This window comes from Pleurodeles waltl, chromosome 7 (assembly GCF_031143425.1).
Source record: "Pleurodeles waltl isolate 20211129_DDA chromosome 7, aPleWal1.hap1.20221129, whole genome shotgun sequence".
Taxonomy (NCBI): domain Eukaryota; kingdom Metazoa; phylum Chordata; class Amphibia; order Caudata; family Salamandridae; genus Pleurodeles; species Pleurodeles waltl.
In genome coordinates this window covers 1,289,186,061-1,289,330,239 of record NC_090446.1, presented here as the reverse complement: position 1 = coordinate 1,289,330,239, position 144,179 = coordinate 1,289,186,061, and the positions used below count along the sequence as shown (strand labels likewise).

The 144,179-nt window shown below is 46.4% G+C and overlaps 1 protein-coding gene across 2 annotated transcripts; it reads left to right on the top strand.

Moving 5' to 3' along the window:
- Nucleotides 1-59,744: 59,744 nt before the first annotated feature.
- Nucleotides 59,745-131,587, top strand: LOC138246185 (CD209 antigen-like protein C). 2 transcript variants are annotated; one of them, XM_069200512.1, is made up of 7 exons: nucleotides 59,746-60,210; nucleotides 71,648-71,701; nucleotides 94,092-94,202; nucleotides 94,770-94,835; nucleotides 123,633-123,784; nucleotides 128,974-129,074; nucleotides 130,383-131,587. In XM_069200512.1, the coding sequence occupies exons 1-7, from the start codon at nucleotides 60,093-60,095 to the stop codon at nucleotides 130,537-130,539; spliced, it is 759 nt and encodes a 252-aa protein (XP_069056613.1). In that variant the 5' UTR covers nucleotides 59,746-60,092; the 3' UTR covers nucleotides 130,540-131,587. The 2 variants fall into 2 exon arrangements, with proteins under 2 accessions (XP_069056614.1, XP_069056613.1); XM_069200513.1 differs by lacking the exon at nucleotides 71,648-71,701 and having other exon boundaries at nucleotides 59,745-60,210.
- The last annotated feature ends 12,592 nt before the right edge of the window (nucleotides 131,588-144,179 follow it).

Here is a 144,179-nt window from a genome sequence, read left to right as displayed (position 1 = left end):
TGACATTGTTTAATGAGCATGGTGCAGGGGTGTCTCCTTGTAATACATGTATCTCTTCCCGCACTGACGTGTCACTGCATGTGAGTGTGTCCTCAAACTTGCAGAGGTTTGTTACTGGGCGTTTGGCACCCCATATGAAGACGTAAACCTTAGACGGCTATAGTTGTGGCTTGGGGTTCATTTTTATCATATTCTGATGCACACATGATGTTGCATGTGTCTCCACTGTCAAGCACAAACCGTGCTGCGTGACTGCCTACCCTGAGATCCACTGCTGCGTTTTTTTTAATACCTTGTTTATCTATTAGCTGTGTTCTGATTGTCTCTCTGGAGCTACAACTTCTGTCAAGAGGTACAGGCCTCCAATGGTTTCTTGTGGTGGGGGGCATCGGAGTCTGCAGAGAAACTGCGATTGCCTGTTTCCACATGTCTTGCGTGACGACTCGCCTTGACCCTCAGCTGATCAGAGCGACCTCATTCTGGCCTTATGTGTCCATCCCTACATTTACTTGCAAAGTGGTTGTCTGTGTTAGACTTCCGGCACCTCTGCCCCATGTCCAGGCTGGTGCCAATGTGGGGTTATGCCACTCCATAGCAATAGCATGCTATCTCATTCGTAAGCAGCGACAGTGAATATTTATTGTTGTTAGAACTGCTTCCTGCCATGCAATGAGTTTATTCTAGCGTTCTTATTCTGCCATTTTCTATGGTGAGTGTGTGCGATGTGGCCCTGGCGTCCGTTCTCGCCATGGCCAGTATTTTGTCGAGTGTGTATGTTTCTTTCAGTACCTTTGTGTGAAAACCTTGTCGAGTAGCACCCTTCAATGATGCTTAGCCTTATTGCTTCCTCATTGCAGAACTTGTCGAACTCGCAGTAGGTCACTAGCTTCTGGAGCCGAATGACAGTCATCAATGGATTCATCTGCTCTTTGACACGCATGTACCATTCACAGTCAACATTCCTCCGCGAATCAAAGCTGTCTGTGACACATTTGATTAAGCCCTTTTATGCTGTTATCGATTCAGGTGGGAACGTCATGAGCAAGTCTTCCACATCATTCCCTTTCTAGATTGAGGAATAGGTCTCTCTCGTGTTTGGCAGTGTGGTTTTTGCATGTTGCTTGCAAGTAGTATTCAAAACGCTTAATCCACTTCTCCCATATAGCGCCCTGTGTCAACGAGTCAGAAAGGTCAAAAGGCAGAGGGTGTTTTGTTTCTTTATTGGCCTTTATGTGCTTTAATTTGCTGTTAGCAGTCATTGCCGGACCTTGAAGTGGTGACTGCTATTGATTTTAACCCCTTCGGTGCCATGGACGTGATGGTTACAACCTCAGCTGCAGCGCTGCTGTGCCAAGGACGTAACCATTACATCCTGCACCTGACGCACACCCTTTGGGCAGGGATGGCACCGGAATCGCTTCTGCTGCTACCCAGACCCCACCAGTGAAATCTGATGATGTCAGCATGCGACCTCATCAGAGGTCACCCCCATCTCGCTGTAAGCATGGCTTCCAGCGCGACCTGAGGAGAAACTGATTCGTTTCTCCTCTGATGGGGAAAGGGGGAGGTCAGAGAGGCATGAAAAGGAAAGGCTTTTCCTTTCTTTTTCATGTCTCTCTGAGCATTCCTGCAGCACTATCGCATAGTGATCATCCTGCAGGAATGCCCACTAGACACCAGGAAGTTTGTTTACATTACGTTAACAAATAAGGGGAGCGGCCCCTTGGGCAAGGGTCGCTCGCCAAGGGGGGGTATTTTTATTTAGGTCATTTCTGCCCTCCTTGGGGGCAGATTGGCCTATTTTAATTAGGCACATCTTCCACCAAGGGAGGGGGGGGCAGAAACCTCTAGACACCAGGGATTATTTTTATTTTTTTTACAGGAGGGGAATGGCCCTTTAGGCAAGGGTCACTCCCCTGGGGGGGCGGGGCAATATTATTTTAGGGCATTTCTGCCCCCGTTGGGGGCAGATCGGTTATTTTTATTAGGCCAACACCTTAGACATAATGGATTATTGTGTGTGTGTGTGTGTGTTTTGTTTGGGGGGGGGCTCCTTTGGCACGTGATGATCCCTATGATGACATATTACTGTTGGCCATTTCTGCCCCCTTGGGGGCAGATTGGCCAATTTGTATTAGGCCCTTCTGCCCCCAAGCGGGTCAGCAACCACTTAGTCCCCAGGGATTGGTGTGTGTGTTTTGTTTGGGGGGACGGCTCCTTGGGCAAGGGTCGCTCCCCATGGGGCACATTACTGTTGATCATTTCTGCCCCCCCCTTGTGGGCAGGTTGGACTATTTGTATTAGGTCCTTCTGCCTCCAAGGGAGGCAGAAACCACTTAGGCAGCAGAGATCCATGTGTGTGTGTGTTTTGTTTGGTGGGGGGCGGCCCCTTTGGCAAGGGTCGCACCCCATGAGAGCACATACTGATGTCCATTTCTGCCCCCCTGGTGGCATATCAGCCTATTTTTGTAAGTCCCATCTGCCACAAGGGGGGCAGAAAGCCCACTAGACACCAGGGATTTTTTTTTTTTTAAAGGGGTGGGGGTATGGCCATGCCCCTACCCCAAATAGATGGGGACAAAGTTGTTCTGTCCAAGGTGCAGCTCATTTATTGGCTCTGGGCACTTAGGGTTCTTGATGAACCTACAAGCCCTTTATATCCTCACAACCAAAAAGGTCCATCAGACATAAAGGTATATTGCTTTCAAAAATATACCATAGCTGGAAAAAGTTACAGAAGAAAACTTGGACAGAAATTTTCCCACTCAATTTCAATATATTTTTATTTCTGCTGTTACTTTTTGTAGGAAAACCTTGAGGGATCTACACAAAGGATCCCTTGCTGAATTCACACGTGTCTACTTTTCAGAAATGTTTAGCTGTCCAAGATCTGCCATTGGTTTCACACCTATTTCTGTTACCAACTGGAAGGAGTCTGAAAGCACAAAAATAGTAAAAATGGGGTATGTACCAGTAAAATGCCAAAGTTGTGTTGAAAAATGTGGTTTTATGATTCAAGTCTGCCTGTTGCTGAAAGCTGGGAAGATGGTGATTTTAGCACTGCAAACCCTTTGTTGATGCCATTTTGCAGGGAAAAACACATGCTTTCTTCTGCAGCACTTTTTTCCCATTTTTCCCAAAAAAACAAATTTTAGCTGTATTTGGGCTAATTTCTTGGTCTCCTCCAGAGGATCCCACAAACACTGGGTACCTTCAGAATCCTTAGGATGTTGGGAAAAAAAAGGACACAAATTTGGCATAGATACCTTATGTGGTAAAAGAGTTATGAGGGCCTAAGTGTGAACTAGCCCAAATAGCCAAAAAAAGGCTCGGCACAGGAAGGGGGGGAAGGCCTGGCAGTGAAGGGGTTAATGGACTACTCGGCTTTGCCTGACTTCAAAATGACCACCCTCACTTTGTTGTATGCAGTCTCTGGATGGCCTGGCTTCAAGATGGCTGCTCCAATTTGCTTTAATGGGAATTTTTCTGACGTTATGATGCCCACCACAATCTTGCGAGTTCTCGTGTGTGTTCTGACTGTGCCACACAGCCGTGATGCATTTTGGGGCGCTTTAGGGCCCACATTTGCACTTTGATCAGCGATCGCTGAGTGTAACTTTCTGGGCCCTATGGGGCCTGCTTTGAATTTTGCATAGGGGGTGTGCTCCTGCCTTTAGGCTTACTTAGGGGTGATCAGCCGGTGTATGGCAGTGTGCAGCTTCACAGCATGGGGGTGCGTGAAGATGGTCATGCTGGATCCCACCTTCATTGCCAGGTGTCATGCCCTTGGGTGACCCAGCAGAAGCAGTGTACAGGACCACACAGGTGGCAGCTCTTTATTCATATGCCATACAGATCATACAACAATGGCCCATGGCATACTACAGACCTGAGGTGCTCCCTGCCTCCTGGCCAATCCCCTTCTTTTGATTTTCCACATCCTGCTCTGCCACCCCCATTACCGGAAGCGGTGTCTACTTCCACCAGCAGTGATCAAGTGTGTGGAGGGTCCTAGTGCGTTGCCTCACTCCGGCACTGTGAAAATGACATGGTGGACAACAACAAAACTTCTATAAAAATGCATGGGGCTGGAAAGATGAAAATGCAGTAAGTTCTTGTATTAAGGTAAGGTTGGACCCTAAATGGGGTCACTTGAGGGCTCTGAATCTAGGACTTGGCAGCATAGCCCCATCCTTTCCCAAACTGTCTTTTTTGTATGTTCTTATTTATATTTTACATGTTCTACTTAATCTTGCAATCTATAAGAGTGTTTGTTAGCTGCTTCCAGGATGTTGTGTTTCTGTATTTTTGTGTGTAGCATATTACTCTTGTACAGTGCATACTTCTAACTGAGTCTGCTCAAGCTGTTTATAACAGGCCACGAGAGCGAGCTCTGGAGTTGAGGGTGAAGACAATACAGGTTCCTCACGGTGCCTGTAAGTGCGTCACAAAGGAGTTCAGAATAAAAGATCATCCAATCCTTGGCCTCTCTGCAGAGCACTTGGAGACAACCATTGACAAAGCCAATAGTCAGCTGGTTTTAGGTGTGTGCCAGTTATTGTATTATATATCTGTATGTCATACCAGAAACATTGGAGAGACACCAAAGTACCAGCCGAGTTGGGAGGGCAGAACTTGACAAGCATAAAGATGGCCACAGCGTAGGCCAGTTCTCTGGGCTGTTAGACCAATCCTTTATGATCCTGCAGTAAAATCTGCTCCTCTTGACATAATAACGCCTGCAGCTATGGTTGGGACCATCTGAAACCCCGCGCTGTTGTGCAATGTGTGTTGAACTGGGGTCTAACAATAGAGTCGGATGGGATGCTGCAGAGGTGGAGATAAGATACATCTCACCCCGGTTGTCAACAACATCAGCTTTACAATTCCTGGGCAGTGTTGTGGAGAGTGGCAACAAGGGCCCAGCACCCGGGGCTGCCCCAGTGTGGAGGAGATGCTAGCGGGAGGTGGGCGGCCAGGCCTGAAGATGACCAGACAGTCTGAGCCTGTACCTGGAGAGGACCTGTAGGCTGCAGCAGGCATGGGACTTTTGTGTCGGCCACTCGGAGTGGGAGAGTGCCCAGCAGTAGGAGCAGCAACTGCTGGGCTTGATTCCTTATGCACTGGGGCCACCAGACCTCACCTGCGGTGTGCAACGTGCATAGAGTTTCCTTCATGCCAAGTGACTGTATTAATGGGTGAGCGCACTTTGAGGATAAATGCAGCACATGGGATCCTGCATCAGCCGGGAGCCACAGCAGTGAGTGACCATGGCTAGGCCTCCCTATTTCCTTTGGACAACAAACTCTCCAGAGGATGGAGAGTGGATTGATTGTCAGGAGGTGGGGTCCCTACCGGTGTGATGGATGATATTCTTCCCGGGGGCAACCCCCATTAAAGGGTCATCACCTTTCAGGCTCCTTAAGTGGCACCAGCATGTCAGTGGGATATCAAATACATGTCCTAGATGGTCAAAAGAAGGCAATAGAAGGACTCAGTTCAACTCTCATGCTAAAAAGAATGGAGGACTTTGGTAAGCCAGTGTGGTGGGCCTCAGGCCCCTCTCCATTGTCCAGCTGGGTGGCTAGTCATTGGTGGGACTGCTCTTTGACTCCAAGGGTGAAGTATACAAGGACTGGAGAATACCTGCCAAGGAGCAGAAGCCCAGAGAACCCCTGCGGGATGCACCATGATTAGTCCAAGGTTAGTGACCTCATGCTAGCACTTCAAATCTGATGCATCATCCTTGCTACATCACGGGTGGGGGCCACCCCCTCGTTATCCTCTTTCTCTCCGGAAGTATGCGCTTTGCTGTGTTCAGCTACAATAGCAGCCACGACTTGAGGCTAGGACTGAAGTAGAGGATGGACCTTTCTTGCTGCAGTTATGGACAAGATGGATTTGTTGGCAGCCCAAAATACAATTCAACCCTGTTAGAAATGGGGTCTTTGGTTGACAGTCAGGTTACCCCCTGTCCAAGCAAGGACCCTCACTCTAGTCAGGGTAAAAGAGAATCACCCTCAGCTAACCCCTGCTTACCCCCTTGGTAGCTTGGCAGAGCAGTAGACTTAACTTCAGAGCGCTAGGTGTAAAGTATTTGTACCAACACACACAGTAAATTAATGAAAACACTACAAAATGACACAACACCAGTTTAGAAAAATAGGAAATATCACCACGGTGTAGACTCTGCACTTTCCCATCCATATCTTCTGTGTGCCCCCAAGCTTGCTTGGCTGTCACCCATGCCCTCAATGCCTCTTGTAGCTCACCCTTCCTGGCAGAGCTCTTAACGTGACAGGCAAGATCTTCACAGAACTGTTTCAATTGAGCAACTGAGTACCTCTTCAGTTTTTCTAATTCAAACACAGCTCCAGCTGTTGCATCTCCAGATTGAGACATGATGGCAACAAGTGCAAAGTTCCAACGGCAGAAAACAAGTTCCCAATGAATTAAAAAGAATCAGTCAAGAGATCAGCAAAATCATGGAAGAAGAACAAAAAGGAGTCCCAAAGAGAAAAATGAAAGATCACCAAACAAGTAGTATGTGGTCAAGTAGTGGTCTGAGATCAAAACAGTAGTGTACACTTAATCACTGTATGTCAAGTACAAATACAAGTCCAAATACCAACCGCTGATCACCAATGTTAGAAATGGGGTCTTTGGTTGACAGTCAGGTTACCCCCTGTTCAAGCAAGGACCCTCACTCTAGTCAGGGTAAAAGAGAATCACCCTCAGCTAACCCCTGCTTACCCCCTTGGTAGCTTGGCAGAGCAGTAGGCTTAACTTCAGAGCGCTAGGTGTAAAGTATTTGTACCAACACACACAGTAAATTAATGAAAACACTACAAAATGACACAACACCAGTTTAGAAAAATAGGAAATATTTATCTAAACAAAACAAGACCAAAACGACAAAAATCCAACATACACAAGTCAAGTTATGAATTTTTAGAGATTAAATTTAAAAATAGCGCTTAGAAACAAAAATGCTTCCATGAGATGTTAACACGGCGTCGTGACGGAGTCGTTCCCAACGAGCCGACACCAGCGGCGCCGGACACGGAGTCGTGTAGACCCCCAAGTACAGTACCTTTGGTGAAGAGTGAAAACAAGCCGAGGCACGAAGTTGGGGATTGCGGCGTCTGTGCGAAACGTTGAATCCACGCACTTCGAGCGGCGTCAGTCACGACGGGGTGCGGCGACTTCCACAGAGCCGCGGACTTCAGCGGGGCTGCAGGGGCGTCGGGCCTGCGAAGAAAGTCGCGTTCCAGTGAAGGTCACGGCGTCAGGTGCACGCGGCGTTACCGGATTCAGCAGCGGCGTCGGTCCAGAGTCGTCCAAAGTCGATTTTCTTGGATTTCCACCAGCTTTCCTTTCAAAGGCCCAGGGACTGGATAGGGCACCACTTGTCAGAGCAGGAGTCTCTCCAGAGACTCCATGTGCTGGCAGAGAGAAGTCTTTGCTGTCCCTGAGACTTCAAACAACAGGAGGAAAGTTCTAAATCAAGCCCTTGGAGATTTCTTCACAAGATGGAAGGCACACAAAGTACAGTCTTTGCCCTCTTACTCTGGAAGAAACAGCACTGCAGGAAAGCTCCACAAAGCACAGTCACAGGCAGGGCAGCACTTCTTCCTCAGCTATCAGCTCTTCTCCAGGCAGAGGTTCCTCTTGGTTCCAGAAGTGTTTCTCAAGTCTGTAGATTTGGGTGCCCTTCTTATACCCATTTTAGTCTTTGAAGTCACCTTTCTTCAAAGGGGACTCACACCTACTTGTGAAATCCTGCCTTGTCCAGGCAAGGCATCAGACACACAGCAGGGGGTTGGAGTCGGCATTGTCAGAGGCAGGCACAGTCCTTTCAGATGAGAGTGACCACTCAACCCCTCCCTCCTAGCAGAGATGGCTAATCAGGAAATGGAGGTTACACCCCAGCCCCCTTTGTGTCACTGTCTAGTGCGAGGTGAAAAACAACCCAACTGTCAAACTGACCCAGACAGGGAATCCACAAACAAGGCAGAGTCACAGAATGGTTTAAGCAAGAAAATGCTCACTTTCTAAAAGTGGCATTTTCAAACGGACAATCTTAAAATCAACTTTACTAAAAGGTGTATTTTTTAATTGTGAGTTCAGGGACCCCAAACTCCACATGTCCATCTACTCGCTAGGGGAATCTACACTTTAATCATATTTAAAGGTAGCCCCCATATTATCCTATGAGAGAGACCGGCATTGCAACAGTGAAAAACGAAATTGGCAGTATTTCACTGTCAGGACATATAAACCACATTACTATGGGGGTGATTCCGAGACTGGCGGGCGGCGGAGGCTGCCCGCCAGTCTACCCCCGACAAAATACCGCTCCGCGGTCGCAAGACCACGGAGGGTATTTTGAGATTTGCCCTGGGCTGGCGGGCGGCCGCCCACCAGCCCAGGGCAAATCTACCTTCCCACGAGGACGCCGGCTCCGAATGGAGCCGGCGTAGTGGGAAGGTGCGACGGGTGCTGTTGCACCCGTCGCGTATTTCAGTGTCTGCTTTGCAGACACTGAAATACTTTGTGGGGCCCTCTTCCGGGGGCCCCTGCAGTGCCCATGCCATTGGCATGGGCACTGCAGGGGCCCCCAGGGGCCCCGCGGCACCCCCTACCGCCATCCTGTTCCTGGCGGGAGACCCGCCAGGAACAGGATGGCGGTAGGGGGTGTCAGAATCCCCATGGCTGCGGAGCGCGCTCCGCAGCCATGGAGGATTCACCCGAGCAGCGGAAAGTCGGCGGGAGACCGCCGACTTTCCGTTTCTGACCGCGGCTGAACCGCCGCGGTCAGAATGCTCGAGGGAGCACCGCCAGCCTGTTGGCGGTGCTCCCGTGGTCGGTGACCCTGGCGGTCACCGGCCGCCAGGGTCAGAATGACCCCCTATATGTCCTACCTTATCCATACACTGCACCCTGCCCTTGGGGCTACCTAGGGCCTACCTAAGGGGTGCCTTACATGTAAGAAAAGGGAAGGTTTAGGCCTGGCAAGTGGGTACACTTGCCAAGTCGAATTTACAGTGTATAAATACACTTACAGACACTGCAGTGGCAGGTCTGAGAAATGATTACAGAGCTACTTATGTGGGTGGCACAACCAGTGCTGCAGGCCCAATAGTAGCATTTGATTTACAGGCCCTGGCACCTCTAGTGCACCTTACTAGGGACTTACTAGTAAATCAAATATGCCAATCATGGATAAACCAATTACATACAATTTACACGGAGAGCATAGGCACTTTAGCACTGGTTAACAGTGGTAAAGTGCTCAGAGTTGAAAAGCCAACAGCAACAGGTCAGAAAAAATAGGAGGCAGGAGGCAAAAAGACTGGGGATGACCCTGCATAAGCAAAAGTCCAACAAACCCCAGGAAAACTTCTAAGACCCATGATGAGGAGGCAACCAGCGCTCCAAAAGGAGATTCAGCTGCAGACAAGGACACTGACCTGAAACACATCCTTGCGGATATGCAGAACAGCCTCACTAAGACTGACGGCAAAATTGATAGCCCTGATATACAGAATGGATCACGTGTCCAAATGTATGGATAAGCACACCAAATGTATGGACATGGTGGAGAGATGCGTATCAGAGGCTGAAGACGAACAAGTAAACATGTCTGCTGCGCAAAAACAAAAGTACAAGATGCTCCAAACAATACAAGCAAAAGCAGAAGACCTTGGGGCCCGCTCACATAGAAACAACCTCCGGATAGTGGGTATTGCGGAGTCTACCAATATTACTAACATGGAGCGGTATGTGGAACAACTTCTCACTTGTTGGTACGCGAGACCTTCTCTGGCATCTTTATTGTAGAACGAGCACATCATTCACTGGGCCAACGTCCTATCGCGGGAGCAGCACCACATCCCATCATGGCCAGAATACTGAATTCTATAGACCGCAATGCTGCACTACGTAAAGCCAGAGACCCCTGAGAGCTTTGACATGAGGGCACCATGATTTCCATGTACCCAGACTTCATGCAGCAGGTGCAGGAGGGGAGGGGAGGTGACTGCTTCTCCCTTTTAACAAATGCCTTAAGAGCTCCAATTGGCATAAAGTATCCTGTACCCTGCCAGGGTAAGAGTTTCATTCAATGGCAAACTAATGGTATTTACCTACCCTAAACTACTGCAGCATCTGCTCAAACGCAAGGAAACTGCGGGGAGGCAGTTTAACTCCTCCACAGCGGATGTAAGCAATGCAAACAGCATGCATGAAGAGCAGACCATCAGGCTGAGACTGCAAAGCTTGGTGGCTCCTCTGGTCCCTTCTGGTCGAAGCCTTTGATGGGGAGAGGCTCGGCATTCAACTGGGGTCCCATAATGGCACTGAGTTGTTGGCTTCTCTTCAGCTGTATACCTGGGCGGCTCTTTGGGCCTCAGACAAGGACTGAATGCCGCAGGTAGCACCGGAGAGGGGAAAGAGCAGTCGAATCTTCACACAGAAGCAGAGTGTATGGCAAGACTTTGCATAGACTATGACATGGTATTTAAAGGGGCAGCAACCAAACTTAAGATTCGGTACTGAAAGTAGGTTGTTGTATGCTTTATGATTTGCTTACTGGTCCACTGTTGGCTCTATGTAAAGTGGCCTGGGAGGCTGGGCCTGGTAGCATTTACCCCGTGTGTCAACCACATTTAGCTGTTCCTATGTTTGATGGGTTGGAGAAGGGAGGGACCGGATGGGGTATAACTATGCTGTGCCAGTTGCGGAAATGCATAGGGTAGGTGGAAGGAGGAAAGGCCTTGTAACGAAAGTTGTGGGCTTGGGTTAAACTTCTTGCCTGTTGTACCACAGAATGCACTGTTGATAATGGAACAAACAGATAGGGATTGACGAGGATGCACACAAGGCACTGGAAGATGGGGAGGGCAAAGTAAAGTTTCAATGATTAACATGGAATGTGCCAGGGTTGAACGACTACAGAAAGTTATGTAAGCTAAATAGCATATCTCCAAAGAGCAGGTGGGAGTGCAGGTGCACATGGACTCAACAATAGTGATAAGGGATCATTTTGGTAAAGCCATACAAAAACTGTCAGAAGCAATGGACCGATGGATCAGGCTACCACCATCACTGGCTGATCGCAGTGCCATCATGAAAATGGTGGGATTGCCCAGATTCTTGTTCGTCGTCACAAATATACTGATGCTGAGTGTTTTTCGCATAACTCAGAACTCTAATGATGTGTCTAGCGTGGGTGAGTGGGCAACCCAGATGTGATGGGAGACCTTGATGTTACCACTTGACTGCGGAAAGCTAGTTACTCCAGACCAGGCAAGCTAGTACAGCGCAGCTCAGTGCTCCTTTGCACATGACTTGATCCATTTCTTCCGGAACGTCCGCATCTCTGGTTGAAGAAAGACGCTGGGGCTCCGCTGTCACTATCACAATTACTGTTTAGCAAACCAGTGTGGCACTACAATGTCTTTGATTCCTTGAATACTATGATCTGCTCCTGGTAGCAACTCCTTGAGCAACAAGCGGGGCCATGGTTATAGTCTCCCTTAATACCATTACACTGAAGCACGTGGTTCCCTTAAGGACGGGAGCAGGGTGTGATCAGTGCACTAGGCGAGCGGCACAGAGACATGACGTACTGCAACATACAGCCGGATACATACTGAGAGTTAGTGCCACAATGCAGCCACCCTAAAGATATTTGGGGCCGATACCAAGCATACCTGGAAGCAATGAGTGTTCCAAATAATGAAACAGCGGATGCATACCTGCCAATTGTGAACACGTCACACTAGGGACGCTAACATTGCAGGGGGGCTGCATAGCCCACCCTGCAACTGCCACTGTCAAAGGAGAGGATCACTGTAAAAAGGAGGGGCCTCTCACACTTGTTTTGAGCCTTCCAGCTCTTTCGAAGCAGTTCCATACACCCGCTGCGTAGGACGCGAAAAATGCAGGGGACTGCAAACCCCACCCTGCACCTCCCACTTCCAAAGGAGAGGATCACTGTAAAAAGGAGGGGCCTCTCACATCTGTTTTGAGCCTTCCAGCTCTTTCGAAGAAAGCAGCTCCGTACACCCGCTGCGTGGGACGCGAAAAATGCAGGAGGACTGGAAACCCCACCGTGCACCTTCCACTTCCAAAGGAGAGGATCACTGTGAGGAGGCGGGGCCTCTCACACCTGTTCTGAGCCTCCCAGGTCCTTGGGACGCGAACATTGCAGGGTACTGCATATCCCACCCTGTACCTGCCACTGGCAAAGGAGAGGATCACTGTGAGGAGGAGAGGACACTTGCACCTGTTTTCGCCCTTCCAGCTCTTTCAAAGCGGCTCCATACGCCCGCTGCGTGGGATGGGGACAATGCAGCGGGACTGCAAACCCCACCCTGCACCTGCCACTTCCAAAGGCGAGGGTCACTAAGGAGGAGGGGCTGGTCATACATTTTCTGAGCCTTCCAGCTCCTTCAAAGAAGCTCTAGAGCATGCCCGTCTGCGCCTGTCCAAGGCTGGGCTGGGCCTGGTCTCTTGGCTCTTTATTGTGGACTTTGGTCACTGTTGGAACGTCAATATTGGTATGACTATATAGAAAGGAGAATAACCAAGGTAGGAGTTGGATTAGTTGCTGATTAGCCGTGTCTTACACATGGGGATAAAGAGATCACTGGTATCGAAGGTGGGAGAAAAGCCCCGTCCAATTCTAATTATGTTACTACAGCTATGAGCATAATGTCTACCGAGCTGAACATGGTAGAAAACCACATCGAGGCGGTGCAGAATTGTATTTCTGAGCCATTTCCCCCTGATTCATGCCAGAATGCCCTGGACGGTGATTTTATCTCGAATACGGGGACATAACCAATCAAGCATGCTTGAGTAGTAGTTCTAATTTGGTTAAGGATGGTTCAAAAATGGCTAATGCCGAGCAACACAATAAGCATAGGATAGATAATCCTAGTGTAATATACGACGAGGTTACTGGAATCAACTCCAATTAACCACTACCTGAATCTCTAAAAGGCATGCCACCTCAAAAAGGAAGCGTGCAGAGGACAGAACCCAGGACAATCCCAAAAAAGCACCCACATGGGAGGGGAGGCTGAGCCTAATGTAGTGCCCAGTCCCCTTTACTCCTTAGCTTCAGAATATTTACCCCAGGACGTAGTTAAAGATGCAATTAAATCATGCTGTGAGCTCATCACCTGTTCCATAGAAACGTTAATTGTATTCCTTTAAGGAAAACATGATGAGTCAAATCAAGCTCTTGTTGGGGAAAGTTAAAGCTCTGGGTGAGATTTCTCGGTGTAATACCACAATTCTAGGTGAGAAACAGCATGTTGACCACACCTCTACACATTTACGATTTTTAGATGGTACGAAAATTGTTGAAATCACCCAAGAGCTGGAAGAAGGGATTTTAGGAGATTTATTTGCAGCTCAAAAATTAGGAAGTCACTTTAGGAAGCGAGTGCCTCTGGCCAGCCCCAGTCTTGTTTTTCTGGCACATATACCAATAATAAACAACTCAATTTACATCTAACTCTTGAATGTACTCCATACACACTTGTATTAGTAAGGGTTACTCTATTAAAGGAAGGAACTTTTCAAGATTGCCAAAACCTTATTATTAAAAGTGCTCATTGGTGTGAGAAGGATGCAGATGGTCACCCAGAAATTCATTATAACATCATTATGGCTCATTGGGTCAACTGAGTGGGTTCTTCTGTAAAATCCGTTAAGGAGGATAGTGTTGTGTTAACTCATTTAAAGATTCCGTTTGTGCACGTATTTTACTGTCACATCTAAATACTCTGTCATCCAAAAAACTCTTTAATATGAGCGCCTCCCGTGAGCTTCTTCCATCATCCTGCTTCTTGGCAGAGGGGGGAGGCTCAGAATTTTTCAAGCCAATCAGCACTGTCGAAGTCTGTGGCAACAGTTGTTACTTCAAACAGTTTTGAAGTTTTGTTCAGCCTATCGGAAAATGACTGATGTTAAAATATAGGCTCCCGGATAAAGAACCAGGCCAGGTGGATAAAGTAGTACCTCCAGTCGTCCAGTTTACAATCTTCAGCTGTCCTGACTGACGCTATAAGTAAAGACAACCTAAATAATGCTTTGCAGTTCGTGTCCTGGAATATTGCGGGGCCAGACAAAAGCTCCAAAATGGAGGCTGTCTGTCCTTTTATACCCCAATTTAGCCTAATCTGTTGGCAAGAGACTTCGGTGATTGACCCCCTGTTTATTGACGGTTTTAAATCTTTTTGTTCTTGTGCAATTCCGCCTTTAGCTGGAAGCGGAAAGAAGGGGTGTGTCTATTTTCATTTCATGTTCAATTAGAAACTTGGAGGTCAATATGTTGGCATCTGGCCCTCATTACCAAGTGTTAAGCCTTTGCTTGCCAAATTGTATTTGTTAGACCTGACAGCCTTAGGGTAGTCACCCCTAACTTTTTGCCTGCCTTCCTCCACTTTTTGGACACTGTTTTTGCTGCCTTTTAGACTCTGCGCACTTTACCACTGCTAACCAGTGCTAAAGTGCATATGCTCTCTCCCTTAAAACATGGTAACCTGGAATCATACCTGATTGGACTATTAATTTACTTATAAGTCCCTAGTAAGGTGCACTCCCTGTGCATAGGGCTGGTAGATTAAATGCTACTAGTGGGCCTGCAGCACTGGTTGTGCCACCCACTTAAGTAGCCCCTTTTCCTTGTCTCAGGCCTGCCATTGCAAGGCCTGTGTGTGCAGTTTCACTGTCACCTCGACTTGGCATGTAAAAGTACTTGCCAAGCCTAAACCTCCCCTTTCTCCACATATAAGTCACCTCTAATGTGTGCCCTAGGTAATCCCTAGAGCAGGGTGCTGTGTGGGTGAAAGGCAGAACATGTACCTGTGTAGTTTACCTGTCCTGGTAGTGTAAAACTTCTAAATTCTTTTTTGCACTACTGTGAGGCCTGCTCCCTTCATAGGTTAACATTGGGGCTGCCCTCATACAGTATTGAAGTGGTAGCTGCTGATCTGAAAGGAGTAGGAAGGTCATATTTAGTATGGCCAAAATGGTAATATAAAATCCTGCTGACTGGTGAAGTTGGATTTAATATTACTATTGTAGAAATGCCACTTTTAGAAAGTGAGCATTTCTTTGCACTTAAATCTTTCTGTGCCTTACAATCCACGTCTGGCTGAGCTTAGTTGACACATCCTTGTGCATCCACTCAGACACACCCCAAACACACGGTACTCAGCCTCACTTGCATACATCTGCATTTTGAATGGGTCTTCCTGGGCTGGGAGGGTGGAGGGCCTGCTCTCACACAAAGGACTGCCACACCCCCTACTGGGACTCTGGCAGACAGGATTGAACTGAAAGGGGACCTGGTGCTCTTCTTAGCCACTCTTTGAAGTCTCCCCCACTTCAAAGGCACATTTGGGTATAAAACAGGGCCTCTGCCCTACCTCATCAGACACTTGCTGGAGAAGAAACCTGAACCAGAAACTTCATCCTGCCAAGAAGAACTGCCTGGCTGCTCAAGGGGCTCACCTGTCTGCTTTCTACAAAGGACTGCTGCCTTGCTGTTGGCCTGCTGCCTTGCTGAACTCTTGTCTGGCTGTGAAAGTGCTCTCCAAGGGCTTGGGTAGAGCTTGCCTCTTGTTCCCTGAAGTCTCAGGACCAAAAAGACTTCTCTTTTTCACTTGGACGCTCCGTGCACCGAAAATTTCGACGCACAGCTTGTTCCACGGCGAGAAAAACGCCGCACACCGACGCTGATCGAAGCCACGCTCTTGGGACGATCGGAAACCCGACGCACGGCTTCCCAAGGACAACGCCGCTCAACCTCTAGAGGAGAAATCGACGCAACGCCTGCCATGAGATCGTAATTTCGACGTGCAGCCCCGCAGAACGACGCGCAGCAGGAAAATCCACGCACAGACCCGGGACATCTGGTAATCCCCGCGACCCACAGAAAGAGACTGTCCACGCGCCGGAAAACGACGCACGACTTCCCCGCATGGAAAATAAGGACGCAAGTCTGTGTGTGCTGGGGAGAAATCGACGCACACCCCCTTTTTCCACGCACCTCTTCCTTTGTGGCCCTCTGAGGAGATTTTTCCACTCCAAACCAGGTACTTGTGCTTGAAAGAGACTTTGTTTATATTCTAAAGACTCAAGACACTTTATATCACTTTTCAGTGATATCTCTACAATTTCCCATTGCAACTTTATTCTTTTGACCTACAATTATCCTGATAAATATTCTATATTTTTCTAAACACTGTGTGGTGTATTTTTGTGGTGCTATATGGTGGTATTGTATGATTTATTGCACAAATACTTTACACATTGCCTTCTATGTTAAGCCTGACTGCTCGTGCCAAGCTACCAGAGGGTGGGCACAGGATAATCTTGGATTGTGTGTGACTTACCCTGACTAGAGTGAGGGCTTTTGCTTGGACAGGGGCTAACCTGACTGCCAACCAAAAACCCCATTTCTAACAGTATTCTCTTTTTGATAAATTTTTATTTAATTTCTTTTCATTACAGCCAGTAGGAATTATCCATGAACTGGGGAAGCTACTATCAGAATTTGTGAGTCACAGGAGCCGCCATTTGTCAATAATGTGGTTGGGAATATAAGAAAATGTACTTCTAGTGGGCTTTTGGTTTGTGGTTTACGTAACAAAGATGGAAAATACCTCAGTCATTTTATGCATTCTACTTATGGTGAATGTTAGAAATAGGGTCTCTAATTGGCAGAGGTATACACCCTTGTCCAAGTAGCGACCACAATCCTAGTCAGGGTAAGTCTCATACAATCCAAATTATGCTGTGCCCACCCTCTGGTAGCTTGGCACTGAGCAGTTAGGCATAACTTACAAGGCAATGTGTACAGTGTTTGTGCAATAAATAATACAGTAACACAGTGAAAACACCACAAAAATACACCACACATGTTTAGAAAAATAGATAATATTTATCTGAATAAAATAAGGTCAAAACAACAAAGATTCAGTAAGCAGAAGTTGAAATATCACTTTGGCGAGCTTTAAAAGAGTCTTAAATCTTATAAATCAACAGTTGTCTCTTGATTACACACAGTACCTGGTTTGCGTAAAAAATGACATGCACGGAGACCGCAGAGGAGGAGATGCGTGGAAAAATATAGTGTGCGTCAGATTTTCCGACGTGGCACAGGCGATGCGTTGTTTCTTTCCACACTGCAAGGGGCATGTGTCGTTTTTCGGCATACAGTCTCGGTTCCTCACTGCGATGCAGGGATCTTTTTGACGCCCAGGGACGATGCAGGGAAATCCTGGGTGTGCTAGAAGAAGTCACAGGCATTGCATCAATCTGGTAGGGTGATCTGTTGAATTGTCTGTTGCACAGCAGGCACTGCATCGATTTTCACTCAGGGAATTGGCTGCGTTGTTCCGGTTCGGCTGTGCGTCGATCCAGTATGACTGTGCATTGAGTTTTCTGTCAAAAGGGAGGTGCTGCATCAAATCTTTACTCGGGAAGTGGGGCTGCTTCATTCTGTTTCGGCTATGCAGCAATTTTTTTAGTCACAAGACGGCTATGCATTTGTTTCCAGCAGGCTGTGTGTCAATTTTCAGCGCACAAGGAGTTTCCTGAAGAGATTAAGTCTTTTTGGCCCTGAGACTTCAGAAAACAGGAGGCAAGCTCCATCCATGCCCTTGGACAGCACTTCTCAGGAAAGTCACAGGGCAGCAGTCCTTCTCAGCAAAGCAGTCCATATACGTCCTTTGGGCAGCCAGGCAATTCCTCTTGACAGGTTGCAGGTTCCGGTCCAGAAGTGTCTGATTTGGTAGGGTCAGGGACCCAGTTTATATACCCAAAATGCCTTTAAAGTGGGGGAGACTTCAAAGAGTGGTTTTGAAGTGCACAAGCTCTCCTCTCAGTACAAGTCTGTCTGCCAGGGTCCCAGCAGGGGGTTTGGCAGTCCATTGTGTGAGGGCAGGCCACTAGCCTTTGAAATGTGTCAGGCCCTCCACCCTTTCAGCCCATGAAGACCCATTCAGTATGCAGATAAGTGCAGGTGTGACTAAGTGTCCTGTGTTTGTGGTTTTCAGGGTGAAATGCACAAGGAAGCTGTCAACCAGCCCAAATGTTGATTGGAGACAGGCTGTAAGGCACATATGGATTTTGAGTGCAGAGAAATGATCACTTTCTGGAAGTGTGATTTCTAAAATAGTAATATAAAATCCAACTCCGTCAATAAGCAGGATTTTCTATTACCATTCTGGCCATACTATATGTGACCTGGTTACCCCTTTCTGATCAGAATCTACCACTCAAACAGTATATCAGGGTAGTCCTAATGCCATCCTACGAAATGAGCATGCCTCACAGTAGTGGAAAATGAATTTAGGAGTTTTCCACTACCAGGGCATATAAAACACAAATGTACATGTCCTGCCTTTTACCTACATAGCATCCCCCTCTATGGGTTACCTAGGGCCTAACTTAGGGGTCACATATGTGGAAAAAGGGGAGTTTAAGGGTTGGTAAGTAATTTTAAATGCCAAGTGGAAGTGGCAGTGAAAATGCACACATATGCCTTCCAATGGCAGACCTGAGACATGGTTAAGGGGCTATGTATGTGGGTGGCACAACCAGTGCTGCATGCCCACCAGTAGCATTCAATTTACAGGCCCCGGGCAAAGTAGTGCACTTTACTAGGGACTTAAAAGTAAATCGAACATGCCAGTTGGGAGTTAAACAATGTTACCATGTTGAAGGGAGAGAGCATATGCACTTTAGCACTGGTTAGCAGTGGTAAAGTGTGCAGAGTCCTAAAACCATCAAAAACTGTGTCAGAAAAGTGGAGGGAGGCAGGCAAAAAGTTGGGGGATGACCACCCTAAGGCTGTCAGATCGAACAGTGAAATACTTAATCAGATTGTCCTTTGTCAGGACTTGTATTTTACATCAGATTTTGACACCAAGGGAGCAAATAGCTACCCAACTTATGTAGGCAGGGGCAGTATAACTGACTTTGTTCTCCTGTATTTGGATTTGATACAGAAGCTAGAAAGGTACAAGGTCTGTTCTGTCCCATTTAGTGATCTCAATCCAATTATAATAGGTCTTTAAATTTGTTCAGTTTCTGGTGCGTCAGATGATGTAAAGCCCCTGATTAGTTATAGCGTAAATAAAGGGATATATATGAAATGGGTTCATATTCATCAAAACAGGTTCTTGGAGAATCATTTTACTGTGGCGTCCAAAGAAATTATGTGCTGCTTATCACCTAATGCTAAGCTAAATGATATAAAGGAGAGTTTTATTGTTATTTGTAAAGCTGTTTCAGGTATGTTACCTAAGAAAAAACCTCGAAGGAAGGACTCTCATATTCTTGGTTCTGTGCCGATTGTACAACAGCACTGAAAGCCCTAAAAAAAGACACTCCTAATATCTTGGGGGAAATCATAGAAGTTAGGGAAGCTAGGAAAAACTATAAAACCACCATTGAATGTAGGAAGCAAGAGATCAGGCTGAAAGCATGGGAGGGAAAATATGGACCATACTAAGTTTTTTTGGGAGGTAGTTAATCGTTCATATTTTACAGAAAGATCAGACAATGGACTAGAGTTCATTATCCCTGAGCAAGATTGGATTTAATACTTTGTTTCAAAATTTAAATTCACTTGACATGGAGAGGGATTATGACAAGGGTATTTGTGTTGACCCTGTGACCATTAGTAAGCAATGGATATTAGATTGTTTAGGGCTGATATCAGTTACCCGCTCTGCCAGTGGGAAGGCCCTGGGTCCAGATGGAGAACCCATAGACCTATTTAAGGATAACACTGATATTTGGACCCCTTTAATTACTAATGTCTTGAGATCAGTTGTTAGAGAAAACTTAATTGACTCCTGGCGTGAGTCTCTTATTATCCCAGTTTTTACAAAAGGGGATCAGAATCGGCCGATCTCTTTGTTAGATTCATCTGAGTAAATTATGGTGCAGGCGATCTTAGGCAAACTAGAGGACTGGGCAAAGGTACAATATTTTTTTCGCCAGCTCAACACGGTTTCAGGCTGGGTCTTGGTACTGTTGAGCATGCCCTCAATTTAACTTTAGTCCTGGGGAAATATGTCAAAGCCAGCATAAGTGCTGTTCACAATGCCTTCATGGACCTTTGCTGTCCTTTCGAGCTGGTTGACAGGAATACGTTATGGAGACTTATGGTCCAGGCAGGAGTTGATCCCCTTTGGTTGACTTATTTGGAATCCTTCACCTAAATACAACCGTAAGGGTGCGCTATACCCAGCAAGAGAATTGTACTCAGCCTATAGCGGTCACTAGAGGGGTTAAGCAGGGATGCATCTTGGCCGTTTGTTTGTTTTTATTTTAGATATTCATGATTTGGAAAACTTTCTTGGTTCACATACAGTCCCTGTACTCCTTTGTGCAGATGACCTTGTTCTTTCAGCCCAAACAGCGAATGGTTTGCAGAAACTTTTAGATGGTTATAATGTTTTTATGTCTAAACTCAACCTTAAGATTAATCATAATAAATCTTTTGTTATGACATGTGAGCCAAGAAACACTAAATCAAAGCAATTTCTTATGGATAGTATCCCCATAACCAAGGTATCATTTTGTAACTATCTGGGAATTTTATTGGAACCTAATGGTTAGTGGGATCAATTAATTTCACAGAGAATACAAACGATGGAAATAGCTTCTGATGGTATATTTAGGTTTGCAAAAAGAATTGGACACAAACCCATTAAGGGTCTGATTTTACCTTATAAGAGCAAATGTTTGTCCGCTGGGGTCTATAGAGCCACAGTTTGGGGCTATGCCTGCGGTAGCAACAGACACCGCAGCGGTAACAGCCAACAGCCAGGTGGAAGACAATGTACTGCCCATCCCATTACAACACGCCCATCCGCCAGCTTTTCCGGGGTGGTACCAATGCCATGAAAAGCACAGCGGAAACAGTACTTGGAAGGGAACCCACTCACCTCTCGACACTCAAGGAAGAAGCAGGACGCCATGGAGCCTGAGCTGCACGTCCTGCCCATGCTTGTGTTTCTTCTCATATATCAGGAGTACCAACGGCAGCGACCACGGTGAGTACAGCACATAGTAGACAGGGGAGTGGGGGAGGAAAAAGAGAGTGACACACACATGCAACACGCAACATCCCACCCCTCCCTCACCCCCAACACCATAAACAAATACATGCAACAACATTACATATGCACCCCGTAACCCTCGGGAATAATGCAAGGACAAAAGGAATTGAGTCAAATTAGTGTAATATTAGAAATTCAGAGAAATACGTTAATAAATAAATAAACAGTATGTACAATATATACAAAATGAGGGCCAATGTCCACACAAAAATAGTCCGTGGCCCACTGGGCCATAACACATAGACCAAGCCCATACTTGACTCCTACCTCAAAACGGAGAGAACACTGCAAGGGCATCAGGTCGAAAACACACAGGCACCTCAGGGGGAAGGGGTGGCACCTCAGGCAGAAGATGGTACAATGTCCATGCTCCTGGAGGGGGCTCCATGCCCACAGCGATGTCCTGGGGAGTGCAAGGCCACAGTCTCCCAAGTCTCTCCAGTGGGTGATTTTCCCACTGCTTGGTCCTGGGGGGTGCAAAGCCACAGTCTCTCAAGTGGGTGGTTTGACCACTGCTTGCTCCTGGGGAGTGCAAGGCCACAGTCTCTCAAGTGGGTGGTTAGCCCACTGCTTGGTCCTGGGGAGTGCAAGGCCACAGTCTCTCAAGTGGGTGGTTTGCCCACTGCTTGGTCCTGGGGAGTGCAAGGCCACAGTCTCTCAAGTGGGTGGTTTGCCCACTGCTTGGTCCTGGGGAGTGCAAGGTCACAGTCTCTCAAGTGGGTGGCTTCTTCCACTGGTTCTGGAGGGGGCTTTGTGCCCAGTGTGCTTCATCCTGCCAAGGATACGGTGAGTGGATGCCTTTCTCCACTGGTTCTGGAGGGGGCTTTGCGGCCAGTGTGCTTCATCCTGTCAAGGATAGGGTGAGTGGATGCCTTTCTCCACTGGTTCGGGAGGGGGCTTTGTGCCCAGTGTGCTTCATCCTGCCAAGGATATGGTGAGTGGAAACCTTTCTCCACTGGTTCTGGAGGGGGCTTTGTGCCCAGTGTGCTTCATCCTGCCAAGGATAGGGTGAGTGGATGCCTTTCTCCACTGGCTCTGGAGGGGCCTTTGTGCCCAGTGATGGAGCAGTTGGGGGGTGCCAGGTCACAGTCCCTCACCTGGGTGTCAGAGCCACGAGATTTGCAGTGGTCAGGATGCATGATAGTCTATAGAGGCAGGGCTAGTAGTCCATCCGCCGGCAGCTACGGCTGCACAGTGGTGGTAGTGCCGGTGGTGGTGGGTGTGCTGCCAGTGGTGGGGGGAGGTTCCAGCCCTTCTCCTGCAGCCTCGGACGGCTGCCCACTGGGGCTGCTGCTGCTGGCAGTGGTGCTACTGTCAGCGGTGCAGGTGGCGGTGCTTGCGGCGGTGCAGGTGGCAGTGCTGGCAGCGGTGCAGGTGCCGGTGCTGCCAGTGGTGGGGGGAGGCTCCAGCCCTTCTCCTGCATCCTCGGACAGCTGCCCACTGGGGCTGCTGCTGCTGACAGTAGTGGTACTTGCGGCGTTGCTGGTGGCAGTGCTGGCAACGGTGCAGGTGGCGGTGCTGGATGCGGTGCAGATGGTGGTGCTGGTAGTTTTGCTGGTAGCCACCAGGCCTTCACCTGCAGGCTCGGATGGTTGAAGTGCCTTGGCTGGTGTTTTGTGCCCCTTCCTGCACTTGGCAGATGGTGGTGTCACTTTGGGTCTGGCATCTGGAGTCTTTGAGGTGGCCTTGCTGGGTGGTTGTGGCTCCTTCCCCTTACTGGATGCTGTCCCCTTCTTCACCTTGCCAGGTGGTGGAATGTTCTTTGCCTTGGCAGGGGTTGGTGGCACACTGGCTGGCCTGACGGGTGTCCCCTTTGGGCCTCTGACAGCTGCAGGAACCACAGCAGCAGACGTGGAATTGGTGGCTGAGGTGCTGGGCTGGGTTTTGGCCACCCTGGCCAGAGCGGAAGGACGGGGGGAGGGGTAGACAACAGGTCAATGTTGGCTAGGAAAAGCTTCTTAGGGACATTATGGAGGGAAGAGGGTGAAGGTTTGGAGTAGAGGAAGAGGAAGTGGTTGTAGGAGGTGTCAGTCTGCTGTGTTTGGGTACAGGTGCATGAGCTTGATGCTATTGTGAGGTGGATGGCTGTTGGGTGGGTGTGTGCTTGCGTTTGTGTACTTTGGAAGGAGGGGTCACAGACATAGTGGGAGAGGACACAGGGGACATGTGCATGGATGTGGGGGTGCTGACGCTACTGGGAGGGAGGTAGACGAGGAGGAGGAGGGAGACACAGTGAAGGCAGTGGATGTTGGTGTGTCTGCATGGGGATGGGGGTGGTGCTTGTGTGAGTGCCTGTGAGATGAAGTGTGGTGCTTGTGTTTGCCTGAGCCAATTTTGTGTGTCGATTTGGGTGAATGCTGGTCTGAAGGTGTGGTTGGGATAGGCCGGGGTTGAGGGGATTGAGACTGGGCAGAGGAAGTTGGAGGGGGAGGCTAGAGACAGAGACAATGGCTGCCATCAGTGCGGAGGCCAGAGCCTGAAATGCTCTCTGTTGGGCTGCCACGCCAGAGTGAATGCCCTCCAGGTATGCATTTGTTTATTGCAAATGCCTCGCGACACCCTGGATGGCATTCAGAATGGTTGACTGCCCAACAGTGAGGGATCTCAGGAGGTCAATAGCCTCCTCACTGAGGGCAGCAGGGCTGACTGGGGCAGGGCCTGGAGCGAAGGAAATGCCCACCCTCCTGGGTGAGCGGGCACGGGAAACACGCTGAGGGGCTGCTGGGAGGGTGGTGCTGGTAGAGGGGGTGGCGGTTGTACCTGTTGTTGGGGTGGGCACAGAGGTGTCCTCCACTGCCAGGGAGCTTCCATCTGAGGAGGAGTCGCTGTCTGTAGTGTCCCCTCCTGTCTCCGTCGTGGTGCTCTCCTCACCTTCCGTCCCACTGGTGCCCTCACCCTCGGTGGATTCGTCCTCCAGGCCCATGTGGGATGTAGCTCCCTCGGTTGCCGGTGAATCTGCTCCTCCTCCAGATTATGCTAATGTACACAAGGACAGGGTGGCAAAACAAAAAGGGGGGGGAGACAGAGGATAAACTTGGTCAATGCCTGCAACACCACTACTGTTGGTGTACACAACACACAGGGAGCTGCCCTATGCACTAGGCCATGCACTACCAGTTACAATGCTAGTCACCAGCCCATGGGGGACATGGCATAATGCCATCAGCTGCACACCTGAAACCCTCAGGACCCTGCCCAGTGATAGATGCCCACTAACACTATTGGGGTAGGAGTGCTCCAGAGCTTGCCCAACAAGGGACCTATCCTGCCATGTTCGCCCTGGCCTAGGGGCACTCACAGTCCACATCCCCCACCCAGGTAAAACCTTAACGCGTGCCAACTAATGAATCTGAATTTGTACTCACCCCCTTGTGGCTGCTGTGATGCCCTCAAGCGCCCCTCCAACTCCGGATAGGCCACCGCCAGGATGCGGAACATCAGGGGGGTCAGGGTATGCACCCCTTCCTCTTTGGGAGGCCAGCCCCAGCTGGGCCTCCGCCGTCTTCCTTGCCCAGTGGCACAGGTCCTCCCACCGTTTGCAGCAGTGGGTGCTCTGCCTGTCAAAGACCTCCAGGGTCTGCACCTCCTTGGTGATGGCACGCCAAATACCCTTTTTCTGATGGGCGCTGACCTGCATGAAAAATACAGCAGAAAAGGGATTAGTATTACCGTCAGGACCATCACATTCATGGCCCACCATATGCCTCCCATCTACTAACGCACATAAATTGACCACCGTACATGCAGCACTCTGCCAAGGACACCTCAGCTCTTCCCCTACATGTGACTTATACAGACGGCACTCCATACATTCATGGCCCATACATCACGCTCACAGTGTACTCCCCTGTTTGTCTGGAGGACCATAGAGTAAAGGGTACTGGGGTAGGATCCCATCCACAAGTCTCTCCAACTCCTCTGCAGTGATGGCAGGGGCCCTTTCCCCAGACACATGAGCCATTGTCGCTTCCAGACACAGGTCACAGCAGCACTTGCAGTGTAGGTCTTCTCCTGTTAAAGGTCAGGTAGCAAGTGAGTGAATAGATAGAAAATGGCGGTCACGTCTGCGGCGGTGCATACCGTCACCACCAGCGTACATCGCCATTGGCTCCTGGAACCCATAGGGCCCAATGATAACCAATGCGAAGTTGCGCAGCAGTCATCGACCACCTACCGCAACGGTGCACAACGCCAGAGGAATTATCTATTTTTCACTTCTGCAGCCTCACAGGTCAGGCAGCCGCCATTTCAAGGGGGCAAAGGCCATGGAACCTAACTGCATCACAGCAGACATTGGCGCATCAACTGACTCTCGGATTCACATACTGGTTCTGTAAATAAAGAGATGCATCATTATTGCAATAGATGTGTGAATATGACCCTCTGCTCACCGTTTTCCTCCCTAGGCCTCAACCTCTGAGGATGAATATGAGATGGAGACGTCCTCCAGTGTACAGACCCCTGATGGACCTTGCGACAATTGAGGACAGACACATTTTCCTAACATACAGACTTGATCGGGCCACAATCCAAGAACTGTGTGCCCAATTGGAGCCAGACCTGATGTCAGCTAAGTGCAGGTCCTGTCAGTGCTCCATTTCCTGGCAAGTGGTTCCTTCCAAACAACAGTGGCCATGGCATCAGGGATGTCTCAGCCAATGTTCTCAAACGTGTTGACCACAGTGTTGTCTGCCCTGCTGTAACACATGCGCAGCTACATCGTATTCCCACAGGTGGAAGATTTGGCCACAGTGAAAGCTGACTTTTATGGCCTGGGACATATCCCCAACATCATTGGTGCCATTGATGGTACACATGTAGCATTTGTCCCCCCCCCTCGAGAGAAATGAACAGGTGTTCAGGAATAGAAAAAGCTATCACTCTATGAATGTGCAGATTGTGTGTTTAGCTGACCAGTATATCTCCCATGTGAATGCCAAGTATCCTGGTTCTGTGCATGACACCTTCATCTTGAGGAATAGCAGCATCCCATATGTGATGGCTTAACTCGAGAGGCACCGGGTGTGGCTAATAGGTGAGCGCAAGGTCCCCACCCAGTATATGTTGGTGTCTGGGTATGGGGTTGTCCCTAAGGGTTAGTGTGTGTCTAACAGTGGTCCCTCGATATTTGCAGGAGACTCTGGGTACCCCAACCTCTCATGGCTACTGACCCCAGTGAGGAATGCCAGGACAAGGGCAGAGGAATGTTACAATGAGGCACATTGGCGAACAAGGAGGATTATTGAGAGAACCTTCGGCCTCCTGAAGGCCAGGTTCCGGTGCCTCCATAAGACAGGTGGATCCCTGTACTACTCACCCAAGAAGGTGTGCCAGATCATTGTTGCATGTTGCACAACCTGGCCTTGAGATGCCACGTGCCTTTTCTTCAGGAGGATGAGCCTGAAGAGGGTCTTGTGGCAGCAGTGGAGCCTGTGAACAGTGAGGAAGAGGAAGAGGAGGCAGAGGAAGAAGATGTGGACAACAGAAGTAATATCATACAGCAGTACTTCCAGTGACACACAGGTTGGTCACTGTAATTTCACTTTACTTTTCAGTTTTCTGTTGGACATTGTACATGGCAGCTTTATTTCCCTATGTCTATGGCCACGTACTGTACCCTTTGGCATTTCTATTTTCAGATCTCTGTGCCACACTCTGGCTCCTGGTGTCCACTACAGGTCATACCAATGTATAAATTACTGTACATATGAATTGCAATGTTTTCAGAATGTTGTACTAATACATATTTCAATCAATTGACAGACTCCAGAATTGTCTTTGTTGCAAGGGTGTTGATTTAAGTGCTAATAAGTAGGGGGGGTGTTCAATGGGTTGGGGTGATGGTGGAGGAATGTCCAGTTAGAGTCCAGTCTCTTGGTATCACAAGTGCATTGTCCAATGGGGCATTGGAAAGGGAGCAATGGCAGTTCAAGGTGGTCAGAGTGATAGAGTGGGATAGAAGGGTGACAATCAGAAGAGTCTTATTTCCTGGCGGGGGTCTTGTCAATGTTCTCTGGCTTCTGCCTAGATCACAGGGACCGTTTGCGGGGTGGTTCTTCTTCTGCAGGGGGTGGGGTGTTGTGGCCTATTGTTCCAGTGGTGGGGTCTCCTGCCCACTAGCACCGGCAGAGGTGGAGGGCTGTTCATCGGTGTGGCTAGTGTCAGGGGCCCGTTGTTGTGCCACTGCTTCCCTCATGGTGTTGACTATGTCAGCCAGCACCCCTGCAATGGTGATCAGGATGGTGTGGATGTGTTTGAGGTCCTCCCTGATACCCAGGTACTGTCGCTCCTGCAGCCGCTGGGTCTTCTGCAACTTGGCCAGTATCTGGTCCAAGGGCTCCTGGGAATGTTGGTATGATCCCAGGATCCCTGCAAGTGCCTCGTGGAGAGTGGGTTCCCTGGGCCTGTCCTCCCACTGTCGCAGAACAGTCCTTCCAGCTTCCCTGTTGTCCTGTGCCTCTGTCCCCTAAACCATGTGCCCACTGCTACTGACCCCAGGTCCATGATTTTCTTGAGTTTGTGGGGTTGCCTGGGGTCCCTGTAGTGCTGGACACACTGCTGATCGACGTGTCCTGGGGACAGTGGTATGGGTCCGCTGGGTGGGAGCTCTGCTGGTGTTTCCTGAGGGGGAGATTCTGTGGTGGTATGGGACTGTGGCAGGGTAACCGAATGTGAAGAGGTCCCTGATGGGCCAGGTTGGTCATCATGATCCAGGCGTGCAGAGCTGCTGTCATCACTGTGGGCCTCTTCTGTGGGGGGACTGAATGCTGGTGGCACCTCCTCTCCGGTGACGTTGAGTGGGGGTCCTGTGGGGATGAAAATGCAGTGTTATTGTATCTGCGTGTGGCATCTTGTGCATGGGTGTGTTTCCCTGTATGGTTGTGTATGGTTGTGATTGTCCTGTCAGCTTTGCCTTGTGTGCGTGGTGATTTTGTGGGCTAGGTGATTCTCTCTAATGGGCATCCTGTGGTGGTGGGTGTCCATGCATTGGTGGGGCATGCAGGGCTTGGTATTGGGATGAGTGGGTTGTGATAGTGGGGTATATGTGAGGTGGTGAAGTGATGGGGTGAGGGTAGGGGTAGGAGTTTGTGATGGCATGCAGGTAGGGTGGGGGATATAGTAGTAAAGATTTGACTTACCAGAGTCCAGTCCTCCTGCTACTTCTGTGAGGCCCTCAGGATGCATGATTGCCAAGACATGCTCCACCCATGTTGTTAGTTGTGGGGGAGAAGGTGGGGGTCCACCTCCAGTCCTCTGTACAGCTACCTGGTGTCTTGCAACTATGGAACGCACCTTCCCCCGTAGGTCTTTCCACCTCTTCCTCATGTCATCCCTTGTTCTGGGGTGCTGTCCCACGGCGTTGACCATGTCCACGACTCTCCCCCATAGCTCCATCTTCCTTGCAATGGACGTCTGCTGCACCTGTAATCCCAATAGCTGTGGCTCTACCCGGATGATTTCCTCCACCATGACCCTTAGCTCCTCGTCTGAAAACCTGGGGTGTCTTTGGGGTGCAATGGATGTGGTGTGAGTGGTATGTGTGAGGATGTGTGGGGTGATGTATTGTGGTGTGTGCTGTGAGGTGCGTGGATGGTGTATGGGTGATGGTGTTCTGTGGCTCAGATTGAGTGGGTGCTCCTGGCTTGTTTATTTTTTGTTTTGTTTTGTTTTGTTTTGTTAAAAGGGTTGTGGGTAATGTGGGTGTGTGTTTTATAGTGGTGTGGGTATGTGGGTGTAGTGTGTGTATGTATGTCAGGTGGGTGTAGTTTGAATTGTCCATCAGATGACCTCTTGCTGTTGCCGTAGTTGCGGTGCCAATCCGAAAGGAGTGCAATCTAAATCTGTCAGGCGGAAGCTCTGCTTTGGCCAGGGCGATCTTAAGAATGGCTATAAACTGGAAATGGCTGAGAAATGCCTCATCCTTATGGCAGAACAGTGAGGGCTCCGTGGGCAGCCCTGGCAACGCATAAGCCCTCTTTCAACGGACCAGACAGCATGTTGTGTCCTCTATGCAGTCCAGCCCGGAGTAATAATCTCTTCCCATTTGGACTGCCTTGGATGGGCTCAGATGAAGGATCCTGTGATCTTTATGCATTAGCAAATTGCCCCTCCTTAAGCACTGGATCCTAGGATCGGATTTGGAGAGGGCCCTAATTTTGCATATGCGTTAGGCTCCAAAGAAGGCAAGCATAAAGGTTGCCTTGAACATGATGAGTTTGTGCCCTGAGCTGCGGATTGTTGTCAGTGCCACCACCATCCTTTTTAGCATCTCAAAATCTATTGGCCTGCACTGATCCTGCTGTCCTGGCCTTATTCTACCCAAGCCTCTCAAGGCCACTTTACAATTGAATGACTAGGTGGGATGTGTCCCAGACACCAAATTAGTGTAATAGGCGACAGCCTTGAGGTGTGCCTGGGCCCAAGTTTGTGTTCTACTGCCTTTAAATGCCCACTTAATGAAACATTGCATATCTTTTTTTAGGATCCAAGCCCCTGTCTGACACTCTGGTAACCTCTTGAAAGATTTCCCCAACGCTTACGATATTGTGCTGCTGTTTTGCTGGTTAGTGCATTTTCCACCAGAAGGTTTAAGTCGGATTCAACAGTTCCCACCGCATCTCCAGTATTGGACTCCCTGCGGGATCTTCTTACGGAACCAGCTCTCTGAAGCGCCGCCACTGAATGTGAGACAGAGCATCAGCACTGCATTATCACATCCTGGTATGTGTCTTGCCCTCGCTGCTATATTCCTTTTAATTTCACATTCCACCAAGTGTTGTAGTAGGCGTATGCACAGTGCTCAAATTCACTGCTTGTACCACCCATTGGTTATCCGACCACAGTGTGATCTGTTTGCTATCTAGCCATTCCCCTCATATGGAAAAGGCCACTATTATGGGGAAAAGTTCCAAGAGGGTCATGTTTTTGTCCCACCACTCTCAACCCAAGATGGTGGCCAACGGGCTGTGGCCCTCGGTGCGCCCAACACTGCCCCAAAACCTTCTCCCCCTGCTGCGTCAGTGAATAGTTCCAACTGCTCTGCCATCACCTAGGGGTCTCTCCAAGCGATTGTCCCGTTGAAGTTGGTGAGGAAGGAGAGCTACTGTCTTAGATCCTCTAAGAACCCTTGTGTGATTCACAATCTGTGATGCTTTTCTGTTAGACCCCTGCATAACCATGCTAATCTCATTGCAAAAGGTCTACCTGCTGGAATTACCCTGCCTGTGAAGTTGAGCCACCCAATGAGTTGTTGACCAGTGTTGCCTTCTTTCTCACCAGCAAGTCTCCTATCGCTTGCTTCAGCTCGCACACCTTAGCTTGTGGAAATTTGTAAACCCGTTCAGCATGTCCAAATGATAGGCGTGTTGTTGGGCCCTCTGTCTTCTCCTTCACTAGCAGCACTCCCATGTGTCCTGCGAGCTCCTGAAACCCTTGCAATAAATCATGGTAGTCTGCCGTGCCCTGTCTCCCAGTGAACAGAAGATTGTATAAGTAGTGGGTGGCCCAGCCTTTTTTGCAGAGCTCACCTATTGCCCAGTCTAAGAATGTGCTAAAGGTTTCAAAATATGAACAGGAGATGACACGCCCAGATTCTATGTCTGTCTTTGCCAATAAGGCACCCTTCCCTGCCACCCTGATTCGGTCCATCACATTGTCTACCGTTGTATAGGACACTGAGCAGCTGTCTTGTTCTAGCCTGTCATTAATTGACTCACCTGGCGAGTATGATAGGTGATGGATCAAGCTGAATTTGCCCTCCTCTTTTTGGGGGACCACTCCCAGTGGTGATACTACAAATTTGGCCATTTGAGGTTGATGACAGGGGCTTGCCACCCTTCCCAGCACTAGCTCTTTGGCTATATTCTACCTGGCAATTGTTAGGTTGTCCCTCACAGATTTTAAATTCTTGCATAGGCTAAGATCCCAGGGGCCTCTTTAGGGGTGGGAAAACCATGTCTGAAATCATCAATTAGTATTTGCCTGTGCTTTGCTTTGGGGTAGAAAGCCAAAATGTTTATTCGCCAACTCATTCTGACAGGGGTCGGAAGGGGGTCACTGGTGTCTAGTGCCCCCCTTTGTCCCTTTTCTGTTCTATTTATTTGTTGCTGTGTTTTTTTTTGTTCCAAATTCCCTTTCACTTTTTTTTAATCAATTGCTGTGTGAGCTCCCCCTCTCCCCAGTTGCAACAGCTGTGCCCAAATTTGCAGGATTGACTCCACTTACAATCATCTTTGTCATACTTCCAGCATGTGGGAATCTTGGTTTTGCCACGCCTGTTCTCTGTTTGCACTCTGGCCTTGGTGTATCGCTGAAACCCCTTTGTGTTAGCTTTGCCCCAACCTTGCGAAAACTGTTTCCTGTCACCTAGCCTTCCCTGGCTGCCACCATGTGGTTAGTGAACCCTTCTACATCCTGTTGATCCCTCTCGATGGTAGGCCATATTTGCATCTTCTCCCTAAAATCTTCATTGTATCTCAGCCAGGCCTCACCTTGGAACTTCTGCTGTGCTGCATGCACTTGCTGGCCATGCAAGAACAGTGCAGCCGCACTTCCAGGGAATATTTCCACAAATACACTAGCCAGGGTGTGAAAGGCTTTTAGCCAATTTTCTATGGACTTTCAACTCTCGGCTTGCACCTGTCCTTATGTTTTTTGTCTTGCACGGTTAGATCTAAACCGGCTGGGCAGACCTCAAGCAAGGAACAAATATCAATATATTCCTGATGTATATGAGTTTCTTGACTGTAAGGGGGATCATACTAGCTAAGCCTGTCTCCCTGGCAAGTACTGGGGGGTCACAGGGAGATGGGCTGATGTATATGCTCGCCAACTTGCCCTCTCCGCTTTTTTGTGCTCCGTAGCCTGACCATGCTTTTGTGGGGCCTGCCCCTGCCTCTGATATAGTATTATTGTCAAATGTTTTCTCTTTGTCCCTTGTAGTTCTTACCAAGGGGTTGCCCTTCTCCCAATCTGTTTCTGCACCCTTTCTCGTGTTGCTGTCTACTATTTGTGCCTGTTGCATGGTTTTCCTGCCTGTTTGGTCATGTTGCCCATCTTTTCCTGACTCTTTAGGAGATACACCCTTTGTCGAACTCCTGGTATCGGAGATTGCTAGGTGGTTGGGTTATTCCAACGAAAGGCTAGGTACCCTGCAAGGGCTGGTGCTGGAGGATTTGGCCAAGGCCACCATGGGATAGCTTCAAATGGGGGCAAGGAGAGGTGTTGAGGCCAGGAGCTCCCGCCGCAAACCAAGGAGGTTCCTGCTGCTGTGCTGGGGATACCTCCCATGCCTGATGTGTCCTGTTGTGCTGCATTGACCTCCCTGACCTGTATCCAATAGTTGGCTTCTGTGTTTGTTCCTCCCATTTTGGGGGCCTCTGTCCCTCCCGCTGCATTTGTGTCTCACCCTCCTGGATGATCACCCAGGCTGTCACTGGTCCCCGTGGCTGCCGCCGCATTGGCTCAAGTCACTTCCTCAGTGACCTCTCATTCCTTCTCTATTGACTCCTCCAGGAGCATAGCTGTGTGGCTGCACCAGGTCCTCTCTGCATGCACTCTGGCTCCTTTTTCTTGCTGTTGTGGCGCTGCTCTCTGTTGTTCCCTGCCTTCTGACCCCGTGACCTTGGAGGATAGTTGGTCACACGAGCCCCCTGTCCGGGACCTTTGGGCATGGCTCATGTACCTCTAGTTTCCACCACTCGAGCTGTCTTGCCCCCATCCTAGTTGTTCACCTTTCCTGGTTTGCTCCCTGCTTCCTTCTTCTGTAACACAAGCAGCTCCCACACCTTGTCTAAAAGTGCCTCCAGAGCCGCATCCGATTCTGGCCCGTTATGTCTGGCATTTTTTCCTTGTTTCCTTTGGGGCGATGTTGCCGGCATGCCCTAATCCCTCTAGTGCGCTGGGTGCTTTCTGTCTCTGCCTTTAAGGAAACACCAAATGCACAGATCTATTTGTATTTAGAGATCAGCCCAAACGTATGTGTCCCCTTTGATTTGAGCTTAGAATGGTCCTGTATTATAAATAAGTGTTGATTCTGACTCTTTCCTGTAGATGGGACCCTTTGACTTGGAATTGAGCAGTGGTTACTATATTCCTTTGCCCTTGCTGTGTGCTCTTACAGCTAGCGTGCGCGTTGACCCTCCGAGTTGTTTGCCCTGAATCACAGGACGTTTAACCCACACCAGATGGAAGGAGTAATGCAGAAGCCATGGCAATCTGCTATCAAAATTAGTATTTGTATTATGTCCTTAGTGTGGCTTCAAATCTTAATGTATACAACTCTGTGTCAGCTCTGCAGTCACCCACACCACCCTCTCATGCTCATTATTTCAAATGCATAAGCAATACCGGCTTCCCCAACTTCCCAGTTTTCATGATTGGAGCTCAAAGGTGGGCAATTTCTATAACATACCTGGAGTAGAACCCTTAACTCTCAGTGTGAGAGTCTGTAATATTGACCATTATTCCACAGCGACTCCCATAACACTCCCGACAGTTAACACGCTACCCGCCGGCCACCAGCTCCTCTCTGCAATGCGAGCGTGTGGGCTCCTGCTACTTGTTTGTGCCACTGGACGCCTACTCCATACTTGTTAATGATGTTGCATGATCCGTCGGTACGGCCGTTGTCCGTTTCTCTCCGCCAACTTTTGCCTTCCAGTCCCATTGTCCCGGTCCTTGATGAAGTTTGATGCTGCAACCCTGTCATCCTTTGCTTCCTCAATGACAACCCTAGGAATGGCTCCCAGGCTCCAAAGTTCCGATGATGATTAAAGAGCCTGGTCCAGCAACATTCCGGTCCTACTGTACAATGTATGGGTGCCCTTCACAGCCCCCTTTTTACCTTAACATGGTGTGCCTAAATTGGCCAGTTTAAAGGATGCCCGCCAATCCGGGTGTGCCATTTTCTTGGGCTTACTGCTCTCCCTGGGCTACTGTCCTGCCCAAGGGAAGCATTGTGTGTGGGCCCTTAACGTGTCCGCCATGCAGACTGGCCCTCCCCTGGCAGTGTTATATGTTGACAGTTTCAGGTGTGGGCATTGGTGGGCTTTGTAGGGCTTGAGAAATCACCACATTGTCGGTATACTTTCATGTTGATTAACTTAATAATGGTAATAGACCCACAAAGTCTCAAATTAACCTTGTTTTCTTAAAGTAGGGCTAAAGTATATAACTTAGGTGATGAATATATTAAAGGTATTGCAGACTTAGGTGGTCATTACAACCCTGGCGGTCGGTGTTAAAGCGGTGGTAAGACCGCCAACAGGCTGGCGGTAAAAAAAATAGAATTACGACCGTGGCGGAAGCCGCCAACATAGACAGACACTTTAACACTCCGACTGCCACGGCGGTACAAACACACACCGCGGAGACAATGTATCGCCCACAGTATTATAACCCACCAATCCACCACCTTTTCCGGGGTGGATTCCCCACGAACAAAAACACGGCGGAAACAGGACTTCGAAGGGAAAACGCTCACCTCTACACACCTCACGAGGAACCAGGACGCCATGGAACCTGAGCTCCAGATTCTGCCAGCCTTTATCTTCCTGCACCTCTACCAGGAGCACGAACGCCTGTTGCGAAGACAACAGTGAGTACTGAACCTACGACACAGGGGAGGGGGGAGGGAAAAGAGAGTGACACACACACGCAACACCCCCACCCTCACCCACTACAACACACACGCTAATACATATTGATACATCACAGTTACACACTCCAACCCCCCTGGAAGAATGCAAGGACAAAATGAAATGAGTCGAAAAATTGTGATATATTCAATTACATACATCAAAAATATTTACAAATATATACATTTATACTATATGCAGTTATATACACCAAGAAAACAAGTCCAAGGGAGTCCACCATCATAGTCCGTGGATCGCTGGGCCCAAAAGGCATGGGCGAGGCCCACACAAGATACCCGAACAAGACGGAGAGAACACTGCAGGGGCATCAGATAGAAGTAAAACAGGCACCTCAGGGGGAAGGGAAGGGGGAGCACCTCAGCCGGTTGAGTGCACGACGCCAAATCCATGAGGGGGCCCCATGCCCACTGTTCAATCCTGGGGAGTGCAAAGCCACCGTCTCTCAAGTCTCTACAGTGGGTGGTTTGCCCACTGCTATATCCTGGGGAGTGCAAAGCCACAGTCTCTCAAGTCTCTACAGTGGGTGGTTTGCCCACTGTTCAATCCTGGGGAGTGCAAAGCCACACTCTCTCAAGTGGATGTCAATCTCCACTGGTTCTGGAGGGGGCCTTGTGCCCAGAATGCTTCATCCTGCCAAGGACTGAGGTAGTGGATGTCAATCACCACTGGTTCTGGAGGGTGCCTTGTGCCCAGAGTGCTTCATCCTGCCAAGGCCTGAGGTAGTGGATGACAATCTCCACTGGTTCTGGAGGGGGCCTTGTGCCCAGAGTGCTTCATCCTGCTTGTGGCGGCCTCAGTAGCGTCAGAGATTTTTGTGCTCATGGGCCTGCGGTGCTTGTGGCGGCAGTGTCCCGGGCAGCGGTGCTTGTGGCGGTGGTGTCCTTGGCAGCGGTGCTTGTGGCGGTGGTGTCCTTGGCAGCGGTTCAGCTGCTGGCAGTCCTGTCTGTGGCAGTGGGGCTGCTGGCGGTTGCCTCCTGGGGCAGTGTGGTTGCTGGCGGTCGCCTCCTGGGCAGCGGGGCTGCTGCTGGCGGTCCTGTCTGTGGCAGTGAGGCTAGTGGCGGTCGCCTCCTGGGCAGCGGGGCTGATGCTGGCGGTCCTGTCTGGGGCAGTGTGGCTGCTGGTGGTTGCCTCCTGGGCAGCGGGGCTGCTGCTGGCGGTCCTGTCTGGGGCAGTGTGGCTGCTGGTGGTCGCCTCCTGGGCAGCGGGGCTGATGGCGGTCTTGTCTGCCGTGCTGATCTTCCCAGGCTTGCCAGTTTTTTTGTGCCCCTTCCCCACCTTGGATGGTGTCGCAGCTGTCTCCACAATCTCAACTGTACCCCTGGGAGCAGCTTTGGTGGCTGGTGTCTTTCCCCTCTCCCGCCGGGCACTGTCCACCTTTTGATGCGTGACAGGTGGGGGACTGTCCGTGCTGTGGCTCCTTGCTACACTGCCTTCCCTGCTGCCTGGTGCACTCCATAATCCGGTGACTACTGGCATCACTTGTCCCGCCGATGTTGTGGCTGAGGTGCCAGTTTGGGACCTGGAGCGTCGGGCCCTGAAGACTGACGGGGTAGGGGAGGGGGGGAAAGAGGTCAAGGCTGGCCAGGAAAATGTTCTTAGGAACAATGGGACGGGTAGCTGGAGGGGGTTTGGGAGTGAAGGAAGAGGTTGTGGTCGTAGGAGGGGTACGTTTGCTGACTTTGGGTGAAGGTGCATGGGCTGGAGGCTGTTGTGAGGTGGATGGCTTTTGGGTGGGTGTGTGGCTGCGTTTGTGTACCTTGGGAGGTGGCTTCACAGACACACTGGAAGAGGACCCAGGGGATGTGTGAATGGTAGTAGGGGTGGTGACTGCACGTGAGCAGGGTGTGGTGGTGGGTGTGCTGGTGATGGACGTAGTGGCTGAAGATGTAGTGCATACAGGTGTGAGTGGAGATGAGACAGGGAGGGAGGAGGGAGACGAGGAGGATAGGGACACAGTTGAGGCAGTGGATGTTGGTGTGTCTGCATGTGTATGATGCTTGCGTGAGTGCCTGTGGGATGTGTGGTGCTTATGTTTGCCAGAGCTTCCTTTGTGTGTTGAGGTGTGTGCATGCTGGTCTGATGGTGTGCTTGGGATAGGCTGAGGTACAGGGGTGTGGGTCTGGGTGGAGGAAGTTGGAGGGGGGAGGCTAGAGACAGGGACAATGGCTGCCATCAGTGCGGAGGCCAGAGTCTGAAAACCTTGCTGAAGGGCTGCCTGACCAGAATGAATGCCCTCCAGGAATGCATTGGTTTGTTGCAACTGCCTCTCTACACCCTGGATGGCATTCAAAATGGTAGACTGCCCAACAGTGAGGGACCTGAGGAGGTCAATGGCCTCCTCACTGAGGGCAGCAGGGGTGACTGGGGCAGGGGCTGAGGTGCCTGGGGTGAAGGTGATGCCCACCCTCCTTGGTGAGCAGGCACGGGGCAAAGGCTGAGGGGCTGCTGGTAGGGCAGTGCTGGTAGGGGGGGTGGCGGCTGTACCTGTAAATGCGGGGGCACAGATGGGGCCGCCATGGGAATGGAGCTCCCATCAGAGGAGGAGTCCGTATTGCTGGTGTCAGCTCCTGTCCCTGCCATGGAGCTCCCCTCGCCCTCAATCCCACTGGTGAATTCGGAGTCCGTAGTGTCGCCCTCCAGGGCCATGTGGGATGCAGCTCCCTCCTGCTCCGGTGCCACTGCTCCTCCACCTGATGATGCTAATGCACACAAGTACAGGGAGACCACAAAAAGGGGGGGACAGAAGAAAGACATGTTGAGTGCATGCAATACCGCTACCTTTGGCGGACACGACAGACACAGAAGACCCCTGAACTACGCCGCACACTTGGGGTCCACTATTCAATCCCTGGGACATGGCTTACAAGGCCATGGCCGATTTCTGCACACATGGATGTCACAGGAGCCTGACTAGGTGTAGTTGGCACTGTACCCAGGTGGGGTGGGGTGCCACAGGGACTGCCTGAAAAAGAGGACTTAACTAGCAAACTCGCCGTGGCCTACGGGAACCCACAGCCCACCTCCCCCACCCAGACATCTCCAATGCGTGCTGAATCAGCTGAATGAGAGTGTACTCACCCCCTTGTTGCTGCTGTGATGCCCTCAAGCGCCAATCCAAGTCCGGGTATGCCACCGCCAGGATCCTGAACATCAGGGGGGTCATGGTGCGATGGGCACCCCTCCCACGTTGGGAGGCCATCCCCAGCTGGGCCTCCGCTGTCTTCTTGCTCCAGCGGCGAATGTCCTCCCATCTTTTCCGGCAGTTGGTGCTCCGTCTGTGGTAGACCCCCAGGGTCCGGTCTTCCTTGGCGATGGCACGCCAAATATCCTTCTTCTGGTGGGCGCTGACCTACAGGAATTGTACAGGGGAAAAAGAGAAGTAATTACCAACTGCACCATCACAGTTATTGGCCCGCATCCCTACCCTTGCCATGTGGCACATGCACTCACCGTCGTTTCATGCAAGCCTCATTCTCCCCCCCCTATCTTTCATCCACCCCACTCCACACAGGCATTGCCCATACAGCATGGTAACGGTGTACTTACCTGTTTGTCTGGAGGACCGTAGAGTAGCGTGTACTGGGGGAGGACCCCATCCTCGAGTTTCTCCAACTCCTCCGTGCTGAAGGCAGGAGCCCTTTCCCCAGACGCACAAGCCATTGTCTCTTCCAGACTGAGGTCACAGCAGCACTTGCAGTGTAGGTTCTCCTGTTGAAGATCAGGTATCGAGTGATTGAACAGTAAGAAAATGGCGGTGACGTCCGTGGCGGTGCGTACCGTCACCGCCGGCGTACATCGTCATTGGCTCCTGGGACCAGCGCAGTTACCTCATATCCCATTGTCCCACTTTAAAGGTCAGGCAGTTGCCATTTCAGGGGCCCACATGGCTTTATTTTTTACTGTGTCACACATACCTAGGCCTTGGCTAAACACTCATACAGGCAAAATTCGGTTTATGAATAGTTTTCTGAGTAAGGTGTGTTTATGTACTTCAGAGTTGTTTGACTCTGTGCTCGCTGTTCTCCTCCATAAGCACCGTCCGCTGGGGCTTGTGAGGAGATGGCGGCACCCTCCGGTGTACAGACCACTGGTGGACCTGTCGACAATGGAGGAAAGACATGTGATCATCACCTACATGCTTGATCGTGCCACAATCCAGAAACTGTGTGCCCAGACCTGATGTCAGCTATCCGCCATCCCACAGGAATCCCCCTCAAGTGCAGGTGCTGTCAGTACTCCATTTCCTTGCAAGTGGGTATTTTCAAACAACAGTGGCCATAGCATCAGGGATGTCCCAGCCTATGTTTTCCAACGTGTTGTCCAGAGTGTTGCCTGCCCTGCTGAAACACATGCAGAGCTACACCGTTTTCCCTCAGGTGGAGGATTTGCCTACAGTGAAAGGTGACTTCTATGCCCTGGGACATATCCCTAACATCATAGGTGCCTTTGATGGGACACATGTGGCCTTGGTCCTCCCCAGCAGGAGTGAACAGGTGTACAGAAACCGGAAGAGTTACCATTCGATGAATGTGCAGATGGTGTGTTTGGCAGACCAGTACATCTCCCATGTTAATGCAAAGTTCCCTGGCTCAGTGCATGACGCTTACATCCTGAGGGATTGCAGCATCCCTTATGAGATGGGGCAACTACAGAGGCACCGGGTGTGGCTATTAGATGAGCACCTGGACCCAAATCAGTGGGAATAGTTGCCTGGTTCTAGGGATGTCCCTAAGAGTTAGTGTGTGTCTAACAGTTGTCCCTCGCCATTTGCAGGTGACTCTGGTTACCCCAACCCGTCATGGCTACTGACCCCAGTGAGGAATCCCAGAACAAGGGCAAAGGAACGCTACAATGAGGCCCATGGGTGAACTAGGAGGATTATAGAGCGGACCTTCGGCCTCCGGAAGGCCAGGTTCCGGTGCCTACATATGACAGGTGGATCCCTATTCTACTCACCAAAGAAGGTGTGCCAGATCATTGTGGCCTGCTGTATGCTTCACAACTTGGCTTTGCGACGACAGGTGCCTTTTCTGCAGGAGGATGGTCCAGATGGAGGTGTTGTGGCAGCTGTGGAGCCTGTGGACAGTGAATACGAGGAAGCAGAAGAAGAGGACATCGACAACAGGAACTCGGTGATCCTGCAATACTTTCAGTGAGACACAGGTAAGAAGACAAACCTGCCTGCTTCATGTACGTTAAAACTACTACCTCTCTACTGTCTGTCCTTTTCACCCAGAGTATAGTCACTGAGTTGTCACTTTCTATTACGATTTCACAGATGTGGGTCCCACTGTGTGACATCTGCTTTGTTTCCTCATGGACTAGAGCTGTGTGACATAGGTATGTTGACATTACATTTGAAAGAGCATTTTGTCACTGTAATTGCTAATACACTAATTCGAAATCACAGACAGACTCCAGATTGTTTTGTGCTTTAAGGGTGTTCATTTAAGAGCTCAATATTGGAGGGGGATGTAAAATGGTGAGGGGTGATGGTGGAGGAATGTCCATGGCAGAGCCCAAGCGATTAGTCTCACAGGTCCATTGTCCAAAGGGGCATAGGAAGTGGAGCTGGGGCAGTTTGAGGATGGACAGGGTGACAAGGTGGGACAAAAGGATGACAATCAGGGTGGTCTTATTTCTTGGCGGGGGTCTTGGCATCGTTCTCTGTCTTTGTCCTGGATCTCAGGGACAGTGTGGTGTATTTTTGTGGTGCTATATGGTGGTATTGTATGATTTATTGCACAAATACTTTACACATTGCCTTCTACGTTAAGCCTGACTGCTCGTACCAAGCTACCAGAGGGTGGGCACAGGCTAATTTTGGATTGTGTGTGACTTACCCTGACTAGAGTGAGGGTTCTTGCTTGGACAGAGGGTAACCTGACTGCCAACCAAAAACCCAATTTCTAACATTGGTGATTTTTATCTCTTTTTGCAAATTCATTTTTTCCTGACAATTTTCAAAAACTAAATCCTCACTCAACATGTCTCTGACTGGGTCTCAGATAGGAGACTTTGACCTAACAGGGTTCTGCAGGGCAATGAGGGTACCCACCCAAGGGGCTTCCAAAAAGGAGGACTTTCAAGTGGTGCTGAGGGCCTGGGCAGAAGCCCATTTAGAAGAGGATGATGAGGAAGAGGAGCCAGAAAATGGCCCCTCAGAGGATTTGTTGCTATCTGTGGATGCTGTTACCACGGCAATTGTGCCCCCTTCCAGACCAGGGAGCAGTGTCTCTGTGCAAAGTCTGACCGCAGAGGAAAGGAGAGGGGAAAGGGAGTTCCAATTGCAAATGGCAAAACTGAAAATTGAGGCTCAACAGGAGGAAAGAAGGGCAGAGAGAGAAGCCAAGCAAGCTGAGGCTGAAAGAGCAGCCAAACAGATTGAAGCTGAAAGGGCAGCCAAACAAGCTGAAGCTGAAAGAGCAGCCAAACAGGTGGAAGCTGAAAGAGCTTTGGCTGAAAAGAAACTATTGTTGGCTCATGAACTGAGACTCAAGGAGCTGGAGATCAAGGCGAGACAGTCTGAATACAGCAATAATGGTGGCAGCATACAGACAGGACCTGCTGGAGAAAAGAAGGTTCGTATACCCAAAAATGTGGTGCCCAGTTTTGTAGTGGGAGATGACATAGATAAATGGTCAGCTGCTTATGAAGTTGCACTAAGGGCTCATGAGGTTCCTGAAGGGCAATGGGGGGTAGCTATGTGGGGTTATGTGCTGCCATTGGGGAGGGACACACTTCTCACATTGGATCAACCGGATCAAAACACATACCAACTTCAGAAAGCCACTTTACTTGCCAAGTTTGGGCTGACCCCTGAGGGATACCGTCAGAGGTTCAGGGACAGCACCAAACAAACCACACAAACATGGGAAGATTTCTTTGACTTTTCCAGTAAGGCACTGAATGGATGGGTGCGGGGCAACAAAGTAGATAATTATAAAGGGCTATGTGACTTGATTCTGAGAGAGCATATACTCACTGTTACCTATACAGAGTTGCGCCAGCACTTGGTAGATAGTAAGCTGACTGATCCCAGGAAGCTTGCTGAGGAGGCGGACCTCTGGGTTAGCACCAGAGTGCCCAAAAAGGTACCTGGGGGGGACACCCACAAGGGTGGTCAGGGTTCCCAACAGAAGAAAGAGGGGGGAGATAAACTTACAGATAAGGAACTCTCCAAAGGCCCCCAAAAGAATTCCCAGGGAGGGGGTGGCAACCATTCCTGTTCCAGATTTTGGAAAAAGCCAGGGACGTATGATAGGTCAGGGAAATCCAACCCCAAATGCATGGAGTGTTACCAGTATGGTCACTATAAAGGTGACCCCCAGTGCTCCAAGAGGGCACCGTCCACTACCGGACAGACACCTGGGTTGACTAGTGAAGTGCTTGGGGGGGAGATGGACACAGATAGCTTTGGGGAACAGGTAGAGATTTCCCTAGTGTCCCTGGGAGAAAGAGAAATGGTGCCCAAAGCCCACATGCCCCGAAATACTTCTAAGTACAGGCAGTGGGTCACCATTAATGGGCAGAAGGTGGAGGCTCTGCGTGACACAGGAGCCAGTATGACTACTATCCAGAGTCAGCTGGTGTCAACAGAGCAGATAATACATCCCACCAGGTCATAGTCGCTGACAATCGTGAGAGTCACCTACTGGTGGCTCTGGTTCCCTTTGAGTGGGGGGGGGTCTCTGGTACTCTGAAAGTAGCAGTGAGTCCTGCCATGCCTGTAGATTGTCTGTTAGGCAATGATCTTGAGCATACTGCTTGGAAAGAAGTAGAGCTCAGATCTCACCTGGAGATGTTAGGGTTACCTGAGTGGGTCTGCATGACCACACGGTCCATGGCTGCCCGGGAAGGGAGTCAAGGGCGTCTGGAGCCTGGAAAGATGGCCCAGACAGATGCCAAAAGGGAGGGCCAGGGGCACGGGAAACCCGCCTCCAATGTTCCCACGGTGGTAGACGAGTCCCCTGAGGAGGAGGAGGCCCCTGAGCCAACCGGGGAGGACATAGCTGCCCTGGGTAACCTACCTGAACTTGCTGGCTGGCAAGTAGAAGGGGGGCCAACCAGAGAAGCATTCTGCAAGGCGCAGAAAGAATGCCCCACCCTTGAGGGTCTGAGGAAGCAGGCCATAGACCACGCAGCCGGTGACACCTCTGGTGCTCACCATATTTACTGGGAGAATGATCTCCTTTACAGTGAGCGTAGGATTCCAGGTCCTGGGGCACACCGTGTGCTGGTGGTCCCCCAGTGTTACCGGAAATTCCTACTAGGCCTGGCTCACGACATTCCCCTGGCAGGACACCTGGGCCAAGACAAGACCTTTAACAGGCTTGACACCCACTTTCATTGGCCCAGAATGAGGAAAGCCTCAGATAACTTCTGCAGAGCTTGCCCCACCTGCCAGGCTAGTGGGAAGGCAGGGAAACGGCTTAAAGCTCCCCTGTTCCCACTCCCCGTTGTTGGCACCCCCTTTGAAAGGGTGGGCATCGACATTGTTGGTCCCTTGGACCCCAAAACTGCCTTGGGCAACAGGTTTATCCTGGTTTTGGTGGACCATGCCACCCGCTATCCAGAGGCGATCCCTCTGAGAACAGTGACTGCAAAGGTGGTGACCAGAGCCCTGTTGGGAATATTTACCCATGTGGGATTCCCTAAGGAGGTCGTGTCTGACAGGGGCACAAACGTCATGTCTGCATACATGAAGACCCTGTGGGATGAGTGAGGGGTGACCTACCGGTTTACCACCCCTTATCATCCTCAAACCAATGGGCTTGTTGAGAGATTCAACCAGACCCTGAAAGGCATGATTGGTGGCCTGACTGAGGCCATGAGGCGTAAGTGGGACGTCCTCTTACCCTTCCTGTTGTTTGCCTATAGAGAGGTGCCCCAGAAAGGGGTGGGGTTCAGCCCCTTTGAGCTTCTCTATGGTCACCCTGTCAGGGGACCCCCTAAGCATCGTTAAGGAGGTCTGGGAGAAAGCTCCCCAGGCCCCTCCCCAGGATGTGGTCAGCTACATGCTGGTCCTCCGCAAACAAACCCAAAGCTTCTGGAAGCAGGCCCAGAGTAACCTCGAGGCCAGTCAAGAGGTGATGAAGGAGTGGTACGACCAGAAGGCCACTCTAGTTGAGTTCTCACCTGGAGACAAAGTTTGGGTGATGGAGCCAGTAGAGCCCATGGCTCTCCAGGACCGCTGGACTGGCCCCTTTGAGATCAAGGAGCGTAAAGGGGAGGCCACTTACCTAGTGGACCTCAAGACCCCTAGGCACCCCCTAAGAGTCTTCCATCACAACCGGCTCAAACCTCACTTTGAGAGGTCTGAGGTCAGTATGCTCCTAGTCACAGATGAGGGCATGGAAGAGGAGAGTGAACCTCTCCCCGACCTCCTCGCTGTCAAAGAAGGGGATGGGTCAGTAGGTGGTGTCATTCTCTCTGACTCCCTGACTCCAACCCAGAGAGGGGACTGCTATGAGCTGTTAGAGCAGTTCTCCCCCCTGTTCTCCCTTACTCCTGGACTAACCCACCTCTGTGTGCATGACATTGACACAGGTGACAGTTCCCCTGCAAAGAACAAAATTTACAGGTTGTCAGATAAGGTGAAGGCCAGCATCAAGGAGGAGGTCTCCAAGATGTTGACTTTGGGGGTTATTGAGAAATCCAGTAGTCCCTCGGCCAGCCCGGTGGTATTGGTTCTCAAGGCTACTGCCCCAGGTGCGAAGCCAAAACTCCGGTTCTGTGTGGACTTCCAGGGTCTCAATTCAGTCACCCGGACTGATGCTCACCCCATCCCCCGAGCTGATGAGCTCGTTGACAGGCTGGGCGCTGCCAAGTTCCTGAGTACGTTCAATCTTACTTCCGGGTACTGGCAGATTGGCCTGACTGAGGGGGCTAAAGAAAGATCCGCTTTTTCCACCCCTGATGGCCATTACCAATTCCGGGTGATGCCATTTGGGCTGAAAAATGCCCCGCTACCTTCCAATGGTTGGTTAACGGGGCCCTAGCTGGTAAAGATGCTTTCTGTGCAGCTTACCTGGACGACATAGGTGTCTACAGTTCCAGCTGGGAGGAACACCTGCTCCACCTCAAGGAGGTGCTTCAGGCTCTGCAACAGGCAGGCCTGACTATCAAGGATAGTAAGTGCCAGATTGGGCAGGGTTCTGTGGTGTACTTGGGACACCTAGTAGGTGGTGGAAGGGTGCAGCCGCTCCAGGCCAAGATTGAAACTATCAAGGCCTGGCAACCACCTAGAACACAGACTGAGGTGAGAGCCTTTTTGGGCCTCACTGGATACTACCGCAGGTTCGTCAAGGGCTATTGTACCATTGTATCCCCCTTGACAGAACTCACTTCCAAGAAACAACCTAGGTTGGTGAATTGGACAGAGGCCTGTCAGAAAGCCTTTGATTCTCTGAAAGAAGCCATGTGCACGGCCCCCGTGCTCAAGGCCCCTGACTACTCCCAGGAATTTATTGTGCAGACAGACGCTTCAGAGCATTGCATAGGGGCTGTTCTAGCACAGCTGAATGAGGAGGGCTCAGACCAACCAGTAGTCTTTATTAGCAGAAGACTATTACCACGGGAACAAAGGTGGAGTGCTATTGAGAGAGAAGCATTTGCTGTGGTCTGGGCACTGAAGAGGCTAAGACCCTACCTGTTTGGCACTCACTACCGGGTTCAGACAGACCACAGGCCCCTCAGATGGCTCATGCAGATGAGGGGTGAGAATCCAAAACTCTTGAGATGGTCCATTTCCCTACAGGGGATGGACATTACGGTGGAGCATCGCCCAGGGGTTGACCACACCAATGTTGATGGTCTCTCCAGATACTTCCGCCTTAGCGATGAGAGCTCCCAGGAGGTCGGGTAGCTCTCTCCACTTTCAGCTGGGGGGAACACATGTTAGACCTGACATGCCTTAGGGTGGTCACCCCTAACTTTTTGCCTGCCTCCCTCCACTTTTTGGACCCTGTTTTGCTGGCATTTAGACTCTGCGCACGTTACCACTGCTAACCAGTGCTAAAGTGCATATGCTCTCTCCTTTTTTAAACATGGTAACTTTGGATCATACGTGATTGGACTATTTAATTTACTTATAAGTCCCTAGTAATGTGCACTATATGTGCCTAGGGCCTGTAGATTAAATGCTACTAGTGGGCCTGCAGCACTGGTTATGCCACCCACTTAAGTAGCCCCTTAACCTTGTCTCAGGCTTGCCATTGCAAGGCCTGTGTGTGCAGTTTCACTGCCACTTCGACTTGGCATTTAAAAGTACTTGCCAAGCCTAGAACTCCCCTTTTTCTACATATGTCACCCCTAATGTGTGCCCTAGGTAACCCCTAGAGCAGGGTGCTGTGTAGGTAAAAGGCAGGACATGTACCTGTGTAGTTATATGTCCTGGTAGTGTAAAACTCCTAAATTCGTTTTTACACTACTGTGATGCCTGCTCCCTTCATAGGATAACATTGGGGCTGCCCTCATACATTGTTGAAGTGGCAGCTGCTGATCTGAAAGGAGCAGGAAGGTCATATTTAGTATGGCTAGAATGATAATACAAAATCCTGCTGACTGGTGAAGTCGGATTTAATATTACTATTCTAGAAATGTCACTTTTAGAAAGTAAGCATTTCTTTGCACTTAAATCTTTCTGTGCCTTACAATCCACGTCTAGCTGGGCTTGGTTGACAGCTCCATGTGCATTCACTCAGACACACCCCAAACACAGGGTACTCAGCCTCACTTGCATACATCTGCATTTTTAATGGGTCTTCCTGGGCTGGGAGGGTGGAGGGCCTGCTCTCACACAAAGGACTTCCACACCCCCTACTGGGAACCTGGCAGACAGGATTGAACTGAAAGGGGACCTGGTGCACTTCTTAGCCACTCTTTGAAGTCTCCCCCACTTCAAAGACACATTTGGGAATAAAACAGGGCCTCTGCCCTACCTCATCAGACACTTGCTGGAGAAGAAACCTGAACCAGAAACTACATCCTGCCAAGAAGAACTGCCTGGCTGCTCAAAGGACTCACCTGTCTGCTTTCTACAAAGGACTGCTGCCTTGCTGTTGGCCTGCTGCTTTGCTGAACTCTTGTCTGGCTGTGAAAGTGCTCTCCAAGGGCTGGGATAGAGCTTGCCTCCTGTTCCCTGAAGTCTCAGGACCAAAAAGACTTCTATCTTTCACTTGGATGCTCAGTGCGCCAAAGTTTCCAACGCACAGCTTGTTCCGCGGCGAGAAAAACGCCGCACACCAACGCTGATCGACGTGACGCCTTCGGGACGACCGGAACTTCGACGCACGGCCTCGCAAGGACAACGCCGCCCGATCTTCAGAGAAGAAATCAACGCGACGCCTGCCGTTAGAGCGAAACTTCGACGCGCAGACCCGCAGAATGACACACAGCCGGAAAACAAGCAGGAGAATCCACGCACAGACCCGGGACATCTGGTAATCCCCGCGATCCATAGAAAGAGACTGTCCGCGCGCCGGAAAACGACGCACGACTTCCCCGCGTGAAAAATAACGACGCAAGTCCGTGTGTGCTGGGGAGAAATCGACGCACACACCATTTTTTCACGTATCTCTTCTTCTGTGGCCCTCTGAGGAGATTTTCCACTCCAAACCAGGTACTTTGTGCTTGAAAGAGACTTTGTTTGCTTTTTAAAGACTTAAGACACTTTATATCACTTTTCAGTGATATCTCTACAAATTCACATTGCAACTTTATTCGTTTTGACCTACAATTATCGTGATAAATATTATATATTTTTCTAAACACTGTGTGGTGTATTTTTGTGGTGCTATATGGTGGTATTGTATGATTTATTGCACAAATACTTTACACATTGCCTTCTAAGTTAAGCCTGACTGCTCGTGCCAAGCTACCAGAGGGTGGGCACAGGCTAATTTTGGATTGTGTGTGACTTACCCTGACTAGAGTGAGGGTTCTTGCTTGGACAGAGGGTAACCTGACTGCCAACCAAAAACCCCATTTCTAACAGGGAGTATTCCTGTTGGCGTGACAGTGGAGGTTTTGTTTTCGCCAGTTTATCACTGACCTTTGGTGTGGTGGACTTGTGTGGGTGTCTAAATTTTGGCAGATTCCGACCTGTGTGTCATAATGACCATGGCAGAATTCCGCAGCCGCGGCGGAGTGTTGGCGGTCTTCTGCACGGCGGTAAGCGGCTTTTATCGCCAATGTTGTAATGACCCCCTTAATCTTTATCATTTGGTGTATTGGTCCTAGAATGTGAGATGTACGGGACTGCTTGGGACATTGCTGATACTATCACAGCTCTTCCATTCTTTCCATTTGGTGCTAACATTTGACAGACTCTAACCCAGCAAAGCTGGTCTTTTGGAAATAATTCTGACAGTGCTTAATTTAAGCCGGAGATTACCGGTGGAGACCACCAGCATGCATGCTCTTATTTTTCCGCATCAGATGTTGATATTGGTTTTCTTTATTTGCAGTGGCAGTGGCCTTCTAAGAAAATGTTTTGGTTACCGGTCCTCACTCTTGTACAAATTAAGTCCTGGATCCTGACATGCGACTAATTGTGCCTAGTACAATTAATTACTTTGAGTTTCTAATCTGACATGTGATGCACTTGGAACCAGTATAGCTAGCCTTTCAGAGGAAGATTTGTCATGTGGCACTCAATTTCTGGCCTTTGCTAGCGCGCTCTCAGCTTACCTATTTTGTTATGATAATAGTAAGCGGACACATCGCTTAAGGTCGATGGACCTAGTTTAAGTTTTATATAGAGTGTTGGACTTTTTTGCTTATGCAGGGTCATCCTCAATCTTTTTGCCTCCTGCCTCCTATTTTTTCAGACCTGTTGCTGTTGGCTTTTGAACTCTGAGCACTTTACCACTGCTAACAAGTGTAAAGTGCATATGCTCTCTCTGTAAAATGTGTATGTGATTGGTTTATCCATGATTGGCATATTTGATTTACTAGTAAGTCCCTAGCAAAGTGCACTAGAGGTGCCCAGGGCCTGTAAATCAAATGCTACTAGTGGGCCTGCAGCACTGGTTGTGCCACCCACATAAGTAGCTCTGTAATCATGTCTCAGACCTGCCACTGCAGTGGCTGTGTGTGCAGTTTTAACTGTAAATTCGACTTGGCAAGTGTACCCACTTGCCAGGCCTAAACCTTCCCTTTTCTTACATGTAAGACACCCCTAAGGTAGGCCCTAGGTAGCCCCAAGGGCAGGGTGGAGTGTATGGATAAGGTAGGACATATAGTAATGTGGTTTATATGTCCTGACAGTGAAATACTGCCAATTTCGTTTTTCACTGTTGCAAGGCCTGTCTCTCTCATAGGATAATATGGGGGCTGCCTTTAAATATGATTAAAGTGTTGATTCCCCTAGAGAGTAGATGGACATGTGGAGTTTGGGGTCCCTGAACTCACAATTTAAAAATACATCTTTTAGTAAAGTTGATTTTGAGATTGTGCGTTTGAAAATGCCACTTTTAGAAAGTGAGCATTTTCTTGCTTAAACCATTCTGTGACTCTGCCGTGTTTGTGGATTCCCTGTCTGGGTCAGTTTGACAGTTGGGTTGTTTTTCACCTCATACCAGACAGTGACACAAAGGGAGCTGGGGTGTAACCTGCATTTCCTGATTAGCCATCTCTGCTAGGAGGGAGGCGTGGAGTGGTCACTCTCATCTGAAAGGACTGTGCCTGCCTCTGACAATGCCGGCTCCAACCCCCTGGTGTGTGTCTGACACCTTGCCTGGGCAAGGCAGGATTTCACAAGTAGGTGTGAGTCCCCTTTGAAGAAAGGTGACTTCAAAGACTAAAATGGGTATAAGAAGGGCACCCAAATCTACAGACTTTAGAAACACTTCTGGAACCAAGAGGAACCTCTGCCTGGAGAAGAGCTGATAGCTGAGGAAGAAGTGCTGCCCTGCCTGAGACTGTGCTTTGTGGAGCTTTCCTGCTGTGCTGCTTCTGCCAGAGTAAGAGGGCAAAGACTGGACTTTGTGTGCCTTCCATCTTGTGAAGAAATCTCCAAGGGCTTGAGTTAGAGCTTGCCTCCTGTTGTTTGAAGTCTCAGGGACAGCAAAGACTTCTCTCTGCCGAATATGTGGCAGAACAACTAGGTCCTAAACAACTATAGCCTAAACCACTACTGCTAAACAACTAAAAAGTCTCTACAACTAAGTACTGAACAACTACTGTCTAAACAACAATTGTGCCTGAATAACAATTGCCTGAACAACTAATATATATATATATGTATATTATAAACAACTAATAAACCATAAAAAACAAAAAGAAAACCTTACCTTAAAATTAGTTGTTCAGGCAATTGTTATTCAGGCACAATTGTTGTTTAGACAGTAGTTGTTCAGTACTTAGTTGTAGAGACTTTTTAGTTGTTTAGCAGTAGTGGTTCAGGCAAGTAGTGGTTTAGACCTAGTTGTTTAGGATGTTTCCCCTCTCTGCCAGCACCTGGAGTCTCTGGAGAGACTCCTGTCCCGACAAGTGGTGCCCTATCCAGTCCCTGGGCCCTTGAAAGGAAAGCTGGTGGAAATCCAAGGAAATCGACTTCGGACGACTCCGGACCGACGGCGCTGCTGAATCCGATAACGCCGCCTGCACCGGACGCCGTGACCTTCGCTGGAACGCGACACTCTTCGCAGGCCCGACACCGCAGCAGCCCCGCTGAAGTCCGAGACTCCGTGGAAGTCGCTGCACCACGTCGTGACCGACGCCGCTTGAAGTACACGGATTCAACGTTTCGCACAGACGCCGCGATCCCCGACTTCGCGCATTGGCTTGTTTTCACTCTTCACCAAAGGTACTGTACTTGGGGGTCTACACGACTCCGTGTTCGGCGCCGCTGGTGTCGGCTTGTTGGGAACAACTCCGTCACGACGTCGTGTTAACATCTCATTGAAGCATTTTTGTTTCTAAGCGCTATTTTTGAGTTTAATCTTTAAAAATTCATAACTTAACTTGTGTATGTCGGATTTTTGTCGTTTTCGTCTTGTTTTGTTTAGGTAAATATTTCCTATTTTTCTAAACTGGTGTTGTCATTTTGTAGTGTTTTCATTAATTTACTGTGTGTGTTGGTATAAATACTTTACACCTAGCGCTCTGAAGTTAAGCCTACTGCTCTGCCAAGCTACCAAGGGGGTAAGCAGGGGTTAGCTGAGGGTGATTCTCTTTTACCCTGACTAGAGTGAGGGTCCTTGCTTGAACAGGGGGTAACCTGACTGTCAACCAAAGACCCCATTTCTAACATTGGTGATCAGCGGATGGGATTTGGACTTGTATTTGTACTTGACATACAGTAATTAAGTGTACACTACTGTTTTGAGTTCAGACCACTACGTGACCACATACTACTTGTCTTGTGATTCTGCTTTTTGTTCTCTGATGTCCTCCTGGAACTATTGCTAATATTTTTGGACTTTGGTTTTTGGTTGTGAAGCCTTTGCAGAATGGAAGTCAATTTCTGGCACCTATTTATGTATATAAAGTGGCAGCTTAAAGCATTCTGCATGGAAAGGGGACTGGCTGTGGACAAGAAATCCAGAAGGGAGGATCTTGAGTCAGCCCTGTTTCAGTATGAATTGAAACATTGTCAGGCAACACCACCAAATGAGTCTGAGGAGGATAACTACTCTGAGGAGGAGGACTACTCTGAGGAGGAGGGCAGTGGCCCTGAGGAGGGAACAGAAAGAGATGATTGGCTCCTAGCTCGAATCCGGAGTCTGGAAGAGCTAGATGCAGAGCTTGAGAGGGCTGAGGAGAAGAGAGCCTTAGTCCTGGAAAAAGAAAGGATTACAGCTCAAGAGCTGAGCTGTGAAGAGCTGAAGCTGGAGTCCATGAGGGCTGAGTCCAGTTCAGATAGTGGCAGCAAAATTCTTGTATCCAGTACTGCTGAAGAAGTGCACATGCCCAGAGATGTGGTGCCCTACTTGAAGGAGGGAGTTAACACACGCCAGGAGGTTCAGGGGTATGAGGTAGCTCCAGTGATGCACAGGGTCCCTGAGGTGGATTGGAGAACTGGCATGGGGAGCCATATTCCTACTGGTGGGAGGGACACTCTACTGACTCTAGGTGAGAGTGACAGGGAGAGGGGTTCCCCCCAGGTAGAAGTCCTGGTTATGGGGTGTGAAGACATCCCAGAAGAGTGTGGGTTGAGTGTCAGGGACAGTCAGGTACTGTCTCACCAGTCTCAGGAGGGTGATGTGGGGTGCTTTTTCAAAGCAGAGTCACTGGATGGTTGGGTGAAGGGTACTTTGGTTAATTCATGTAAGGGGCTGAGTGATGTAATTGCTGGAGAGCATATGTCTAGTCCTTATTTTCCAGAGCTACGCCAACACCAGGTGGAGTGTGAGTTCTCTGACCCCAGGGAGCTTACAATGGAGGCAGACCTCTTGGTGAGTACCACAGAGTCTGAAGAGGCATTTGGGGGGGCTCCTGAGAGGAGTGGTCTAGGTATTTCCCAACCAGGTGAGGTAGGGAAGGATTGTAGTGTCCCAGGTAGATCCCAGTGTAGTGGGATGGGTGAGGGACCCCATGTCCAGTCTCTGAGGAGAGGGAATGGGGATGGGCTGAGGTCCAAGGTGCCCGAGATCCGGTCCTGGAGGATTCCATGAGGGAACACCGGGAGGGGAGCCTAGCCTGTACCATAGGGCCATCTGTTGAGGGAGATCCCACAGTGTTGGGAGAACTTGGGTGGGGCGGCTGTAGCCAGCGTCCTACCAGTTCTGGTGTCTGGCAGTACCACTCCTAGTGAGGGGGTGCAGAAGTCCAGACAGAGGGTTGAGAGGGGGTTGCGGACCCAGTGGAGAACCTGGAGGGTCAGGGGTCAGCTCTGAGAGCAAAGCCCCCCAGGAATGACCTTGGTGAGACCATTTCTGGGTTGGGGGTAATCCAGACTCTGTCAGATGGGCAGAGGTCAGGAGACCTGCGCCAGCCAGACTCTTGTGTGGCCCTTGGGGACAGTGTGTCCCTTGAGGGGGGTAAGTGTGCCCCCCTGGAAGTCCTGGTGTGCCAGGCAATGGTTCAACCGCAGGGTGGTGACTCTGGGTTGAATGATCAGGTTCAGGAGGTAAACTCTGACCTGATGGGGGGTAAGTGTGCTCCCAAGGAAGTCCTGGTGCGCCGGGCAGTGGTTCAACCGCAGGGTGGTGACTCTGGGTTGGATGACCAGGTCCAGAAGGTAAACTCTGACCTGGTGGGGGGTTGGTATGCCCCCCAGGAATTCCTGGGTTGCCAGGCAGTGGTCCAGTCTGTGGGTACAGACCCTGGACTGGAGGATAAACCCTGACCTGAAGGGGTGGGCGGTTTGCCCAATCACCCCTCCTGGTGTGATTTCAAGGGGTACTTTCCCTGAGGGGTGGGTGCAGAACCCTGAGAGTAGGAGACGGGGAGAGAAAGACTCCCCCCTAACCCCAGTACAATCTAAGGGTACCGACCCTGGATTGGAAGGCCAGGTTCAGGTTGTCCCGCCGGACCTGGAGGAAGTGGCTACTGCTAACAGTGCTCCTACCATGTTGTCTTCTGGGGGAGCCACTCCTAGTTGGGGGGTGCAGGACCACAGAAGAGAGGGCAGGGGGAGGGAAGCCTCACCCCTGGCCCTGGTCCAACCTGAAGGTACAGACCCCAGGTTGGAGGACCAGTTGCAGGTTAACATCCCTGCACTGGTGGAAGAATTGTGCAGGACTGCTTCTATAAGCACCCTGACAATTTTGGACTCTGGGGGTGCTGCTCCTGCAGGGAGGGTACAGAGCCCCAGAGGGGAGGACCAGGGTCAGGTTGTCATCCCTGACCTGGTGGAAGAGAGAGTGGTCAAAGGGTGCCAGGCACCTCGGGCTACCGGCCCCCACTCTCCACAGTCACAGTGGTTAGAGAGGGCTGAGGTCTGGCTCTCATCCCTGACAGTTGTCAGGGGTCACTGTGGCTTGCTGTCCTGGTGGACAGAGTTGCCCCTGGGGGGGGGGACGAGAGTCATACCCCGGGGGTGGAGTGGGCAACACCCCTGTGTTGGCCCTGGTGGTACTATCTGCCCATTGGGATACATCTCTGAGCAAAGTAAAGTTAGGTGCTGCACAGATGGTGTCTGCAGATGTGGAGAAGGGTTTTCCATGGGTTAGCTTAGTGGGCCCTGAGAGTATGGACAGAGGGATCCAACTGGAGTCAGGAAGGCGTAGAACTGGAACATGCCCCTGCTGTTGTGGGCCTGCGTCCTTGTTCTATCGCCCCAATCAGGGAAGTACATCAAGGTATTGATCGTTCTCCCCTGGGTTTAGGCTGGTAGGGGGTCGTGTTGGACTTTTTTTGCTTATGCAGGGTCATCCTCAATCTTTTTGCCTCCTGCCTCCTATTTTTTCTGACCTGTTGCTGTTGGCTTTTGAACTCTGAGCACTTTACCACTGCTAACCAGTGTAAAGCGCATATGCTCTCTCTTTAAAATGTGTATGTGATTGGTTTATCCGTGATTGGCATATTTGATTTACTAGTAAGTCCCTAGCAAAGTGCACTAGAGGTGCCTAGGGCCTGTAAATCAAATGCTACTAGTGGACCTGCAGCACTGGTTGTGCCACCCACATAAGTAGCTCTGTAATCATGTCTCAGACCTGCCACAGCAGCGTCTGTGTGTGCAGTTTTAACTGTAAATTCGACTTGGCAAGTGTACCCACTTGCCAGGCCTAAACCTTCCCTTTTCTTACATTTAAGACACCCCTAATGTAGGCCCTAGGTAGCCCCAAGGGCAGGGTGCAGTGTATGGATAAGGTAGGACATATAGTAATGTGGTTTATATGTCCTGACAGTGAAATACTGCCAATTTCGTTTTTCACTGTTGCAAGGCCTGTCTCTCTCATAGGATAATATGGGGGCTACCTTTAAATATGATTAAAGTGTAGATTCCCCTAGAGAGTAGATGGACATGTGGAGTTTGGGGTCCCTGAACTCACAATTTAAAAATACATCTATTAGTAAAGTTGATTTTGAGATTGTGCTTTTGAAAATGCCACTTTTAGAAAGTGAGCATTTTCTTGCTTAAACCATTCTGTGACTCTGCCGTGTTTGTGGATTCCCTGTCTGGGTCAGTTTGACGGTTGGGTTGTTTTTCACCTCACACCAGACAGTGACACAAAGGGAGCTGGGGTGTAACCTGCATTTCCTGATTAGCCATCTCTGCTAGGAGGGAGGGGTGGAGTGGTCACGCGCATCTGAAAGGACTGTGCCTGCCTCTGACAATGCCGGCTCCAACCCCCTGGTGTGTGTCTGAGGCCTTGCCTGGGCAAGGCAGGATTTCACAAGAAGGTGTGAGTCCCCTTTGAAGAAAGGTGACTTCAAAGACTAAAATGGGTATAAGAAGGGCACCCAAAACTACAGACTTTAGAAACACTTCTGGAACCAAGAGGAACCTCTGCCTGGAGAAGAGCTGATAGCTGAGGAAGAAGTGCTGCCCTGCCTGTGACTGTGCTTTGTGGAGCTTTCCTGCAGTGCTGCTTCTGCCAGAGTAAGAGGGCAAAGACTGGACTTTGTGTGCCTTCCATCTTGTGAAGAAATCTCCAAGGGCTTGAGTTAGAGCTTGCCTCCTGTTGTTTGAAGTCTCAGGGACAGCAAAGACTTCTCTCTGCCAGCACCTGGAGTCTCTGGAGAGACTCCTGCCCCGACAAGTGGTGCCCTATCCAGTCCCTGGGCCCTTGAAAGGAAAGCTGGTGGAAATCCAAGGAAATCGACTTCGGACGACTCCGGACCGACGCCGCTGCCGAATCCGGCCTGCACCTGACGCCGTGACCTTTGCTGGAACGCGTCGCTCTTCGCAGGCCCGACGCCGCAGCAGCCCCGCTGAAGTCCGCGACTCCGTGGAAGTCGCCGCACCACGTCGTGACCAACGCCGCTCGAAGTGCACGGATTCAACGTTTCGCACAGACGCCGCGATCCCCGACTTCACGCATCGGCTTGTTTTCACTCTTTACCAAAGGTACTGTACTTGGGGGTCTACACAACTCTGTGTTCGGCGCCGCTGGTGTCGGCTTGTTGGGAACGACTCCGTCACGACGCCGTGTTAACATCTCATTGAAGAATTTTTGTTTCTAAGCGCTATTTTTGAGTTTAATCTTTAAACATTCATAACTTGACTTGTGTATGTCGGATTTTTGTCGTTTTGGTCTTGTTTTGTTTAGATAAATATTTCCTATTTTTCTAAACTGGTGTTGTCTCATTTTGTAGTGTTTTCATTAATTTACTGTGTGTGTTGGTACAAATACTTTACACCTAGCGCTCTGAAGTTAAGCCTACTGCTCTGCCAAGCTACCAAGGGGGCAAGCAGGGGTTAGCTGAGGGTGATTCTCTTTTACCCTGACTAGAGTGAGGGTCCTTGCTTGAACAGGGGGTAACCTGACTGTCAACCAAAGACCCCATTTCTAACATAGAGTTAGTTATAAAACACACCAGTATCAAAATAATACAAACCATTAGACAGTCAGTAAAGAACGCACCAGGACCCAATTAGTCACGAATAACCACACCTTTTAATATCAATTAAAATGTTTATTTCCCTATACTAACAATACGAACATTTGTCCCAACACCAAATGGTACAAGTAAAGAAACATCACAGGTTGACCAAACGTTCTAAAGAATATCAACTTAAAGCAATAAGAATGATCATTTCAACAGAGAAAACACTAGTCAATAGAGGCAATATTTGAGCAAGAGAAATAACATACATTTGATCAGCAATAAAAATGATATCAGGTCATAGGTATAGGTAAAACACCTCACTAACTTCAGATCAGCATTTGCATGTTGGGCTTCATGGAAAAGTTTTAGTAACAATAATTTAGAAAGCATCTAGCTATTGTGCTATCACAGCAGTAGCAGTATCAAAATAGTAGCAGTTGGTACCTGAAAAACAAAAGACCAACAACAATGCACAGATCATTCATATTCCCTATCCCTAGGGAATCAGCAAAACAGCTTCATCTTCATCAGGGAGACAGCAACATCAGCATCAGGACAGGAACAGGGAAAGGGGAACGGATTAGATTTTGGACTATAAGATCACTAAACCATCAGAGCATTAGTTCAGCATTGAACAGGCATAGTAAACTAAGAAAATAATAAAGTACCAGAACGTCAGTAGACTGACTGGCAAGGCGCAAAGTGTCAAAGTGCCGAGAATGCGCTGCAGACTCACAGCACCAACTTGTTAAATTTAAAGCTCACACATGTTTGCTATTGGTCAGAAACATCAGGCGAAGAAAGAACATCCACCTACAAAATCATTAGATATCAGCAGTGCATTAGGAAAGATACAGCACTACATTGGCAGTGTGATGATTGGGTCTTCTCCATTTGCGTAAATCCAAACTACTAAATGCATCCTCCTGCTCTTCCTTCTGTCTGTGATTAGTAGGCCCTTTCGTTTGGCACCTTCCAAATACGTTGCTAAACAGTGGTTACAGAGACTGCAGAAAACCTTCAAAAACACATCCGTTCCTCAAAAGAAATACATTTTGTTAGTGCATGCTTCTAGACAGATATGCAACTCAAACAATAAAACTTTGTTATACAACGGACATGGAATGATTTCCTAAGTTACAACTTCTAGAACTATGGCAGACAAATAACTTTTGCAGTAGCCTTTCTTGCTTGTGGCTCTGCGGTTAGAAAGAATAAAACTCACATTATTTTGACCATTAATATAACCGAGCAATGCATTTTGAAAACGATTATGATGCCTAATACAATATTAGTACATTAGTTTGTGAAAAGACCATATACACAGGGTCATGCATGTGATGGTAGCCAATCAAATAGGCCCACTATGTGGCACACATTATTAATTTCAATGTTAATACATCTTATATATTCAAAACAAATGCAAAATAATTATTAATGTTAAGTTCAGCGCTCATACCTTTTACAGGAGATCTTGCATGTAACTGCTTCTTGTCTGAACATCTTTCAGAAATGATCCTGACCACTACAGTGCAGCCATTTTACCCCATGCCGCGGTATGTCCAGCCAATCTAGAGTTATAGCCAGCAACACCTTGGGATTTATAGTTTTCACATTGTCATGCTAGGTGTGTGCCCAAAAATATCAGAATGTGCAGTGTTAATAATCCACAATTGGCTGCGTGTCACACCGGACATGGCATTGTTGTATAAGAAAATGCACGATCTACTAATTAATGCATAATTTAAAACTTGGAGATTTACATTTTGTTGCTCTCATCCTTGGGGTGATTGAATTTCTTCTTGGGGGATGTAAGACAGCTATACAGAGGTATAATGAGGTCAGTAATAGGCCACGGACAGTTGGGTCTCGACATTTAGGGGTCTGCATAATTTGTAGAAATTCAAAAGGACACATTCACTGGCACAGTCATTTCTTACCACTGGGGCCTGTGAGAAGATGAGGACAGGTTTTTTAAAAATTTTGAATTGCAAAATTCTGAATAATGTGAGACGTAGACATGGCTGGGCAGAATCAGAAGTGGACAGCGGTGTGCAGTGAAGAGTAGGGACAGATGGGCAATGAGGAGCTGACACTGGAGGGCAGTGTGAGAAGTAGGCTTTGGTGGCAGACAGCTTGCTCTCCTGAAAAAAAAATCTAACGCAATCTGAAACGTATTGATCAAAAGGAACCATTGTTATGAATAAGGATCTCCCTCATTGGTCACCCTGCATCAGTTACGAGTCGGCCGGCTTACTCGAATGATCCCTTTGCCTCGTTCACTATTCATCCTACTTTGCACAACTAATCATCCTACCTTGTTCAATATACAAGCTGCCTCACTCATTGCTAAGTATGCACCACTGCCTGGTCAAACTGGCTCATTATGGGCCATCAAGATTGATATTCACTGCCACGACGTTGCTGCTCAAGGCTGGTTACTGTGCCTCATATTTTTAGGTTTCATTGGCCTCCTCTTTTACAGGTCCCATACAGCCGGTCATTGACTTGTATTCTGTTTTTGGTTACTTGTTCCAGGAATGTGCTTAATTAATTGGAGCATAAGTGTACATTTAAAAAAAAGAAAAAAAACAATACAGCATAACATTATGCATTATGCTTCATTTTAATGTATAAGCATGTTTCAGTCGGACTTAATTTAGGAAAATCTACCCCTTAAAAACGAGGCTTTTCGGAAATCCTCCATTAGTACAAAGCCAAAACAGAGCTTGCTTGCTCGCATGGGCTGTTTACAAACTAACCTGAAGCATGAAGTGAAAATTGGTTATTTACGAAAAATATTATTTTCTCTTACATACAATATCCATCATTGTTCATGGATCCACAGACACTTATGCATTCTTCTATCCAGGGGGAATCGCTCATTTATCCTCTCAACAGCATCCTTGCATCATTTAGCAGCTGCGGCCATACCAAGTGGTAATACACAACCCATGTATTCATCCATGGAATTATGCGCACATACTCAGCAATCGCCCCTTCTATTCACCCATATACTCCCATTTGGTGCAACAGCCCCAACGGTGAATCCATTTAACTCTCCAACTATATATACATTGGTCTACCCACAATTATATATTCACTTACCTCATCTCAAATATCTTATATGTCACTCTTTCAGTGTATCTTCTGCCTTTGTGTGCAGGGATGTCTGTACGCTTTCTGATCTCTGCCTTTGCAATAGTCCCTTGAAAATATTTATTGTATTAAATAAGACGAAAGATAAAATGCAATATATTGTTCATTTACATACTTAAGCGCAGGTCGCCGCCCCTCCTTTATTTTCCAAATGATTTCTCAAAATGTTCTACCCCGGACTCCGAAAAACATTGTTTTCTTTGTGAATCTCTGCATGTTGTGAGCTCATGTCCTAGGGTTTGTACTGGAGCAATCCTGACGAGAAATTCCAGCTACAGAGTTGGCTGCTTCCGGGTGAGAGGGAAAACATGTTATTGCATGAGGCTGTGGTTCCAAATTTCGAAATGTCTACCTCACCGAATCTCGTTACCTAGTGGTTTCCTGCATCCGTCTCGTCAGAGTGGTTGTGTAATTTTCCAGAAAGCATACACCCTGCTATTTATGGGAGATTTGGGGCGTTGGTGCCGCTTCTCTGTGCCAGTTTTCAGCAGGTGCATAGAGAAGAACCTTGTGCCGCCATGAGACAAATGAGTTTTAAACTGACTTTTTAACACAAGTGCGTTTGAATATAAGTTGTTCTTCGCATGGTGGCCGGCAAATAGACATTCAGTCGGGGCTTTGCTTGAGACCGTTTTCCCCTACATTGCTGCACAGGAGTTGAAAGGGAAAGATGTCGGCTGCCCCCATTTACCAGGATTTAAAGTACCAAGACAGCAACGTCTACGCCGTGTTACAAGAAGAACCACGAAAGCAGCAGCTGCCTTCCCGGGGTGGGCCGACTTTACAAGGTAGGACACGGGTGCTCAGATTTACAGCATGTCATGCAAGAGAGCGCTGCGAAAAAACATGCAGCGCCGCGCTGTGAGAAGGGCAGAACAAAGCACCAGATTACCACGAGCAACCTCCCGATGGCGCCATCGGCAGGGCTTAAATCTGCATGTTCGGCATCAGCAGAGCCTCGTGCTGTGGCGCATGTGAGAGTCTGCGCTGTCCTGTGTAGTAGGCTGTGAACAGGAGGTACAGATTTCAGCATACACTCCTATCACAAGCTCGGGGATCAAACGTGTACGCTACGTGCTTTCATTTCTTTCTTAATTCCTTAGATAGGCAGCATTTTCACGACATTAAACAATTTGTAAATTAAGTGAAAGCAGAACACCGCGAGCACACATTTTCTGAAACACAATGGTGAAGGTAAACACGTCTCATCTGAACGTTCTTTTGTTTAATAAACTATCTAGGAAAGAAATCCTTTTAAAGAGGAATGGAAAACCGCAGGACAGAAGGAAGAAAGAGCCTTGGGATGTTTAAGACTTAGTCAACTTCAACCCAGAAACATGCACTCTTTATTGGCAGGCGCGAAGTCAAAACTGTAAAACATACAGTCTAACTATATTTGTCTGCTGCCACCGACAGGTGTTTCACTCAAATTAATAGTCTTGGTGAAGTCTGTGATTCTGTTGAAGTTGGACATATTAGTCACAATACCATTGTTGACACATCAGTTAGTACACAAAGCAATACATTTGAGACATGTTATTACTCTCTAACCTTTGCACATTATTATTCTCTGGGTGTCAGACCTTTTCCGTACTAGCTGCTTCTAAATGCACATTTCAGTGTTACTAATCGATTTCAACGGCAATTCAGCCCTTCTGAAATCCATAGTAACTTTTTTCTCTCCAGTCCCTTAAGGTGAAATGTACAGCTCGAAATAACTGGGGAAGTCTCAATCTTCATAACCCACCATGCTTCTAGCTCAGCCATTCACGTGTCCTCGCGTCAAAAAGCATTACTCGACCAGCCCAAAACATCTGTTATTGTACCAATACTCGGTTGGCAGAGATGCTGCAAGGTGGGCACAATTCCTACAGTCTTTTCTGCTAGCGAGGCGCCTATTTTCAAAGAAGATTGATTTTCTGATTGATACGAATTCACTGTTTGCAAATGGCCAATGTACACACAAATATGTATTACCTAAATACATAGAATAAACGTGTATTGTGTGGTGTTATGCCAATTGCGGTTCAAGTGGAGCAGCGTCCTCCACAAAACCGCTAACTGCGTTAGCGTGTAAAACGCAGGCCTCACGTGTGTCTGTGCCAGGTGGGCAGCCGCCGAGCACTGCCTGTGACTCAGTGACAAGAAGAGGCACCTGGATTTTCTAGGAAGGCCGGAAGGGCTTCATGAGGACCTGGGGTCGTAGGTTGCACGCTCTTATTGGGGGCAGTCCTCCGTTCCATGCAAATAACGGAGGGTGTTGGAGCTGCGCAGACGCATTTCGCCCTGCTGTTGCCATTCCATTTCTTTTCTCCCCGGGAGGAGATGCAGCTTTTGACTGAGATTTGAAACCCCTTACTGCAGGAACCAGGGGACTGTTTCGTGCCTACCAAAGACCAGGGGTGGGGATAGTCTCAATATTTAGACAACATTTAACATTGCCCTCCATGGTGACTGCGGATCCAGAACTAAATATCGGGCTTCCCTGTATTCTCAGGGACCTGGGTAAAAGATATTCTGGAATAGCAATGGTTCCTTTGGAGGCACCCTAAAGCCTAAGTTTCCTTGGCATAAACTGTCAACATACACACACTAATATATGACTGTGATAGCTCGTCATATACATTTACACATGGTAAAATGAACCAAATCCAAAATATACACACATAGGGTGGTACAGTAAATGGCTCAGTGAATGGAACATATGCGAATAATGGTGCCATAGGTGTAGTTATCAAAAAGAGAACAGAAACACTGTAGACATATTTGCAATACAACTTTCTATAACGACTCTTTTACAGTACAGTTTCAGCGAATGGCAATAAATGACAGTCTACATGTCATAGCATCAGTATATAAAATATCCCAAAGGGTCTTCATCAGGACTAGATGGTAGCACCATGAAGCAAAAAACAGCCAGGTGAATTATTTGGATGAGTTGACCACTGGGTCCTCACTTCACAGACATATGTGCCCCTCTTAAGGATCAGTACATGGAACACTGAGAACTTGATAGGCCACAAGACTAAACAATCATCAAAACGATGGATGTGGTTCTCGGGCCTCAACGCTGTCTCGTTAATCCATGACCCTCATCTCACTCTTTTCTATCTTTCTCCCCATCCGTCTTTATGTTATGTGTATTTGTTCCTCTCATACTGTCGGTGAATAGCTGATGTGAAAAAATAAGTGATGCCCCCCCAAAATAAGTGTCGGTGACCCACACCGGCAACCACCAACTCAAATTAAGCACTTCACATTACTGAAGAAAGAAAAGGAGAATAAAGAGAGAGCACCCATGCTGTCTTCTTCTGTATCCTATACAAGCTATGGTTTGGTCAAATAGATACTTTCTTGCATATTAATTAACTTTTGGGTGCCTTATATTTTCAGGTGCTGCTTGGTTTTCAGCTACTTTTTTGATATCTCATTTCACAACCCGGGAATCTATTAAATTGGCTTCAAGGTCATTTATATGTGCCCGCCTCCATACAGTTTACATATATTATTTGGTAATGGTATATTTTTAGTGTTTTGGTGTTTTCTATTTATTAAAGTAAGACTTTAAGAGCACGACGCTCTTACCCTTGGCATAGCACATTTGGAAGGTTGTGACCCATGGCTGTAGAGCCTTAAACACATGGAAGGCGATGTAAGAGTGTGATCATAAAGCTGAATCAAACATGAATGGTTGCCATGATTCAAAAATGTATTCTTAAAGGCATGAAGTCATCTCCTTTACCCTATTCTCCCTGTTGCTACTGGAGGAGTGCATCCTCAGGGTTCATCTGTGTTGTGCTGCAAAGATTCACAGTCATCAGTGACAACATATGAAATGGTGGACAGTCTGTACCAGGATTTTTTAATCACTCATACGATGTTTTAGACACCTCCTAATGCACCAGTTCTCGTGCCTGTGAAGAGGTATTTACAAAGCCACTTTTAATTTGAAGCCACAAAACTACAGTATACATAAATACTGCTATGCAGACAGAAGAAAATATCTACAGACTTGAGGCACACACAGACCATCAACCCTATATAAATCCATACACCAATGCCACAGACCTACAAGTATTCACGCACAAAAACAGGCATCCATGCCCATAGTTTACCTGACATGCAGTCACCTATACACACAGACCAAGAGATGTGCTAGGTTATATTGGTGGCTTGTGTAGTGGTTCACTCCACAAGAAGGCTGTATAAAAGTGCAAGATATGATAGAAGAATGACAATTAATTAATAATAAAGAGGGAGTCAGATATGCGCCTAATAAAATGGAGCAGTAGTTGGTAACTAACTTTGGGTGTTTGCTTGTCAAAGAGGGTTCAAAGAGGAAAGCTGGCTGTAGATTGAAAGGAAGAGCAGAAGACTGTATAAGGAATGAAACACTGGAGGATGGAACAGTGTGAGGCACCAGTGCCCTAACATACAGATGTTTAGAAATAGCACGATGCAAGGGAGAGACATACAACATCACCAAGAACCAACACACACAGGCTGACACACAAGCAACAAACCTACAGGCACACCTACAGTCCTGTGCATCAAAGATACAGTCAGACATCAAACACGCAGACGCACAGAGGGGGAAAAGCGAATGAATGAAGGCAAAAATATATGGCGAGACAGATATTTATGAACATTTATTAAATCTCTAGACTCTTTGTTGCTGAACTCGAAATGACGTGTCAATACCTAATCAATCCTTAGCATTTTCTTAAATAAACTCAATCTACAAGGTGATGGAATACTTCAATTTCTGTGTCTATTCAATCACTGTCCTCTTTAGAATGACTACCTGTTGTAATAATGTGTGTATGTGTGTGAGGATTCCTAGACAGAGCAAAAGTACCTGGGAAACAAAGTAATAGTAAACGTAACAGATATGTCTTCCAGTTTCCTCCTGAACAGCAGGAAGGTTAGAGCAGTGCTTAATTTGAGAAGGCGGTTTCTGGTTCTCCTCATCTGCACTTAATTGCCAACACCAGTGCTTATGACAGTCTGCCACATGGTGGCACTAATTTAAAGATGAGCACAAAATAAGTCCTTTATTAATTCATTATACATTAAAAATGACAAATACCTGTCACCCAAGCCATTCTTATAGCTTTGGGGTCCTGCAATATTCTGAATAGGAGTTATAGAAGTGGCATGTTCAGTAGTTGCTTTGGTACTGTCATTGGCACCACTGGCAGGGGCAATGTGTGGTGCAAGCTGGAGTGGCCTCCTGCCTAGGGCCCTGGCACTTATTTTGTTACAAATTAACAAACACATTATTTTGATACAAATTAAGCACTGAGTTAGAGCAATTCAGATAACAAAATGGGTCGTTTTAGCAGATCCTGAGTGAATAGCTAGATAAGGCCTGCCTTCTGGTCTTAGATGGCTAGCTTCTTTACTAGGTATGCTGTGATTTCGTTTGGCCTGTCCAGGTGAGGCAGCAGGTGAAATGGGTGAAAGGGGGAGGCAGCGAAGTGCCTTCACTGCTGGGGTGATGAGTTCGAAAATAGTTTCTCCTTTTACTTGCAGTGTACTCTGCAATGAAATCCAAACGACTGGAATAATATTTGTAACCATTAATACATTTTCACCAGAATCCTCCTGAAAGTATGTAGTATAATAAAAAAACATAAACATATTTTCTGCTTTCATATTACATTAATAATTAATATAGCAGACATTTTTCAAACATTTTAAGGTGATGCAACAACTGCACCCCCTAAGATCTGAACCTTTTCCTCATGCCATTACTCGGGGCCATGCCTGCAAAATAATTCCAAGTTGCAGGAATGCGCCCAAACACCTATATTTCCAATATAAACACTTCCGGCCCAGTGTGTGTGATTTTTAAAAGTGTTTCCTTCAGAAACATTGAACCTTAACATAAATACTGGGTTAAGAGAAATAGTGACCTTCAAAATTGCTATCTTATTATAAAATGAAAAAAACACAAAAGGCATACTCTGGCAATATCTGAACAATATATCACCCAGGATATTGGGACGATGGTAAGAAGACACATATTGTGTCAGACTCGGTATTCTGGCCCATCGTTTTGTCTTTACCTAAGATTGTCAAATTGCTGTCAGCAGGGCATCTTGTATTCAGTTCTTCCCTTTCACAAAACATGATTGTCAGGTGTTTTGGTCCTCATGGTTTCAATGAGAAGAGACTGAGCATGCGAAAACAATTCAACTGCTCAACGCACACTAGCCAGGATTGATACCTGCAAATGTGAGGGGGGCCATACCATGCTGTAGATTCCAGTGTGGTAACATACGCTGAACTGCCTGTCAAGTACTAACTCATTGAGCCTTCCCTTATCCCAAATGAGTTGTGATAAATGTACATTTATTGATTCACGTAATGTTCTGTAGGACGGAGTTTATGCAAAGGATTTGTTAAATATTATTTAAGATTATGAATTTGAAACCTGTAGTAGCCTAATATTTGTTGTATGACTTTGCTGCTTACTAAAGAACATGGTCGTAAATGTGTTTTTATTTTTTGTAGAAGGTAACAATGTGTTGTAGAGTTTGGTAAACACAAGACTACCTACACCCTTCTTACAACAAAAGCGTCAGGTCATTTGAAAATAGTTATTCAGTGAATTAATCTGCTGCACACGCCATACAGTGTCTCAAACACAGGGAAAGATAAAAAAAATAAGTAAAAAATATGTATAATATAGGATGAATACAAACAGTATGGAACATTCAAAATCATAAAGATGAAAGGGACGCAATGGTTATCATTTACTGCAGAGAGCCAAATCAGGAGGTAAAAACTTCTAGCAGCGTAATATTTTGCTGGATGTTACCTCTCAACTTAGCATTTTTAGAGTAAAAAATAAGACATGACATACAACAGCACAGTGCACAACTTCACACAACCCTCACTCACATTTGCCACCAGTGTTAGCAGGTGGCAACGGTGATGCTTTGTGTCTGTCTTTAGGGGTGTGCGATATTCGCTTAGTTTGTTTTCAGTTAATCATGCACAATTTCAACAGGATACATGACATTATTATATATATAAAATAGAAATTCCTCATTTTGTGCCATATCAACTTTTTGGAGCAAAGGCTTATTTAAACAAAAGCACCGAGAACGGTGGCCGCTCCTGTTCTTTTCCTGTAGGTTTTTTGTTTCTACTGGGAATGGAACACAAATATGCAAAGTACCTTAAAAACGGAAATTCCTCATAGTACTCAAGCAAGCAGTTTTTACCTTGTAGCCTTTAATTGAAAGTGTGCAATCCGAGCGGTTTCACAGCTAAACTCATTTGTACAAATTAGCAAGTGCCGGAAAAGGTTTCCACGCTGATTTTGCTCAACTCTGCATAAAAAGCAATATGCATGATAGAAGATATATGGTATCGTATGTTATTTGGATTTAACTGTTGCGCCAAAAATAAGATTATAGTTAGATTTTCAATTGGGCTAATTTTAAATGAAAATAGGAGCATTACTATGGAGTAATGATAAATCAATGTAGTTTTCTAATTGTATAAATTGCAAAAAGCAAGCCTAATTTATTTTGACCATTCTAAAACATTTGTTCCCATCACATATCAGGCTAAATGCCGGGCATTAAAAAAAAAACTAAAAAAAAAAAACTTTGCAGAGACCTTTAAATTTCTGGTCTTCTGTTACACACTCTTGTAGGTAAGTCAGAGTATGTTCAGTAAGCTTTATGCCCAGAGAATGGAAAATAAAAACATAGATCGTTATGTTGAAGTCATTAATAGCGGGTTCACAGAAGAGTTTGTCTGATATTTCAAAGTCTGTGTGTGAAAACAAAATAAATGTTGCCAGACGACAAAGCATTTTATGGGCCTCCGTTGTTTATACTCGATCTGAACTAGTCAAAATAATATGGGGGCGCCAGGGCACCTGCTGTCCCCTAGTTTCAGGGGCACCGTGTAGAGGGAACATAGAGAATTATGTGTGGTGGTGTTTGCACTGATTCATGTGCCTGGCACATCTGTAGTAACCAACGTGCGCACTGCCCGCCACATCCAGCATGAAACATGAACACGGGAGAAGGTTAGGGCGTGTAGGCCATTGACATCACTACTGCAATTGAAGATTACAAAACACCCAACACGAGTAGAAAACAAAAACTGCTGCGTCATTAAGGCATTTTGTGAAGCGCATATTTGCTGAGTCATTCTTGGCACTTCGTGAAATATCCATTGGATGACTACGTCGGACTGCTGCAGTAAATGGGTCACGGAATTCTAGGTTATAGTCATAACGTGGTGTGGGTCCAGCACAAAGTAGTTTTCATAGTCACTAAGAGAACGGAATTGCTGTTTTCTCTTTGCAGAAAATGCCTACTATTATCTCTACAAAGACCCACATTTTCTTATTGTTTGAACTCTCTCACTGCTTCTTAAAGGGGCCACCCAGGGTTCATAAAAACAATTCTCTCATCTCTTAACACTGTCTTGCATCTCAAACGACCACAACAATAGGCAAACTAAAATGGTACTTTGATGATGTCAACTTAGGTTTCGAGATATATTGTGACATCAATCAACGGATGGGTCCTTCAACTAGATTCGCCATCCTTTCCTAAGGCGGTTGATACAATTACAAGAATGGTCCGTTTTACTGTGTCTTCGAAAGGTGGCCAAAAATATTGTTTTGAAAAAATTAGCAAATCCTTGATCCTGAAGCTGCAAATGCTGAACAACAAGGACACGAGGATGTGCTGAAACGAAAGGGACATGCACACCCTCATACCTTCGAAAGAACTCCATTGGCTATAAACAGGGCAAAGAGTAAAATTCACAGAGTTTGCACTACATATAGATTTTTTTAGCCAATGCCTACACGATGTGCCACATGGAATATTGAAAAGAGAGAAGCGTTGCAATAGACTGTCTTAGTTTTGGGACAAATGTAATAACTTGGGCTTCTGGTTCATGTCTCAGTCTAGCCATCAACCATTCAAGATGGAACCGAGTAACGTTTCTTCTCAGACAAGCATTTGGCTGCAAGCCTGACTGATGTTACAGGATTCATCAAACCTTTCTGTGGTTGTGAGTTACGCTCAAGGATGCACTGATTTACTGATATGCACCAAGCCCTCCAAATTCCCTTCACAACTACAGAAGACATGGCACTTTGTCACTACTTGAGAAACTCCACAAGATCGCTGGAGTAAATACTTCGTCCTCCACAAGTAGGTTTGTAAAGTTTTTTGGGATACAAGGTACACTCAAAACGTGGTTCCCTCGTCACAAGTCAGTAGGCAACTCTTTGTGCATGGGATCCCACCGAGCAACCTTCTATATCAGAATACTGATCACTTCACATTCTTTTGAGCATAACAACGCTGCAAAGGGATCGCTACACAGCATAATTTGCACACAGTATTGCCCCTTCTCCACATAACACTCCAAGGTCTGATCATGCTGAAGCATCCCTGAAACTTGTCGGCTGTTGGCTGTATTCTGGACTGAATGTGACACTTGTGGTATTTGACATGAATATTGACCACACCCTTGCACCGGTTAATAAATGCACAGTTTCATTACTGTTTTGGACTTCGACTCTGATTGAATGACTACTTGGATCAACTACACAGAACTGTTTTCGGTGTGCCCTGGCCTTCTTTCATTTATCCCTGAAACTTTATTCAACTGTATATAAACTACGTAAAAAAAAAAATCAACACTTAATTAACAAATAAATAGCTGTGCATTAAGTCGTGTTTTGCATTACCCTATGATATTAGGCCCAGTTAAAGTAGGATTCGACCAGTACATAGAACGGTTGTATTCTACTGGCATTTTTTCTGACGAACAGAAAATATAAATATTGAAGAGGGTGGCATAGAATGACCACCTTAGGTAGGGATGGATTTATCGAGTTAGCAAAAACCCCAGCTAGAGATGGGACGGCATTTTAATATGTGCAGTTGAGCAGGGTTCCATGGGTAAGTTGAATGAGTTTGATTTGAAAACAGTTTTCACTCTTCCTCAGTCTTCAGTGGGGTGAAAATTGAAACAGAGGGGAAAAGGTGGCAGGAGGGTGGTTGCACAATTTGCCAAACAGAGTTTGTTGGTGATAGAGGCCTGTATGCTGTTTATTTAGAAGTTGCTGAGTACGTGGATGGCAACCCTGCAGTTAGTTCATTGGATGCAACAGGTGTCGATGAGTGATGGTTTAGAAAACCTTGGATTCATGAAGGATTTACCTATTTTAAGAGAAACACAAGGGCTAGTCAGCTGTGCTTAAGTAGTTGAATCGGGCAGGGAGAGACATGCACTCGACTAGGGGTGACAGGCAATCTTTCACCCGATGCTCGCTATGAAGCTGCAGGTGTTAAATATTCTCGAAATTTCAAGAGGCGTTGTTGGAGGGTTTTGATGAAAAAGTATACGGGATGTTGCAAATATGTGCACGTTTAACACATGAACTAGTGCACATCTCTGGTTTCAATGGTTAGGTGTTGACTCTCCAATTGTGCTTCATGATTCACCAGTATACCAACAAGTGAGGAATTACCGGCATGCATTTCATGAAAGGTTAAACAGGGTAATTGAGGCCTTATGCTTGAGGAGCCAAGAAGAGAGGTCACATGGTGCATGCTTCTGTACTTTGCTAAGGGAGGCTTCCATTTTGATGAACTGTGTGGGTGTAAATTCATTTTTCACTACTGCAAGGCCTCTCCCTTAGAATAACATTGGAGTTGCACTATTACATTTTAAAAGTGTAATTCCCAAATGGGAAGAGATGTTCAGTTCATTTTAGGTGTCCCTGGAATCACAATTTAAAATCCTAACTTATGTTGAAGCTGGATTTTAAATTGCAATTCTAAAAATGCCAGTTTTAGAAATTTACATTTTCCTGCCTTGGTCATTTGGTGTCTGTACCCGGTGCCTGGGTCACATGACTGGGTGCAGCTGACAATTGAGCTTTGTTCATTCCTCCTCGACAACCACACATACACATGGCAGGATGGAAGGGAGGAGCTGGGCACAGCCTCACTTACACTTGAATAGGCTGTGTCCTGCCTCCACACAAAGAGATGCAACCCCCCCTATTGTTAGTCTGGAGCCAGGTCAGAGATGGCTGGATGCCTGTGGACTTCAAAGATAAACCTCTAGAAGCTTCTCCCCCACCTGTGTTGCACAAATATGCATATATGTATAACACTGGACCTCAGACACCAACTCTTCAGTACACCTCTGGAACTATGGATACTCTGTCAGGAAGAAGGACTGCTGTGCTGCTACAAGGACTGCCACTCTGCTAGATTACTACTCTAAGGAAACTGCTGTCCTGCTGTGCTGACCTGCTGACCTCTTGCCTGATGAGGAAGAACTGGACTTACAATCTCATCTTGAACCCAGGGCTCCAGAGTGAGTCCAAGGTCTAGTCTGCTGGCCTCCTGATCTGAACCTTAGAAACATAAAATGCTCCACAAATAGCTCCTGGACCCAGTTGCATTGAGTTCCTGACCCCCAAGTGGTGCCTCTCAGATCCTGGACCCTTGGTGTGGCTCACTGGTGCTGAAATGTAGTTCTAGGGATCTTTGTTACCCCAAACAGACCTGTTTAAAGCGAGACCATGCTACTCACACCGAAAGCCACCATGGGCCACCTCCAGCCCGGCTCTTCACATAGCAGCATCAACAGCCTGCAGGGGACTGCTAAAGCAAAGCTCCAGCCCGCCTGTCAGTGAAACAAAATTAAAAATATTAATTTAGTTTTTCCATGAAAATATCATGGCATGAATCAATTTCTGATCAATTTGAATTGATTTCTCCCCACGACTGCTTGATCCCTAAATAGCAGTTTTACACAGCAGATGTGAAAATCTTACTAAACTCATGTTCCTACATGGTAGAAAAAAATGTTTGATCTCTAATTATATCTCATATGCTTAAAAAGCTCAATTCTCATGAGTAAAGTGACTTTATGTTGTAAATGGTACTTTCACGTCTGGTCACCTGTCTTTTTTACATTTTTCTGCTCAGCACCAGTATTGATCGTGTGTAATTTTAAATAAAAACAACCTTTCATAAAGTTATATTGTTTGGAAAGTTACTTCTAATGCAATCGGTGATCCTGGAAAAAAGATCCAAGAGATGTGGCAAATGAATACATTTAAATAAGTGGTTGTATGTTGAGTTTAAGAATTGTTGAATTATTTGCTGTGTAATGAGATACAGTTCAAACATATCAAAATACACTCTATTACAGATAAACCAGAGGCAGGCATACAAAAGTCCTCCAAGGATGGACAGATTTTGAGAGGTAAGACTTAGATCCACATACTCAAATTCATTATTTAGCTGTTAATTTTCAAAACACTATTTTCTAAATGCTTACTACTTTTACTATTATTGCCATCTACGTATTGGAAAGCAAGTGACATCAGAATCGGTAAATGCATAAAAAGGAAAATAGGTAGGAAAAACATAAAGCAAGGCTCACAATTAGAACTAGTGATAGAGCGGTCCGTACTAATAATTTACCTGTATTCGGACGCTCTTTAGGCCGATGAATCTTTTGACTAAGTGGGAACTCTCTGTACTCTTAATCAATCAATTTCATTAAATCAATAATCAATAACGAACATAAGCAATACCTTGATCGACATAACACTTAACAATTAATCCAGAATACATTTCAGCGAACCCTGACCTTTCAGTCAGGAATAACCACACCAGTTTATTCAAAGTTAGTGAATTTTATTTCCCTATATTAACAAAGCTAGCACAATATAGATGTGTCTCAACACCAAATGATAAACGTAAATGAACATTAATAGCTGTCCATAACGTCGAAACAAGTGTAATCTATGTAGCATTTGAATCACAAGGCATTCGATAATGGCAATGCAAATCGCTAATACGATAATCTGTAATGAACTAATGGCATACATTTAGTCAGCATAACAAGATCTCAAATTGCATCGTGCGACATATGGAATCCTCATCTAACCTCAAATTAGCATCGGCATGTGGGACTTCATGCAAAAACAATTTAACAACATTAATTTAGAAAAATCTCCTAGCTAGGGACCTTATCAGAATCAGCAGTTGGTTACCTAAAAGAAACACAATGCAATTTTACAATTTATTTTCATATTTACCAATTACGATCAGCATACAAGGAAGTCTTCGTCTCACAGGTACCGTTCTTCGGTCATCATGGGTACCGTTTCGATCAGCATGGGAAGGGACAAAGGGGCAGGGGTGGACGGGGCAATTGCCTCCCGGCGGCAAGGTAAACTACTACTTCATGCAAAGGGATCAAAGGGCAAGAATCATTAAAGTCTCTTTCTCTCGATTAGAGAAAGCATCAAAGTCTCTCAAAATGGCGTCGCAGCAAAGTGGGTCATAATAGCTACGAAGTCAAAATGGCGGGATGTCCGATGATAGAGAGAGAGAGATTCCTCTCGTGCACCTGGGTTTTATAGACAACAGTTCAAGTCCAGTAGGGTCTCCATTGGAGGGTCCATAGGTTAGTTTCAAATTGACCAATCAAAAACGACAGTTCTCAAGCTTTTACTTAAGCATACATTATCCTTGGAGATGGGTACGCAAATCGCAACATTGTCTACCAATTAGCTCACTTTCAGAGCCTCCATTGTCCGCACCTGCAAGTCGACCTTGAATTAAAGAGAAAATATGCCAGGCTGGCACTAACTTTAAGATAAGCATGTGAACAGTTTCTGTGGAAAAGTACAGCTTCAAGCAAAAATACACGTTTAATAGCACAGTGGAAAAATACGAGTATCTAAACCGTGAGACCAGGCAACTAGGCCAAAGCCTCCGCTAAAGTAATGCTAAGCTAAAGCATTTCAAACAAGCAAATCGTAGCACACGTTTATGATTATGTCGGATTAGTGCAATTCTAATACACCACGTTATATAAAGCACGCGTATAAATGATGGCAAACTACTCTGAGGGCACATTTCGTCCCCGTACAATCTTTATTAGTTCGGTTAAAGTCACACATGATTATTTCACACTACGTTTATGCGTTAATAAATCAAAACTTTCATTTTCTGCTTCATCAATCCCTCCTCTGATGACTACTTGTCATCACACAAATCATGCCCACAAATTTTATTCCATTAAAATTCTGTCAGTTCCCTTTTCCTTTTAGTTCCCCTAGTTTGTGCTTTGTATTCTTCTGCCATTCTTTTCATAATTTTCTCCTCCTTTCTTCTTTTAATTCTTTCCATAATCATTATTATTCCCCTTTTTATTCCCCAAATTCCAAATATACAAATTATTACTATTAAAATTCCCTCTATTATTTTTAACAATATTCCATTCCAAATTCCCCCAATCCAATGTCCCACTGAAGCAAGTCCTTTTCCAACCTTCTCCCACACTCCTGGTTCTTTCAGTTCCTTCAAATCTGCACTTTCTTTTGTTAGATTAGCAAGCATAGTTTTAATTTTCACACTATTATCGGGTATATAGGTACAACAGTGGCGCGCACCAATCATTTTGCAAACGCCTCCATCCTTTGCTAAAAGAATGTCTAAAGCAAGCCTATTTTGAAGAGTCATGGCTCTTTCCGCTGCAGGTTCAGCATCTATCAGGATTATAGCACCTGAAAACTTTGTCAACATGTTATCCACTATAGTAGACAACTTTCTTATTTTGATGGAATTCAGCACAACTCCCAATGAAGGAATCATGGCTCCAAATATATCACCTACCACATCAGCTGCGGTCTCTCTCTTCTGGATACGATGGGATCCAGATGTCTTTTGAATCATCGATACGTCATCCAGTTGATAAACCTTTGGGAACACTATACCCAAATAACATCTCCCCCACCATCCCTTTGGAAGACGATAATAGGCATTATGCCCACAAATGTAATATACACCTGGAATGACAGGGTCAAGTCCGTTCATCATGAATGTCCATTTGGCCTTAAAAATAAACGTATGTTTACACTCACTCGCTCCTACAAAAATATTGTCATAATAAGATTCACCTCGATATATACAAAATTTCCCTACATGCCAAGCATCTAAAGCTATTTTCCCTTGTGTCTTTATAGCAGCAAAATCATAATTATCTACTGAAGTCCTCTTATGTAGCTCTTTTTCTAATTTCGCCTTCATTTGTGCCCTTCTATCATCTGTGCAATCTAAAAAGCTTATTTCTACAGCAGAGACTGAGCAAGTAAGGTTCTCCCTATGAGCATGAGCCGTTTCAAAAGGTTGCATTGGCTCGAAAAATTCCCTCATTATTTTAGCATCCCAATCTTTAGCAATCTGGCTTAGCTGTGCTATTATAGGAACATAAGCAAAGGTAACATCATAATTCGAATAAAAATACTGTATGTTAGTTTGACCATAAAATCTAGACATTACTATACTACATGTAATCCCGTATGTAAGAGGCATGTGGTGATAAGTTACCCCTTCCTTTACTGATGTCGGTATCTGTGTACACACATAACAATCTTTCGCATCCATAGTTTCAACATACTCTGTTAGCAAGCGATAGAAAACGTTATACGAAAGCTCTTTCTTATCGTGCAAGAGCCTCTCATCCAATGCTAGTCTTTTCAATGGTGTTAGTTCAGTGACAGTAACAGGAGCAATAGTAGAAGCCTCAATATTCTCACTCTCACCCTTTCCATGCATTCCAAACACAATTGCCATTATTATTAGTACACATGTAATTACCAAGCCTATACACGCATATTTACAATATCTCTTTCTATTATTTTGCGTAGCGTACCTAGTCATGATCTGTATAGAATCAGAGAGCTAGAAGCACCTATAAATGAAACTACTTAGCAATTCAGTTACAAAGCTGAACAAGCGCAATGTTCACACCGTCTTCCTCAAAAGGCCAGTCACTTATCGGTTAGCAGCATTTGTCTCAGTTCGGCAATAACTCAGTCTTTATCTGTTTAGCAAATCTCATCCGGTTTAGCAATGTCTCAGCTAGTTGTTTCTTTCACATTAAATTGTAGCAAGCAATATCATTTACTACTCTTTCAATCAACAGAGTCTATGAAACTTTTCTTTTCTATTGGTATCTCTTCTTCTTCTTCGTTCTCGATGCTTAGAGATACAAACTCGTCAGTCCAATCGTCATTGACTGCATATGCCCATTCAGGACCGGAATATCTCCTGTTTGGTATCCTTTTCCTTTTCAATTTTGCTTCGCTTTCCGACTCTGCTTCGCTGGCACTTTCCTCTTTTGTCAAGTCTTTTTCTTCACTTGACGATTGTTCCACAACAGTCACTTCCTTTCTTTTCTCTTTCACTTTCGGCCTTCGTTCAAACTTTCTTTACCCTTTTCTTTTATTGGTGAGATACTTAGTCTTCTCTTTGCACCGTGTCCGTTTGATGGACCTGCGATCTTTTCTGTGGAATCTTGAACTTTTTCCTTTTGTTCTGCCTCGTTCCCTCCTTCTGGGGAATCAATCACATTCTCTTTTTCCTTTTCTGTATCGTCTGTTTCTGGGAAAGCCCTCCTCTGATCAGGCTCTCCTGCTTTTTCACCTTTTTCGAGCCCTTCGTCACCGTTACTTTCGTCAGGCTCTGTATCACTTTCAGCTGCTTCAGGTTCTTTGTCACCTTCAGCTGCTTCAGGCTTTTTGCTACCCTCAGCTGCTTCAGGTTCTTTGTCACCTGCAGCTTCTTCGTCGCTGTCTGAACTTTCTCCTTGGCCTTCCCCAAGTGAGTCAGACTCTTCGCCCTCCAATAATATCTCTTTCTCTCCTGCTTCTGCCTGTTCGCTTTCAGTTCGCTTCTGTTCTGTCTCAGCACTCGGCACTGTTTTATCAGGCACTGGCAATTTCAGCGCTTCAACTTCCTCATCTGTGGGACACAACACCTTCTTTGTGTGACTGGCGTGAATCCAGTTGGGAACCCCCGCACACTTCACAGCGGTAGTTGTCGTCAGGATCACTTGGAAAGGGCCTTTCCAACGGGGTTCCAGGCACGACTTCCTCACGTGCTTCTTCACCACGACCCAGTCACCTGCTTTCAGTGCGTGTCCTGGACCTTGGATCGGTGGCAAGGTGGTTGCTTCCACCTGGTGAGAGAAAGAGCGAACCACGTCAGCCAGTCCTTTGCAGTAGTCTAACACCATATCATCTGTAATATTCAAAAGCATGTTTGCGGGAACTGCAGGAAGTCTCATAGCCCTGCCCATGAGAATTTCATGCAGAGACAATCCAGTCTTTCTATCAGGAGTGTTTCTCATTGACATTAGCACTAAGGGCAATGCGTCAGGCCATTTCAAATTTGTCGATGCACATATTTTCGCCATTCTTGATTTCAGTGTACCATTCATCTGCTCCACCAGTCCTGATGCTTCAGGGCGATAGCTACAATGCAGCTTTTGCTCAATGTTCAGCGCTTCGCAAAGTAACTTTATCACCTCGTTGTTGAAGTGACTTCCCCTATCTGATTCTAAAGAGATCGGGAATCCAAAACGTGGTATCAACTCCCTCAACAATAGCTTGGCAACTGTAAGGCTGTCATTTCTACGTGTGGGGTATGCCTCAATCCAGTGACTAAAAATGCACACAATCACCAACACATATTTCAAGCCTCCATGCACAGGCATCTCAATGAAGTCCATCTGCATACGACTAAAAGGCCCGCTTGCCCTACCAATGTGACTCGCGTTCACAACTGTTCCCTTTCCTGGGTTCATCTGCTGGCAAGTGACACATCGATGGCAAACTGCTTCTGCAGCTTGACGAAATCTGGGGTTAAACCAATCAGTTTTGAACAATCTTATCATGGCATCTCTCCCTAGGTGAGCTTGCCCATGATAGAACCGCGCAAGCTGTGATAAGAGACTATTTGGCAAAACAAATTTTCCCTCATGTGAAACCCATAACTCGTCTTGTCTCTTTATACATTGTGATTTGATCCAGGAATCTCTTTCATCCTCCCTGACATTATTTTGTAATGCTTTTAGTTCATCTATTGTATCTACGACCTTCAAGGCAAATGCTTCAGCCGGTTCGAGTTCTGGCTCATTTATCGTATTCCAATCATCCCTGAGTAATATACAGTTCAAGGCACAAAATCTTGCGACTTGATCCGCATATGCATTTCCCAGAGAAACATAGTCCTGTCCTTTCGTGTGAGCACTGCACTTTACCACTGCAATTTCAGCTGGTACTTGAATGGCATGTAACAATTCCCTTATTCTTTCCCCGTTTTTCACTGGGGATCCTGAAGAAGTCAGGAAACCTCTCTGTGACCATAGTTGTCCAAAGTCATGCACAATCCCAAACCCGTATTGACTATCAGTATAAATGGTGACTTTCATCAATGCAGACAATTGACATGCTCTAGTAAGGGCTACAAGTTCTGCTACTTGTGCAGAATAAACTCCTTGAAGCCATCCCGCTTCCAAGACTCCTGTTACAGTACATACAGCATATCCTGCTTTCAAAATCCCCATCCCGTCTCTTAGACATGAACCATCAACAAAAAGAATTTGGTCATTTTCATCAAGCTTAGTATCCCTAATGTCCGGTCGAGGTTTTGTGCAAAATTCAGTCACCTGAAGGCAGTCATGCTCGACGTCTTCAGCGTTCTCAATTTCAGCATTTTCTCCAGGAAGCAAGGTTGCTGAATTCAACGTAGTGCACCTTTTCAGCTGCACATTCGGTGAGCCCAGAATTATCGTTTCATACCTTGTAAGTCTTGCTCCTGTCATGTGCTGCGTTCGGGAGCGGGTCAAAAGTATCTCGACTGAGTGAGGGACCATGACTGTTACTGGGTGTCCCATCACTATTCCTTCACTCTGAGTGAGGCTGATACCAACTGCTGCTACGGCGCGCAAACACCCTGGGAGTGCTGCTGCGACCGGATCCAAAGTAGCTGAAAAATACGCTACTGGTCTGTTTACGCCACCATGGGCTTGAGTCAAGACAGACAGAGAACATGCATCACGTTCATGACAAAACAATGTGAAAGGCTTCGTGTAATCAGGCATACCTAAAGCTGGAGCCCTGCACATGCATTCTTTCAGTTCAACAAAAGCATCCATCTCATCTCCTTTCAGCTCAATTTCATCCAAGGCATCCTTCTGGGTCAATTTCAGTAAAGGCTTTGCTAGAGTCGAGAAGTTGGGAATCCACTGGCGACAATAACCCACCATTCCCAAAAACTTCCTCACCTCCTTCCTTGTCTTTGGTGGACTCATTTGAAGTACACTCGTTATTCTTTCCTTCATTATTCTCCGCGACCCTTTCTCTATTTGGTGACCCAAGTATTTCACTTTCTTCTGACAGAACTGTAATTTGGAAGGAGACACCTTATGTCCATTCCTTCCCAAATGATTCAACAGAGCAATGGTATCGGCTGTGCAGCCACTTTCTGTCTTTGATGCAACCAGTAAGTCATCGATGTACTGTACTAGGGTTGACTCGAATGGCAATTCTAATTCTTCCAAATCTTTCTTTAGAATCTGATTGAAGATTGACGGTGACTCAGAAAACCCTTGAGGAATTCGACACCAACTGTATACTCTGTCTAGGAATTTGAAACAAAAGAGGAATTGGCTGTCCTCATGAAGAGGCACAGAAAAGAATGCTTGTGACAAATCGATGACTGAGAACCATTCGGCATCGCAAGGAATTTGAAACATTATCACAGCTGGATTCGGTACGACAGGGCAGCACTTGACTATGATGTCATTTATTTTCCTCAAATCCTGCACGAGTCGGACCTTTCCACTCGGCTTTATTAGTCCCATTATTGGTGAATTACATGGACTGCTTAACACTTCTTTCAGTATCCCTTGTTTTACAAATTCGTCAATGAGTTGAGCAACTTTCATGAGGGTATCTTGTGGCATGTGGTATTGTGGGGTCTGGGGAAAGATTGCATTGGGCTTTACAGCCACTTTCACTGGTTCCACTCCTTTCATCAATCCCACCTCTTTCCCTGTCATGTCCCACACTTCCTTTCCGACTGTCTCCCGTAATTCAGCTGGGATATCTTCTTCAGTTATCATCGGGAAAAGACAAATCAGAGGATACTCTTCATCTACAGTTTCCATCTCATCCCCCTCTACACTGTCCTCTTCTCCCCCATCACTGCTCGTCTGTATTGTTATCCCTTCGTTTGAACACATGATCGAACAACCCAATTTGCACAACAGGTCTCTCCCTAACAGTGCTATCGGGCTTGAGTCACATACCACAAACTGATGTACCCCTTGATAGTTACCGATGCTGACTGGTACCGGATCTGTAATTGGGTTCGTCAGATGTCTGTTTGCTACTCCCACCACTTGAACTGTCCTCCCTGAGAGTGGCAAATTTGGTACTTCACTGCTCTTAACTGTTGAACGTGTGGCTCCCGTGTCAACCAAGAATGAGACACGATGACCCATTACTCTTCCCTCTACGTACGGACCCCTTTGATCAACTTCCAAGGATGCCGCAAGCACACAATCTCCTTCTTCTCCTGAACTTTCACTCTCCCATACGTTGTTTATTCCACTCTCACTGTGTAATGGGAACTGTTGTACGGTGCCATTTGTACTCATTACCTGACCCGTTACCTGTGGAGGAACAATCACTTGCTGCTGACTCATTGGTGCCAAGGGTATTTGCATTTGCTGATTAGGTACCATAGGTAACTGCTGTTGCATCGGCTGCATTTGCGTCATCTGCATACGAGGCATCTGCATCTGCTGCGGCTGCATAGGTTGCAATCCCTGCAATTGATTTACGGTCTGAAAATTTGGGCTTGGACCTCTCAGTTTCGGTCCCCTCATTGTCTGAAATGCATTGACATCATTGTTTTGCTGACCAACACCTGCACCTGCACCTGCACCCGCACCTTCCTGCACCACCATCGGGCACTCGCGTTTCCAATGACCGACTATTCCGCACACGTGACACGGCATCACTTTCTTCATTGCCTGCACACCCGTCACAACAGTGTTCAAATCCGGACCATTATTCACAAAACCTCCTCTGCCTCTGCCTCTGGCCTGTGGCTGAAACGCCATGTTTCCCTGCAACTGCAGCTGCGGTTGCGGCACCTGCTGTTGGAACCCTTGCATCCCTTGCAAACCTTGCAGACCTTGCAAACCTGTCTGAGCTGCCTTAAGCTGCATCATCATCACCTTCTCTTTCAGCCTTTTCTGTTTCACTTCAATTTCGTCGCTACAGTATTTCGCATAAGTCAAGACTTCGTCAATCGGTTTAGACTGCCAACAAATCAAATGTGACTTTATCATTTGACTTATTTCTGGTCTCAGCCCTTCCACAAATCTGAACACAAAATGGAGCATGTCCTTCGCCTCAATTGTTTCCGTGCCACTGTAATTCTTGAACGCCTTCAACAACCTCTTATAGTAACTATGAATCGATTCTTTGGCCTCTTGGGCAGTTCGATCGATCTTCTGCCAATCCACATTCTTCGCGGGTACCTTAGTCTTCAAATGCTCAATCACCTTATAGTACAAGCTCATCACCATAGGTGATGGTGCACCCGTCTCCCTGTCTCTCTCTGGTTCACTTGTCGGCCAACCTACAGCTCTTTTGCAATCCTCCCACAAATCTGCCGGAACCACAATCTCAAAGAGAGTGTTCAGGTCTTCCCAGAGACACTTTGCAAGCTTCACAAACCTATCAGTCTGTTGGTACCATTCAATTGGTTTCTCTCTCAGTTTGGGAAAATCGTCCGTAAAAGACTGAATGTCGCTTCTGTGCCATGGTACATGTACTAATTTTCCCCCTGCTGTCTCCCTCATTGGTAACATTGTTACTGTATCACTACTCTGCGGTCTTTTCTCATTGTGCTCTGTAGCACTGTCCCTCCTCTTTTCCTTCCTCTTTACCCATCTGCTTTCCCATTTGTCTAAGCACCTCCACACTTGTGCACTCTGCAGCAATTCTTTAAGGTGGGTCTTCATGCCTGCTGACCTCATGTGTTCAAAGTCTGTGGTCCCAAAATCTAACCTGTAGCTCCTGCTCAAGTGTTTCATCTTGTCTATGTCAACCCCGTTTCTATCAGCTGCTTCTTGCAGACTCTTATGTATCTTGTTCACTTCCTTCGTAATCCTAGGACATAGATACCTCAGCTCTTCTTCCGTGTAGGACTCTAACCTGTTCACACCCATAGTCCCTTCCACCAATTCTTGTGCTTCCATGTTCAACCTGACCCTATTCATATAGTCTTCTCCTTTCCCACTAGCTGAATTTTGTGTGGAATTCAGACTGTTGAACCACTGTGTCAGCTGTTGCGCATTCACCCCCATCAGCGTGGCGTTCACATCGACGGCCATCGATGGTTGCGGCAACTTTTCAGTGTTCGATGTTAGGGGTATTATCAGTGGGGGGCACGACCTCACCAGTGTTGACTGAGCACATATGGGACTAAACTCCATCAAGGACCCAGATCCATTTGGCTAAGCCGCTATCGGAGTTATCCCTGGGGTGTTTTCTATGCACCTCCTTTCTGTCCCATTCTGCGGCATTGATCCCTGACTGCTCAGACCCAAGTTAGGCTGACTATACAGAGGTACCGGTGGACCTACAGTAATGGGTAGTGATATCGCATCTGGGTTCTGTCCATTTCCCATGTTCTGAGGCATGTTCATTCCCACACCATGGGTCATCATTGCCGGCATGCCCATCTGGCTCCCCGTCATTTGAGCATGTGCTGTCCCCCTCTGCATCTGCTTTTGAGGCATCAAAAACTGAGTTGATTCAGCTTGTCCCATTGTTTGGTTGTAACCATTCTGTCCTCCCCTTACGGTTGGGTCCATAATCATTCCTGCACTGTTGTCACTGCTGTAGTACCCTGGCATCTGCGGCTGATAATTTTCTGCTGGTTTCAGCACGGGCACATCTGGATATATTCTCCTAACCTGCGGTATCTGCGGGGTGAACAGCAGACTCGGGTCCTTAGATCCCGATGGCGCTCCTGAACTCTGGGTTTCACTGCTCTGTACCGGTGCCGGAGGGGCAGAACTGGTACTTGGACCTTGTCCATTCTCTGCATAAGGCGGTGGACGGTCGTTCAGCAATTGCATTATCAACTCCTCATCCTCTAACTCCTCTTCTCTTCTCAACTTTTCCTCTTCCTCTCTATCCTTGGAACACTTCCTGTCTGTCTTACAGGTAGCTTTCTTACCTGTCTCCTCTCCTTCCTTAGTAATGGCTGGAAACAATTTTATCCCCTGTAGTACATCTGACCTCCATACCTTCTGTGCATTATCCCACCTAGCATCCGCTAGTGTCTTTTCTACCTTTCTCATCCTGGTCTCAAACTTCTTCTGCTGCTGCTGTCTGGCCATGAGTTCCCAAATTGCTAGAGCCTCAAACTGGGCTGGCCTTGGAGGCACCTTCATGTCGTACATCGTGAATCTCAAATTCTCTAGAATCTTTATATTGAATGTCCCATATATCGGGAACGCTAGGCTCCCATGTTTCTCTGTCAGTTTGTGCCATTGCTTTAGCCAAAGGCACGGAGCTACCCCCTTTTCCTCCATTACAATGTAAGCTGGTGTGCCCTCGGGCGGCGTCTCCTCTCCTACACTCGCTTTAATGTAAGACTCCCCCTTCATCGCGCTCCTGAATGCTTTAAAGAATTTCATTTTTCACGTCTTTTATTTCACAACGTTTGTAATCAATGGGTGACTTTAATTCCACAAAAATTTGTAATCAATAGGTGACTTTAATTCCCGGAATACTCTTCACCTGCCTTTCCCCTTCCAATCGAGTCCCACGGACTGCGTCCAATCCGTGCGCGACCCTTCTCTGCAATCAACCTATCCCAGCGCGGCTCTCAGTGACGTCACACTCACACACACTGCGGCTGACAAAGCCTCGCGGCTAGTCCTCCTTCACTCATCTCCTCTCGTAACAACTTCTTGCATATATTGCGAGCTACCAAAAATAAAACAGATCTGTCGGTTTACTACAGGAAGGGTAACACAATCGCTTCAGGACCTTAGGGACCTTTCACTAGCCTCGGGACCTTTCACTAGCCTCTGGCCGCTATTCCGTCTTTCTCAGTCCCCACATTCGCAAGCAAATCTGACCCGCAGACCTACTCTCAACTTGTCAATGATCTGTTCTAGTGCACTTAGAATCTTGTCAAAGCCCGAAGTCGAAGTTTCTTTCACTCCCTAACACACGTACCGACTTGTTGACCACGCCCGATCAACCTACTAAACCGCCCAGACCACAACATGGATCAACATACTCCGGAGTCTCTTGACCTCGCAGGGCCCGTCTCAACAACAACAACCACGTGGACCTTTTTATGCACAAAGCGCCACACGCACATGAAGTTCGACGACTTCCCTACTCTCACACTCGGAGCCGCACCTCCGTTATTTCTATGAAGTTCGACGACTTCTCTACTTCTACACACGGAGTCGCACCTCCGCTATCCTCCAAAAAAAGAAAAATCCTCGCAACCTTTTCACACACCCTGCGGCAATAAGCTGTGCAAGCGCAAAACCCTAACTTCACTCATACCATCACTAGTTCCGCCAACGCTGATTCCACACCTCCGTTCTCTCCATTCGCAAGCTCCGAGATCCCGGGAAAGTCGCGGTGGACCTAGCCCATCATCATTCTGTCAATCAGTTTTATCCAAGAAAAATCTAATTCAACTTCTCGAATGGGGTCTCAAAATGCGTAACCGTTAATTCGACACCATGTACTTTAATAGTACAGGGTCCCAAAAGACGTAACCGTCCTCTGCTACCATCTACTGATAGAGCGGTCCGTACTAATAATTTACCTGTATTCGGACGCTCTTTAGGCCGATGAATCTTTTGACTAAGTGGGAACTCTCTGTACTCTTAATCAATCAATTTCATTAAATCAATAATCAATAACGAACATAAGCAATACCTTGATCGACATAACACTTAACAATTAATCCAGAATACATTTCAGCGAACCCTGACCTTTCAGTCAGGAATAACCACACCAGTTTATTCAAAGTTAGTGAATTTTATTTCCCTATATTAACAAAGCTAGCACAATATAGATGTGTCTCAACACCAAATGATAAACGTAAATGAACATTAATAGCTGTCCATAACGTCGAAACAAGTGTAATCTATGTAGCATTTGAATCACAAGGCATTCGATAATGGCAATGCAAATCGCTAATACGATAATCTGTAATGAACTAATGGCATACATTTAGTCAGCATAACAAGATCTCAAATTGCATCGTGCGACATATGGAATCCTCATCTAACCTCAAATTAGCATCGGCATGTGGGACTTCATGCAAAAACAATTTAACAACATTAATTTAGAAAAAACTCCTAGCTAGGGACCTTATCAGAATCAGCAGTTGGTTACCTAAAAGAAACACAATGCAATTTTACAATTTATTTTCATATTTACCAATTACGATCAGCATACAAGGAAGTCTTCGTCTCACAGGTACCGTTCTTCGGTCATCATGGGTACCGTTTCGATCAGCATGGGAAGGGACAAAGGGGCAGACGTGGACGGGGCAATTGCCTCCCGGCAGCAAGGTAAACTACTACTTCATGCAAAGGGATCAAAGTTAAAGTCTCTAGGGCAAGAATCATTAAAGTCTCTTTCTCTCGATTAGAGAAAGCATCAAAGTCTCTCAAAATGGCATCGCAGCAAAGTGGGTCATAATAGCTACGAAGTCAAAATGGCGGGATGTCCGATGATAGAGAGAGAGAGATTCCTCTCGTGCACCTGGGTTTTATAGACAACAGTTCAAGTCCAGTAGGGTCTCCATTGGAGGGTTCATAGGTTAGTTTCAAATTGACCAATCAAAAACGACAGTTCTCAAGCTTTTACTTAAGCATACATTATCCTTGGAGATGGGTACGCAAATCGCAACATTGTCTACCAATTAGCTCACTTTCAGAGCCTCCATTGTCCGCACCTGCAAGTCGACCTTGAATTAAAGAGAAAATATGCCAGGCTGGCACTAACTTTAAGATAAGCATGTGAACAGTTTCTGTGGAAAAGTACAGCTTCAAGCAAAAATACACGTTTAATAGCACAGTGGAAAAATACGAGTATCTAAACCGTGAGACCAGGCAACTAGGCCAAAGCCTCCGCTAAAGTAATGCTAAGCTAAAGCATGTCAAACAAGCAAATCGTAGCACACGTTTATGATTATGTCGGATTAGTGCAATTCTAATACACCACGTTATATAAAGCACGCGTATAAATGATGGCAAACTACTCTGAGGGCACATTTCGTCCCCGTACAATCTTTATTAGTTCGGTTAAAGTCACACATGATTATTTCACACTACGTTTATGCGTTAATAAATCAAAACTTTCATTTTCTGCTTCATCACTAGCCACTAGTGCAGTAGAAATACTAATGCCACAACCGATACTACACCATGGGGGTAAAGTTCAAATTGGATATTGGAACTAAATATTCTGCAAATATTTTGCATTGTGTCACAATGAGAAATGCACATTAACAAACTGAAGTGCAACAGTTTTCATGTCCCTATGACCAAAGGTTGAAAAAAAGACATGTCATACTACTCCTAATGCATCACTTGCAGCAACAACTGCTCTTGTCTGTGACTGCACAGCTGGGTGAGAACTACTGCTGAAGCTCTGCATTCAGTTTTGCTTCTGTGATCCGCAGGTTCGGATTGGGAAGGTGGGCAGCTGGCCAACGGGATGGTTCCTCAGGGTCACCTGTGGACTGTTTTTTTAATGCCTCTGAAACTGACCCAAGAAGCTTATTTTCTTCTCCAGCCCACGGCGGTGACTTTAATGTGGCGACAGTGTCTTGTTCACTCCTCTTTCTTGCTGTAGGCCAGGTGTTGCTCTTGACCATGAGGCATTCTCACCTCAGCCCCCTGCCTTGCGTGGCTGGCCCAGAAGCAGTGTCATCCCCGCTGGGCCATCATTTTCCGGACATGGTGGGTGTGGGAGTATGCAGGGGCCTCTCAGGGGGGCAAGTGATTTTGTGCCATTGAGCCATTCTCACTTAATCCCCCTATAGAGCAACGGTGTGCATTTTTTACACTTCCCTTGCTAGGTCAATGCCCTGAGGCTACAGTGGGCTAGGGAGGGAGAGAATAAGAGAACTGGCCTCCCTAGCGGCCAGATGTTGTCCCAGCATCTTTTTAGGCCTTGGCAGGGGAGGAGAGGGTTGTATCAATTTGATGTAGCACTATGGTCAGAGCTGCAGATGTTGGAACCAGGTTCGAGTCTTGGCATCAGCTCAGCATCCTGTGATTCTGGGCAAATCACTTACTCTACCCATAACTAAAATAAAAAATGAATTTGATCTTGTGTAATGCAGCTGGTTCTCATGTCCATTGCTCCATTGCCTTTGGGCAGAGTTCATAACTCTATAAATCTACAACAAAAAAATCACCAGGCAGATTCCAATGAGACTAAAACTTTTTGGGGAGTTCCTGGGCCTAACTGTGATCCTAATCAGACCCTGGTGATCCACACATCTGCCTCCTTAAACTAAGGTGCTTGGCAGACAAGGCCGGAACTAGTCCTGGTCTGTATCATGACAAGGTGATTGGTGTCTTGATATAGATTAATTTTTGGTACCAATTTAGGGTTCAGGAACCTTAGGCTAGGGAACACTAGATGGATGTTGGAGCGGAACATTGTAAGAGTTACTGCTCTATGCATGTGCAAGAAAATGAGGCCATATAAAACCATACTTGTATACTATAATATTAGGAGTTTTAAACGAATACGAATGTATTCTAAATTAATTGATTTGGTAAGTTTAATCATTAAGTGGCTAAAGACATGTAATTATGTATTGTTTACAACAACATTCCCACTTTTACACAAGGAAAAAAAGTCTCATCTTTAAAATGGGAGAAAAGGTGTTGAGTTCTGGGTCAGCAGAGAAGTAGGTTTACTGCAGGGCTCAGTGCCACTTGACACTTTGTGTACCATTGGCTTTCAACATGGGGATTCTATAGCTAACAAGCGTAGCCACATCCCCATAGCTGTGTTTCTGGGTTTCAAGAATGAAATAAAGCAGGAGTTGTTCCAATCTTAGTACCTCTCTGGCCCCTTCTGCTCCTCTTGGCTGGGATGATACAGAGAGATGATGACTTTGGTGCCGCTCAAAGACAGGAAAAGCCCCTGTGATTTATCTGGGATAGAGAGTACCATAGGAGAGGGTTGGATTCAGTGAAAAAGTTTGGAAATAGGGTCCTAAAAGAAGGCTAGCCTTCGAGGCTTTACAGTGCTTTGACATTACCAGATAAGATGCTGTTCCTAACAGGTCCTCATGCCAGTTCCCCCAGTGATAGTCTTACTGTCCAGCTTGCCCTGCAGTCAACAACTCTCTGCTGCCCTCTGCTTGCACCCCTCACTCGCTTTCTGCTCCTTTTCTGCTATATTTTCTGCTTTTTCTTTGCACTTCCCATTTCTCTGCATTTTCTGCCTCTTTTCTGCTTTTCCTGTTCTTTTCCTGGAACTTTATTTTGCCTTCATCCTTTCTTCCCTCTTTGTGCAGTTTCCCTCTTCCCATCTCCCCCGCACACCATTTCCCTCCTCCTGCCATCCAGCACACCGCCCTCCACCAGGACCTACTTAATGGAGGCCACAGCGCACAGCGAATGTGTGCAGTGGGTGTGCTGCCAGCGAGATAAAGGAAGCTCGTCTGCGCCTGTCCGTGCCTGGACCGCGTTCAGTGCCAGGACCCCTCACGCTTTCGTTACTCACCACTACACCACCAAGGAACTCCTGACCCTGGACACAGCAACACCATCTGCTACACTTCCTCCCCACGTTCAACCAAAGGACCTTTCACCTGCCACCACTGCAACGGGCCACCAGCCTGCGCTGGATCCCTCACCACGTCAGCCCAGAAGACCACAAACAACCCAGAACTGCTCCAATGCATCCTGCTTAACGCCAGACCCCTCTGCAAGCAAACCACAGACATCTGGGACACCATCACTACCCTCACCACTGACATTGCCTTCTTCAGTGAAACATGGCTCAACCCGATCTCTAGCCCGACATCGCCATTTCAACACCCAATGGCTACAAGATGACACGCCACACCATCAAACACGGTGGGGGCATTGGCATCATCTTCAAAGAAACCATTTGATTCATTGCCACCAACCATGACCCAACACCTCTCGTGGAACACCTTAACTTCCAGCTACAAACCGACGACAAGACCACTGTAAGAGGCACCCTTGTATACAGACGCCCAGGTCCCTTACCGGCTTTCAGCAACTCCATCCTCATCGCTTCCCTAGCCGTTGACTCCCACCGCTACGTCCTACTCGGTGACCTCAATTTTCACATTGATGACCCCTTACAACGCCAACTCTACCTCCCTCCTGGAAAACCTGAACCACATCGGCCTCACCCAACTGGTTACCGAACCCATGCACAAGGCCAGCACACACCCAACTCCATTTTCACCTCCAGCAAAAGAATCAAATTCAGCGACATCACAGAACTCATCTGGACTGACCACACCATTGTTCACTTCACCATCTCCGATGCTCAGCACACAAACCCCAAGCATCACAACTCCCCCCCCACCTGCAGCCGGGACAAGGTGAGGGAGATACAGTGGACTGAGACGCTCAGCTCCACCCAAACAGAAGCTTCGTCAGACCTCAACCATGCTGTCCAAAACCTCTCCGCATGGATCACCAAATGCGCCAACAGAGTCGCCCTGATGAAACCAACAAAGCCTCAAAACAAGCCAGCTGGTACACCCCAGAGCTCAGAATAATCAAACTCAACTGTTACCGACTTGAGAAACAATGTTGTGCAACAAGAACCCCTCCGACAGAACCACTTACAAAGCAGCCTTCAGCAAGTACCACAGGCGCATCAAGGAAGCCAAGAAAACAGCCACCACAGCCTGCATAGACCCAGCAGCCAACATCACAAAAGAACACTTCAAAATAGTCATTAGTTGGCAGTGGTTTGCACCCTATCCAAGTAGGGACCCTCACACTAGTCAGGGTAAGGGAGTCAAGCACCTAAGACAACCCCTGCTCACCCCCTTGGTAGCTTGGCGCAAACAGTCAGACAGATCTCAGAGGCAATGTGTAAAGTATTTGTACACACAAACACACACACATACACACACAGTAACACAGTAAAAACACCACAAAATTACGCCACACCTATTTAGAAAAATAGCCAATATTTATCTGAGTAAAACAAGGGCAAAATGACAAAAATCCAACAAACACAAGGAAAGATATTTTTTAAGGTTTAACTGAGTCTCAGTCAATGGTTGTGTCTTTTTAGCACAGAGTACCTGGTATGCAGCAAAAACACACATGATGTGGGCCGCAAGGGAGTAGAGGCCCCGAAAAGCAAAGCAATGCGTCACTTCCTTACTACACAGGGGAGGTGATACGTCAATTCTTTCCTCGCAGGAGAGGCGATGCATTGATTCCTGACTGGCATGGGAGGTGATGTTGATTCTTTCCTCATAGGAAAGGCAATGTGTTGATTACCAGACATGCAGCCTCTGTTCCTTACTGTGATGCGGGATCTATGACAAATTGACACCCCAGTGACTTTGTGTGGAAAATCCAGACACGCTGTGTTGATGAAACCATGGAAAAATAGACACTGCAACGGTTCTGCAGCTGTGAGACAGGTGCTGCATTGATTCTCCAGCTGGTGAGACGCACTGTATCGATTTTTCTGCTGAGGGGCATGGGTGAGTGGATTTTCTCTTTCAGGTCACCAGATTACACTTCCAAGGGCCCAGGGACTGGAATTGGCACCAGTGGCCGAGTCAGGATTCTCATCTGAAGAGACCAGGCACTGGCAGATGAAGTCTTTGATGTCCCTGAGACTTCTTAACAGGGGGCAAGCTCCATTCAAGCCCTTGGAAAACAATGGAAAGCAGGCTGTTAAAAAACAAAGTCAAGTCCTTTCACTCTCAGGACAGAAGCAGCAAGCAGCAGGACAGCACAACAAAGCAACAGGCAGAGTGGCAGTTACTCCTACAACATTCAGCTCTTCTTCCCGGCAGAATGTCCTCCATCTAGAAGTGTTCTAACTCTGTGGTGTCAGAGATCCAGTACTCATACCAATTTCTGACTTTGAAGTAAGCAAATTTCAAAGAGAAGTTTTTGTAGTGCACAAGACCCTGACTTTCCCTGCCCTGCCCCAGACACACTCTTGGGGTTGGAGGACAGGCACAGTCCTATTCAGGTGCAAGGGTCAGCTCCTCCCACCACTCTAGCTCAGGAATACCCATCAGCCTTGTAATGGGCCATCAAGCTATGCAGTGCACACCTCAGCTCCCTCTGTGTGACAGTCTAGAGTGAATACATAAACAGTCCAACTGTCATCCTACCCAGATATGTATTCAGCAGACATGCAGAGGATTGTTAAGCAAGAAAATGCCCACTTTCTAAAAGTGGCATTTTCAAACTTACAATCCAAAAGCCAACTTCACGAAAAGATGTATATTTAAATTGTGAGTTCAGAGACCCCAAACTCCATAGCTCTAGCTGCTCCCTTAAAAACACTTACAAAACATTTCAAGGCAATCCCTGTGGGAGAGATAGGCCTTGCAATAGTGAAAAACAAATTTAGCAGTATTTCACTATCAGGACATGTGAAACACACCAGTACATGTCCTACCTTTAATATACGCTGCATCCTGCCCACCGCGCTGCTTTGGACGTTCTTTAGAGGTGACGTACATGTAGTAAAATGGAAGATTTGGTCCTGGCTAGTCGGTTCACTTTCTAGGTCGACATGGCAGTGTAAGACTGCACACACAGACACTTCAATGGCAGGTCTAAGACATGTTTGCAGGGCTACTTATGTCAGTGGCACAATCAGTGCTGGAGGCCCACTAGTGCCGTTTGATTTACAGGTCCTGGGCACACCTGGAGAACTATACTATGGACTTACTAGTAAATCAGATATGCCAGTCATGAATAAACCAATCACCAAAACATTTTAGACAGAGAGATTATGCACGCTATCACTGGGTAACAGTGGTAAAGTGCCCAGAGTCCTAAAGCCAACCAAGACAAGTCAGATAAAATAAGAGAAAGAAGGCAAAAAGTGTGGGGATAACCCTGCAAAAGGGACCAGGTCCAGTAATAGTCGATGAATTCTCTAACCCAGAAGCCACGGAAAACACCATCCACCCCTCTCAAGAACACTGTGACACCCTCCCAGACTACTTCCACAACAAGATTGCCACCATATACAACAACGTAAACCCCCCAATTCATTACTCTCATCCTCAGCAACCTTGACCAACCAGCTCACACCAGCTGAAGGATCACCATTTGTTCCCCGATCACCTCTTAGACCACCATGCCCATCATGTCATCCATTCACTCCGGGGCACCCACCAACCCCCGCCCCAAATGGCTTTTCAACCTTGGAACTGACCCTATAAGCATGGAGCTCACCAGCATCATCATACCTACATCACCACAGCAGCCTTTCCAGACATCTGGAAAAACACAGAGGTCAGACTCCTCCTAAAGAAACGCTCCGCCAACCCAGCAAGCTAAAAAATTATCAACCGATCTCACTCTTCCCTCCTCTGCCAAAGTACTTGAGAAGGCCATCAACAAACAGCTTACCTTATAGCTGGGAAAAAAACACCTACTTGGCAACTCCCAATTAGGATTCCATGCCAACCACAGCACTGAAACCACTCTTCCTGCTGCCCCAGACGACGACAGGACACTCCTCGACCATGGGGAGATGGTGGCCCTGATCTTTCTCGACCTCTCTGCTGCTTTTGACACCCTATCCCTCTACACCCTCATCAGCAGACTTTACCAAAATAGGCATTCTGCAAACATTCTCAAGTGCATCGCCTCTTTCCTCACAGGACTCACACAGAGCACACAACTGCCTTCCTTCACCTCCGTAACCATGGACATCTGATGTGGCGTTCCCCAAGGATCATCCCTCAGCCCACCTTGTTCAGTACCTACATGACCTCCCCCCCACAGACATCGTCAGATTCCATGGCCTCAACATAATGTTTTACGCAGATGACACTCAACTAATCATCTTGCTCAATGAAGACCCCTCCACCACTTTTCAACGCCATGCCTAATGTACCCAACTAGATGAGAGACAACTGCCTTAAACTCAACTCTGACATGACAAGTTCTGATCTTCAGTAAGAACACCTCCATATGGAACCACAGCTGGTGCCCAGCAGAACTTGAACAAGCACCCACACCCACAGACCATTCACGCAATCTAGGCATCATCTTTGACGGTGAACTGACCATGAAACAAGAAATCACGCACTCACCTTCTCCTGATTCAATACCCTTTGCACGCTCTTCAGATAGATCCCATTTAACTCCAGTAAGACTGCCACTCAGGCCCTTGTCACCAGCTGTCTAGACTACAGCAACACTCTCTCCACTCAGCTCGTCAAGACTCCAGACCATACAAAATGCGGAAGCCAAACTCATCTTGAACCTCCCCAAATGGACACAAATCACCCCCCCCACCTCAGAATCTTCCACTTGCTCCCCATCTGGAAAGGATGCCAGTTCAAGATCCTCACACAGGCCTACAAAGCTCTGCATGATCAAACACCGGTCTACATCAATCATCAACTGAACTTCCACCTACCTGTAAGACACCTGCACACCACCTCACTAGCCTGTTCACACACCCACCGCATCCATCGCACCCTCAGTGGGGTTGCTCCCTGGAGCAACCTATCCCTCCATCTTTGTACAGCACCCTCCCTAGCGGATTTCAAGAAGAAACTCAAGACCTGGCTTTTCAACAGAGATGTCACACCCACAGCACCCAGATACCCCTAGGGATGACTGTGTTGAACTATGCAAATACAAATTGATTGATTGATTGGTTGATTAATTGAACGTTACCACAGAACAGTTACATGGTTTGGGTAAAATGATACGGATAAAGGAAGATATATCACACGCCCATTGATCCAAGATGACGGCTCAATCTCTGTTGGAAACTGGAGGCTGCTTAATGTTATGGAGCAATAGTTAATAAAGTACATTAAAAAAGCTAGGTGCCAAAAGCTAAAGGCATACCTACTTCTTAAAGTTAATTAGTCTGATTGTCCAAATCATAAGGAATGCTATGCCACCGAAAGAGATTGCAACTAGTAATCCGAGGGAGTAGTCTCCTCTATCCATGCCTAAATATTGGCCCTACAGAAGAAGGAATGGGATGCTAGGATGACCACTGGGAATATGCATCACTTAATGCAATGAAAGTGACTGTCTCACTGTAACCCAAGACCCCTCTGGCAAAGGTTAACCTGTAAGGATGAGCCAAATGCTGCTTTTTACTGGGGATAGTGTTCAGCTGTAAATCTGAAAATTGAGGCTGTCATTCAATGTTACTTGCATCGGACGATGTGCCCAATAACAGGAGTTAAAACACACATCATGATGCTGATTTTTGTGATAGTCACAACCCTCACCATTTCAGCTGGTGGTATCTGCTGGGACAGAAATTACCATCTTCATTACCAGTTTGCTCATAATGTGCATCCCATTATGTAGGCTATGAAATGTCACTAATGCATCTCTAGAAATAAAAAGTCAGAGGAAATAGCTGGGTCTGAGTAATTCTTTGGATGAGCGGTGCCAAGGAATGAGCTGATAGCAGGTGCAAAGATGGTCAGAGACTGATATCTGCCAATTCTTATTTTTTTTACAGAAGTGGAAGACCTTGAGAAAAAGCTTCGCGTCTGGAGGATAATATCTGTCACTGTGTCCCTTCTCATCATTTTAGTTATCATACTTGTAGTCTCCATCTTCTTTACACAATGTAAGTGCCTTTTTTATACTCGCATCTTAATAAACTACAAAAATGTTGAGGGAGGATGCTGAATTCCTTTTTGCAACTGGTAATAGTATGGTGATTCCTAAGAAAACCCCACATGTTCTAACCTGCTTGTCAGAAAAAATATATATATTTTTCATTTCCATACATGCTGGCAACAATTGCCAACTGGTGTTCTATGAAGTATAATTGACATGCAGTGTGTAAGTATGTAATACCTATGGTTGACTCAGGCTTTTCTTAGTCAATGGTCCAAGACTAGATTCAGTTGGGCTACCTTCTAACCTCATCATTGCAGCCATCCTCATCGGTTGAAACCTTTGACCTGGAACAGAACTAGCAAAACGTGAACACCAGAACTACCTAATGTGGGCAAATGCGCATTCCTGTGTCTCTCTGCATCAGCATCACTCCTGAATAATGAAGGTCTACTTGATAGTCCAAATGAAGACCAACGAATAATGAAAGCAACATCGCTTAAGATCATTTATGAAACCGATGCTCACTGTCACCATATACTTGTCAATTTACATCCATATTTTTTCCTTGTAGGTAATAAACGAGGGGCCGACCAAACAGGACTACAGAAGTTGAAGGCGGATATCTGTGTCAACAATGGTAATTGATTGATTTTGTACTACAAACACCGCTACCACTTATACTCCTACTAATAGGAACGACAAATTAAAGTGCACTGTTTATGGCTTACTCCAAACCAAACTGCATACGGTAACCACGTTGTCATTTTCACAGAGATAAGGTTTTTAGGTCTGAACTTTGAGACAGCTTTAGTTGTCTCACAAGAATATTGTTGAAAAAAAAAAAACATTACTATAAATACATATGGGGCTTTTGATCTAAATTCTCAATTTGGTTCCACACACCACAGCATATAGCATGAGGGAAGAGGTCCACCCACTTCAGCCATTGGCTCCCTTTACTCTGGGTGATAACATTTTACCCTTGCACATGCGCACATCCTCATTTTCAATCACTCAGGACTGAGGACTAGGCTGATTGGCAAGCATCTCCTTTCATTTTATTATATTACTTAATGTAGTGGGCGCTTTGACTCCAATACTCCTGCAACAATAAGGCAGTTTGTTGCTGCGGTTCATAGAAGCATAACTGCATCTCGTTTCATTTCACTTCCTTTAGCATTTTCATCAGTGGTTTCCTGTACTCAGCACGGCACTTAATTTTCAACACCGTCACATATGACAGTCTGCCACAAGGTGGCGCTGTCTGTCTACGTTAGAGAGGAGCACAACAACGGTTAATTATTAACTAAATATATATTAAAATAACTAATGCTTCTGCCCAAGCCATTCTTATAGCTTTGGGAGCAAGGCATAATTTAAATTGTTACACTTTTAGCAGTGTAATGGTCATTAGTTATGGTGGTTTAACCCCTTCGCTGACAGACCTTTTCCCCTCTTGTGCCGAGCCTTTTTTTTAGCTATTTGGGGCAGTTCACGCTTAGGCCCTCATAACTTTTTCTCCACATAAGCTACCCATGTCAAATTTGCGTCCTTTTTTCCCAACATCCTAGGGATTCCAGCGGTACCCAGACGTTGTTGGTTCCCCTGAACGAGACCAAGAAAGTAGCCAAAATACAGCAAAAATGTCGTTTTTTTCAAACAAATGGTAAAAAAGGGCTGCAGAAGAAGGCTTGTGTTTTTTTCCATGGACATGGCATCAACAAAGGGTTTGTGGTGGTAAAATCACCATATTCCTAGCTTTCAGGAGCAGACAGACTTGAATTAGAAAACCCAATTTTTCAACACAATTTTGACATTTTTCTAGGACAAACCCCATTTTTACTATTTTTTGTGCTTTCAGCCTCCTTCCAGTTAGTGACAGGAATGGGTAAGAAACCAATGCTGTATTCCAGAAAGCTAAACAATTCTGAAATGTAGACAAAGTTCTGAATTCAGCAAGGGGTCATTTGTGTAGATCCTACAAGTGTTGGCTACAGATAATAACAGCTGAAATAAAAGAATATTGAAATTGAGATGAAAAAAGGATACATTTTTCTCCACGTTTTCCTCTGTAACTTTTTCCTGCAATGTCAGATTTTTGAAAGCAATATACCGTTACGTCTGCTGAATTTGTCTGGTTGCTGGTATATATAGGGCTTGTAGGTTCAATAAGAACTCTAGGTACCCAGAGCCAATAAATGATCTGCACCTTGCAATGGGTTTTCATTCTATACCGGGTATACAGCAACTAATTTGCTGAAATATAAAAAGTGAAAAATAGGTATCAAGAAAAACTTTGTATTTCCAAAATGGCCACAAGATAAGGTGTTGAGAAGCAGTGGTTAATTGCACATCTCTGAATTCCGGGGAGCCCATACTAGCATGTGAATTACAGGGCATTTCTCAAATAGATGTCTTTTTTACACACTGTCTTACATTTGGAAGGAAAAAATGTAGAGAAAGACAAGGGGCAATAACAGTTGTTTTGCTATTTTGTATTCCCCCAAGTCTCTTGATAAAAATGGTACCTCACTTGTGTGGGTAGGCCTAATGCTCGCGACAGGAAACACAAAATGGACACATCACATTTTTACATTGAAATCTGACATGTTCTTTGCAAAGTGCCTAGCTGTAAATTTTGGCCTATAGCTCAGCCGGCACCTAGGGAAACCTAGCAAACCTGTGCATTTTTAAAAACAAGACACCTAGGGGAATCCAATATGGGGAGACTTGTGGGGCTCTGTCCAGGTTCTGTTACCCAAAATCCTTTGCAAACCTCAAAATTTGGACCAAAAAACACTTTTTCCTCTCATTTCGGTGACAGAAAGTTCTGGAATCTGAGAGGAGCCACAAATTTCCTTCCACCCCATGTTCCCCCAAGTCTCCCAATACAAATGGTACCTCACGTGTGGGGGTAGGCCTAGCGCCCGTGACAGGAAATGCCCCAAAACACAACGTGGACACATCACATTTTCACAAAGAAAACAGAGCTGTTTTTTGCAAAGTACCTAGCTGTGGATTTTGGCCTCCAGCTCAGCCGGCACCTTGGGAAACCTAGCAAACCTGTGCAGTTTTGAAAACTAGACACCTATGGGAATCCAACATGGGGTGACTTGTGGGGCTCTGACCAGGTTCTGTTACGCAGAATCTTTTGCAAGCCTCAAAATTTGGCCAAAAAAACACTTTTTCCTCTCATTTCGGTGACAGAACGTTCTGGAATCAGAGAGGAGCCACAAATTTCCTTCCACCCAGCGTTCCCCCAAGTCTCCAGATAAAAATGCTACCTCACTTCTGTGGGTAGACTAGCGCCCGTGACAGGAAATGCCCCAAAACACAACGTCAACACATCACAAATTCCCGAAGAAAACAGAGGTGTTTTTTGCAAAGTGCCTAGCTGTGGAATTTTGGCCTCTAGCTCAGCCGGCACCTAGGGAAACCTAGCAAACCTTCACATTTTTATAAACTAGACACCTAGAGGAATCCAAGATGGGGGTAGACTAGCGCCTGTGAAAGGAAATGCCCCAAAACACTATCTGGACACATCAAAATTATCAAATACAAAACTACCTGTTTTTGCGGGGGAGGCACCTGCGTTTTTGGTCCTGGGCTCAGCAGCCATCTAGGGAAACCTACCAAACCCAGTCAATTCTGAAAAATAGACACTCAAGGGAGTCCAGGGAGGTGTGACTTGCGTGGATCCCCCATTGTTTTTCTTACCCAGAATCCTCAGCAAACCTGAAATATTGCTAAAGAATCACATTTTTCCCACATTTCTGTGTAGGATCACCGCACCGGGACAAATTTCATACCACCCAACATTCCCCTCAGTCTCCTGTTAAAAAGGATACCTCATTTGTGTAGGTGGGCCAAGTGCTTGTGACAGGGAAGGGCCTAAAACATGTCGAAATTGAGGGTGAACCAAAGCGGGTCCAAAAGGGCAATTTGAAAAAAACCCACTTTTAGGCTGACAAGTGCAGCAGACTTTTTATCGGTATAGATGATACAATGCTGGGCGGTAGGAATTTTGTGGATTCCTGCAGATTCCGGAAGGTTCCATCACAAAAATGTGGGGAAAATGTGTGATTTCCAGCAAAGTTACTGGTTTGCAGGGCATTGTGGGTAAGAAAATGGTGCCGGGTGCATGTGAAACACACCACCCTGGAATCACCCATATGTTTAGTTTTCAGATGTGTCTAGGTCTTGTGGACTTTTCTACATGACAGCGTCCCAAAGTCCATAAAGTGCAGCCCTCACCATTCTAAGTGGGACGATTTTGAGAGTTAGCCAAGCTCTCGTGGCCCAAATGTAAAACCAAAACCCAAAATAATCAATTTTCCTTTCGCTTGTTGTGGGATAAGATGTTTTAGTGTGCGTGGGGGAAGCTTCCAGCGCGATGGGGAAAAGGCCTCTGATGAGGTCAGCGTGCGAACGGGGGGGGGTCGAGTGGAGGGCTAGCGCTCCCTCCGAGCTCCAGGCCGAGTAGGTAATGGTTACATCCTTGGCACAGGAGGGGATATCGTTGGCACCACTGGCAGGGGTAATGGGTAGTGCACGCTGCGTGGGCCTCCAGTGCGTATTTTGACAAATTAAGCACTGATTTGCATGTTCTTCCACAACATGTAATGGATGCTCCTGTTGCTTGTGAAGGCATCGCTCATCAGTGAGATAGCAGCTCTATCTCACCAGGATTAGAGCGTCAGTTAGGCCTTATGTAAAGTACGCTTCATCAAGCACTGGTGCTGTTTACTTTAGCTGCACTGTATTCTTTCCAGACACCATGGGAATATTTATAGGCCCCTAGCGCCACCTTATCGGCCCAACAAAGCCAAAATTCCTGTGCCGTATTTACAGAGTGGTGCAATGCATGCATTGCACCAGTCTGTAACCCTTTGTGCTACATTATGCCTGCACCAGGCATAATGTATGAAAAGGGGGTGTTGCCCCCGTTAGGAGAGCCGGAAAAATGGCATAAAGAAATCTATGAGATTCCCTTACGCCATTTTTTACCGCACTTTTAACGCCTGCTCAGGACCAGGCGTTAAAAGGGGCCTTCCATTCTTTATAATGGGCCCTATGTGCTCTTTAGTAATAGCACCAATATTTTGGCACTACTTCTGCAGAGTACATCAATAGCATCATGAAAGATGACTCTATTGCCCCCTACCCTGCGCCATGGTGCACCATATTTTTAATATGGTGCACACATGGTGGCGGTAGGGGGGTGCTAAGGGGTGCAGGGAAAGTGGCACTGCACTCAGTGCAGCGCCACTTTCCATAAATCTGCCCCCCAAGGACCTCGAGGGATATTGTAAATTAATGGGATTACTCATGTATTCATGAGAAAAAGTTGGCAAAGCTGCACGATAAAAATAGATGTTATCTCTACTGATAACTACATCTGATATCTGGACAGAATGTGGCTAACTATTCTGTCCTATTTGCTCACTTTTTACATCAAGCATAACCGTGCGCAAGGGCTGCTTTTACGACAACTTGGTATCTATGTGGGCTTTTAACCATGCCCATCTCAAGCCCATCACTATCACTCGTTCATGGGATTGCCTTTCAAAAATTCTTTGTTATCTTTGGTAAATGCTTTATGCTTGTCCCTCCTTGGGGTGGTTTTGTTACCGCCTTAGGGATCGACCCAGTTACATGGATAATTGCACATTTGCTGATATGTTTGATTACAAGTGAACTTTTTTCCTTTTGTGTGTCTCCTTCGCGAACACACTAATGGCAGCCGTGGTGCTTTAAATCAGCTCGCTTATGTCAATTGTTTTATTTTTCATTTTTTCTTTTGCATGTCTTTTAGTGTTGCTAGAGTGTACACATTGTGCTTTTTGCATGTTTCATTAAGTTATTCACATTTGATTGGCCAGCTAAAATTGCATTTGTTTCATTTTCTTAGTGTAGTCAAGCAGGCTGTAAATAGTGCTCTGTCTGTCTCATGGTTAGTGATGTAAGACAGCACGTGGGGAAGCGCTGCCTGTTTGTACAGTGTGTTTAGTGTGAGGTGGCACATCACAGGCAGACACTGGACTATTGCATGGTGCATAGTGTAAGCAGACAGAGACTGTAAACACTGAAAAGATACGGAGGGGGAAAAGCACTGACCACAAGCTCTTCACTGCTTGTATTGTGTGCTTAGTACAGGCAGACATGCATAAATGGGGGAGGCACTGCACTGTTTGCAACATGTCCTTAACGTGGTCAGGTGCAATGAAAAGCAGCGTAGGCTTCACCGCTTGCATCGTATTGCGTAGTGTGGACAGACACACAAGGAGGAAACACTGAACTATGCACACTATGTTATTATTGGCAGGTAAAATGGACCGAAGAAGGCAGTGCACAGCATACACCATGGACTTATTCAAACAGGCACACAGGGAGGAAACATAGCACTGTGTGCACAGAGTTATTATCTGCAGATATAATGGACTGAAGGAGGCCGTGCACAGGTTGCACCATAGGCTTAGTCAGACAGGTACACTAGGAGAAGATAGTGCACTGTACTAACTGAGTGCTTTTGATTGGCATCTATAAGAGACTGATGTTTTTACCTTGTGCATAGTGTAGGCAGACAGGACAGATTGCACTGTTTGTAACATGTGGGAAGACACTCATGCACTGCATGTGACAGGCATCTCTCACTACGTGCATTTTGGAGAAGTGCTGAATGTTAATTATCAAGCAGAGACTTGTAACACACTCTTAGATCCTGGGAAGATGGAGTACCTGCTTTGGAGACCCTAGACTGAACCAACCCTGTTTCCTTAGGCTCCTCACCACTCTCACTCGCCTCCCTCAGCTCTATCATTCTCCTCTCTCACACTGAATTTCCACTACCAGTAGTTCTCCATCTTTTTCTCCCATACCTTTCCCTTCTGGATTTCCCCTCCAGCCTTTCTCCACCCCTTTCCCTTCTTAAACAGTTACTTCTTTTCTCTGCTGCACGTCACCTGTTTTCCCAGTGTGTCTCTTTTGTTGCTATTTTCCTCTCTCCCTGTAATTAGACTTCTCTTTCTGTGTCTCTGTCCACTTATCTCTGCTCCGTTCTCCGTCTGTCCTTTTCTGTCCCACTACACCCTTGTTGCTCAAGTATTTCTCAATTTGTAGGTCGAGCGCTCAAGCACTGTGACCTGTTGTAAGTATTGTGGGCCTTTAACCACGCCCACCTCACACCCATCACTTTCACTCATTTGTGGGCTTGCCTTTCAAAAATCCTTTCTTATCATTGGTAAATGCTTTACGTTTGTCCCTCCTTGGGGAGATTTTGTTACTGCCTTGCAGACTGACCCTGTTACATGGTTAATTGCACAATTGGCAATATGTTTGACTATGAGCGAACTTCTTTTTACTTTTGTGTCTCTCCTTCACGCTCATGGTGGCCATGACGCTTTGAATTGGTTCGCATTCGTCAACGAATGTTTTACTTTTCATTTTCAATTTATTTGGCAAGAAAAGTTTAGTTAGAAATTTACAACGCCAATAGTTCTAACTGGAGCAAATGCGAGACTGGTTCAGTTGCAAATGCTTGTTATGTAAGGAGATGGTGAGGAGGCATGAATTTGCACAGCACAAACCAGCACAATGTTTGAATGGTGAGATGGTCTGAAGTCAAGTATTTTCTTGTAGCAGGAGCTCAGCTATGCAGTTGGTATATGTGTGTCATTCCTCTCCAACACATTTTTAGGTGAAAATTCTCCTTTAATACATACCTTATGCATTTATCATACAAAGATGTTTTTTGCTCCGATGTATGTTGTATTTTGCTGTCGTGGAATAGGAACAGCAGTGAGCAAAACTAATATGCTGCAGACCAAGATTGCAATGAAGAATTTTCTAATATGTTCCAATGCTGGAGATTTACATGCTACCTATCTAGAGGTTATATTAGTCAACAAGGAAAACTGCTCCAATGATGAGGACAGGTAGTCAAAGTATAACCTCATGCACCTCAGGAAAAAACAAAAGGTAGCAGCCAGAAGAAAATGAATATAGACAAACGTAGCATAACATACTTACATAAAGTAACATTGATATCAGATGAGAAATTGTGGAGGTCTACCTTGTGCCATGTATAACCAAATCCATGGTATAACATGAACATACAAGTGAATTTTGTAACAGTAGCTCTGTTTGCCTTTCGGGGTACCTTCATCGTGAAAGAACCGGTAGCAACGTAAATGAATATTCTTACAGTTGCAGAGGGCTGCCAACTAGAGGTGCCCAGATAGCACCCAAATAAGGTGCAATTATCTGTTAAAATCAAGACTAACTCGAAGGTAGAACTACAATACTGGTTCACCCCGGAGCAGCGTCTGAACAGCGTACATGGCAGGCGACTGGCCAGTCTTATTCCGCAGCAGGCTCAGGGGACACAATTTAATGAGGTGCACCGAGTGTTATTGTGTGTTAAAATGGCAAATTAGTGAAATAATACCGCCACAAAATGTTCTGCATTATGCCGCATCCCTTGTTTGTTCTTTCGTCATAAATTGGTTATGCTGCAACATAATTTGATCCTCCATTACTGTATAATTCCAATTGCCCGGGTCTTAGGTTATGGCGTACTGATGATGCCAGAACCTCCTGCTAGAAAGATTTCCTTCCGGACGGACATATTTAAAATACAGCCTCTATATACATTAACATGCAGTGCCAAAAGATGCGGCGTTAACTAAAATGTGCAAATTAAACTTATTTGAATTAGGCAGGAAATCGTTTCTTAGTCATCTTGTTCAGTATTTTTATTTGTTTCACACACTGACATACCCAACAACCTTTCTCATGCTACCCGTAGTAGTAACATTAGGAATAATGGCCATCATGTGCTGCACAGTTGACATATAGCCCTCTGGTTATTACCAGATCCTCTCCTACAACCTTGATTCTGTCCTCATCTTTCTAATGGGACCCTCCCATAAAGTGGCTAGGTGACATTTGAAATTGTCATAGTTACTTCATTTAAAAACTAGGGGCCTCATTTACAAGAATCTGACGCATCTGCTCCGATGCATCAGATTTCTTGCGTTGCCCTATAATACCTTAACCACGCCATGGATGCATTGTATTTGCAATACAGAGCTCCATGGCACACATTTTTACAGGTGGTTCAGAAATTCTGACTCATCTGTGGCGCTAAACTTGTACAATGCTGGACTAGCATCAAAAGAATGATGCTACTCCAGCAATTCCAGGAGGCCCCCATTTGGAAATGCCCTGTGTCATTTTTATGCCTGCTCTGAGTAGGTGGTAAAATTCTGATGGAGCGAAGATTCAGAATGACACAGTGAAATGCTGTAAATTTCACTGCGTGGCTTTTCCAGTGGGAATGCTTACTTTTCATAGATTATACCTGGCACAGGTATAATGTGATGCAGGGCTTTACAAACGGACGCATTGGGCCCAGTGTGCCACTTTGTAAATTTGGAGCAGTGTGGAGCACTGCTTGCTCCACTGCTGCATCAACAAAATGAGGCAACGGTGGCGCAAAGGCCTTGTAAATGAGGCCCTAGGTATGGACGAAATTGCACGGTCCAGGAAATCAAAACTTTTAAATTTTTTTTAAAAACTTTGCAAGCTCAGTGAAGTGCAAAGCTGGCAAACATTTAGAAAAAAAAGTGCCAACTTTTGAGCGTTTTTTGCGATCATGATGCAGTCCTGCTGCAGGAAAGGGCCAAAAGTTAGGGCAGTTTCTTGTCCTCTGATATAAGCCCCATCCATGGGAAAGTCATTAGCGGCACCCTCTCCCCTCTGCACTGGTGTTTGTCTACCTCGGAAAAACAGGCTGCTCTCCTTCTGCTGTGGTATTGCCTATCCATAGACATTGTGTGTTAGCAAATTAGGGTTGCATTCTGTCCATTACTCGCACAGACATAAGGGGCTTTCCATCATCCTTCTCTTTAACTGGTCTGTTCAAGTGCCATTCACATTTTTGCTAAAGCTGACCACAACACAAAACATATGGCAGCGGATCATACCACTTCAGCTGTTGTCTTACTTGTATTATTGTTGCTGGCACTATGCCAAGATGCATTATGCCACTTGGGCTGCTAGATGCTCTCTTTCATTATGTTTCCAACACATTTTGAATTTGCACATAGCATATATTTGCAAAAATAAATAAAAAATAAGTTTAAACTTTGCCGACATGCCTCAGGCCAGATATATTGGCTTTGCCAATGCTTCTTGTTAAAGCTCCAGCCTTCCGCCAAGCTACCTGAGAGCGTTAATACACAGAAAAAAGACAAAATTGATTTTATTGAGCACTTAGAACAGAAACTGCCAACTTATGGAGTCAAATGCTATTTTAAAATCAATAAGAGAGAGGGTTTATGGCCCTCTAACTCACTGCTCCTAGTCACAGTCAAGTACAGTTGTCTGAGACTGTGTCTGGTTCCTTGCCCGGGAATTAAATCAGTTTGGTCTTGATGCACTAATTGCGTATTAAATTTAAGAAGGTGATAGTCAAGTATTTTGGAAATAACTTTTGCTTGGGAGTTAGTCAAAATGACCCAGAGGACGATGGAAATTGAGATGGACTACTGTGTTTTGGTATCACCACTATCTTTGCCCCCCCTGTAAATCACCTGGTAAAGAACACATATTTGTCACTTCATTAGGTAGTGGTAAGAACTAGGAACTGATGAGAGAAGCAACCATTTTGAAAAATATCTGACTCTATGCCAGTTGTAGGAGGCTGGCGCTCTATAAGGGGTACAAAAATGATGTGCACTGTGCAGAGTCCAAGCAACCCCAGCTTGGTTTACAGAGGTAAAAACTAGACCACCTAATGTTCTAATGTTGATGTCAGCTCAGTTGAGCAGTTAGGTCAATCTTGGAGAAGTGCTAAGCATTTGTTGTGCTCACAATTTCAATAAATGTGGACACATATTCAAAAGAATAACTCAAGACCAACTTACAAAAATACTTCAGACTTTTGAAAAAAAATCAAGATAAAGATCATCAAAATCGGGTAAGTACTTTTCAAGTTATGATTTTACAAATTGGAGCAAAAAGTATTTTGTGCCTAATTACTCACCATAGGAATCAGTAGGAGAAAAATTTTAAAAATGCATTTAAATCAGCCAGTGCATTTACCAATGTCTCCTTTTGTTTGTAGGTCGAGGTCGTTGAGATGTCCTATGGACCAGCTGGGGAATTTCAGGCGGCTCTCGATTTCAGCTGCAACAGCTGCTGAAAAGTCCCTGGAGGTGATGCAGGACCACTGCGGAGGAACACTTGGAGAAGCAATGCACAGGTGGACTTCAAGGTGAGTCCCTTTGGAGTGTAGAGGTTGCAAGGGGTGGGGGACCCTTCGAGCACAGCTAGTTCTCCAGTGCAGGGCCCAGGGACGCTGGGTGCTGAGCAGATAGGTGAGCCAAGAGCTGTGCACAAAGGTGGCAAGAGGCAGGTCAATTTGGGGGTGGATTACAGGTCAGCAGGGCCACTCTGGGGGTTGTTCCTATGTGTCCTGAAGTCCCTTGACAGGGGCTTGCTCCTGGTCCTTTGAGAGCCCGGAGCAGATGTTTCCTCACGGCATCTGACGTTGAGGGGGCCAGTACCCCGGGCTATTGCACAGTTCACCCACTGGAGGTTGCTGTGCCACCAAACTTGGCACACTTGCAGGATTTTGTCCTCTGGGCCTGTTGGGTGGAATTTGGGCTGACTGCTGTGTCCGGTTTCTTGTCAGCAGCCGGTCTGTGAACTGGACTTCACTGATCTTTTGTTTCTCTGTTGCAGGGAGTGATGCCTTCACTCTGGAGGTAGATCTTTGGCAATTTTCAGAAGGGTGGAGGTCCTCTGGGCTTTTGTAGAGTCCGTCCGATGTTCATGCATCCCCTCAGCAGTGATTGCTGAGTCCTGGGTGCAGCAGGGATGGTTTAGCACCTTTTTCTTTGTGGAGCAGGAATGCAGCACTCGAGTCTTGGGTTTTCTTTGTCGTTGGCCTTCTTGTGTCCTTGGAAGCTGATCTACAGGTCTAGGGGTACAAACTAAATACTGCATTTAGTGACCATTTAAGGGAGTCCCTAGTAATGACCAATAGGCCATACGCCCATAGGGTGGCTACACCCAATTTTTTGTGACCACTTTCTGTGGGCAGAGGTCACTTCCCTAACCCTGATAGGATATTTCCCTATGATGCAAGATGAAGAAAAATGAAATGGAGAGGCCAAAAGTGGGGGTTTGTAACGGGGAAGCCATCTGCTGCTAGCAGCAGGGCTTGGGGTTGAGTTTTAAAGGCAGTAAGCCCTTTGAAGCTCGCTGGCAGGGCAGTGCATATTCCTGGTGAAGGTGGTGTAACACCTCTGCCCAGGAAGGGCTTTGTTTTCTGAACCCAGAGAGCAAGGGTTCTCATCCCAGGGTTCCAGAATCTTGTCTGGTGGTAGCAGGCTGGTTGTGACCAGCCAGCAACCATGTCAGGGTTATTTAGCTTTTGCAGGGGTCACCTCTAAGGTGGCCCCTGGGTACCTTTTCCAACAAACCCAATATTGCTATCAGTTTGGATTTGTTGTTCTGAGGTGTTTGATACCAAACAACCCAAGGTTCAAAGTGGCCATCATGTAGCTGTGAAACGTGTTCTGAACAGTGTCCAGCACATTCATTTAAAAAGGCTGCTCTCTTCACTTACTATGTCCCAATTATGGCAAGGACACAATAGAGGACTGTTGCTCATGCATCTATGCCCACACATGCCGTGTAGTGCACCCTGCCTTAAGGCTGAAAGGCCTGCCAGAGGGGTGGCTTATCTATTTTGCATGCAGTGTCTAATGGACAGGTCACACCGACTGTGTGCCATGTCAGTTTTGCATTTTAGGATTACACCAAGACATTCAGCCTGCATTGGCAGTGCTGGGTGCACTTGGATGCAGGGTCCCTGAGGGTGGCACAATCTGTTTTGCTGCCCTAAGGGGCCTTCCCTTAGTACGTCATGCCCTGGGTGCCAGAGTGCCATTTACTAGTGACTAATAGTGGCAGCTAAAGGTTTGCCAGTTGTGACAATATGTTTTCCATTAGCAGCTACCTAGTCTACTCCCGTCCAAGTTGCATTCAGGGACCAGGCACAAAGTAGGGAGTACTGTAACAAGGGGACTGTTTTCCACACAATGCCTCACAGACACAGGCCCGGAGACTCAGCCAATATCTGGGAGAGTCTTCCTAGTCTGCCAGAAGAGGAAGAGTAGGGAAAACAGGCTGATTTGTTGCAGAGCTTACTCTGCCTCTCATCCTACTGTTTAGGTCATTCCCACTGGGGAAGTGACCTACCTCAACAGTGACAGGACCCACTCTGAAATGCCTTACACCTGTTCCACCAGTGTCTTCACGTTTCCCTTTTGGGGTCAGAGGAGTCCTCCTCTGCTAACCCTGTCTAAGCCAGAGCAACCTCTTACCCAAGGAGGTCACCCACATTTAGAGTAACCCCACCATGACCAACAGAGTCATAGGCCTAATTTACTATCTGTTATGGGGTCAGACCACCATGCGAAGGACTGTGCAGCCATAAAGGCTAACACTCAGCAGAGGCCACTGACATCTATCAGTGCCCAGAGCCATATCTTTAACTCTTCACTCACAGGGGACAGGGCTAACCCACTATCTTCTTTGGGTTCAAGGTACCTGTCTGCTGTTATGGGTTGGGGGGGGGGGGACTGTACATCCTGTAGCAAATACCCTTTTTCCACAATTTCTTCTGCCAGCTGAGGAGTCACCAACTGAGGCTGGACATATGCCTGACTGGTCAGGGACTTCTTAGGGGTCAAGCTGGGCTTCACCAGTTCCAACAGTGGAATTCTCCCCTAATGGAGCAGAAACTCCTCGGCTTTCTGGTACCTTAATTAAAGGGTGCCCATCTTTCCTTTTCTTTTCTTTGCGTTTTCTTTTTCCTCTGGGGCCTACTCACAGACACTTCAGGGGCCTCAGGCACAGGGCCAAATCGTCTTTTGGGCTCTGACCAACCTCTGGGTGGTCATTTCAAAGGAGACAATCGAGGAGGAGGTCTGTTCACACTACCACCCTTCTCCAGCTAAGGGATCCATCTGTTTCTGGGGTCATTACAGCTACAGGCCCATCAGTGACTTTGCCAGGGATAGTCCTTACTTTGGCAGTCTCTCCTGGGATGTACTGGTTGGAGAGCATCAACCTATCATGCACAAAGTGTGACTGGCACAGGTGTCTCTCAGGCCAGTGTTTGGGATTTCATTTACTGGTAGGGGGTGGAAGTGTCTATTCCCCTCTGGAATCTCCAACTCACTTGTAGTGCCCAATTGCAAGTTAAAGGCTAAGAGGCCCTCCTTATCTGAGGATTCATTCCTGGTGGCTAAACTGGCTACCCTTTGGGGTTTACTAGTGAGTTGGTTTTTGGGACAAGAAGTGTCCTTGGTGTTGTGCCCTGTCTGTTCACAGTTATGGCACCATGCCTTAGTGGCATCCCATATCTACTGTGGTGTCCACTTTTGTTTTGTGAGATGTCTTTGGGCCCACCCTCTTGGACGGATTTGCAGGGGCCTAAGGAGTTCTTTTCTTTATTTCCAGGGGGATCCATCTTTTTCTCTTGGGTGGGGGGGGAGTTCCCTGAATCTTTCTGTTGGTCACCCCTCGAGTTCTAGTTTTGGACACCCTAGTTCTTACCCAATGATCAGCCTTTCTCCCAAGCTCTTTTGGGGGGGGGGGGGGGGGGAGACTAGTCCCAACTGGTGCAACTTTTCATGGATACGATTACTCAAGAGGTGTTCTTTCATGATCAAACTATACAGCCCTTCATAATCATGTACCTTGTTGTCTTCTAACCAACCACGTAGCATCTTTACTGAGAAGTTCCCACATTCTTCCCAGGACTGAGATTTTTGAGTCCCCCTGAATATTATGCAGTATTCCTCAGTGGTAAATCCAAAGCCTTCAATTAGGGTACCCTTCTTGAGGTCATAGGATTTAGTATCTGTTTCACCCAGGGTCAGGAGCCTATCCGTGCTCTTGTCTGAGAATAATGCCCGTAACAGAGATCCTAAGTGCTTCTTTAGGATGACCCTCCCAATGAAAGCTCTTTCAAAGGCAATGAACCATTTAATGTTATCATCTCCTCTTCTTGGCAAGGGGGGCAACTACTTTTGGGAGTTTTAGGTTGTAAAATCTAACTTTCTCCCTATTTATTGATCTGCTGCCACCAGATGGGTGCTAAGCCCAGCTCTTTTCTCTTTGGTTCAATTTCAAAAGGCTGAGCCTCCAGGGACAGTCTGTTGGTCAACCTGGCCAAGGCCAGGTCCTCTTCTGTGGGTGCATTAGTGCTAGGGGAAGAGGAGCTATCCTCATCCCTATCGTCCACAGCATTTTCCTCTCCACCAGAAGTTTTAGCATCTGTGTCTTATGTGGAGTGGGTTTCCTCATACTGAGCCACCAGATACCTAGGCTAGTCTAATTTGGCATGTTTTCCATTACAGATTTTGTACAGCTTGCAGATCTTCCTTAACTGGGCATAGTTAAGCTCCTGATTTTCTGAGTCTGACATGTTTTAGGCTACTAAAGTTGAGACCTGTTTAGAAAGTAGATTCCCCTTTTGGATAAGGCCAACTAAAGTAAGGACTTTTAACTGTAACTCTTGTTGTAGGACCTAACCAGGGCCCTAGCAGTTAGTTTCACATTTTGCAAGAATTTTGCTAATTGAAAAAATGCAATTAAGTTAAAGACGATTTGGAGAGTTCTTTGTGTGCTCACAAACTGACAAAGTGGTATCAGCAAATGCAAAGTCTTTATTCCACTGCTAAGACACCAAATGTAGGATGCTGGCTCTCTATATAGTGTACAAAAATGATGTGCACTGTGCAGAGAGTCCAAGCAACACTACCTTGGTTCACAAAGATAAAAACTAAACCACCTAATGCTCTAATATTCATGGTAGCTTGGTCGAGCAGTTAGTCCTATCTTGGAAAAGAGCTAAGCATTTGTTGTACTCACAGTGTCAATAAATGTGGACACACACTCAAAAGAATAACTCCAGACCAATGAAAAAATATTTCATATGTGTATAAAAACTTTAAGACCAAGTTCATCAAAATTGGGTAAGTACTTTTTAAGTTATGATTTTTCAAAGTTTAGCAAAAATAGTCTTTTTGTGCCTAATTACGCATCATAGGAATCAATGGAGAAAATGTTTAAAATGTGTATAAAATCAGGCAGTGGGTGGCTCTCGGTTTCGGTGGGAGCAGCTGCTAAAAAGTCCTTGGAGGTGATGCAGGACCACTGAGGGGGAGTACTTGGAAAAGCAATGCATAGGCGAACTTCAAGGTGAACCCGGTGGGTCCCTTTGGAGGGTAGATGTTGCAAGGGTGGGGGACCCTTAGAGCACAGCTGGTACTCTGGTGCAGGGTCAAAGGAGGCCAGATGCAGAGTATATAGGCTGTGTGCAAAGGTGTCCTTGAAAGCAGGAGGCAGGTCACTTTGAGGGTGGATTGCAGGTCAGCAGGGCCACTCTGGGGGGTGGTTCTTACGTGTCCTGAGGTCCCTCGACTGGGGCTTACTCCTGGTCCTTCAGGAGTCCGGAGCGTACTTTTCTTCTAGGTGTCTGATGTTGGGGGTCCAGGGTTGTATGTGAATTAATGGAAAATGTTTTCCTCGAATCACAGTCATTGTTACATTACAATGTAAATGTTTTTATAGAATTATTGTGTTTACATTGGTTTGTTTGTTTTCTCAAAACGTTTTGGAGGAGTGTCTTTTTTCTTCAAAAAAGCTATTTTTTATCAATTTTTAAACTATTCTGTTTCAAAATATTTTATGCTTGTGAGGTAGCAGTTCAAAATGTTTATCTTTCGTCAGATCAACTGTCATTCCAACTGAAAGGCAGCAGAGGGAGCAGTACCATAAGACTTCTGTTAGCTCTGTCCGTGAGGCAAAAGATAAAGTTAACCATTTTCACACTCAATTGGTGTTAAAAGCCCAGAGTTTGGACATTTTTAGCAAAGATCAAGGAAGAACAAACATATCAGATACACCGTCTAGCTCAATCTATTGCTGGGGAAGATATTTCCAGAAAGCACAAAGAAAGAAACAAAAAGCGGTTCTTTATCTCCCACAATATTGAAACATACAGCAAACATGATTTTCTTCTAGGCATAGCATTCCAATTAACTCTTACATGGTATTCCTTTCAGCACACAAGTTCCATGTTACATGTGTCTTCTTTGTTGCTGGTCTTGTGTCCTTGGAATCTGATCTGCATGTCTAGGGATGCTCACTAAATACTGCATTTAGTGGGCATTTAGGAGTGTCCCTAATAGTAACCAATGGGTCATTTACCTTAGGGGTGCTAAACCCACTATATGACCATTTCATGTGTGCAGAGGTCACTTCCCTGTCCTTAATAGGCTATTTTCCTACAATGCAAGATGGAGGAAAGTAAAATGAAGAGGTCACCTCGCATGCAACACCTTGGGGGTGGTGCAAGTTGGGAGTGACCACTCCTCATGCCCTTTGTGCATTTTCCCGCTTTTGCTCTCACCAGAATTGGGGGTTTGCAATGGAGGCAGCCATCTGCTGCTAGCAGCAGGGCTGGGAGTCGAGTTTCAAAGGCTGTAAGCTCTTTGAAGCTCGCTGGCAGGGCAGTGTACATTCCTGAGGGAGGAGGTGTAATACCTCTGCCCTGGAAGGGCTTTGTTTTCTGAACACAGAGGGCAAGGGCTCTCACCCCATGGTTCCAGAATCTTGTTTGGTGGTGGCCAGCAACCATGCCAGGGTTAGTTAGCTTTTGCAGGGGTCACCTCTAAGGTGACCCTGGGTACCTTTTGCAATAAATCCAATACTGGTACCAGTTTGGATTTATTGGTCTGAGTTGTTTGATACCAAATAACCCAAGGTTCAGGGTGTCCATCATGTAGCTGTGAAGCTCGTACTGACCAGTGTCTAGCACATGCATTTAAAATGGCTGTTCTGTTCACTTACCATGTCCCATGTTTGGCAAGGACACAATAGGGGCATATTGCTCATGCATCTATGCCCATACATGGAGTATAGTACAACTGGCCTTAGGGCTGGAAAGCCTGCCAGAAGGGTGACTTACCTATATTTCATGCAGTGTGTAGTGGACTGGTCACACAGGTTGTTGGACTTTTTCCTTATGCAGGGTCATCCCCAGTCTTTTTGCCTCCTTCCTCCTATTTTTTCTGACCTGTCGCTGTTGGCTCTAGAACTTTGAGCACTTTATTACTGCTGACCAGTGCTAAAGTGCTGGTGCTCTCCCATCTAAAGTTGGTATGATTGGCTTATACCTAATTGTCATATTTAATTTACCTATAAGTCCCTTGTACAGTGGTATTTCTATACTCAGGGCCTGTAAATTAAATACTACTAGTGGGCCTGCAGCGCTACTTGCGCCACCCATGAAGTAGACTTTCAAACCTGTTTCAGGCCTGCTAGCACAGGGCCTGTGTGTGCAGTTTTCTGCCACAGGGACCTAGCATCTAAATGTACTGCCAGGCCCAGAACTCCCCTTTTACTACATGTAAGTCACCCTAAGGTACGCACTAGCTAGCCCTATGGGCAGGGTGCCATGTATGTAGAAGGCAGGACATGTGCCAGGTTGCGTGGCCTGTCCTGGTAGTGACAAACAGCCTAACTTTGTGTCTCACTGCTGTGAGTGCTGCGTTCTCATAGGATTGCATCAGAAATGCCCTGCCTTATGTGTAAGGGGTATTGTCTGATTTATGAGGGGTAGTGCAGGCATGTTTTGTATGGTTGTGATGGTGATAATAAATTCTGCTTACTGGTGTAGGTGTATTTTTTATTACTATGACAGAAATGGCACTTCTAGAAAGTACGCATTTCTCTGTGCTTATGACTGATCTTTTGCAGCTTGACTCCAATCCACGTCTGGGCAGAATGACAGTTGGGGCTTTGTGCATACTTTTCAGACAGCCTGTACATAGGGAGGGTGGAGGTGTCACAGAGGTGCATCTGCATACTGGATAGCCTTCCTGTGCTGAGAGATGGGGGAGGCGCAGCACACCTATATTTGTAAAAGCTGTGCCCTGGCCTCACACAATAGGGTCTTTTACCCCCCACTGATGTTTGGAGCCTGTGCTGGAGGAGAGAGGGGGCACTCCCAGAACCAGTTGTAATTGGTTGGAACCTCCTCTCCCTTTCAATACAAAACACTGTAAGGACTGAGTACAAGTATAGAGGAATTTTCCCCACAATTTGGAGATTCTTGAAATCATCTTGGAACTGGACACAAAGGACTGGAAGGACTCACCAGGAACCGCCAAGGACTGCTGCTGTTGTGCTGACCTGTGACCTGCTTGATCACTGTAAGGGACTTGCCACCTGCTCACATCCTCTGTGCTGGCCTGTTGCTGGGCCCCTCCCCTTGTGGGACTTTTTCCTAAGACTCCTGCCCCCAGGGGCAGGGTGCTGTGGACCCTGACCCCTGTGATGATCTGCAGACACCAGGAATGCTTCTTCCGATATCTGGGAGTGGCGCTCTGAAGAGTGCTGCTGCTATCATAGTGGTAGCACCTTGGAGAGCGCTCTCTCCGATTGTGGCATGGGAAAATCACCGCCACGACCCGGGCTTCATTTGTTGTCCAAGTGCTTTTTTATAAAAGCTTGTTGTGGTGCTGGAAATCACCACCGCAACCCGGGTAGGCTGTTTCATCCAAGCGCGAGTGGAGCGTGCTTCCTGTTGCCCCCAGGGCACGAAGAAAACCTTTCCTGCCCAAACCGGAGCAAGCATGCTCCTATGGGTGCCCCCGGGGCGAGGTCCACTCTGTAGAGCACCCCGGGGCACCGGAAGGCCCTGCTCTGGGCCAGGACGCCAACAAAGGCAGGAAGGAGAGGAGGACTCCTCTCCTTCACCTGCCGAGCCCTGGAGGGCTCCTGTTTTATCTGCGGGTGGGGTGGCAGCATCACCGGAGGCTCGCCCGCACCACAGACCCTTTGTTGGCCCTTCGTGGGCCAGTACAAACGTGTGCCCCCCCTGCTGACTCAGAGGGCCAGTACAGGCCCGGGGGCACCTCAAGCAATCGCAGACCCACTTCCCCTATGCTACTTTTTGAGGACTTTGCCCCCCCTAAGGAGGCCAGTTGAGGCCCTGGGGCCCCCAAGTAAGTGTGGTCCACTGTAGGGGCCCTTCAACAGCACAAAGGAGGTGCATGCCGCCCTCCTCGGCCTCAAAGTAGTAGAGGCCCCCTTGTTTGGCGCAGAGGAGCACCAAGGGTCCCCATTTTTTATCTTCAAGGCACTGGAGGTGCCTTCATCATTTAAACAGGTATTCCCTAAAGGGATAATGTATATTCTAAGTTCTTGCTACAGACTTTGTGAATACATATATTGCCTACCTGCTTTTGATGTGTTTATATATGTATGTAAATGTTCCTATTATGGGCATACCATACTAATATATTTTTGTGACTTGCCATATGGTTTATAATGTTCCTCCTATGAGCGTTTGAGATTCTTATGGCAAGTGCTTTGGTGTAATAATGTGTTTCCTGACTACTGCTTATGTTGCCGAATACTGAGTAACCTGGGTGTTATATGTGACTACTGCTAGTTTGCAGAGTAACTAATGTGTAGCATTCTGACAACTTCTAAGGTAGCAGGATACTACTGATATGTGATGTTTGGTCTATTAATTGGGTTGTGTACAATACAGTATATTTTCCTATAACCTGGTGTTGTGTTTCCTTTGTGGTGGGGATATTGCGTCACGTGTGTTATGTGTGTTGTACAAATGCTTTACACATTGTCTCTGGGATAAGCCTGACTGCTCGTGCCAATCTACCAAGGGTGTGAACAGGGGTTATCTTGGACGTGTAACTCCCTTGCCCTGACTAGAGTGGGTTGGTTCTGCCTGGCTGAGGTGCATACCCTAGCCAACCAGAAATCAAATTTCTAACATTGGTTGTCAGCGGTGGGGCTAGGACTTGCGCTTGCACAACACCATTGTGACTCATTATTTCACTACAAGGATTGCGTTTGGACCATCATTTGTTTTACTTCTCTTAACTTTCTCTCTTGGGTCATTTTTCCTGTTTTCCAGACCTCATCCCTAGAGAGTGGTGGCGAGACTGATCAGGAGGGTGAGAATGACCGTGTGGGGACGTCAGATGACAGGGAAGGCCCCAGTGATAGAGAGTCCCTTACTGGGTCCAGTGTAAGAAGCAGGGCTACCTCTCATTCCTTGATGCCTGATGAGCTAAGAGATAGGCGGGAAGAGACGGACCTGAAGTTGCAGTTAGCATGCCTAGCTATTAAGGACAGAAGGGCTAAGGTAGAGAACAGGAGAGGATGGCAGAGACAGAGAGGGCCAGGATGTCTGAGACCCGGTCTCATAGCTTGGTTGGTTCCATAATTGGACACCAGGATGGGAGCCTAGCCTGTACCGTAGGGCCTGCTGCTCAGAGGGATCACATTTTGCCAGTAGAACTTGGGCGGGTGGCTGGTGATAGCGTTCCGATGGTTCTATCGTCTGGTAGTCTCACTCCAGAGTGGAGGAGGTGGAAATCCAGGCATAGGGTTGAGAGGGGGCTGCGGGTCCCAGTAGAGAACCTGGAGGGCAGGGGTTAGCTCTGCGAAGAGAGACCCCCAGGAATGACCTTGGTGAGACCATTTCTGGGCTGGGGGAATCCAGACTCTGTCAGATGGGCAGAGGTCAGGAGACCTGCACCAGCCAGACTCTTGTGTGGCCCTTGGGGAAGGTGTTTCCCTTGTGGGGGTAGGTGTCCCCCCAGAAAGGCCTGGTGCGACAGGCAATGGTTCAACCACAGGGTGGTGACTCTGGGTTGGATGATCAGGTTCAGGGGGTAAACTCTGACCTGATGGGGAGTAGGTGTGCTCCCAAGGAAGTCCTGGTTCGCTGGGCAATGGTCCAGTCTACCGGTTTCGTCTCTGGACTGGATACACAGGTTTAGAGGGTAAACTCTAACCTGGTTTGGGGGGCGGTTAGTGTGGTCACCCCCGTGTGAATGTTTGCCATGTCAGTTTTGCATTTTAGGATTGCACCAGGGCATTCAGCCTGCAATGGCAGTGCTGGGTGCACTTGGATTCTGGTTCCCTGAGGGTGGCACAATCTGTGCTGCTGCCCTCAAGGGCCTTCCCTTAGTCCCCTATGCCCTGGGTACTAAAGTATCATTTACTATGGACTAATAGTGGCAGCTAACGGTGTTGCCAAGTGTGACAATATTGGTATCCATTTTAGGGGAAGAACGCTGGCACTGGGGACCTGGTTAGCAGGTTCTTAGTGCACTCCAGTCCAAGTTGCATTCAGAAACCAGGCATAAAGTGAGGGGGTGGCTATTGCAACAAGGGGCCAGTTTCCCACACCAGTACTAGCCGTTGAGCTGAAATTATCCCTTTTATAACTGAAGAATCGGCAATGTCAGTGGGACCAAGAGCCCTGGCTGAGAGGTCTTCAGTTAAAGGTCAGAGCTGCTCAGCCTGTGATGGGCAAAGCATAATGTATAGTTAAATAGTATAATCTGAGAATGCATTGGGAGTATCTCTGGTCAGACAAACTGTCTAACCCTGTGCAGTACATAGGTTGGTGGTTATTGTGACTGCCAGCTCTTGGGATGCCAATCAAACAGTAGCTTCTGAGGTTTATTCCCTGGGTCGTACATGCGCTTCTGCTATCCATACAGCTGTATCTATAGTTGAATATTTTAATGGCTGCTGAGCAGAGGTCACCTGCCTCTGCGATTACTCCCCATGGGACAACTGAACTTGTTTCTCTAGCTCACTCACCTTGGTTTCAAGAGCAGCAATGTTGCCCTCTCGCTCTACCCCTTTTCACATGATGTGTCAAACGGCCCTGTCTCTAATCACCACTTTAAATGCTTCCTAGAGAATCCTCAATGATTTCACTAATGAGACACTAATATTGAAGTCGTTGGTAATAACGCCCTAAAGGGGTTGCCACTGCTTTGTCTGTCCAGATGAACAAAGCGAGCAACACAGACGAGTGTTCGGATGTTCCCAGAGGATTTTACTTAATCTTCACTACATACTAATCTTCACATGAATTTATGGCCATTACAAAATTGTGGGTTCATGTGCTCCCAGGTACCAGACATGCCACACATCAATCAAGCCTAGGGAAGAGGACCGGTCCACAATTTTGTGTGCGGTGCAACTTTGACGAATTGATGCGCTATGCGCCCAACTGTTTTGAAGTCCCCACCAATAATACGTTTATCAGAAGGGAGCCCAAGGAACACTGCTGTCAGATGTTGTAATGTGCAATGAAGGAGGGCGGGGTGGGCGTACACTCTGATTAACATCCGGTTCAGACCATTCAGTTTACCAGATACTGGTGCACAGTGTCCCAGCTAGTCACTAAATACATCGACCATGACCATGGGGAAGGGCTCATAGGAAAGCATCACCACTACGCATTAGGATGACGTAAATCCTAGTATACTTGTCAATAGCCAAATCTCCCTAAAATCGGCAGTTCGTGCCCGGTAGGTGCATTTTCAATAACAGGAAGACATCTATGGAGTGACTCTAAGTGCCGCTTTGCTTATTGTAGTAAAGCGCTACTTTTAATCGTGTTATTTAGTCAATTAACGTTCCATTAACATTTGACTTTAGTGTTTCTATGCACGAGGAGTGCTGAAACCACAATCTCATGCAATATGTCACGCCATATAGGGGAAAGGACCATAAGTGCTAACCATGTGATCAGAACAGGTGCTACACACACAAAAACAAATTCTCCAACACGCCTCAACCCCCGCAACATCCCCTTCCCCACTTCTACCATTCAAGCATCTGTCACTTAACATATTGAACATTTTAAAAACAAATTAAAGAAATAGAATATGGAACAGAGTACAACTGCTAGGTTGATATGGATCCCTGTCACAGTAGAGATGAGCTGTTCACAAGCCCCCTTCCGATGGCCATTAGTAGGTTAGGGTCATTGTCGCATCTGAGTGGGGGAGGCAGGTTAGACTGACATTTCTGGCTGCATTTAGGCACAACCACAACTTCATCATGATTGTAGGGCAGATGCTTCAGGTGATTCTTCATCCAATGCAGATACACCCTGATGCTCCCCAGAAGTCTGTCTAAATTTTCTTTACCAGTACCTAGGCTGAGGTTCTTTCGGATATGAGCTGCGTTTGGGGGACTGTGGAGTCTTGGGTCTGATGTGGAGGAAAAATCTGGAAATCCAGACCCTCATTTTAATTTCAGCGGTCTTGTACATAGAATGCTAAGCCCACGGGCGCCAGAAGACCGCCAGTGCTGCCGGTCTTCTGACCGTCATATTACGAGTACTGAGAGATTCCCACCACAATTTGAGTGGAAATCCTTCAGCAGTCGTGCTGGCAGTCGGCAGTGCAGAGGCGGTTCCACAGCTGTCACCGCCACGCCACAAAGACTCTGTCCATCGTATTACGAGCGGTAATACGGTGTGGCGGTATCCTGATGGCGGGCGCTGCCGGCGGTGGAAATGCCTGTTCCCGTTCTCTGGCGGACGACCTTCTCACCAGACAAGGTAAGTCGATCATCCAACAGGAGAGGGGGGCTTTGGGGGTGTTGTGTATGCGTGTGTGAATGTAAGTGTGTATGCGTGTGTGATTGTTGAAGTGAGTACATGTTGGTATGTTTGTGTGAATGTGTATCTGTTGGGTCGAATGAATGTGTGTATATATGCCTGTTGGTGAATGCGTGTATGCGGGGTGCATGTGGTTGTGTGTGTATGCGGTGAGGGTGGGGCTGTCTTGGAAGGGGTGTGTGGGGGAGGGGGTTTCTGTCTTGGAAGGAAGTGAGGGAGGGGGTGCTGACTTGGAAGGGGAGGTGGGGGGAGTCATCTGACCACGACAGGAAAAGAATTTCCTGTCACCAACAGACTTTCAGCCAGGGTTTTAGCAGAAGTGCTACCGCCGCGGAAAGCCCGATTGACAGGTGACCCCCTAATCCCACTGGCGGTCTTCAGTGGACAGCTGGCCCGAGGTGCTGTCCTCCAGCCAGGCTGTCCTACCGCCCTGATGTGACGTTTCGGCAGAGACCAAACCGCCACACTCGTAATGTGCAGGTCTTCAATGCCGGCCCATCGACGGTAAGACTGCCACCGCGGTCCTGGCGGTCTTTGGACCACCAGAGTAGAAATGAGGGCCCCAGTCTCTTTGCATGTCCAGCCCATGATTTGTCAGCTCTGATGTGAAGCCCTTTATAAAAAGGGATCAGAATCCATCAGTCTAGCTTATCAATAGACACAGATCAGAAGCCCTGGGTCTGTATTGTATTTTGGCAAGCAGTGAGACTTCCAACTCTGCCCTCTGGATTGTCACTGGATGGGTAGCAGCCGATTGGGGTCCTGGTTCACTTCAGCCCCTGGCAGCCACTGTTAGACAATGCTGGGTTGTGTTTTCATATTTCATAAAACATGATTTCTATGTCCTTCCCTGGTGGATCTTATTAAATCACCACTCTACTGTGAAGGCAGAGTGCCAGTCGTGCTCCCACACAGCCACTTCTGTACGGCATCTCTTGACCACCTGCAGCAGTTTATATATCCACATACACACACACTCTTAGCTGTATAATTACTGAGATAAATCAGTAGGTGGTACGAGTGCACCAAAGCTTACCACCTAAATTGGTAGGACTGGTCAGTATGTTTTCTTTCTTTATCTTCTTATTTTAGAGTTTGTGACTGAATTTCTAAGGATTAGAGGATAGTATAAGGAATTTTGAAAGAATAAAAATAAGAGTTATTTGATATAAAGGTAGATTGATTTTTTTGCTGTTTACAGTTGCCTGAAAGTTGTGCTAGTAGAGTGGTCGAGCAGAATTTAAGAGTTCGGTCGGGTGAGCAAAAAGTATTGTGAGAGAAATGTGGGAGTGGAGGTAATAATTATCTGAATAACCGGAAGTAGCAAAATGCTTGGAGACTTGTCGGGATTTGCATATAAAGTGCACAGGGATTTTTTCATAGACTTAGAAAAGCTCCACCAGTTCATGCAACCAGCATCACCCTGTTTTGAATAGTGGTGTTCACAATTCATAGTTTTTATTTTCTCTTCTTTATTAGAACTAAGAGCAGTCCCTTCATTCCTATCTCCTTCACACAACTGACAGCCTCTCAGCTCATGTATCCTCTTCTTTCTCTGACCACCTCTTCACTGTACCCTTTTTAAAACATCACCCTCACGCTTGCGGCACCACTCAGGCAATCCAACAGCCTAATGTTTCTCCTTTTCATGCACAACAGCAATGTTTCTCGAACCATAAGAACCCAATGAAGCTCGATCTCACAACACACTTACAAATGACAGATTAATCTCATCAATAAGTAACAAAGAATACAATTGGACATTATGATGTGGAAAGTGCAGCTACTTATTATAGTCCCTTCTTCTCATGGAAAAAAGCACCAGATGCCTGAGGAGTGGGTGCATTTGTTTTATGGCACGTATTAACTATCCATATAATAACGTATTTTTTTAACATAGAATTGATCAGTCTGCTTCTAAGCTCTTTGTGCTTATTCACGTTGTGGTAATTCACATTGGTATTTAAGAGTCGTATTCAAGAGTGTGTACACTCCAGTAGTACTCTTATACATACTCTGGCATGACTTTGTGAAAGTGCCCGAAAACATCTAAAATGGGCATAAAATAGGAATATTGTTGTAATATGCTTATTCAGTCAGTACAACTAGAAAGTACCGTGCACTCTTTGGATTTTGACTAATAGGGGGTTGGAGGTTCCTGTGCAGATTCACGAAGGGATGTAAGCATATGTAACTGAGTGCAGGTGTACAATTTCCCATACTCATACATGGTTTTGTGACTCGGCCCCCTGGTACCCTAAATAAAGGAGAGGTGTTTGCAAACCAATAGCGTTTTCAGTTCACAAAATGCAGTCTACGTTTATTCAACTCATGAACTCTCGTCTTGTTATACATTGGACTAATTTTTAAATGAGCTTGATAATTGTATTATTATTTTCAGAATACATATAGGTAGGTATTTGTTTATGTTCTCCCTGGACCCAAGAACCCATTTATGGACGATATGCTCAGTCACCTAACAAAAGCTATTACTCATCGTAAATACACATTAGGTGCTTTTGCACAGTTAATGAAACCTTGATACCCAAATCACTCCTCCTCTTTCTCGAATATGATCTACATAGAAGCTTTGAAACATGTCAGTAAGGAGGAGGTGCATTATAGACGCACCCCTGCCCCCTCGCTTACTGATCACCTCTTTATATGTTGACTGGGAACGTGAACTTTTTCTACTGCTCTTTTCGAGTTATGTGTACGTCATTTTTGGTTTTGTGTACTGCCCTGTCTTGTGGTATTTGGCTGCTCTTGTATGTGCTATCATATAAAATGATAAATAAAGTAAAAAATATATATATCAGATTCCTATAGCAGAAGGTTAATGGTGCCCATTCCTCCCGGTAAGGGCTTTCGAAGTCTTCGGATGTAAAAGCATTGTTGTTGAGAGAGAAAAGATCCACAATGCATACCACAGGCAATGTACACGCAAAAGGGACCAACTCTTTGTGGGATGATGGCATTTTCTATGCCCTGTAAGGAGGAGAGCGACAGGCTAATAGGCCTCAACCCCTTGAACGGGGTCTTACCCCCTTGTCAATTCCCAGGCGTCAGCTTCAGTTCTCAGAGATGTGGAGAGATGTTTCAGAGGTCTGTACAGACATATAGGAGAGCTCTCATGTATTCAAAATTGATTTGAGGAAGAACTAATAACCATATTTTGTGGCACCCCAGGAAGTGATGTTACACAAACATTAACATCGTTAACAAAATGGAAAGTGGCATCAGGGAAATTAGAACATGAAAAAAATGAATGAAATATTGCACTGATTATCATACTGAATAGAGAACAAAGATAACTGCATTTTTTTGTAGAAAAATGCGAAATTAATGGAGATTAATATTACTGGATCCCAAGTAGCACTTTCTATCAACTGAGAGTTTACAGGATTGTTCCCCTTGAGGTGGGAGGATGTCAGGCGACTTCTTCTGCTCTCAGGGACTAAAGAGAGCCAGACGTTCTAGGTTAGGTTGTCGTCCTTACTGCCAGGTGTAACATTACACTTATGTCCTTGAAAACTCAACTTGAACTCCAAATGTGTGAGTCTTTCTTAAAGTAAGCGCAACCTGAGGACTCACACCTCATTTATACTTTGTTGTTTGGACCATAAGTGACGGTGAATATGAGGAACAAATTCGGTTTAACTGGGAGGTTTTCCTCATATTAGGTCTCTCTCTACTTGCAGTGAAAGTGCGGCCTTCTAACAGTTTTTTTTGGAGTAAGAAGTGGGGCTAATGTGCGGAGGACAATGTCTCCTCATTTGTCCGCAGAGTAGCCTCTTCCTGCCTATTTATGGAAGAGCCAAAGTATTTAATGAAGCGAAGTAACCTCAGTTTGAATCTGCCTGCTGGTGGAAACATTGAGCAGTGCATGGGGGCTGCCCTGGGGCGTTTATACTTGGATGTTATGGTGGCCCCTGATCCCTAAAGTTCTCGCTAGCATGAAGTGCACATGGGGAGGGGGCAATCTCCTTCTAGCAGTGCCTGGGGGACAGTGGCAGGTACAGGCTCCAGGCACCTCGTCGGGCCCGCAGCCTTTCACTAACAGGTGAGGGCCCCGGGAGCCAGCACTACAGGCTGGCAAACAGTTTTTATTGCTAGGCTCGGAGGAGGGCAGGTTAATATATCTTTAACAGGGCTGACATTGAGAGAGATTTGGTGCGCCATCCGATTGACGGCCTTGTATCCTCACCACACACACAAACAAGAGCGCTCTGAAGTGAGAAAGCATGGCTATGCGTCCTCCTTCTGTGCACCCAGCACAAAAAAAAATGCTTGCTTACAGGGCAGGGTTGTGGACATTATCATTATACACAATTCATCAACGTTCGATTTGAAAACCTTACTAAAGCTGCATTCTTCATTAGGAATGTGGTATTTTTTTAGTATAACAGCAAACCTTTGAGTGCACATGCATAATTGTGAACTCTGCATCAGCGTGCAATGGGAGATAAAAGACCTCACTTGCGGTTACATATTAATGAGGTTGTCAGTCTTGAAGACGAGCGGGAAGTTGACAGAGACACACCATACGTGATGTGCCAGATGGTAGAGCTGGAAAGCCTTTGGAGAGGTGGCCTGGGGTGCCACCATGCAGTCTTTAATGCTATGCAACTGGTATTGTTCTTTGATAGCCAGCCTTTGATTGTCCTTTCATATGGGTGTGATATGGTTATAGAGTCACAGCCAATGATAGTAGATTGAATTCTCTACTAAATTTAATCTTTCGGAGTTATCTGAAGCAGTGATCAATTGAAGTGCAAATGCATAGGTGCTATACCGAAATAAATGAATGGGGCTTTGGGTTTTTAGAATGAGTTCATATTATCCCTATTGATATGTTGTTATTTTCTGCTTTGACAGCACAGCCCTGCACTTACTGTCGCAGTAACTGGATCTTCCACTCTGGAAATTGTTATTTATTTTCCATTGACTCACTCAACTGGACAGCCAGCAGAGATAACTGTAGAAGTATGGATTCTCAGCTTGCAATAATTGAAAACAGAGATGAAGAGGTAAAGAAACACTTTAATTGAAGAACAAATGTGCCATATTAATTAAGGGTAATGCACAGTCTGTGAAGACTTGCTTATCATTGTGTTTTTATGCAAGGGTTGTACCTGTTGTCTCACACTGCAGCAAAAGTTTTAATGTGATAAAACAATAATGCAGAAACAACAAATATGCATAACCATGAAACTTACGCCATTAACCGTGACACCATTTTCTACTTTCCATAGAAAATGTACTTCACGCTGTGCTGAAATAGCTACATGTATAATTTAAAGATACTGCATTCCAGGATGAGACCTATTCTCTGCTTATCAGCTTCAGAAGAGAGCAGGCAGACACCACACAGATTAACTCAACATACTTGCACAGGGTTATGAACCCTTGAAACAGAATCTGCTTCACTTGTAATATCTTGAACATCACAGCTGTTAATGAGAGTTCAAAGGTCGTTCCAAGAGATTACATTTCATGTTAATGGTCTACAGGTGGTGTTAGAACATTCTCTCAAGACTAGTCAACTCACCCACCCTTTGCGGATGTCATATGAATTTACTTGGACACACCACTGAACTTAGAAATGTTAATTTACACTCACAGTTTTTATGGATTGAAATGAGTCTTTATGGTATAAAGTGAACTGAAGTTTCTAAAATTATTTACGGGTTCTCTTGAACTTTTGGACTAGATTAACAGAATTTATAACAATGAAACATTCGTTTTCTTTATTTCTATTACTTTAGTAAATAAGCTCGGATGAATTTGATCATTTTTTTTTATTTTATCAATTAAATAAACGTTATATTTAAGATCTTTATATTGGGGTCTATTTTTTCTTCTGCTTTTCTATTCTGTTTGTCACCTTCATCCTATTCTTTCTTATGTTATTCCGTTTGCAGCTTAACTTGTAATAATGCCCATAATGTCTTTGTCATGTATATTTTAATTATTTTGTTTATAAAGCAGTTTATCTTTGTTGATATACCTGTTTCAGTTGTGTCAATATTACGATTTCCATAACATTCAATCTGTTTTCATAATACTTTTATTATATTACAATGGACTCTTTGATGCCGCTTCTTCATCTGAACATTTTTACTAAACTGTTAAATAAAAAAGAGGCCTTTTTAATCTGCTGCAATTGAGAACCATACAAGAACGCAGCTAGCTAAGACTCCCCTCTTTATACTGTTTAAGGAGGGGCTGTATTGTTAAACCACGAGGACAGCGCGGAGTGCAGAGAGCACTGTCTAAACCAGCTTTTTCCTGCCACATGTGTCTTGAGCAGTAAAAAATAGACAAGACCAGCGAAACAAGTACATCAAATAGTAGGATTACAAATCAACCTATTTATTATATCACGTTTAAGTTATGACCTCCATAGCCACAAATTAAGCTACACTACGGCACCTCAAGCCATTGCTAGATTCCTCTGAGACAGGAATGTAACAGCATTTCAGGTAACCCCTCAGGTTACAAGTATCGTTTTTAGGGGCGAGAGCAAAGCGCTCTGTCCCTCTTCTAATCTCCCTTTAGGGGGATTTTAACCATGCCCATGTTATGTCAGTCACTTACATTGGTTGATGGGCTTGCCTTTTAAAATCCGATTGTTTTAATTCGTGAAAGGCATGCATACGTCATGCCTTTTCCAGTGTTTAGCCCTCCTCCAGAGCGCTGGTAAACTACAGGAAACATACGAGGCTCCATGTTTTCCTTACTGTTTCTGGACTACTTTTTGTCTTCACTCCGCAGCGCGATCGCGCTATGTTTTATACAACGCTATCACTCTCGTTTTTTTTTGTTTTTAATTTAATGTGGCAAGAAAATTCGGATTAGGCGTTTACAACGCTAATAGCTCTAACTCGATGTAACGCGAGACCCAGTGCATTGCAAATGCTTGTTTGTATATACATCTGCAAACAGCCTGTATACAGTGAAAATAAGAAAATCCCTGGCACACTATTCGAACTAAAAGGCTGAGAGGACTAGAGCAGAGGTGATTGGCAGGCAATTTGCGTGTTGTAATTGGATCACAGCTAAATTCTGCAGTAATCTAAAGTTAACGAGTTTCAATCCTGGCAAGTCAGACGCAGCCTTCCATCCTTCTCTATATATTAAACTGTTTAATGGTAACATCTGTTATGAAAGTGAAGATCTATAGTATGTAGATGTTTTGATTATTACACGACTGGCTATCCTAGAAAACCTCCAGTAAACACTGCCCTGATAGGAACAATCATGATTCCCCTTAAATTTACCTTGCTTATGGTTTCTGCTTGGAAGTGTTAGGGTGCCTTGGGCATGTCTGTAGATCCACGCTTAATGATTCTAAAAGGCAGGCAAAATGTAAAAGTTTTATCAGAGAGCTTTACTTAGCCTGGGACAAGGACTACCAGCTATAAATAAGAATGTCTACTGGACAGGCTGCAGGATTGGAGTGCGGGTGATATGAGGATGGAACAACCGTTTGCACCTTTTTACAGGTGCGTTTCCATTTCAGCCTTCCTTTGACCTAAAAGGACGCAAAGATCACCCATCCACACAGTCATTATGCTGGAGTAGTGGGCAAGTTGTAGGCCCCAATTTCTATTGCTCTGACAGATAATCGGATGCATATGCAAACTGTATAGTTTTGGAAATGTGACTGCTATGTCTCTCCGTGTTCCACTGAATTTATAAGAACAATTCAGGGTTGCCCCTTTTGTGCACTAAAATCAATATATGTGCCAAGGCTAACAAAGATTTTTTTTGGAGCCATTATCAAGTTATTACTCCTATCCTGTAAATGTGTTTGCTGCTTCACGCTAATTATCATTTTCAGATTCATAAGGTAAACAATCATTGGAAATCCTAAAAGATCTGGCTTTAAAGGAATGTGGTATGGTAATGTGAGTCATTACAAGTAAATGGCATTTTTGTGTAAGCAAATAACTGTAGGATATTATTGGTGTACATTAAAAGGTTAGATGGTAGTTGTGCTGTCAAGCCAGACCTACAAATCCATGTATGTTAATGACTGCTCTCCTCCCATCTGTGCTGCTGCCAGAGAAAAACAACATAAATGATGTAGTTATCCAAGACACTTTAATAACATGCCCATGTCATTGTGTGCCCCTGAAAGTTCAAGCTTAGCAGCTGGATAAATAAACAAAAAATGAGCACAGCTGTCTGAGGGCAAGCATTTTTTTTGTGGAAGCTCACAATTTCTGCTCAGCCAAAACATGTGCTCCTGGCTCCCAACGTGCGGGTGGAGCCCAAGCCCCTCTCTTGTAACCCTCACATAATTGTCTGATGACAGCCGTGCAGTCAAGACAGACCATACAAATGCTGCAGTCGAACGACAGGCAAAAGGCAGAATGGGAGAAAGTGCAGCTATAGCAGGCTACCAGCTTTTCAGTGGCTGTATATTCACTAAAGATAAATCTCCAAGCTGCCACAGAGGGCTCTGCTGAAAGGTGTGCATTACCCTTGTAGGACAGGATCATATAGGTCAATCCAAGAATTCAGGGCTGCTTATACTGCACTCAACGATCAGCATTAACAGTGTAGGACAGGCTACAGTGACTGATATTGAATCCATAAAGGAGTACAAATTATGTGCACTGTTTGTCCTTTTTCAGACAGCTGCCTGGTGAAGTGAGACACATCTTTTTGCTGCAAATGCCATATCTTTGTTCGATAAAAGATTCTTCATTATTAATTAGGATTTCGGGTTTGGTATATGCAGTCAGCACCAAAATTATTTACCAAATGTCATTTGGCTAGAAACATAAACGTCTGTACACAAGTTTGAGACTCCCAGTATAATTTTGTGAAATTTGAGATACAGCATACTGTGTGCCTAATTCAAATACAGCGGAATAATCAAGTGTCTACTTTAGCTATTTCACAAAATTTAAGTCTGTTTGCATGCGAGAAAATGTATAACCTTCCTAACAGAAACCTAAGCACCAAGCCTCAAAGGGACCCCCACACAATAATCAGGACGAATTGACAGGTGATGGTTGGCATTTGTGACTAAATAGTACAGGCCACATTTATTTACGAGAAGAGCCTTAGTGGATCCAACACTTGCTGAAATAATGTTTGCAGATGGTGCTTCAGTTCCTTTCAAGTGAACCAGTCTTGAACATGTGGTGGTGGTTACTGTTACGGGCAGAGAAAAGGGAAACTCTTAGCTCTTCAAGGATGATCACTGTGGGTGAACTCTTACTAGCAGCAGAGTAGAGTACTCTGCTGGGATGAACTATAAACATGCACATCAGTTTTCCAAGGGGCCTGTTGCACAAGTCTCTAGTGCAGGCAATCATGCTGCCAAGACTTAGTACACCAGCGACTTCTGACCCTGAAGCGACATTTCCACATTTTTTATGACTATATGAACCTATTGAGCTGGGTCTTTCAGAATCTTGCATAGTTCAACTTTCTTATAAGGTCAACCCCTAACAATTGTCGTGTTGATATTTTGGTCTTCAGTGGGATATGGGCAGAATGATTGCATGCCTCAATTTATCTTTGACCTAGTGCCACAAAAAGATTGAACCGAAGGCTCATTTTACATCATGCGTGGAAATAAGACCGTTCCAGTGAAAAAACAACTGAAATAAGTGCATAAAATGTCGGTGTGTGGCCATATCGACTGAAGTCTTACACCACTGCAAGTCCAGATCACTTCAAAACAGCCTGATAGTCACAACAGGCCGCTTTGAGCGCAGCACAAAGCATGAACATGCTACCTTTGCAGCAGCCTTTTGATGGCCTCTCCCAACATACTATTGGTAGTGCAGTGACTTGTAAATTAAAAAGGCATCATGAGGTTTGTGGTTCTGTGCTTTTTCATTGATAACAGCAAAGTTTTTTGAGGATATGTACCTAGAGACGCCCGAGCTTAGCTATTCAGTTTGTACCGTAGTGTTTGTAGTAGAAGCTACTCAGCAAATGCAGCTGCAAGCCTGGGATTCAGAGCAGAGCGCCTCCTTGTAAACGAGATCTCTTCCTGAGCTACTACATTAGTCGGGTGCTGCGACCGGCATCCAGATTCACTTCTAATTGTAAGTTCTTCAAAGACTGTAAGTTATGTTCTGTTAGGGATATTCTCTCTTAGGGGAAGATACTATTTTGCAAAAATAGTGTTTTCTCAAATGACGTTTATAAATATGATGATTTAAACTGACCTCTCCTGTTTAATTTTCAGACATTTATAGAACTCGCAGGACAGGGTCCAACTTGGATCGGTCTGTCCAAGGCGGATAATGGTTCGTGGTTCTGGGAGGATGGCACCCTATTAGGTCAAAGGTATGTAAGGAGATGTTTCTAGACAGAAACAGGATGAGACCGTGATCAACAGTCTGTTAGGAATAGGAGGGACTTAAAGAAGGGTAATGCTTAATGGCCACTGGCATAGACAGTGGGCTTTGGGGAAAGGTGGACTGATCACACCTTGCACCAAGAGCCCACTGTGCCCGGTTGCTGAAGATTATGGCCTGCAGAGTGCAATGTAGGGTCACGAGGTGGCCAGAAGATATCTCCCTGCACCCAGAGCCACTTGTTTCCTGCAGGCTTTAAAGTTATAGGAACTGGGAGCAGAGGCGGATAAAGAACAGCACTACTTTTGAGCCAGCGGTTGTGGTGGGGGCCTTTGGCACTCATTTTTGGGGTCAGCACTTTATTTTTCTCTATCAGACTGTGATCCAGAGCAAGCGAGAAAAAAACACAGAAGGAAGAAAGAAGGAGGAAGAAAAAGAAGGAAAAACTGTACTAAAGGGAGAAAGCAGGAACCTGCAGGAGTGAGAAAAAGGGTCCGGTAGTGTCTGGTGGTGGATGAGGACAGCATGAGGTGGAATCAAGACTATTCAGCCTTTCTATTTGGCACCCCACCCTTTAATGCACCTGCCACAGGCTTCTGGGCAGAACATTGGGTCACTACACTTATCCTTTTGCAAAGTAAGCACTGTTAAAGAACCCCATTGCTTTGAGTGCACTGGATTTCGCCTAAGACCATAGCTTGAATTCTTGGGTGTCAGGTGTGGTTGCCTTTTTCTGTCTCCTGTTTTACACTAAATGTTAGTGCCTTGTCTTATGTTCTTGGTGCATGAAGATAGTGTGTAGTGGTAAGAGAAGCCACATGAAAGTTCAGCTAGTTTTGTGCTCAAGGACCTAAGAAGACCTCAAACTGAGCCAGAACCAGGCATCTGACTTGAACCTTTAGTGGCTCTCTCATCTCTGTGAGCTAGCGAGGTGGCCTTTGTGTTCACAGGCCAGTCCCTGGTTGATTACATCATAGCAGTGACTGACCTCTGAACAGCAACCTCTCCAAACCTTCCCCAACTCATCTGATTCACTCATAACTTACCTCCGTCACAATGGTGCCAAATTATTGTAGGTGTGTGCTGGCAGGGGGTGAGGAGGAAAGGGGAGGGCAAGAAATGGGGTAGATGGCATGTTAAGTTAGAGGGGTGCTGCTATTTGCATGATCTTAAGACCTCTGTGCTCCAGCTCGCCCACACCAAAATCTGGTGCTGATGCCAAGCACTTGCCAGCATAGTGAGATGAGCTGATGCTCCTGTGGATTGTTGTCTACAAATAACTTTCTCTTCTTTACAGTTTTTGGCAGCCTGGTGAGCCTAACAATAACGTTGGAAGCGAGAGGTGTGCGGAATTCTTCACTGTGTTCTACAACTCAAGTGGATGGAATGACAGCCAGTGCCAGCAACTGAAACGCAGACTGTGCAAGCACCCAGCAGGTCTATTATCTGCTTAAAGGGAAGAGGTTTAAGGATTCTTCCCACACATTGAATGAGGATCAATTGAAACGAAATCACGAAAAACATAACTCCTATCATAATCAAAACAGTCATGACTTTAGGGTACTGGACTACGTTCTGACAGTTGTACTTCCTACACCACACCTGATTAATTGTAGGGCACATGAACAATATGCTAACTTTTTACTTCCTTCCAGCTAAACATCTGTAAAAGTTGCTTTCTAAACTATATATATTTCGTGTGAAAGCACACTTCAGCCACCTGATGTACAGGCACAGTCAACCATTTTGGAACCTTTTTTTGGTGCTGACCAAGCATCGATAGAATCTATTTGTGTGTGCACATCAGAATTGTGTGTGTGTGTGTGTGCCCTTTACTTTGATACTGAGAAGGTCTATACTATGGTGAATGCAAAACTGTTGATGGGATATCCAACACATTTGCGACAGAGTATTCCCTCCGTTGACATCTAAATCAAGTTAAAAAACAGGGAAGACAGCAAATGTAGAGCATCATTTGCATCATTTTTCAACAATAAAAGTTACATTCTAATGGAAATGAGTTAAACATAGAAATGAAAAGCAAGGGGTGATTTTAGAACCTATTATTATGGGCCACTTGGCACCAAAATTATGTCCTTTAGGGCTCCTTAGAGTTATCCTGATAACTGATCTATCCCAGCAGACATTACACAGCAGCAGGGAGAGCGTCAGAAAAGCATAGGACAACAGTGTTCCGTTAACTCATCAACAGGATAGATGCACCCCACCCTCAAATTTTGTACTCCCTTCAAAAGAAACATATAATTTTAAACCTCTACCTCAGAAAATATCCCATCAACAAACAAGATGAAAGTTGTGTTGTACAATAATATTTTTCTGTGCAAGACACATTTATTTCTCTCCTGTATTTTTAAACTATAATATTTGCGGCCATTGGAAGTTTCCTTATTGAAGCAAATATAATATTTTGATGGAACTGGCATTGGAGGTTTGTATTGTCATTTATTGTCAATTAAATCTGAAGCTATGATTGGGTGTTAACATTTGTGAAGTGTGTTTTATAATTTTGGGGCCAAACTATGGGGGTCATTCTGGGCCACCGACCACGGGAGCACCGCCAACAGGCTGGCGGTGCTCCCACAAGCATTCTGACCGCGACGGTTCAGCCACTGTCAGAAGCGGAAAGTCGGCGGTCTCCCGCCGACTTCCCGCTGCTCGGGGGAATCCTCCATGGCTGTGGAGCGCGCTCCGCAGCCATGGGGATTCTGACACCCCCTACCGCCATCCTGTTCCTGGCGGGTCTCCCGCCAGGAACAGGATGGCGGTAGGGAGTGCCGCGGGGCCCCTGGGGGCCCCTGCAGTGCCCATGCCAATGGCATGGGCACTGCAGGGGCCCCCGTAAGAGGGCCCCACTGTGTATTTCAGTGTCTGCAATGCAGACACTGAAATACGCGACGGGTGCAAACTGCACCCGTCGCACCCCTGCAACTACGCCGGCTCAATTCTGAGCCGGCGTCCTCGTTGCAGGGGCATTTCCTCTGGGCCGGCGGGCGCTCTTTTGGAGAGCGCCCGCCGGCCCAGAGGAAATGTCTGAATGGCCGCCGCGGTCTTTTGACCGCGGTGCAGTCATTTGGCGGCTCCCTCCAGGCGGGCGGCTCCCGCCGCCCGCCGGGCTCAGAATGAGCCCCTATATCTTGGTGGTAAGTATACTCTGTTGCAACGGTGATGGAGTATGCTTACCTCCAAGATAATGGTCCGTCAACCTGATTTAGATGCGGGCAGACCATAGGTTTAATCACGGCGAATACTACTCTGTCTCTGCTGTGATTTAACCCTTCTGATAGCATTCTGGGGAAAAGTATTGCTGGAAAAAAATAATTAAAAAGGTATAAGAACATATCCACTCTACACAAAGAACAATAACCCCTTCTAACTAAGAGGTAAACAAGACTGTTTTGGTAAACAGATAAGCAATGTTTGACTTTGCATTGAAGCACCATAAACAAATAGTATCAGGCACTGAAGGGCGATCTGAAATCCTAGAACATGTCTCCTTTTGTGTGCTAGGTAACCACAAATATGATGCAATTGCACCCATACAACAGGCACAGTATGGCACCATCTTACCCCCTGTATAATACATGTGATACCACTGCAGTGCATGAAGTCCATTTTTGTAAGGTCAGGGTCACTCATGCAGCAGATGGGTCCCAAGCCAATGTACATTTTGAATTCATTCAACTGAAAACCAACATGTGGATCCAAAACATGGTCTCATCACTGTGACATCTAAGTCAAATGTTCACCCTAGTGAGGGGCACCCCCAAACTGTCTCTTGCAGTCCACATCCATGACACAGACCAGTGAGATGGACAGCAGTCGCTCAAGGAATCTCAGCATTCAGGCCCTCATTACGAGTGTGGCAGTCTAAAGACTGCCACACTCACGGTGGCGGTCTTTCCGCTGTGGGCCCGGCAGTAGAGCAATGAGCACCTCTGGCCCAGCGCAGCCGTAAGCCTTCAGGCAGCATTATGACTTGGCAAACTGCCAGGCTTTTCGCGGAGGTCGCACTGCCACAAAAACCCTGGTGGAAATACACCCGATGACAGGAACCTACATTCCTGTCGGTGGCACACGCACTGCCACACACCCACACACCTGCAGACATGCACCCCCACTCACTTATGCACTTCCTGATACACTCCCCCACCCGACCACATGCACCCACACACACACACACCCACTTGCACACACACAAACACACGCACCCCCACCTGTCTGCATGCATTCAACACTCCACCCCGCATACATTTACACCCCCTGCATACATTCACACCCCCATCCCCCTCTGCATAATTACACACCTGTTTTGCTTTCACTAATGACTGAGCGGACAAAAATCTCCGGAATGCACTTCTCAGTTCAAAGTAGACATTTATTATTATTTCACCACGTGGTTGCTGAAAAAGGAGATTACTAGGTTGAAAGCACACGTTTAAAAATAGTCACAGCAATGAAAGGAAGATATACCAAAATGATTCTCAACTGCAATGTACACAGCAACTATATGTAGTTATGATAATGCAAAGCAAAGAAGAAAGTATAAATTCATCACTGTAGGGCCTGCCAAGCTCTTCATCTTTCTTATGCCAGCAAGAAGATGACCAAGTTCAACTGCGAAAAAGAGATCTCCACCCTCACAGCACAGATATCTCAGGCATTGAACGTCTAATCCTGATTGAGGTCTTGGAAATTCCACTGCTACTGACCAGGGCCACCTTTTTATATCTTAAAGAACCGTAGAACATTGTCTGGATAAAACCCTCCCATAAAAAAGAAATATTCAAACATGCTGGCTAATGTAGGCCAGAGTTGAAAGAAACAGGTTGGAACTGGCCAGTCTCCCAAATTGTTTCTCTCAAGGCCAAACTGTTCCCTACTTGCACAAAAAAACAGAAGTCTGGTACATTCTTATCGTGCTGACTGACTAACTGTTCGGTGATAATATGTCCTAGCTCTTCGGTGATAAAGAATACGAAAACAAGCACAGTTTACAATGTGAAAAAACACAGACGGCTTTAACATTGCAATGTCTAGCGCTACGATAAAGTCAATAGGCAGCTAAACTGAATACAAAATGTAATCTGCAACTGGTGAACACTAGACAGCTAATCCAGATGCAAAGTAGTGCGACACAAAGTCAGTGGTCAAAAACACATATTTCACTACAGCACCCCACCCCCTCCTCATACTTACACACCCTCCACGCATGCATTCATACACACACACACCCTCCACGCACGCATATATACACACACACACACCCTCCACGCAAGCACACAAACACACACCCTCCATGCATGCATATATACACACACACCCTTCACACACGCATACATACATACACACTCTCCACGCATACATGCACACACACACTCACGCACACCCATTTCGATACACACATACACCCACACACCACACAGATGCAAACCCCCCTCTTTCAGTCGGTCCACCTACCTGTCTGGGCGAGGTGGTTGTCTGGGAGGGGCTGGGTGTTGGCAGTTCCACCGCCAGCGCTGCACCACCGTGCCGTATTACATCTTGTAATATGGCAAGCAGAGTCCTTGTGCTTTTGGTTAAACCGCCTCTCACCAGCCATCAGTCAGGCCAACGGTGTCTGATTTTCACCTGTCAATGGGCAGAAATCCGTTGGGGAGTCATTTTACGGCAGTCTTCGGACCACCAACATTGGCGGTCTTTTGCCGTCCGCACCACCGGCGGTCTTGCCAAAAGACTGCCAATGTCATAATGAGGGCCTCAGTGTGGCAAGGCAGTCACTAATGGCCCATGAAAGTTTTGCAACTTTGCCTATGCCCGATTAATGATTTTTTTTTTTTACTTCACCAACTTGTTGAACTTCTTAAAGTTTAAAACATACCAGTGAAAAATCAATATTATGTAGATTTCGGTAAGAGAAAAACTTTGCAAAACCTTCTATTATAAGAATTTTTCTCATGTGATGTACATTTTTGTAGGAGACTCTCCCAAGAAAGGGAAATTAGGAAAATTATTACTGTGGTTTTTTGGTGGGAAAGTTTTAACGTGTCAAGTACTGAGACATTTACAGACATGGTGCTTTGCTGCAGTTTCCTACAACTTCTGTCTGCACTGATAAATCCTCCTCTGTGCACATTCTCACCACCTTTGTACAGTGGTTTGTGGCTGCAGTCTCTGAGATATACTATACATGTTGGGTGAGAGTCAACTTCTCAGAGATTCACAATAAAGCAGAATAGGTCAACAAGAAGATAAATGCAGGATCAGTAAATGCCTCAAGCCCACGCATCTTTGAGAATGTTCCTCTTTGGCATTGTTGGAGCATGCAATGGAAGCTGAGGTCAGTCTTCTGCTGGATCTTTTCAGAGTGTTGGTGGACAAAAGACTTAGCATAAACTCAACATTTACAATTCTTTGAGGCCCATTTGGCTACCACAGAGGACCAGGAATCAAGATTGAAGTTTAGTAAATTTATTACAAATTTGTAATCACTCCAATATATTAGTATATCAAAATCAATTTATAAAGATATAAAATCAAAATCGGCAAGCTGAAACGGCGAAATAAGTTCAATCTCTTTAAAATAAGGCTTATAAGGATTGCAGTCACATTAATGCAAAAACTTAGGAACAAGAATTGATATTCTATAAAATAATTCAGATTTCTTCTAGCCTGCAAAAATAAGAAAATGGCCGTGTGACTAGGATCAAGGCTAAATTTGGACTTGAGCTACAAGTTTCTGGAGAGAGCAAAGCAGGTGTCAGCATCATAAAGGCTTCAAAAGAAGTCTTCACAAAATAAAGAATCCACTGTTAGCATGAGGCTACACCTTTGAGGACAAGAGGTCCGCACCTCTCTGGGTCTAAAGGAAATCTGCTGCATCTCTAACTCCAAAAGCATCTGTATCTTCTGAACACATCAGCAGGAAAGTAATTATTTCTCCTTCTCACAGAGTGCACTTACAACACGAAGCAATTCTCACACTCCATGGAACACTAACAAGCAGGTCAACCTTGAATTGCTTCTTCCAAGATAGACAATGAACAGGAGGCACATCAAGTTATCCAGTCCATGCCAAGGTCTTCTTGCTTGGCATCTGTATCTTTAATACACTATACTCCTTTCACTAGCTAATGCACAACAAATGCACTGCAAAAGAAAATTTGCGGCTCAAGACAAAATACATTTCATGTTAATATGAATGGCCTACTCATGTTAACATAAGAAATCATTGTTAATGAGCACCTTATAATACTCAAATGTAACTGCAAACATTATGTTAAACTAAATGTAAACAGGAATAAGTAAATACATTATTACATGTGAAATGCATATTCAATAAATGCAATACATCAGAATATAAGTGTAAATATGAATGAGAACTACAAATCATCATGGTAAACTTAAACATTAGAACACAGTGGTGTATTTGAAACTCTAACACCTACAGTAACTGCACCTTCAGTAATACAGTTTGATGCTTTACTTTACATTACCAATGTTAAGTCACATAGAATGTATGCTGTCAGTTACATATTGCGTTACTTCTGTAATCTGAAAGGGTGCAGGCACATTTTGCACTGCTCCATCATCTATCGGGAGCCGCATCCGCCCTCTAAAAGCAAATTCACTACTCCAGGTATTATTGAGTAGATTAGAAAAGATATAAAGTAACAAATTTGTTGAAAGAGCACACGTTTGATATCCTCATATTAATATGTCCCTTAAACATGCATATAAATATGCACTCTCACATATACAGTTGTTAGAAATGGACCTTTCTGCAGGGTTATTCTCAAACTTTTTGCCTTTCTCCTCCTATTTTTCTGACCCTCTTTATGTTGGCTTTATCCTGTTGCTAAACAGTGCTATAGGGCATGTGCTCTCTACCCTACAACTTGGTATAATTAGATTCCACCTGTTTGGCTTATTTAATTTACCTGTACGTCCCTTGTAAAGTGGCATACCATATGCCCAGGCCTGTAAATAAAATGTACTAGTGAGCCTGCTGCGCTGATTACACCATCCACAGAAGTAGCCTTTCAACCATGTCTCAGGCTTGCCACTGCAGGACCTGCTTGCGCAGTTACTGCCACATTGACTTGGCAAATTAAGCTACTTGTCAAGCCCTAAACTCCCTGTTTGCTACACCTAAGTCACCCCTAAGGTAGGTCCTAGCTAGCCCTATGGGTAGGGTGCTGTGTAAGTAAAAAGTAGGGCAAATGTCTTTATGTACTACATGTCCTAGTAGAGACAAGCGGACTCTTTATATTTTCACTACTGTGAGTGCTTCTCCTCTCATAGGATTGAATTGGAAATGCCCTGACATCTGTCTAAGTGAAATATTCATATCTATGAGTAATAGCTTGAGCATGTTTAGTATGTTTGGAATGGAAGTGAGAAATGCTGCTCACTGGTGTAGGCGGCTTCTTTATTACCATTGTCGAAATCACACTTTTAGAAAGTGGGCATTTCACTGTGCTTGTAACTCTGGTGCTTTTGCAGCTTGACTCCAGTCCACATCTGCGGTAGAGTGAAAGCTAGGCTTTGTGCATAATTTCCAGATAGCCATCACACATGGAGGGTGGAGGTGTAACAGGAGTACATCTGCATACTGAATGGTCTTCCTGGAATGGGAGAAGTAGAGGTAGGGCACACCTGCATCTGTAAAGGCTGCGCTCTGTCCTCACTCATAGGGCTTGTTTACCTCCTACTGATGTTTGGAACCAGTGCTAGAGGAGAAAAGGGCCAGTTCCTAGAACTGGTTAGGGCTGGTTGGAATCCCCTCCCCACCTCTGTAAAAGCTGAGCCGAATGAGTATAAGTACAAGGGGCTGTCCCCCACGTTTGGAGACACTGCGTGGACTTGTACCCTGATGCTGCTGGAGGGGACTGTGACCGCTATTAGGAGTAACCTGCTTTCTGTGCTGACCTGTGGCCTGGTAGGTCATCAGGGGGACTCCCAGGACCCTCTTGTGCTGATCTGCCTTTACCCTCCCTTGGGGCCCCAGTGCTCTCCCAGGGGTCAGCATAGTATTCCCCCACTGTTGCTAGTGCTGCCCTTGGTCCTGGAATTATTTTGCCTAGGGAGCGCTAAACTTTAGAGTGAATCCCGTGAAGAGCAGTTCATGCCTTACTACTGGAGCGGGTGAAGAACGCTTATTTGCACCAGTGCATGAGGAGTGCCTTCTTCTATAACCAATGAGCGTGCAGAGTGCTTTCTTTTCATTGTTGCCTATCCAGGTGCCAGGAAGCACTCTGTGACATTGTGGTTGTGCCTCCCACTTTCCATGACATAGCGATTTCGCTAGTAGCCCGCTGACCTAGCGCAGACGTGCATGCTCTATGCCCCATGGGCACCAGCAGGCCCTTCCTTCTGAAGAGTCACCGCTGCGGCCGAGTCGCAAGACAAAAGACAGCCAGCTCACCTGGAGAGAAGAGATGCCTGCTTGGCTGCGGTGAGGGTGAAAAGTCCTCTCGGCTTGAGAGGACTGGAGGGCCGGATTCTGTGTTGGACAGGGTCCTGAGTCAGAAGGCTTGCCCCGCCAGGCTGTGTTGTTGTGTGGAGATGCTCGGTCTCCAAGTATGTGGGAGACAAAGCCAGCATGAGCCGCCTCTCCCTCACCTCACAGCGCCGCTAGAGAGTAAGCCGCAGTTGCCGATATCCACCCTGCTTGTAGGCTGGTGGCTGTTGGAAGTTCTGTCCTATGCAGGGGACCCAGAGAGGTCTCCCCACTGACTAGAGCAGTGTGTGTACCTCCCCCGGAGATGGCAAACCTTCAAGTGCATTTTTGTTAATACAGTAACGAGGGCGGAGTGTGGACCCTTGACGGAGGTTCTCGATCCTGTTAGTAATTTCCGAAACAACTGCATTTTATGGAAGTGAAGGGCAGGAGCTCCTGTGTGGAAGGAGTGGACTCCCTTTACTATATAGTACATAAAAAAGAAGCACAAAAGCTTTGTGTAGGTGTGCTTTACTGATTACCCCATGTCCTGCATTGCCCTTCTATGTTTTATGCTCTCCTTTTCCTTGTGCATGGTGTGAGATCACCTAGAGTAATTTATTGTACCCTTTTTTGTGTTGGGGTAAGGAGCATTTCAGGGTCTACAGTACCTGCATTGGAACGGAGGGGTATAGAACAACATATGCAGTGGGAGAGTAATGCTTTGTTTATAACACATACCAGATGGAGACATTTCTTATATTTGCATTCGTGAAAATGATGATTGCCATTAAGGAATGTTCCATTCTGTGTGCAAGTACTTTGGTGATAATGATGCCCTGACTACAGCTTGTGTTGCAGAATGCTAGTAGCTATATATTGACCTGACTACTGCTGGTTTGCAGAGTACTAGTAACCTGTATGATGTTCTGACAACTACTTGTGTAGCAGGGTGTGAGAAAGTAGCCTCTTTCTAGCATGGCTACCTCCACTTTTGGCCTGTTTGTGCGTGTGTGTCAGTGTGTTTTTACTGTGTCACTGGGATCCTGCTAGCCAGGACCCCAGTGCTCATAGATAAAAACCTATTTCTCAGTATGTTTTGCCTGTCTCATTGGGACCCTGCCAGCCAGTACCCCAGTGTTCATAGTTTGTGGCCTAAAGTGTATGCCTGTGTAGTGTCTAACTGTGTCACTGAGGCTCTGCTAACCAGAACCTCAGTGCTTATACTCTCTCTGCTTTTTAATTTGTCACTGTAGGCCAGTGACTTCATTTACCAATTTCAATTGGCATACTAGGTACCCAGGGCATTGGGGTTCCAGGAGATCCATATGGGCCGCAGCATTTCTTTTGCCACCCATAGGGAGCTCAGTCAAACCCTTACACAGGTCTGCCATTGCAGCCTGCGTGAGATAATGCACACATTATTTCACAGCCATTTTTACTGCACTTAAGTAACTTATAAGTCACCTATATGTCTAACCTTCACTTGCTGAAGGTTAGATGCAAAGTTACTAAGTGTGAGGGCACCCTTACACTAGCAAAGGTGCCCTCACATAGTTCAGGGCCATTTCCCAGGACTTTGTGAGTGCGAGGACGCCATTACATGTGTGCACTACATATAGGTCAATACCTATATGTAGCTTCACAATGGTAACTCCGGATATCGTGGAATTGTCCCCCCATTCCAAATCTGGTATTGGGGAGCAAATTCCATGTGTCCTGGGGGCTCCACCATAGACCCCCAGTACTGCCAAACCAGCTCTCTGAGGCTTGCACTGCAGCTACAGATGCTGCCACCTCACAGACAGGGTTCTGCCCTCCTGGGGTCTGGGCAGCCCAGACCCAGGAAGGCAGAACAAACCATTTCCTTTGAGAGCAGGGTATTACACCCTCTCCCTTTGGAAATAGGTGTTACAGGCTGGGGAGGGTAGCCTCCCCCAGCCTTTGGGAATGCTTTGAAGGGCACAGATGGTGCCTTCCTTGCATAAACCAGTCTACACTGGTTCAGGGACCCCTTCTCCCCTGCTCTGGCAGGAAAGTGTATAAAGGAAAGGGGAGTGACCACTCCCCTGTCCATCACCACCCCAGGGGTGGTGCCCAGAGCTCCTCCAGTGTGTCCCAGACTTCAGCCATCTTGCTTTGAAAGGTGTGGGGGCACTCTGGAGGGCTCTGAGTGGCCAGTGCCAGCCGGTGACATCGGAGATCCCTCCTGATAGGTCCATACCTGATAAGGTAGCCAATCCCCTCTTAGGGCTATTTAGCGTCTCTCCTGTGGGTTCTCTTCAGATTCTGCTTGCAAGTTTCCTTCTGCAACAATTTCAGACTCTTTTGACCTCAGATCAACCACAGCCTGCTCCAAGAAACGCTGTAACTGCAACAAGAGACACTTTTCTTCAACCTCAGCTCCAAGTCAGCAACTGCAACAGTTTCCATGATGTGCATGCTCTGGGGACTCCCTGTCTTCATCCTGCACCAGAAGGACCGAAGAAATCTCCCATGGAATGATGGAGTCACTCCCCTGCTCCAAGCAGGCACCTTCCAAGGCGACTACCAGTACCCTAGGACTCCTCTCACGGTGCCGAGCATGCTCTTAAGGACACAGAGGGTAGTCATCATCGACATAGACTGTCCTGAGGTCCTGCTGACACATTTGGAGGAGGTAAGACCTTGCCTTCCCAAGAAGGATGGTACCCCCTGTGTATTGTGTCTTCTTCGCCTCCTGAGGCCTCTGAGCACTCTATGCAAAATTCCTTCATGCACAACCTGGCCCAGGTCCCCAGCACTCCACCCTGGGACGCTCAACTTGCTGAGTTGTTCTCCGGCGGCGTGGGACTTTCTTTTGTTGTGCTGCATCAACTGTGTTTTGCACCTCCTTTGAACCCGGATCCTGTGGCTTCTGGGGGTGCTGGCTGGCATCCTGAGGGCTTCCTAGAGTGCTGAGAGCCCCCTCTTCCTCCCCACACAGAGTTGAGGCCCCCAGGTCCCTCCTGGGTCCATTCAGCACCATTTTGATGAAAAACACACTTTTGTCGTAGCCAAGGCTTGTTGGTGCCCTCCAACACAAAATCTCATCTGCAACGATCTTCACGTGAGACATCTTTTGCATTATGCAGGAACCCGCTGGCATCTTCCTAGGGTGCATTTCTGCAGTCTTCTACTAATCGGGGACTCTTCTTTTGCACCCTCTTCGTGGTTGGCAGGGGCTCCTGTCCTTCCTAGAACTTCTTTTGACTTCTGGACTTGGTCACTTTCCTTTGCAGGTCTTCATGTCCAATAACCCAGCAGTTGTTCTTTGCAGACTTGGTTGGCTGCTGCAAAATCCCCAAAACGTGGTGTAGTGTGTCCTAAGGAAACTTGCAGTACTTTACTCCTGCTTTTCTTGGCTCTTGGGTGGGGTGATTAACTTACCTTTACTGTACTGTATTCTAACTCTCCCAGCAGTTCTGCATACACTACACTTGTCTGGGGGGAATTTGCGATTCACATTCCACTTTTTTAGTATATGGTTTGTGTTGCCCCTAGACCTATTTTCTCCTATTGCATTCTATAGGATTTCCTACTGTTTACATTGTTCTATGACTATTTATTTGTCTAATTGTGGTGTCTAGTGTATATATTGTGTATAATATTTAGAAATGTTTGGTGCTGTGTCACCCAAATAAATACAATTATTTTTGGTAACACCGAGTATTGTCTTTACTTGTGTATAAGTACTGTGTAACTATAAGTGTATTGCAGGAGCTTTACATATCTCCTAGTTCAGCCTAAGCTGCTCTGCTATAGCTACCTATATCAGCCTAAGCTGCTAGAACACTACTACTTCACTAATAAGGGATAACTGGACCTGGTATAAGGTGTAAGTACCCAAGGTACCCACTACAAACCAGGCCAGCCTCCTACACAGGGTATTACTGATTTATGTTGTTTTTGGTGTAATGTTTTACGTAATACAGTATACTTTTATATAACTTGTTGTAGAGTCCCTTATTGTTGTGTATCTATTGTGTCACTGGTGGGAGTGTGATGCATAAATGCTTTACACATTGCCTCTTGAATAAGCCTGACTGCTCTGGCCAAGCTACCAACGCGGTGAGCAAGGGTTATCTTGGGTGTGTAGCTCCCTCACCCTGACTAGAGTGGCGGTCCCTGTCTGGCTGAGGTGCCTACCCTAGCCAACTAGGAACCCCATTTCTAACAATACTGTAGGGAGCTGGGTTTGGGCTTCAGTACCCCCACCCCCCAACACACACATTTTGCCTGTTTTTTAGATGCAACTTTGACTGAAGTGCACTGGGTTCCTGCTACCCAGGTCCCCAGTGCCAGTGTTCCTTCCCTAAAACAAGTCACTTGGTCACTTGATCCCTAAGTGATCCAGCCTTTCACCCCCTATAGGTCACTAGTGAATGGTACCCTTGGTACCTAGGGCATGGGTACTGAAGAGGGCCCCTCAGAGGTGCTTCACAACTTGTGCCACTCTGAGGGACCCAGCACCAACCTTATGCAGACTGCCATTGCAGGCTGTGTGACAAGGTGCTCCCAAAATTGAAAACATGAAATGGCACACAACCTGTGTGCCATGTCCCTTAACACTGCATGCAATATATGTAAGTCACCCCTCTAGCAGGCCTTACAGCCTTAAGGCAGGGTACGTTACATTACATGTGAAGGCATATATGCATGAGTAAATATGCCCCCAGTATCCTTATCAGTTCCTACGCATAGTAAGTGTACTGGGGAGCCATTTTAAATGCATGTGCTGGACATTGGCCACTACGAGTTCCCCAGCTGATTCCAGTGATGGATTTATTAATAAATGCACACAAAGGGCACCTTAGAGGTGCCCCCTGAGAAACTACCAGCTACTAGTGTGTTGACCGCACAACACAGTTGTGTTTCTGGACCCCCACATTAACAGCCAGTGCTGTTGAGGCCCAGATACAAAAGCCTGCACTGTAGTCCCCCTAGAGGTGAGAAGCCCATTGGCTTCCACCAGGCGCTCCCTGTAATGCCCCTAAATTCAGTATTTAGGTGGCACCCCTGAACCGTAGAACTCATATTCCTGACAACACTAAGAAGAACTGGAAACTGCAGAGTCCCATCAGCACAGATGACCGCAGACACCAACTGACTAGGCCCCAGCCCTACGGGCCTGTCTGCAGCCCTCAACGATAATGCACCAAAAGATAACCCGTCCTGCAGCCTAGCAACCTCCAAAGCTTTGAGAGGACTGCCTGCCTTCGACAAAGATCAACATCTGCTGAGAACGCCAGACCTGTTCAAGAAGAAACCAACTCTAAAAGAGCTCTGCTCTGAAGACCTGCGGAACCGCCTTCGGACCCACCTTGCACCCAACATCCATGGCCCGAGTCCAAGTGGCCCACTGGTCCTATGAAGGTTTGCCAGTGATTCTGAGTCTGAATCCACCATGGGCTGACCCCTACCTCAAAGCCTGACGCCTCAAATCGAAGTCTACCTCTGACACTGACCTGCCCAGTAAGCTGTTCCCAGTGCCAAAGGACACCCTTGCACCCGGAGCACCTAGGTCTTGGTGAGCTGAACTGTCAGTGTCCCTACATCCCCTCGCATTAGAACTTACCTGGGCAGCTGTGGATTTTCTTCGTTCAGCTTCCTGGC

What these genes read in the sequence shown, in the direction of transcription:
- LOC138246185 (XM_069200512.1), top strand. Translation starts at nt 60,093, where the DNA reads ATGTCGGCTGCCCCCATTTACCAGGATTTAAAGTACCAAGACAGCAAC. An exon ending in GGATGGACAGATTTTGAGAG is followed by an intron (nt 71,702 to 94,091) that starts GTAAGACTTAGA and finishes TTTTTTTTACAG; the next exon opens with AAGTGGAAGACCTTGAGAAA. An exon ending in CTCCATCTTCTTTACACAAT is followed by an intron (nt 94,203 to 94,769) that starts GTAAGTGCCTTT and finishes TTTTCCTTGTAG; the next exon opens with GTAATAAACGAGGGGCCGAC.